This window comes from Chelon labrosus, assembly GCF_963514085.1.
Source record: "Chelon labrosus genome assembly, chromosome: 15".
In the NCBI taxonomy this organism is placed as follows: Eukaryota; Metazoa; Chordata; class Actinopteri; order Mugiliformes; family Mugilidae; genus Chelon; species Chelon labrosus.
Window position 1 is genome coordinate 5,262,720 of NC_140348.1, and position 143,266 is coordinate 5,405,985.

Below are 143,266 nucleotides of genomic sequence, written 5' to 3' on the forward strand. Positions count from 1 at the left end.
GGATAGGCTCCAGCAGACCCCGCGACCCTTAACAGGAATAAGCGGTTTCAGAAGATGAATGAATGAATGAATGAACCACAGACAAGAGTGGCTGATACAAACTGGAGCCTAGAAGTCAGAGTAACTTCCCTACCTACAAAGTTTTTGTGGTAGAAAGTTGGTCAGGAGTCTCTCCGTTGGGAACAGATTATTCTCCAGCAAACATCTGCCAGGTCAGCCCGCTGTTGCATCTGTTAACAGTTAACAGCGATTAAGGCATTTGTTGAGAATGCTTTGATCGTTTAATGTCACATACTTCATTGCTCTGATTCATTGTAGGACTATCCATTTGCACGCAGGGTATTCAGTACTCCGTAATGAAATCCAAATGATGTGTTACCAGACTCACAGTCTGATAAGAATTGAGTGTGGCTATGCGAGGTTAGCAAACTCCAGTCTCAGAGGTGTGAACAGAGTGCATCGTGCGCCCGTCCTCCCCTGCCCATGCCTTTTATAGATGGACTTTGTTAATTTTAGCTGCTGATCATGTTGCATCTAAATGTAATGGTTTAAGATTATTTCTAGGAGACAGAGTTGAACCGTACGCCGGTGAGAATACATGCATCTACAATAACAAATGTAAAACAATATAACAATATAAGACATTTAATATATATTATTTTATAAAAGCAGCAGATCTGGCCCGCTTTTCTCTTTCTTATCACTTTTTTCTTGTTCATTACATACATACTCGATATTATAATAAATGGCAGTGCAGTTTCAACAATCTGAATCTGTACTGGAGAAACAGCAGGCAGTGATGTGAACATGTGACTGCAGAATGACAGAGGGGTTAAAATGTTTTTGAGAGAACTCTGCTTTAGGCTTTTTTTAATGAGCATGGTAATTTGCAGAGGCTGTGACTTTTTTTCCAGAAAACTTGTGATGGTGTTAAATACACCCAGCGATAACCAGTGGTCCTCCCCTCGACTCATCTGAAGCTGCGGTTGCACCATGTGATGCTTAAAAAGACGGAGGTGAACAGCACAACACATCCACAGGCTCTGAAATTTATGTCACAAAATTAGTGTCTGACAATGAGTTAGCACTGCTGTGGGTGCTTTAATCATGAAGTGACGCCATTTAGCTCCACTTCAGAGGATACTGTGAAGCTTTTTTTTTTGGTTAAAGCTTTCTTTCTTTCAACGCATTGCCTTTGCTTCAAAGGCGAACATTTAAAGATAAGATTATGTTTTCACAAAGTCTGCACAGGACAGGATTTACAAAAAGGGCATTAAAAAATTCATACCCACTCCAGTAAAACTGGAATTGAGATATATTATATAAGAGATGAAGCCTAAAAGCATATTTAAAATTTTATCTACATGAATGTTTTCATTTTATTGCATTTTCATAAGTAACAAATTATAATTTAAAAGGATTATTATATTCATGAAAGCATCACAGAACAAGGATCATTCTTACTCACGGCAGCATAATCCTTTACTTTAATATTTTTAATTCACTATGTGCATGTATACAATGTGCCTGGTACAGATAATAATATCTTTACATTAATGTAAAGACAAGAAAAGAGATGAGCATGTCAGAGCCCATTTGTCACTGCAGGCCTTCGAATATTTTATTTCATAGCACTAGAGGTTGAACGACTTTGGATTTTTTAAAGTCGATTAATATGAGGTGAAAGTGGAGTCGATGTCGACTAGTCGATGACGTCACACATAAAAACACAATAGAAAGTAATGTTTTGCAACAAAGAAATCTATATTCATGCTATACATATCTATATACTCTCTCTGTACAACCACAGCAACAATGTCAACTAATAGAACACAATAGAACTGAACATAAAGACATGAGCTTATCAATACTGTGCGCTGAAGATACATAAAAAAAAAGTGTTTAGCAGCTAAAGGTCTAATAACTTTAGGCACTGAAATTTACCAGCAAATTGTGGATGTGCAGCCTCCTCTGTTATTTTAGGTGAAGTCATTAATTGACTGCAGCTGAGAGGATTTGGACCGTTCCTCTGCTAGCGTTAGCGGATGTCTTTTCTGATGAGTATACTGCAGCAGTACATTTGTTGTATTTCAGGACTGACTTACATATTCTACATGTCACGGTAGAATGGGCTACATCTTAAGTGAAGCACTTCCACACACTTGATGAAACGCTCAAAACTTGTTGCATTGACCCACTGGACTCCTCACCTGTCTTCTTGGAGGTGTCCGTGCTGTTATTGTCATGTGATCAGTGACTAGTCAACTTTCTGCTTAAAGCGTCATGGCACAGCAGTAAAGTCTGCAATATAATTGTTGGAATTCATATTTTGTACAAGTTTATAGGATATGATTTCAGTGTTTCAAATACTGGCGTGTCCATTAGTTCATAAATAATTAAAAGAAAGCCTAAAGACTAATTTTAGACTTGATTTTTGGTATATTCTCTTAAATGTTTAATTCATTCATCCTTTTAAAAAGCTGAATTTCACTGATGCAGCCAAGAAAGGTGTGAGGATTTGCTGTTTTTCTTGCAAGATGAATAACTCAAGGTTCTTGAAACAAATATAATATTTTGACATTTTCTGTTTTAAAAAAAGGCACATTCAGAAAAGAATAATTGCAACGTTAACTGGAGAAGAAAGTGCTGTATAATTGATGTTTGACACGATGTGTATATGTTTCTCTATGTATGTCTTTTTCTTATAGTGGAAACGCTGGACTAGAGATGAACAGAGTGAGGGCAGTCTCATACTCCTTGTCATCGCCTCCTCTACCGTTCTCCTAAGTGTCTGTGCGCCTGCATGTATCACACCTCTGTTATCAACTTGCATTAGGCTCGTGAGAAGAGCGATAACATACCTTCCCTTAAAAGAGAACACACACAAACACACACACACATAAAAATGATGTGCACACACTCTGGCTGACCTCTCTGGACTATTTTTAGGAGGCGCTCCGTTGGTGTTGCAGCACACACCAGGATGGTGGATTTATCTGAACCTCAGCAGCTCCTCTGACACACAGCTGACAGTCACACCAGACAGAGAGCTACAGGAAGGAAGGCAAGTTGAACTAAATTGAACTAAGAGGATAGATATAAGTTTGTATTTACACCAAACATAATTTGAAATTGTAAAAGGCCCTAAATTTATGGTTTACACACTGTTAATTATAAATAAAGGACAACATAAAGGACAGTGTCAAATAAGTCAGGTTTTCCTTCTATTCTGTCTAACAAATCTGTTTTTATTCAGTTTTAGTTTTGAGCTGCTTCAGTTTTCTTAATGTTAAAGAGGATTTTTTTTCTTTTGGCTTTCTGTGGGGCATTCAGGCTCTGGGTTCACATTACTGCACAACAAAAATAAACTGAGTTTCGCTGAATTGAAATATTGATGAGGTTTGTTCCAGTTTTAGTCAGCTGGCATCGGCAGTCATCACAGAAAATCCTATAGTGTGTGATATTTAAGGATTCTGAAAAAGGATTCTGTGATTAGTGGCTTATTAGTGTGCACATGTTGCCTGAGGAAGTTGTACTATACTGACAAAGAAGATGAGTAGAACAGGAGGTCTATGTAATATGTAATCTATGTAAAATTGGAAAACCCCTCCCTCAACAGGTGAGGAGGACTATAGGACATCAGTTCAATCAGACACTTAAGAAGCTAGCCCTCAAGATAATTTAACAGCTAATCCTTTCATTTCAGGTGACTACTTAGACTTAGACTTAGACTTAGACAGACTTTATTTGTCATTTTGATTTTCATCAAAAAGAAATTTCGGTACAATGGCTCTTAGTACAGCAGGAATGTTTAACAGAAACAGTATGTACAACAGAAACGGTATGTACAATTTCCAGGAACGTATATACAGAATATAATAAATATAAGAGTTGTTAACAGACACCAGTCATGTGACTTTCAGGTGTGCACCACTCACAGATGTAAATAAAACCTTCCCACCAGTCATTTAAAACTGAAAATGAAACATCTTGAAGAAAACCCAAACAAGTCTGGTAGAAGAATATTTTTTAATTCTTTCTTTAGGCTGTTCAGTCTGGATTGTTCATGATCCTCCATCCAGGATCTCACTGAAACTCTCAACCCTTTTTTTTCAATTTGTCTTTGTGGTTTAACTTTTTTAAGTGTCTTTTGTCTTAATCTGTTTTTTTTTTTCTTTCTTTTTTTTGGGGGGGGGGGGCAGATTTTTGTTATTTAATATTCTAGAGCGACAGATGAATATCTACCAGCATGGAGGCTCTGTCCTCTGCTGGTCACAGTCTGTTGCTACAACAAGAGCGTCAACAAGTTAGGATTTGTTGGGTTTTAATCCAACATCCATATATATGCAACATCCATATATGTGTGTGTCCAGCCTCATATCACTACTTAGCTTAGCTTAGCTTAGCTTTCAGAAATAAGTGGCATGAGTTTGTCTTTAGACATTTATACATATTCCTTCCAAAATAAAGTCAAATTTTTTCTCATTATTTATTGGATATATAAATTAAGGGGTTCTCATCTGTATTTAACCTTAACTATTCTGTGTCAGTTTTGTGTTGGTTAAAGTAGTTAATATTTACTTTAATAATAGTTATGTGTTGTGGAAATTGAGGAAAATTTGTGTGTTTCATTCAAATACAGATTTCTGTTGAAAAATTGCCGCTAGCTTTGATAAAAATGGTTATGTTACGGTTTACAGTACACAATTCATGCATTAAAGCATACGCACAATGAACCTATACTCGTGTGTGTTTTAGGCCAAATAATTTCATTCACATAGTTGAGACAAACCTCAAGAGTTTTTTTTTTTTTTTTTTACAGTGCGTTATTTTTGTGCATCTGTAAGTAGGAGCTGTTTAAAGCTGTTTAAAGCTGTCTGAACACGTCAACCGGCTGTGTGCCTTTAATTTATCATTCCTTCAGAAGCACTCACCCCATGCGTGTGTTTTGTGTGTGTTTTAGAGGCTGGAGATGGGGGGCGGGAGGGATGTGTGACTCTGGACAGCTGTCCCTGCATCCCTCCTCCTCCTCCTCACCATCACCACCACCTCTTTCTCTCTCCTCTTTCTTTCAGTAGCTCAGACGTTGTTTCACTTCAGAAGAAAGCAGAACGTTTCCCTGATCAGTGGTTGGATATAAACTCCTCATCTGCTCTGATGCATGCTGACAGACTGGGTGTTCAAAGATAAATTCATCTTCTCGCTGAATGCAATGTGACTGAATCTTTGGATACGGAACGATTGGTTTTAATGCAGAGTGTTTAACTGGAGCAACAGCTTCGGGACGAACTGTGTTTAGACTTTAAGGCTGGTTAATTTAATTTTTTTTCTTCATAGTAACGGAAGTAGTTATAGTTGCAATAGCGTCAGGTAACTATAAACAAATATTCCTCTCCTCTCCAGATGTCAACCGTCTCTGTGCTCCTGCTGCCGTTGCTCCTCTACTCTCTTCCAGCATCCTCATCTCCTCTTGCCAAGGTAAATTCAGAGTTTTAATAAGCTTTTAAACCCTGTCCACACTCCCCCTTTAACTCTAAATGTGTGAAACCGACGAGTGACGATGAGAACACTGATGACGAAGCTGCTGATCATGCTGCTAGTTGTTTGTTTTGGTCAACTGCTGTCCTTTTCCAAGGTCGGGACTCATGCTCAGCTTAAAAACAAGTACATGATGCCTTTATTATAACGGTCACTGCAATGTGTTTGCATGGGTTCTTCCTTAAACCCTGAAGAGCTGCAAAGGTTGAAGGTTCTGAGCACCAAGCATGAAAACAGGCGAATTTGTGCTGGTTTCAACTTGAATGGAAACAAACAAGGAATTTGGAAAACAGCCAGAAGGGTCTCAAAGTTCAGGGGCTGGAAGGTGAACCGATGACTTCAGGGTTCGGAAAACATTTCAAGCGCTGACATCTTTCATTTTCTTTTCATTCTCTTCATGCTGTTGAAATGTCCCGTCTTCCAAAGGCAGATGTCTACCTGTGATTGCAGGAATATGGATGATCCCCTGGAGTGTGCGTGTGCTGAGGTTAAAGGGACAACATGATTTAGGAAGGTGTCGGCATGTGGAGGTGAAGTGTGAAATGTGCTCCCCTCTGAAAGTGGCCAGTTTGTTTGGAAATGTTTTTGAAGGAGTGTAGAAACCGAACACACACACAGAATGAACACGTCTGAAGGCGTTTGTGTAATTAGGGCTGTCAGCGGTTTATCTCCAATCTCCGCCCTCCAACTCTAATTCTAGTTAAAACCTTAGCCTGTATAGGTTAATACACATTCGTTTCGTTACTTTTGAGTGAAATATGCAAATGTTGTTGCATTAGTATTTTTACCATAAACTAAACAATAAAAAAACTACAAAGATAGAAATGCAATCTGTGAAAACTTTAACGATGAACTTACTTCATGATTTTTACTGTATGAAAAGAAATATTTGTGCAAATCATGCTGTTTAACCTAATTGCACAAAATTCATCAAACTACGTCTTATACAAAATAAAAAATAAAAAAGGAAATAAAGTGGGTATAGGAAAAAAATGAAAACTCAAGTAAATATATAATAATAATAACTTTTCATACAGAGAAAATCTGAAATCTATATGGAAAAAATTAAGGCAAAAGCAAGGTCATGTGTTGGATTTAAAAGATTAATTTTCCCCTTTCAGAAAACCTGCAGAAAGGAGAGGGAAGTGTTGAAGAAGAAAATATTAAGGCTGAATGGTTGAGGAAAAGATGGGTGAATGAGAGTGAAGTAGGAAAAGAGAATCGGAGACAAAGACAGAGACTGAGGAGGGGGTAAAAAAATATATGATCAAGGAGGACAAATTGTTTTACAGCCACAAACAGGGTCAGACACGAACTGGTAATTACACCGCTGCCGTGTTTGTGTACACGTGTGTGTGTATAGCTGCAGTCAGCTGGCTGCTAACAGCAGGTTTGTGGTGCAGCAGATGTCAGCTGGAGAGCCGCGGGCGACAGATGCATCTATTGTGTGGAACAATTTGAGTTTCATGAGAGTGGAAGAGGCTCTGAAAAAGTGACACACTTTTGGAAAGTGACGACATTTCATTCAAACCTCCTTTTCTTCAAAGGATTGTTTGAAGATTGCAGTTAGAAACTGTTTAGGCTAATGTTAAAGTCGGGGGTGATGCTTGTGGTTATCATCATGTTATTGAGAGCCCTGATGACTAAAGCAGTGTTTTGGCTTTTCTGTCCTGTAAGTACAGAGGAATGTGAGGAGTGGAAACCTATTTATTATAAGTCGTTTCTAATCTTCACTGTGTTGAAGTGTGTGTGTTTTATTGTTTCCTGTGCGTGTTCAAGATGCAAGATTCAAGAGGTTTATTGTCATGTGCACAAAAAACAGCAGTTAACACCATACCATGAAATTATTACTTTGCAAGTCTCCCTTACTAACAGCCATACATTTTAGAAAAAAATAATATGAAACCAAAAAGAACAAAAACTATAAAAACAGTGTGCAGGAGAAATGCGTAAATGAAAAGATTAAAATCTGAGTTCTGGAAAGTTCTGTGCCTTATGCTACAGATACAGTCAGTGGGAGTGATGAGGAAGTGAGGCAGCGTTGTACGAACTGTTCGTGAGTCTGATGAGTTTTGTGGTTCATCCTCTGCAGGTGAATTATATGCCACGTTGTCATTCTTTAATGTGGTTGTAATTGTTAATTTTATCATGAATGTGAGTTAAATGGCAAAAAACAATGGCAAAAAACAAGGTTATAATGTGAAGAGACCTTGCGTTAACATCTGTGCTAGGCAATCCGATCTCAAGTGGCTGGCTTGTCTCCTCATGTGTCCCCATGCAGCCAGCTCTTTGGATCTGATCTCAGTTTTGCGCCCTGTATGCAAATAATCCCCGACATCATTTGTAGAGCAGTAGAATATTGTAACATCTGCTTTCTCCAATAGATCTTTGCCTACCGCTGTTTCAGGATCAGGTAGTGATACACCTGCTTTATGGAGCTAGAGTTACTGATTAAAGCTGATTTGTTCCTTTTCACAGCTCTCATATCATCAATTTTTTTTTTTTTTTAATTGCTCTATATATCCTGTACACAACGTGCTCAGCACCAAACAGCAGCTAGTCAGTTGTGTTCAGTCTATCTGTGTAATCTAATAATTGCAACTGGAACTAAGCAGCTAAATAAATACTGAACAACAGCTAGTCTTACTGAAATCACTGCAACAGAAAAGAGATAAGACGTCTGAGTAGATGACATGTAGGAGGCAGAGGGAGGGAGAATCGTCTGTGCTTGTCCGGGGGTTGAGAGACGCGTATGAGGGAATGCATTTCGGATCAGTCACAGCTGTTGTTGTCCATGGGGCTGCAACGTGTAGCTACATCTCTGGGGAGATGCACGTCAAACAAGTCCCTCAGAAGTTGGTAGAGACCAAACACAGAGCTAAAAGAAAGTGAATATCTGACTTCTATTCATCAGGTGGACACAAATGAATCATAATTCTGCTCCAGAATGAGTGGATGTGTAAACCCACAAACTGTTTGGCAACTAGGTCACCATATCAACTTAAATGTTGCTTTGTCTACTTTGTCACGGTTGCTTATAATGTTCTGTTATCTCTCAAATGCCAGTTGCCAAAAAAAAAGCTTCAAAACTGCAAAAACAATCTTTATAAAATTAAGAAGTTACAATTAAAAAACTGCCCTTTATATATTTTTCTTGCCAGTGTTGATATTGGTTGATAAATGTGCGAGATCTGTTCTAACTTTTATCTTCTTACTTCTTATTATAACTGATAATAGACACTGATTGTAGACATATTTTTTTTACATTTTCTAATTTAATTTCTTTCTTCCTACATTTAAATCTTCTTTCTAAGGCCGGGTTTAAATGGAGATCTGTTATAATATGTCATTATTATAACTTGAAGTGATGAAAAAAGCCTGAATAAGACCGAATATAAAATGAGCTGTAACGCTGTGCAGCTGCTTCAGTGATTAGTTTGTGTGTGTGTGTGTTTGAGTCATTGTCATTCAAAGCAGCATGAGCCTCGGTGGGAGGTTAAAGGTCACCATCTGGAGTGTGCAGCGCACCCACACACATACTCATGCACACTTCCCATTTATTTGCTCTGCAATACAAATGTGATGCAGCTCTCTATCCCCCTGTGTGTGTCTGTGTGTGTGTGTGTTAGGATCAGTCAGTGTGTGCCAGGACCTTCTGCGGTGCAGGTAGAGAGTGTGTATCCACCGACAGAGGAGAACCGGTCTGTCGCTGTTTGCAGGTAAAGTTACTGTACATCTTTTATTTTTAGCTGTTTTCTGTTGTTCAACAATTTCAGCATTTAGATTTCATTTTATGAACATATGTACAGCAGTCAGCCAAAACATTATGACGACTTGTAGAGGAAGTGACTAATTACCTGGTTATCATGGCACCTGATACACTAGGCAGCAAGTGAACATTGTTTCCTAAAGTTGTTGTTTGAAGCAGGAAAAAATGGGCAAGTAGAAGAGTTTTAGCAGCTTCAACAAAATCTACACTGTTATGGCTAGACAGCTGGGTTTCAAAGTTTTCCTGCTCTTTCTTTGCAGCAGTGTGACGCCTCAGAGCACTGGGTGTGTGGCAGCAACAGCAAATCCTACAGGAATCACTGCGAGCTGCACAGAGAAGCCTGCATCACCCAGACCAAGATACATGTGGAGCACAGTGGACACTGTCTGGGTCAGTACACTCACACACCTGCACTGTGTGCACGTTGTGTGTACAAGTTGTGACGGATGCCTGTGTGTGTTTCTTTTTTTGCAGAGAAACCAGCAAAGACAGACGTAAGCCCCAGTAAGTCAGATTTACAGATTTACACCTAAATCAGCAAATTCATTTTTTGAGAACTTAAACTGCAGCCGTGTCGATGTTTTCTGTTTGTGGTGCTTGTAGTTGTGTGCTTCCTGTCGGATCGTGATTGGCTGAGAGAGAGGGTGATCCAGTGGATTCAGAGAGAGGTGGAATCAGAGCATGTGGCCTCAAATGCATCGTCAGCCGGCGTCCTTCTGCAAACCTATTTTAAGGTCGAACCTTGATGGCAATACTCTAAAGCTCTTAAAACTACTGTGTAGTCAGTTGCTTAATGCTTAAGCAGTTCTAAAGATTTATTATAATGATTAGGATTAATATTTGATGATTATTAAATTATGCCTCACAGTTAAAATTTCCGCCTTTAATTATCACAGCTTTTTGGTGTTTAATTCATTAATGAGACCACTTCAATGTCCTGTCTGGCCTCGACTTCTGCTTACTAACATTTACAAGTGAACTAATGAATAAACATTTATTAAATTACACAGAGTATCCTACTAGGTGCTCATATGTGTTCAAAATGAAAAACTGTAGAGAGAATAAGGTAGTAAATGTGGCAGTAAGAGCTGCTTTTACTACATTTTTAAATCCAGTAGGTAGCAAAAACTGGAATTCTAATGTAGCTCTAAATGTAGGTAAATCACAAGTACCAACAAGTCATAAGGTTTGCACTTTCAAATGTTAGTAGGCATTCATAAAGTAGATTTAACTGCTAATAAGCCATTAGCAAAAGTTAGTTACCAGGATTTTTTATTGTCTTATAATGATCTATAACTGATCCAAAAAGTATGTGCGTTAAGTATTAATAAATCCATTAATTAAAGCTTTATACATTGTGTTTAATCTGATTAACTACATAGCATATTATGGATTTCTGTGTGTTACAGACGTATGATGACGGGGATTCACAGCTCGATTCCAAAGAGTTCCTCTACTTCCTGAAACATAATGAGACGGCCCTCAACATCACGTACTCTAATACTCTGGAGACTAACCTGCTACTCAGGTACGAAATCAGCTGCGGAATTGATTGATTTTAAATGCTGCGTTTTGCTTTTCTACTATTCAGCTCCTCAAACTGAGATGTGCAAAATCTCAAAGCTTGTTGCACTAGTTGCATAAACAAACAGATTACTCCCTTTGGATTTTTTTTGTGACATGGCTGTTTAACACTTGCGTTTAAACCATACACTGCAGTCAATGGTTTAAACAATAACCATTTACCAACAGCCACAAGCAACTGTGGATTTCAAATCTGATTTTAGAAATAAAAAATGTCAGTTTGCTGGTTAATAATAAACATTTCCTGTATCTCTCTTCATCTCTCAGGTCTCTGTGCGTCGATGCTTTGATAGAGCTGTCAGATGAAAATGCCGACTGGAAGCTGAGTTTAACTGAGTTCATCAACTGTCTGTCTCCCACCTACCACCCACCAGAGAGAAGTAACGACACATGCACTCAAATATTCCTTGTGATGAAGAAGTCACATTTTAACCAATTCTGATATTTTTTTTGTTGTTGTTTCCTTCTGTGACTTAATTGAAGGAAGTCAATCATTATAATTTGTGCGTGTGTCTTTTCATAGAGTGTGCTCTGGAGGATGAAGTCTTTGAGGACGGAGCTGAAACTCAGATGGAGTGCAACAAGTGCGTGTGTGCCTGTGGAAACTGGGTCTGCACTGCTTTGACCTGCAATGGTGAGAGTCCACGAAGACGCTTTAGATTATTGTAGTTTATCGTGTGTATCTTTGCAACACAGTCATCTGTATTTCAGGAGAGCATCACATAGAGGAGGACATTCAAGAGGGAGGAGAGGAAGAAGAAATGACAGAGGAGGAGTGGAGCAGGAGAGTGGCTGAACTCAACGCCTTACAGGTGAAACTAATAATATTGTCATTTAATAAGGTGACTTTAATTAGTAATCAAAGATCGCACTGCTTTACTGAAAAGTTGCTTTGAAAAATGTAGACCAGAGTAACACAATAAGCGTCATCATTTTATTTTTCTGAAGTAGAATGCAACATAATTTAACAAATGCAATAAATTTTAGTGATCTGAAGCCTCTGCATGTTCATTTTAAATATAAAACTAATTCTGCCTGGAGGCAATCCTTCCTGCTTTTTTAAGTGAATAGGATACTGTAAAGGTGAGGTCAGTGAATGCATCTTTACCTGTTCTTCCAGGAGACCTTCAACAAGGAAACCTGAGGCCACGCCCACTTCACCTACACCAATTAGCAGCTGAGTTGAATTTTTATATAAGGGGGATTTCTCACAACTTTAGTTTTATATTATCAGCAGCTGTTATTACCATCAGGCTGGCAGAGTTTAACCACATCATATTTTATTGAACTGCTATGTATGAACCAACATTTCTCTACTCCGTATTGTGCTTTTTTGTATTTCACGTATGCGTTTTATTTTATTTTATAGTTTTCATTTCCTTTTACGCGGGTGCAGAACATACAGCATACATCCCAGTTGGCCATTTGCTTTAGTTTTTGCAGTGTGGTCAAGAGCAACTTTTAGTCCAGACACAGATGATAGCCTTCACAACCTGCCTTCGTTGTCAGTAATTCTTTAGTGTCCATTTGCTGTGTTCGTACCTCGATTCGAATTTTCCAAGTCACCTGCAAGTCGAATCAAATGTCAATAGTCTTAGTTGATTTTATTAATTAAAATTGTCTTTGAAGCCTTGTCAGATTAAATCATAGTTTTCTCATGAGTGAGATACTGTTGCTGAAGTGTTTGTGAAGTTGGTGTGGATTTCTTTTGTTATACTGCTACAGAAACATTACTGTGTAATAAAACCCAAAAAATACCAAATGAAAACTTAGCCATGAATTTTCTGAATGTATTTATTAACACACAGTTTATATGAAGAATCTTTAAGGGATTTTCAGAGTAACACAACAAATAAAAACATGTTAAATGGAGACCTTACAGAGGGTGAAAAAACAAAGTCAAAATTCACAAAACTGGTGAAATGCTGAAATTATTTCAAGAGAGTATATCTAAATATTTTCAATTATTCATCAATAAGGTCTCCAGACAGGCTCCTCCCCTCTCAGGGAAAGACACGCCCCTTCTAGATAGTTGGTCTGTGTTTGCGTGACAACATTGCGATCCTCCCCTGCAGTTTGGAGCGGTTGGTTCGGCCCATAGTAAAAGCTGCTGCCCGGCTGGAACGGACCATTGTGAGTCAATGGAGGGGGAGGAGAAGACAGGTAGGAGCTGTATGCAGGAGGCTGGGAGGAGTAAGGCAGGGCAGGTAAGTGATGCATTCTGGGAGTTGGAGCGAAGGAGGAGGTCAGGGAGGTCACCTGGCTCAGAAACGACGGCTCGTTGGTCCACAGAGAGGAGGAGAAAGATCGGCAATCTGAAGAGAGACGTCAGAGCTTATATCATACCTTTTAATTACTTCTCATGGTCTTCCTCAGCAAATATGCAAATTAAGTTGTACAGTTTAAAAAACATCCCTCCACTCATACCTGACGAGGTGGTGGTGTTGCTGCTGGAAGGCCTGAACAGTCCTGGCTTCACCTCCTTCTGTCTCTGCCCTGAAAGAAAAAGAACATGAAATAAATGTCAGCTGTGATAATCCCAAATCAAACCACCACATATTTCGCCCAGGTGTCTACTGACGTCTCGGCAGCCGTGGTCCGTCCACAGTAATCTTGATGGCTCTGTGCAGGGTGGCGATCTGAGGCGGCGAGGTCAGCACGTTTATTGACAGGGTGAAACTCTTCCCTGAAGGAGAGAAATAACACATTTTTCATGGCCTCTGCATTAATACAATCACATTTTTCATATTCATGTTCAACACTTGATGGTTTTATACTGAGAGTAAATGACAAGATAAGGATTCCAGCCTCTAACTCTAACCTTATTAAAATCATATTGTAGGAATAAGCCTCTGTTACATGATGGTATTTATGCAAATAAATTCTATTAAAAGTATGTCGGTCTACCTCTGCCGCTGCGTCCTATGAATCGCAGGTCGTTGAAGTGGGCGTAACCTTGCTTCATGGTTGCTGTGGCGTTGCGTAGCTCGGCGCTGCTGTTGTCGTCATTGCCAGCCATCACTGTCACAACCACTCCGTCCGGCACGTCATTGTCCAAGGCAACCACCTGGACGATAGAGGAATAATAAGACAGATCCTGATCAGGTCAAGGTGTCTTTTTTTGTCTCCCTTGGGAGAAGTTTGTCTTGGGGGTTGGGAGCTTGAATCTGAGAAAGTGGAAACAAGCCTGGAAGACTAAACCTTGAAATTCAATTCAATTCAATTCAATTTTATTTAATAGCATCAGTAACAATACATATTGTCTCAAGACGCTTCACAAAATCTGATATGCAGCCTGGCCTGAAACCCCCAAAGCAAGCTTGAAGGCGACAGTGGCATGGAAAAACTCCCTTTTAACAGGAAGAAGAAGAGGGAGGAGAACAGAATGACTTCTGACATTGAATGGAAAATACAGTTGAAAAAAGATACATGGATAGATTGATTACTCACGGTAAAGGCTCTCGGCAGGGTCTTGTTACACCTCCAGTGCTGCGGCAGGCTGCTGCAGAGGAAGTTTGGACTGTCAGTCTGTATCAGACCTTTGGCCGGCGCTGCACTGCGCTGGTGGATGGACCTCACCTCCTGGTCATGCAGTTGATGGTTGCTGGACGATGGTGTTGGTCGACTCTTAACAGGATCTGGACGACAGAGAGACAGAAATATTTTTATCCTTTGTCTTCTTTTTTGCCTTTTCCTCTGAAATGCCCAACTGAAAACTGCTATAATACCCATATCAGTATTTAGACAAATCTAATAGAGGTGTGATGAAACTATGTCACAAGATCATGTCTTAGTAACTGTAAAACTATTTCAAATGTCTGAAACACTTTCTACTATTTTATGTAACAAAACTCCAAATTTAAGTCTGAAGCGATGATGTCAACTGGTGTATATTAAATTTATAGTCAATTCATATCAAACTATATCAGACTAGCAATAATCTTGTTAATTTAAACAAATTACATTTAATTGTAACAATTGTTTATCTTCTTTGGCTCTAATTATTAGCTACTAAACTCAATGAATAAATCTACTAAGTCGTTTTTGTTTGCTGTCAAGTGTGTTATCACTTCCTCTTAATATTTTCTCAAAATATAAACGTTTTTATATTTCAACAACTCTCTTTAAAGGGGGCGTCTTTTACCTGGAAGTGTTACAAACTACATCTACCAGAACGACACACTTCCGGGGTCTCGTACGTCATCAAATCGCGACGAAAACAGAACATAACAAAAAATACAACACTCGTAGCCGGAGTGGCGTGCACCTGAGAGACTTTGGTGAGAGTTTTGACTTGTTTTTAGCTTTTTCTCCGCGTCTTCGGTTCTCCTCTCCCCTCCTCCTGCGCGTCTGTCGCCATTTTAGTTTTCTGTATTGTGTTTTATTCACCGCAGTGTTTGAATAGGAGGGAACTGCGCTGTATTGTCTCTCAGATTTGACTGCCGGAGGGGAAGTTACTGCGGTCAAACCACCTGTTCAACTGTGAGTGTATGGTTGTGTTGCCAGGTTTGTGTGTGTGTGTATGTGTGTGTGTGTGTGTCGACGGTGTGTTTTTTCGCCTCATATATATTCTGCTATCTTGTTAGTTTAAGCTCTTTGATATGCTTCTGTGCTGCTCAGTCACGTAGTTTTGTTCAGGATGAAATAACCCCATAAATACGTTGTATACTATAATATACTTTGTATACTATAACCTGTAACCACTAGAGCAAAGAAAGCTCATGTTTATTGTTTCCTCTGCTACGCCAGCAGTTAGACAATTATATATATGTACTGTGTATGTGAGAGATGTAGCACACCAGGGCCACTACAAACTGTAGTCTAATGGGAGCTGATGTAATGTCAAATTTAATAAACGCCACTTTTCATACTTTCGTACAACCTTAAATGATATGAAAACCCAAATGTTTTCACTGAAAAGCAGCCAATTTTGTGCCCGTTGAACAACCGAATAATTGTAGTTGTTAATCGTTTTGCCTTTCTGTTCTCGGACCTTGAAATAAAATGTTTTGGTTTTTTTTCCATGTGCAGCATCCTTACTGTGATATAATATTTTGCAGTTACATATCTTACTGTCCAAAGCAAGTGCATTATGTCCACTACTTTTCTAGTGCAACCCAACGTTGAGTATTTCTTTTTACCATCTGCTTCATATAATTCCCTCTGCTGTGTAATGCTGTGCATTCCCCTCCCTCTGGGATCAATAAAAGACTGTCTGATCTTAGTTTGGCACCACTGTCTTCAGCTATTGTGACTAAAATCTTAACACTTAAAATCAAGAAAAACAAACTGTAAAGTTTTAGTCATATCAAAATAATTAAACAAATAATAAGAATAGTCAATCAGTTTAGTCCGTCACTGTGTTCACCTCCGATTTAGTGCTGAATTAGTTTTGACTAGTTAAGCTTTACTTTATTTATAACGCACTTTTGAAACAACAAGCTACAAAGTTCATGTAAAAGGCTCAGAAAACTAACTTTTGTTAATCTTTTTACCACCATCCTTTATTGCATAAAATGCAGTAAAGGATGGTGGTAAAAAAGAATGATGTAAGGAAATGTATCATAAATCCACAACTCAAGCACACCTATTAGCAGGCCACCATAATGAAACAATATGAGCATGTTAAGCTAAGAAAAGGCTTGCCTGTATGAACGAGTTTTGAAAAGCCGCTTAAAACAGTCCAGGGAGTCGACAGTCCTAATATTATTAGGAAGTTGATTCCACTGGGTCGGGCCCAGCAAAGCAAAAGCATGATAACCTTTAGTTTTAAAAGTAGAACTTTAAAGTTTGTACCTGAGATCAAATTCTTTTTATAAAAGATTTTTACCTTATTTCATATGCTGATAGATCCGATTGCATGTAGGTGTGTGACAACTACAAAAATGAATTCTTCTTCTCCTAGTTTAATGCAGACACACACGACCAGTGTCTATGCGTTACATGAACTTTTCCTGGTTTATTAACTAATTAATACTCAGTGCTGTGCACATATGTCCACTACCTGTCTCTTTTTGGATATCATGTCCAATCTGTACAGTTCCTTTGCCCTTTAAAACCCAACTTTTTATATATTATTTGTATTTTATTTCTTACTGTGTTTATCACACCAAGACAAATTCATTGTATGCCTCAATATATGCTTATATGTGGCAATAAATCTGACTCTGTCCGTCTTTAGGTGTGTGTGGTTATGAGCAGTCCCATGGCTGGCTCCACCGCCTCTAGTTCTAAAGACCGTCCCGCTTCCAGGACCAGCTTCATCCCAGAGCTACAGAGCATGATGTAAGACACTCACACACACATAAACACACATATACACCGACACACACATACAGAGAAGGAGTCTCACCCCAGTACAGCATTGGGCTGGTGCCGCTGAACAGGCTGTTTGAAGCCATTGAAACCTGTTTAACAAATGACAGAGCCACAAGTATTTTGTTTAATCACACTTTGCAAATCCAAACACAGATGTCTTAAAACCATGCAAAGCCTTGACTTTCTCCGGTTAGGTAATGCACACATTCCAAATCATATTAATCACCTGTCAAATTACCAGAGTATAACCTTAAGAGAGATTCGGTGTGATATAAAACAAACAATTAGACCTGATCAAATGGAAACGTTGCACAATGAAAATAAGTCGCATTGAGAGTGTTGTTTAAATATAATGTCTCAGCACTGGACTTGCAGTTCACTCATCATTACAGTGACATGTCAAGTCTACATAAAATGAGCGCTAATAGAAAAAAAAATCCTCCTAACATTGTCACAATCAGCAGTCTGCACTAAAAGACAAGTTTGACTGTCTTTGCAGCAGACTTGAAATCAATAATTTGTCAATGAGAAGATCAACAGAACATTAATCAGCAACTTTTTTGACAGACAAATATCAGTTTTAGGCTACAATGAGCTAATATGACATCATTCCAGCTTCTTAATTATAAGCCTTTTGCTGTTTTTCTTTGCCTTAAAGATAGTAAATTGAATATCTTCTGGTTTTAGACTGTTAGTCACACCAAACAAACAATGAGAAGAACATGTGACCTGGATTGTTCTCTGATATTAAGTAGCCCAGCAAAGACTGGCAGTTCATTATTAAATATTGGCAGATGTTCAAAAATAATCACAAGAAAAAATAGTCACTGAAACATGACATCAGACTGTATATCCACTACATGTATAGTCTGATTTGACTATAGATTTATTTATCTGGTCAAAAAAAACAAAATTCTTTTCTTCTAAAGAAGCCACATGCGTGCTGTGGGTTTCATGAATGTGTGTTCTGAGGTACTCACCTTGTGTGGGCTGCAGAGAGATGTGTTGTCGGTGGTCAGAGAAGCCGAAACCCAGCTAAACCCCAAAACCTAAAACCAGAGCTCAGACTGGAGCAAACCTCCGAACCTGAGGATCACCCGCCCACAACACCAGACCAAAGCCAGTGTTACCTGTGTGACTGATGGCTGCAGACAGCCAATCAAAGGAGGGCGGGGTGGGGGGCTGGTGGGGGGAGGGGGGATGACTGTCAGTTGTATGAGAGAAGAAATGAGAGAAGGAACGAGCTTCAGGATGTGGGTTTAGGTTAGTCTGCCATCGTGGAAGTGGCTGGATGCAAATTGAGGTTTGACCAAATTGTGGTTAAGTGTATGTGTGGCCTTTTGACCTCAGTGTGTGTATATGTATTAGAGACACACTTATACACACATACCTTCAAAAGCTCTGTTGATTGGGACAGTGATGCTGAGCATTAGAGTTACTCAAATTTAGGTTTTGAATGTTTTTAGAACTAATTACTGACTAAGATTATTCCACTAATGTCATTTGTCTAAACTAGACCTGGACTTATAAAGTTGATTGTCCGATTCAAATCATTTGAAAGATCCGTTGACTTGCATCACTGTGTAGATGTACAGTCCCTGACAAAAGTCTTGTCACTTATCCATTTTGTAGAAACAACAGTTTATAACCTGACTTTTAATTAATCCATTGGTTTTAGAAATGGCTCATATGAAAGCTAAAACCCTCCCAAATTATGTTTGATATACTAAAATAAATTTGCTTCACTGAAGAAAGATTGATCATTTAATGAACACAGAAAGGTCAGATTTTGGCAAGACAAAAGTCTTGTCGCTTGGGTACAAGTTGACCCTAAGTGCCCCTCAAATATATGTATTATCAATTTGTTTTACAAGCAATGGCTAATTACAATCCCAACAGCTTTTGAAATAATGTTTTGGTGCCAAACAAAACTGCTGAAAAGCATTCTAACGTTCACAGCTTGGTAAAGCCCACTGAGTCAGTTTTTGCAAAGACAAAAGTCTTGTCGATTGTCATATGATGCACCCAATCCTAGATTACAGCCTCAAAGAATAAGAAAAAGATTTGAAGAGACTGGAGATGTTTTTGACAAGCCCAGGTCCGGCAGACCCCGCAAGACAACTGCTCGGGAGGACCGTTTGTTGGCTCGAAAATCCAAGGCCAGCCCCTTTTCCACTGCAGCAGAGCTCCACCAGGCCTTGTCACCTCAAGTCCCCGTGTCAACCAGAACAGTTTGTAGAATTCTGTCTCGAAATGGCCCAGAAACCAGCACTAAACAAAAGGCAATTAACAAAACGTGTGGCATTTGCCAAGGCCCACAGCCTGCTAAAAGGATGGACGCTGGAAAAGTGGCAGAAGGTGGATTTCTCAGATGAATCTTCGGTTGAATTACATCACAGCCGCCGCAAATATTGCAGGAGACCTACTGGAGCTCGCATGGATCCGAGATTCACCCAGAAAACAGTTAAATTTGGTGGCGGAAAAATCATGGTCTGGGGTTACATCCAGTATGGGGGTGTGCGAGAGATTTGCAGGGTGGAAGGCAATATCAATAGCGTAAAATATCAAGAAGTATTAGCTACCTCTTACATTCCCAACCATAAAAGGGGTCAAATTTTGCAGCAGGATGGTGTTCCATCGCATACTTCCATCTCTACATCAAAGTTCCTCAAGGCGAAGAAGATCAAGGTGCTCCAGGACTGGCCAGCCCAGTCACCAGACATGAACATCATTGAGCATGTCTGGGGAAGAATGAAAGAGGAAGCATGGAAGACGAAACCGAAGCATCTTGATGAACTCTGGGAGGCATGTAAGACTGCTTTCTTTGCTATTCCTGATGACTTCATCAATAAATTGTATGAATCATTGTCGAACCGCATGGATGCAGTCCTTCAAGCTCATGGAAGTCATACAAGATATTAAATATGGATCTCACAGCACCAGTACTTCATTCACTGATGTTATGCATCATATTTTTGTATTTGAAGTAAATGATTTGTTCAATTTTCACATTACTTTCTGTAGGCGACAAAACTTTTGTCTTGCCAAAATCTGACCTTTCTGTGTTCATTAAATGATCAATCTTTCTTCAGTGAAGCAAATTTATTTTAGTATATCAAACATAATTTGGGAGGGTTTTAGCTTTCATATGAGCCATTTCTAAAACCAATGGATTAATTAAAAGTCAGGTTATAAACTGTTGTTTCTACAAAATGGATAAGTGACAAGACTTTTGTCAGGGACTGTAGATGTATACCATTTTTTTGCGTCATCATGACAAATCTCGCAAGAGTGAGATGAGATTAGTCCACATGTGAAGGACATCCAAAAGACGACAAAAGCTCTAAGAGCGCTGTCAGGCCTGGAAGCTGATGGCCGTCAGCATTTTGGATTTAGGAAGTATGATGAAGATCTACACAGGAAAGCATCAAAATTAGTTTCAAAACTGAAATATCTCTAAATGAATCAAATCCAATCGGGACCTTGTGAATTGGGATCGAATTCAGAAAATCAGTAGCAATACCCAGCCTTAGTCTAAAAACAAGCAGTCCTTCCTGAATAAAATCCAAGTCTACAATCACCAGAAACCATCTACACAAATCTGACGAAGCACATGGTATAACTTGCAGCACTTGGAGTTATGACATTATTTATTCTAGTCTCTTACGAAACGAGGTTTACCCATCCACTCATATTTACAATGTGATCTGAGAAAAGACTGTTTAAACCCAGTAGTTACATGGTTAAAGTTGATAGTATAAACCTTTTTCATGCCAGACATTTTGACTGTTAGATTAGGAAAGAAAGATTACAGATGAAACAAGGAAACATATATTCCGGTTAGATAAAGTAAAAGCCCCTTGGATGTTTTTCCCTTTTTTATAGATTTTAAAAATCAAATCATGGTCAGCATAATTTGTCTTTTTTGGACGGCTTGGGCAAAGATTTCTTTTCCAGTAAGAGTGACGTGAAGCACGCAGTGAAATTTACACAGACACTGAAGTGACAGATATAGGGATGAGGGATAGTCAAAGATGAAAGTTGACAGTTTTGGCTGCTTTTAAAACTTAGATTTAATAAGACTTTATATTTCAGCAGTGTCTGTTATTCAGCTGAAATAAAGAGAAGAAAATAATTGAGAAGGCAGAATAAGCTCCGATAGCAGAGTCAACAGCAACATGTGGTGCAGAATCATTACAGCAGAGAGCAGTTAGCACCACACCTGCTAATCTCTCAAGCACTCATTAAGAATACTTAATGAGCTTAGCCTTGTATGAATTAGCAGCTCATTAGTGCCTGCAGTTAAACAACATTCACAGTTTTAGAGGATTCACTCAGCGCTCTGCTTGACTCTAATTCATTCGTGTTTGAATTACAGGTTCGCTCTGGGAGACGCTCGCAGGCCTCTGCATGAGACAGCAGCTCTGGTGGAGGACATTGTACACACACAGCTGATTACTATGGTAACATAAACCCTCATAATGTTGAACTGGCAGTATAAACCTAGCCAGACTCAATTACTATCCCAATATGAGCCTGGTAACACTTTTATTATGGGGCGTATTTCAACTGAAACAGAGAAAAAAATACCTCTGCACACAATTGGACTGTCCTATAGCCAGTCAGAGCCATTTCATTGTAAACAAATTTAACTCCAGTTTGCAGAGATGACATACATGACTATGCCCAAACAATTTAATTGGTCTGACGGGTCTTTTCTGGAGCATAATCAGTTCTCAACGCAGAGACTCCAAACCAGCTTTCTGCCACAGAAACTTTGAGGGCAGGGAAGTTGGCCAGGCCTCCAGGCTAGTATAAACCTTGGACGACATGAAGAGTAAAGGCAACTAGACTTATTGGACTTGTCATAATGCCACGAACAATGGGACAGGCACATAGTGCGAGAGTATGAAAGGACATCAAGGACACTCATATATTGCTCTTCAATCTAAGATGTAGGCAACTAGGACCAACAAGTGCAGTTGAGTTAGCTTTGTTTTTGGACATACCATGACCTGGATGACTAAGAACATTCACATGCACTTTGCCAGATGTTCATGATGTTAGATCTGAATCTATAAATAAAATCTGAGTACACCATGTTGGGGGCTGTCATGAGACGTGTCTAATTAAGTCACAAGTGGCTCTAAACAAGTTGTGTTATTGTCTTATTTCTGAACCACAAGAAATCTGATTTAAACGCTGTGATTTGATTGGTTCATTTATCAGCTGCATCAAGCCTGCGAGGGGGCGTCTCTTCGTGGTTCCAGGGTCATTTCAGCTGAAGACATCTTGTTCCAAATGAGGAGAGACAAGGTACGCAAAACACTCACAAAATGCACAAGCTTTCTCTCAGTGATGTTGTTTGAATCCCATCACATTTGTTCTCTTCTCTCTTCCCCTGTCTCTTGACCAGAGGAAGGTGGCAAGATTATTAAAATACCTCCAGTTTCGAGATTATAAATCCAAAATACTCAAAACTCTAGAGGATGATGACACGCAGGAGCCAGGTAAACATGTTGAGAAGTTTTAATTAGAGAGAAAATGTAACTTTAAAATGTTGCGTCAACACATATTCAAGACGCAAATGTCAGAATAATATGAACTGAAACCACTGAGGTTTGGATTTGTCTTTAATTTAGAAAAAGGTGCTGCTGTTGCCGGTGGTAACCAGCGGAGGCAGCGATTGGCGCAGGACTTCCTGGTGTGGATGGATCAGACGGGTGAACTCCTGTCGTTAGCTGAGCGACAAGAAGTAGACCCGGTCAAACAGGAAAGGATGGAGGTCAGAGATTAATCATGAGATTAATGTTAAGACTGGCAGACATGCAGATGAGACTGTATTTAAATTTAGTGGCTGTTTGATGATTATTTCCTGCGTCTGTGCCTCTTCAGCGTTTAGAGCGTCAGACTCGGACGATGGACCAGGCTCAGTACTCTGAGTTCTGTGAGAGTCGACAGCTCAGCTTTGGTAAGATTATAAACTATTTACTCTCTCAGTCTGATCACCCTAATTTCAGGATGACATACACAGATCAACCATAACATTATGACCATTGGTAGATGAAATGAAAAACACTGATTATCTGGTCCTCTGGTATATCAGGCAGAAAGTGTACATTTTGTTGTTAAAGACAATGTGTCAGAAGCAGGAAAAATGGACAAGTGGAATGATTTGATCGTCTTTGACAGTGGGCCAGATTTTGATGGTTAGACTGCAGCTCTAGTGAAGTGTTCTTAGTCTGCAGTGTCTGCACCTGTCAAAAGAAGTGAACTTTGCTTTGTTGAGTTGCCTGTAAGCATTGTTGCAGACCCCTTTCTGCAGGATAACCACAAAACAAAACTGGTTTAGGAATAGTTTGAGGAATAAAACAACGAGTTCAAGGTGTTGACTTGGCCTCCAAATTCCCCGGATCTCAGTCCAATCCAGCATACGTGGGATGTGCTGGACGTAGAAGTCTGATCCATAGAGGCTCCAACCTGTAACTCGCAGGAAACAATCTGATGCTAACGTCTTATTACCAGATACCACAGCACACCTTCAGAGGTCTAGAGGTGTCCATGTCTTCATGGGTCAGGACTGTTTTGGCAGCAAAAGGTGGACCTACACAATATTGTCATAATGGTCATAATGTTATGGCTGATCAGTATAAACTGTTATTATTATTAAATTAGCATTTCAGTTGTCTGTAATTGACTCATTGTTTCAATGTAGATTGGGTGTTGGAGTGTTTTTTTTTTCACTTATCAGAATTGTAAGCAGATAATTGTTTGATCAGCTATTTTAGTTCTGTGGCCACTGGACTGATTTCAGGACCTGATGTTGGGAGCCTGTATGCTCGTTTAAGCACTGACTGCACGGAGCTCACTCTGATCTCTTTCCTTTGTGTTTCTTTTGTGTGTTTGTGCTACGTGCTGTTAACCTTCCTGTATTGTGTCAACGTTATCACAGCTAAGAAAGCGTCTAAGTTTCGGGACTGGCTGGACTGCAGCAGCCTGGAGCTGAAACCCAACAGCATCGCCATGGAGATCCTGTCGTACCTGGCCTATGAGACGGTTGCCCAGGTAACATGTTAAAGCGTGATGTTGCTTCCACGTGGGATTTTTATTTGTTTTATCTTGTTCTTATAAAAGTGTCTGTGCTGTTTCTTTCATTCTCCAGATCGTGGATTTGTCTCTGTTGGTAAAACAGGAAATGACAGCAAAGACTAATCCGATTAGTCACGTGATCTCCGCCAGCTACATCCACTACAACACACACACCGAGGTCATTTCCTCACATTTTCAATCACTAAATCCAGAGTACTGTTGTTATGGTTCCGCTAAAACACACCTCTCTTTTCTCCACCAGGTGAAGAAGGATCCAGACTCACCCGAGGCCACTCCTCCCTCCACTCCAGGGTCCTCACACTCGTCTAAGCCCCTCATGCAGGGTAACGGCAGTCTGGATGGCCGGGCGAGACAGAGGAAACGTAAAAAGGTGTGTGCACATCAGCTGCAGCTGCTCTTTTTGGTTGTTTTTCATTTCAGCTGATGCCACACGAAGCTTATTATGCATGACAGATGTTAATGGCAGCCTTCATTAAAACATAAATCACTGATTGTTGAAATGGGTCAGGAGGTTGGCCCGGAGGATCAACTTGACTAGCTGTCAAATATATAAAAAACAAACAAACTACACTTTATTTATTTATTCTCAACTTCTCACCAAATTTCAACACATTGAGCTACATTTAAAGTCCTAATGTGCAGTTACAGGATGTGAAATCCATCTCAGTATTTTGCAGAGACCAGACTGAAATATTGGAAAGCACTGGATGCTTGAATGGTATAATCATACTATGCCAACCTTGGTGATCTTTGACTTTTTGTTCAGCATTTGCCTGGTGTTTTATGACATTCTCGTCACCTTCAGTGCTACATTGTGACTTGTGTTTGAAAATTGAGCATGCTAACACCTTAAACTTTATCATTGTTGCCATAGACCCAGACAAACTGCTGTTGTGTGTATCAATAAAGTATTGTGTGTTTCAGAGCTGTCCGGCGACAGTGGAGCCTCCCAGCGGAGCCATCCAGCCCTGTCACATCAGAGAGGCTATTAGAAGATACAACTACAGACACACAGTATGTACATGCAGAGATGAAAAGACTTGTTTCTGCACACTGATCAATAAACTGTACTCAGTTTTTTTAAGGCTAGCTTTGCATAGTCTTATTTACTCATAGATTACTGATCGCTTTAATCAACCCTCCTCTTTGTGAAATCAGCCTCTATCTCTGCAAAAATGGCCCACAAATTAAAAAATTCAAATAACAAGCAGAACATATTTTATGTTTTATCTAACATTTGCCTAAAATGAGGACTGTGGAGAGTTATGAATGCTTCAAACTAATATCTCATCGAGTATAAGCTTGCAAAAAACATGGGGAAGCTGCTTCATGTTGCCCTTTTAAACAAAGATGTGGCAGTTAACGAGGATTTACATTTGCAAACAACCAGTCCTCATCCTGAAAGCCTTTTCTCTTTTTAAATAAAAAAACATTGTTTGAAAACTCTTCCACTGAAACATAAATGTCTGGGCATTCCTGCTCGTCACGCTCAAACAGAAGCCAATTATACGTGCGGTTAACTGCCCATCACAGGTGAATGGTGGCGCTCAGAAGCTTCTCCATGTTTTGTTTCCCCAAGCTTAGCCTCGACTCTCTTACAGTATGAAACGGTCACAAATGGGGCTTTGCCGCTTTCAAATGTGGTTGTTTTTACTGTTTTCAGAGAGAAATCCAGAGTTCACTAGTTCTGACATGTTTACAGACATGTTAGGATCAAGTTAATATATAAAGTGGAAGTTATATCATGCCTGAGGAAAATCATATTTAATCCGTAGACAACAGATGCCTAGCCCTAGCAGTAGAATTTACAGCTGATGTTATGCCAAGTTGTAACCACAAATTAAACTTGAGCTGGTGTGACTTGGTACTGAATTATGTCTGATCTGTGTTTTTGACAGAGTGCTTATTGGAAGAATGGGATGGCCTTCCTCGCCTGCTGAAGACGCACCAAATTATTCAGCGCATATTCTCGTGCGTACCTGTATATAAATATTTTTTGTTCTATTGTTGTAATAAAGAATTTAAAGTAAGCTAGTGGCTACAGATCTGAATTTGCTTTCTTATTATATATCAAAATGTCACACAAATACTGTGTCATTGTTGAAAAGAAACTTTATTGGTCACAAACACAACGGATTACTGAGCATGCTCAAAACTCAGCTTGCAACATTAAAGCGACATGAGGCGGCTTATTTGTGGCGTTCGCTGCGATAATCAGAAAATGACTGAAGGGCTCAATACAATGACTCAAAGGGAAGCAAGAGAAATCTTAGATTCTATGAACAGTTGTCAACTTGTTATCCATGGTGTGTGTGTGTGTTGATCAGTATTTCTGAGCACTGTTTATCAGCGACTCCCGCTCCATCAGCAGCTCTCCATATCTCTGCTGAAGTTCTCGTTCTCTCTCCATCTGCCTCTCCACGTCCTCCCGCAGAGCCTGAAACACACATTGTGTCAAATACCAGTCAGAGATGACGATAATTGGCTTTTCTAGGGATATTGATCTATTTAAGCCTCGCAAGCTGAAGCTCCAGTCGAGCCACTATTTATTCAGTTGGTCAGGTAATTGTTTTGTGTGGTTTGTGATCATTTGGGCTACTTTTCTGGCAGCTCCTGACTGAAACAACACTGTACCGTGTGTGTGTGTGTGTGTGTTTTAAATGTCTTACCGCTTGTCTCCTGGGAATAGCTGCATCTTCTTGTTTCTTCAGCTGAGTGAAGGTCTGGAGCTCTGTGGCTGCCTGCTCCACCTAGTGGACACATTGAGTATAACACTCATTATCACAAGAACAATGTTCAATTACACAGTATTTCATACACTAATCATTCACAGCCTGTATGAGAACTAGTTAAATATTAGCTAGCTAGTTTTACTTTGCAGAATTAAGATGCACTGTGTGTACAAACCTGTGCTCGTTTGAATAAAGGTAGAAAGATTTCGTTCTCAGATAAAATGCAGTTCTGACTGTGCTTATGAATATCTGTTCAGTACCTGTTCCCAGAGTTCATTGTGCTGCTTCAGGAGCCCCAGCGCTCTGGACTGAAAGCCCCCCAGCAGGATCTTCAGTTTCTTCTCCAGCTTAGCTGCTCTCCGAGCCTCTGCTGTCATGTGACCACGGTTCACCTGGAGGGTCCCACAGATACAGAGGCCTCAGTGTTTGGACAGGAGCTCTCATACAGCATTTCATATTCAGGGTTGTGTTTAATAGCTGTTCATCTGTCAGTGTGCTTTCTCACCTCTAGTTTTTTCTCCAGGCTTTCAATGCGGTCTTTCTTTGATGCCAGGTTTGCTCTGGTGTACCTGTTCTGACCAGGTAGATATAACACCTGTGCAATGAGAGAGGCAGACAATATTATGAAGAGTTAAAAGGAGCAGACAGGCTAATTTGGAGGAATGGAGCGGTGTGTTTTGCATGAAAATTAACAAAACACCTGACAACCAGATTCCAGATGACGTCATAGTTTTGGTAATGTCTCACCTGTCCGTAGCATTCCTCCCACACCTGGCTGTAGGCCTCCATGCTGAGATCACCGTGGCCCATTCCTGTCTTCACCACCTCCATTTCTGCTGCCAGTATTGCCTTTGCCTGTTTATTGACACGCAACACAAGTACACAACATCTTAACAGCCAACAAATATCACAGTCACAAAAAAACTGAGACAAGAGCAATTGGACATGACATGGGTTTAATGATCAACAGTAAAGTGATGGTAACGTGTGTTACCTGCTCCATGTCCTCTGTGCTGATCGGCTTGTAGGGGTGTGTTTCCATGTAAGCGATGTGCGACGCGTTGTTAGATGTAGAAGTGGGACCTCTGGATTTGCCACGCTGCAGCTGACTGGCCGAGTTGGCTGACGGGTGGTGGAGACAGTCGTGGTGCAGCATGGTGATAATTTCCTGTTTGACGAGTTCCTCTGCAACTTGGAGGTCAGAGAGCGGCTCCATGGAAGCGGGACGGAGGACGGACTCGTTTACCTGCAGAGACAAATCAATATTCATCACGTCAATATATCTGAAAAGAAAACATTATGACATGAAAACATTCACACAACCAAAGTTAACAGTATGATGAAACCTTACCTCAGTAGGCCTGGGAAGACTTCTCTGAACAGCAGTATGTCTCAGCTTCAGCTCCTTCTCCCTTTCTGCATCCCGCAGAGCCTGACAAACACACAAACATACACAGCGGTAAAGACAACAGACAAAACCTGGTTCTGTCATAAAAATGATTTTCTGCACGCAGAAAATAAACTTAAAACTGACTGGTGTGTTTATCCAAGTTCATACCTGCTTGCGTGCCTCTATATCTGCCGAGTCCTCTACGTATCCCGTCTCGGTCTCTGTTTCTTCGAGTTCTTTCTCTGCGTTTTCGGGAAGAACAATCTCGAAATCGTTCTTCGGAACAGGAAGTGACATCAGGCCTTGTCTCAGCTGCTGCAGGTTCTCCCTTTGCTGTTGACGAAAGAGAATAACAGCATTAATCAGGCATGGGATTACTTTTCTTGGTCTGTATTATTTAGCATTTCCGTTATCAAAACAATAGGTTTATTGTCGCAGCTGCTTCATGAGGGTTTTTCTTTGACTGATGAAATTAACGACTCAAAAACTTTCTGAAAAATTATATATCATATTTGTTACCAGGTGTTTAGCAAAGGCAGGGTCCGCCAGTTGCTCCTCGCTGTTAATATTCAGTTTGTCTCTCAGCGGCGTCCGGCCGGGGGTCAAACCTGGGGTCCCTGCCACACGTGGCGTCAACCCTCCTACGGCTTGAGGTGTCATCATGCCTTCTGCCCCCTGACCAGGTCCAGGAGTTCTGTTGGAAATGACCAAACTTGTTAACATTTACTGCAGGGTAATACTTAGTGAGAAATGGGCTTTCTCTGCAGTTGCTCAGCACCAGCAATGGTAGAGAGAGTCTGGAATCATGGACTGACAAAATCAGATCAAGGAAAAGTAATCACCTTGTAGAGGACAAACTGAGGCTTGAGCACACTAATAAATGATTTTCCTTTAAACTAAAGAGGGCAATACACCAAATCTGTTAAGGTATGGACACACAGCAGCAGTGGAATGAGAGTAACATGTGTACCTCTGAATGTCTAACATTACCTCCTGACTAAATTCCAGATAAATAGGATTAAGCAGTTAACATATCTGCCTTTTCGTCTAAACAAATTCCACTCAACCATGCTGCTACTCTTCTGTCCAGCGCCACATAAATTCCGCCCAAATGATTTAAATTGCCAGGTAGATAACTGGCGGAGCGTAAACAGTTCCCAAAGAGTGACTCTAGACCAACTTTCCTCCACCAGAACATTTGTGAGCAGGAGAAGTTGAGCTAGCTTCCAGCCTAGTTGTTCTTTTCAGTATTTACAAAGTGTAAAAGGGTAACAGCCTCTGCTTTTTGTCAGTTACACATGCCCTCTTCCCTGGTTGTATAGTTTGAATACAGAAGACTACTTTTGTTGGTTTGTTCTAAATGCATGCTATGACAGCAAATCATGGATCATAGCGTAAATAAGAAGCTGTATTACTGGAGTATAGCTTTGTTACCTGAACGGCGTAGTGAGGACAGTGTTGGGTGTTTGTATCTGCTGACGCTGAGGTGTCACTCCACTGAAGTCGCTCTCGTGCAGAGGAGTGTTGAGGCCTCCCTTCAGGGGGGTGTCGATGTTGGTCAGAGCCATTAGGTTCTGGGCTTCCTGAAAATACAAACACACAGGTAAATACTACCAGTAGACATTTTTTGACAAAGAACAGAAATGAGTACTTTGTACAGTGATGTTTTTACTCACAATCTTATAGATATTTAAATGTAAATACAATTACAATTACAAGGATGCAAATGCACATGCTAATAATAATGCCAAAAGGTACTTCATTTATTTGATTCATCAACAGAAAAATCAATAATCAGCTATTTCTTTATTGGCTACTCAGTTTTCTATTGGCTCTGCTAACTTCTGATGGGCAATTCAATCAATTACTTGATTAACCTTTTGTGGTCGTGACAGGCTGGTAATTGTTAGTTGCATCCCAAAACACAGCAAGTCAAATAAAACCAAGCATCCAGAAATCTGGTTCCCTACTGTTCTTATTATATCATGTATTTTAAATATCATTTCCTTTTTTTATAGTGGCTAGCTACTACCATTGTACCTGCAAGAAGGCAAAGTGTGCAGAAAGGTCTGAGACTATGGTCGAAGTCTAATTTCACGATGAACTTAGCTATCAATAATAAAGGCGTTAGCATACCAATAATGACATATGCCAATCATTATGAAATACCACTGTCAAAATACTATGACATTATGCATAAAAAATAAAGTTGTGTGTTTATTTGTTACCTGCAGTATTCTGTCCTGTACAGCAGGGGTGCGTGGGGTCCGTAGCCCCGTTGCCATGGTGTTAGTGACGCTGTACTCCGACAGAAGGGTGGAGGAGGCCGAGTTACCACTTTCGCTCTCCTCAGCAGTTTGACGGGCAACCTCACTGGCAACACCCAGTTTGACAACTTCCTCTAACTCAGCATCACTGATCTGAGAACAGATTAAATACAATATTTGTTAACAATGAAAAAATAAAGCACGAGTCAAGAACAACTGGATTCGTTGTCTAAGAGATGTATTAGACATCAAAGTTACCTGTGGTGCAGGTAACACCAGTTTGGAGCGTTTCTTGGTGAACTCAGCCACTCCACTGGTTTGCAGGATGGCAGACGGCAGATCGCTCTCCTTCTTCTTCTTTATTTTTTGTTTATCTTTCTTCCTATCCCTCTCCTCACGCTCACTACACACAAACAATGGGGTTTATGAATAAACATTATGAAATCATTCATGCATTTACTTTGTGTACTTATGATGCAAACTGTGCAACAGTTTTGTGTTTCTTTTTACTCTTTATGTACAAGTATACATTCCCTGTTGTGTATTTACTTATGTGAATCCCCATGTTATCAAAAAAACTGTGTGTCTAAAGGGTAGTGTATGGTGCTACTGACTTGCGTAGTTCTCCATCCAAGTGCTGCTGTCTGAGACGTTTGAAATTCGGCTCCAGAGCATTATATTGCTCCATGCTGGTGTCATAGAAACCCTTGAAGTAAACAAAAAAAGAGCCACCAATTAATATCATAGCTGTTCTCTGCAGGTGTTGTGATTAATTTTATATACACAGAAACATGTTATTGTGCTTACCGGTGCAGGTTTCTTTTCAAAGGGGATTTCAGCGTTGTAGTCCACCCCTCTCTTCTTCTTCCTCTTCTTCTGAACGTCGATTCCTGCCGCTCTCAACTCTCTGCGCTTCTGCAGAGCAGCCAACCGCCTGAAGCGGAGTAAAAAAAAGTCTCCATTACATGATTTTTTAAAAATGAAAAGTCAAATGCTCTGATAAATAAAACTGAGATCATCATCAGCTTGTCTATGTGTATATGAGAATGCATGAAATGAGTTTAACCTGGCTTCCTCCAGCTGCTTCTCTCTGGCCTTCCTCTTGGCTTTCTTGCCCTGGGTGTTGGCCAGACGAGCCCTGGCCTCTGACAGCATCTCTAACTCATCTACAGAAAAGGAGAAACATAATTCATTGAGTTGGTGACTAGGGGTTGTACAGACTAGTCGACTAGAAGACAGGTGAGGACCCCAGTGGGTCATTGCAGCAAACTAGCAGCGGTTCATCAAGTGTGTGGAAATACTTTACTAAATGAAGCCCATTTGTATTTTTTTTTTGTCCTTGATGTCAGTGAATGCACCAGTTGAGAGATGCAAGTTATGGTAGAGTTGATCGTTTGTCAAACGAGAGCCGCAAACCATAAGTGTCAAACTGATGGTGTTTATGGTGTTAACATGGGCTGCAGTAGCAGTAGCCTGTGTTCAAGCCTCAATAAACTGGCATGAAAAGACCCCGTAGCTTACTTTGTGTAGCTACCATATATTTTCAGGTCAAGAATATAGATTTCATTGTTACAAAGCATTACACTCTACTGTGTTTTTATTAGTGGCATCATCAGGGACTAGTCGGCGTCAACTCGACTTTCACCCCTATTGGTTACATGACATACTGAAACAAATTTTTAAAGAACAATCAGTCCCTTCATCATCGTCAATGATGGCAGTGTGTTATTGCACCTTCGTCCATGTCCACAGGGTCAGGTCTGGCAGGTTTAGTTTCAGGATTAGGGTCGATTTCTCCTGGTTTTAATTTCCTGGGGTCGTCTCCCACTTCCTCCTCATTGTCCCTTTGTGCCGCTTTGTCTCTAAACGTACACAAATAGACAAACAGTTTTATTACACTTACTGGAAACTATCATACATTGTGATGGGAAGTCTGCGCTAAAATTTGCAACAAAATAATAAATCTTATTTAGTAGACAAGGCCTTACAGCAGGTATTCATAGTGCTCAAGGCACTGGGCAGCGGTGCGTCCTATAATAGGCGCAATGGTCCTCCACTGAGTAGGCATCAGCTTGGCCAAGTGAAGCAGCTTCTCCTCCTCTTCTCTGGACCATTCTGTTTTCTTGATACTGGGATCCAGCCACTCATACCTGCAGACAGAAACAAAACAAGTGTATATAATTCTTATTTAAGCCGGTTATCTCATTGACTCTGGCTAGGGCTTAGAAAACATATAAAGTGAAACTGACGTATATGACATCACGTGTTTCTGTAGTACTCACCATCTGGCTTTACACTGTTTGGCAGACTTGCGGTGCAGCAGGGAAGCGATACGAGACCACTGGTTTTTCCCATATTTCATTACCGCAGCCTTGAGGATCTCATCCTGGACAAATAGAGAGATGCAGAGAGAAGTCACAAATTAATAAATAGCACGAAGCCAATCACATATATAAACCAAATAAACGTTTATAAACAATGTTCATCTTTCCATTAACCATTGATATGGTCAAATTTCTGCTTCGTTTTCCCAATTTCTGACATTTCTTCTCCAATTCTAACTTGTTGTTAGCTTTTATGCTAACAGTTTCTTGCACTGTTTGCTAATGACGATGCCAACAAATAGCTTACATATTTAAAAGTACCTGGCTAAGTCGCGTGTACACAATTGTACACAGACCGCTGCTTAACACTTTCAATATAACTAGTAGCCACACAGATAAACTGAACTTGCTACGCAAGCTAAATCCCGTTAAATGAGCAGATAGCTTCATGCTAACTTCAGCCAATGGGTTTGCTGTTAAGAGCTTAGCATCCCGCTAACCAAGCTAGCCATGTAAACACGTACCTCAGTGTTGCGCCAGACGCCTCCTTTTATCATAATTCGCGGCATCTTGGCGGCCCGTTGATGTCTCCTCCTTCAGTAAATGTTACAAGCGATTCTCGGCCAGTTATGATGGCAAGTAGCGTTCACTCTTTACTCTAAAACAAGAGCCCAACTTGCGTTGCGAGGGAGAAACGAACATGCACCAACACACCGGAAACGTGTGTCGCAGAATTCAACGGGTCCGTCGAAGTGCATTGTGGGTATTATGATCCCCAGTGTTCTGGTGAAATCTGTTTCCTCTTCGATTTATGTTTCTGTTGCATTTAACTTAACGCAACCTACCTGTATTCCACGCCAGTTGTTTTCTGCGATGCTTCATTCCAACCCCCTGTATTATATCTCAATTAGTTATATATACACACCGCACCGAATTTGATTCAGCGGAGGACTAAAAAGCCAAGGCTAACGGCTTTGGGGACACCAGGACACAGACATTTCGGTTTTTAATTTTTAGGATTTTTCAAGTAAATATAGGGTTAAAAATGCCCAGACCAGAGTGCAATTGAACAAATACATCTAAACAGATGTCATTTGGTGCTGGCAGATTAGAAAGTAATACAATGCTGCTAAACAAAACGTGTTTCAGTAATGCTGTTAGCATTGTTGGTAAGCTGCCAATGGACTCCTAAACCTTTATATTACCTTGATGGTCTTCTACCCCTCTAGCCCCCTAAACCTAACAAATAATAGGCCATATTAAAGAGCAAACTCTTCATCTGCATTCTATCACAATAATTGAAATATTTAAGGTGGATTTAAGTGTATTTACCCATTAGCTTCCAAAATTTAAGGTATGAAGTTAAAAGAAGTTTATATTAATGCAAAATTAGGTGATAATTTAAGTTTATAAAGAGATCCCAGAGCCTTTGGGAGTTACCAACTCATTTCCCAAAGGGGATGTTGGTCTGGACTCCTGGCTAGAAATCTCTTGGTTTGACAGCAGTGCTGTTTTCACTTCTATTGTGTTGCTAAATCATAACCTCTCTTGCCTATACTACACTACTCTCTAATTTGGATATCAAACATCACCTCTCAGCTTTTATTGCTTTTCAAATCCTTTCCTCACAAGAATATTCTGCCTTCACCAAACTTATTGATATATTTGGCGTCTTTGAGACAGTTTAAAGGTTTAGCAAGTGCTGTTGGCTTGGGCTCCTGGAGGAAAACGTCACCACCCAACCTCAGAAGTGTTGGCGTCTCATGGTCTGAATAACCAGCAGATATCTGGAGTGACAATGTTTTTATTTCAACTCTGTATCTGAGGTACATATTTACTGATTTCACACAAATGATACCAGGCTACATGTATGTTTTTGACACGTTAGCACGACACAGAGAACACTTACATCAAACATGACGGTAGACATGCACAAACAAGGCAGTGACGGGAGGAAGCGCTGTGGGGCTATCTGCGCCCACCAAACATTGGCCTGAACACAGAACCAACTGATCACAATGGGTGATGGCGCTGACTTGAGATGGGGTGAGGAGGAGAGGACAAGGGAAGAGAAAGGAGGAGGAGGAGGAGGAGGAAGAACAGATGAGGAGAGAAAGTAAAGGGGAACAACAAGAGAGGAGAGGGGGGCTAATACCTAAAATATTAAGACAAATCGTAACACTGAGCACCATAATAAACAATAGATATTTTCAGTATTGACAATAAATATCAATAAATAACTTTTTTTTTTATAATTTTCTGTGACATATATCATTAAATCTCATATTATAATTGACCTTACTGCAGTGGACACACTCTCTCACACACACTCATCCTTCACGCACACATTTTCTTTCTCTTTAATTACAATTTTGTCCAGTGTTACGAGAGCAATACTGCAGGATCGGGGACACAGGGTCATCTAACGATGATTTAAAGGAGATGATTAGCTCACTGGGGGTCACATGCAGACTGATATGTACAACTGTAAACTCCCTCAGTCCCACCCTCTCTATAACCTCCCCTTTTATCCACCTTAACACAGGTTCCTCACCTGTCAGTCTCTTTAACCTTTCTATACCACCCTATTTTGCCGTCTCCCTCCCTCCCTCTTCTAAAGGTGTCTATTTCAGGTCCCCGGCATCTCCCTGGATGGTCTTTTTGATGCGCAGCAGCATCGTGGTCAGCCACTGGTCCAGGCGAGACACGGAGTCGAACTCCTTCACCGCCTCCGTGAATGCCTCGCTGTTCTGCTCCTCATGGGCATCTAGAAGTTTCTGTTGCAATAAAACAGAGGAATAGAAATTATGCGAACTTTAGTAAAAACCTGAACATATTAATGCTCTTAGAAGGCGCAAACGACTTGGTATCACAGTTAACTAAGGAAAGCAGATATCTTTGTGATATCTTTCTTTAAGAAATTAATGTTTTTGTAAATCTTTGTCGTAAAAAAAATAAAAAAAGCTGTGAAAAATGTGACTCTACCTTCAACAGTTTGAGCTCTCTTGAGTCAGAGAAGGCTGGGAACATCTCCTCATACTTCTCTATGGCAAGCTGAAACACAGAAGTGATAGCATTCCAGGTATAAGTAAGCTGTAGTGTGATGTGCTGATATTAGCAACTGGGTCACCGTGCAATAATGAACATGTATCTTTGTCTGTGTGGGCTCAGCAGTATTTGTATGTGCTGTTGTTGACTGGTTTTGTTACCTTGGCGTTCAGTTCATCCACTATGAAGTGACACAGCGAAGCCTTGAAGAAATACTCTTTAGCGTTGTACTTTAACAGAGGATTGTCCATGGTGCTCATTGCAACCTGAAACACACACACACACACACACACAAAATGACTGACTTCTTAGGTCTGTATGGGACTCTGTGTGTATTTTTCAATGTGAGTATTTCAATTTCATGTAACTATATACTTTATACAGGAAATACTGCTTTTATTTGTAATTTTAATTAATTCTCATGTGAAAATTTATTAAGAAAGGTCTGGTCACACTTTCTGGTCAGCCTGGACTATTTCTGCCGCTCTATTCTCTGCTGCATTTTCACTTTCCCATGCTGTCACGTCTTTATCAATTTCAACATCACTTCTTTCATTCAATTATATTTGTCTGTGTTCACTGAGCCAGTCAGACCCAAAGCCCCATTCTTTAAATCTGTTGCACTTCTCTCACTCAGACAGTCTAGTGTGCAGCCTTCCACATTTCCATCTCATCCTGGTTGTCCAGAGACACTGAAGTCTCCATCAGCCCTACTGCTGATTACTTTCATTATCTTTCTATCTTTCTTCAATACATTTTGCACTTACTGCAGTACTTTTCAAATTCAATCTCCATACTATTTCCATATGATAGAATTACATTTATTAATGTCATGTTATCAATGTAATTGCATCTTTTTAAATGTAAAGATTTGCTCATTTCATCATCAACATCACTAACTTCAATCTCAAAGATGATCATGAGTTGCATAAAAGGCATAACATGGAAGCAAGCCCAATTCCTCAGCCCCAGTTTTTTTGTGGTGGTGGCTTTTACATGGTGATGGACAGAAGAGTAACAGCAACGTAGCCATACACGTCATCTTAGCACTGTGGGGTGGAATCAGTTTAACTGAATGGCTCTGATCGACTGTAGCAGTATCAGACTCTGTGCAGAGGTATTTTTTCTGTATCAGCTCTGTATTCTGATAAAAACTGTGTTTCTCAATAATAACTGATCGTTAAATCATTTACAAAAGTAATATTTCCACATGGACCATGCATTAGCTGAATGAACCAGCTCTTACCTGTTCGTAGATTTCAATGCCTTTCTGGTACTGCTCCAGCTGAGCGCTGTAGTGTCCGACCTTCAGAAGACATTTGTTTGCTGAGCTGAAAAACAAACAAACCCATGAGCTATAATGCATATTACTGCTGTTCCCACCATTATGCTCCTGCCTTAAAAGACTCTGACCCTTTCATACCGTTGCTTCAGAGTGCCACTGGCACTTTCAACTTGCATACATGTGTGCTTGTACAGGACTTCATCAACTGTCATTTTCAATCAGGTGGTCAATTATTTTATCAATTTGGGTCTTCAAAACACAATTTTAATTAATTTGAAGGGCCATTGTGTGGGATTTAGGGAGATCATTAATGTATAATCACAGGGTCTAGTACATTAAAGGTTCATGAGGGTGTCCCAGCGATAGAGTGTAGAAGGAGTATGACATGGATACACTGGCTCCACCAGCGAGAAGGACGTGGGGGTTCCTCTCCATCTTTATATCCAGTCTATGGCAAATTCTTATGTTTGAGTGGATGAAACCGTCAAAAAATGCCTAGATTATTAAAACAGTCACCCTGTATGTAATCTTTGTTTCAGTTGTATTCATGTATGCATATGATTAGTAATATCAAACCGCACGTTTACCTGTTTGACTCTTCTCCCTTGTAGTAATCTGCTGCCTGCTCATAGTGAGCAATGGCCTGCAAACAAAAATATGTGAGTACAAGTGAGAGTATAGTGTCTACTCAAAAGAAAAATAACATTAAATGAATATCAAAGACAAGAAGATAATCATTTTTACTCCTCACTTTACCTTCTCAATGTCCACCAGCTCAGACTCATAAATCTCTGCTATAGTGATGTGGTGTTTGGCTGCAATGGTAAAGCGACCCTGTAATCAAGAAATACAAGGCGTTATTCAATGATCAGACACAGAACAGAGATGAGCGGTTTAATAACAGAGAGCTGGCTTACCATGTCAGTGTAGATGTCAATGGCCTGATTTAGACAGTTGATTGCCTCTGGAAGCAAACAGAGAAGAAAATAAGGAGGGATGTAGTAAATACAAGGCCCTCTGAGACGGCACAGTCAAATTAAAGCTCTTCAGTTTCTGTCCTCTGCGGCTCAAACCTGCTAGCCCACCGTATTTTATTATTAAACTCATTTCAAGGAAGCAGGACGGCTGTTGCAGTAATGATTTTCCTCGAGCAACCCAGGGACCTAATTAAATCTTTCTGACGGTACCACTTCTGGGTCCTGAACCTGTCAGTGGTTCAACAGTGGTGCAGAGGCTTCCCCTTTCACCAGAACATCGTTACTGAGAAAACGCAAGATGTGTAATTTCTAGGGGTGGGACTGATAAAAAAAATAAATGAATCGAATTAATTAGAGGGTTTGTAATTAATTAATCTTGATTAATCACATTTTAATCGCATAACAATATTTGCCCCAAATTTTAGTGGACGACTGAATCAAATAATAGACACAGACATGAATATTGTAAACTCAAGCTCTTTTAAAGTCTGAACAGAACAGAACTGAACAGACCTAAAGTTAAAGTGCCATTTTAAGTACTTTTTCAGAACAGTATTGACTTTAAATGGTAAAAAAAAAAATCGTCGACACGTGACCCTCATGCTCCGTACGGCACTTAACCTGACGGCGAAAACGACTTGGACAACTCGCGTAGCATGTGAAGCAATTTGTGTTGTTAAAAGACTGTCAAGACTGTTGGCTGACATTAGCTGACCCTTTCTTAATGAACACTTTATTCACAGATATTTCTTGACACTGGTGGGATGCTTTCATTTAAACTTTGTTTTAAATTTGTCGGCTGACATTTGGACTACTGATTTGGTCTTAAAACTACTGTTTTCAGCAGGTCTGGCAATTGCACTAGCCATGCTCATTTTGCTAAAATCATGCTGGGCACTGTGCATCAACCAGATACTCATAAATAAATAAAGAGAGCTGAACTGAACTTATAGTCAGCTGTCTTACCACAGCTTTGTAAACTGAATCCTGTACAAACTGTATCCTGAAACGAGTATATACACCGGGTTTTTAATGCTGTTCTAACCAATGATATTACTAAATGTATTTATTTTGGATACAAATGCCACATGTACAAGTACAAACTTTATCCTGCCCCATGTATAATAACGACCTCAAATGAATGTTGTGTGTATGTTCAAAAACACAAAGGTTGTATATATATTTTTTTTATATTTAATGAACATTCAGAAAGATGTAGACAGCATCTGGGTAAGGGGTGAAAGGTGGTCAATGCTGCTGAGAAACCTCCTTCAACAGCTTCTTTTCAGTTGTTTTGATCTTTGATCTTCCTGGTTGTTCTTTTTCAGAGCCGCCTTCACTTCCTTCAGCTGGACCAGGGTGTCTTTGTGATAATGCTTTTGGACTTGGAGTTTCTTGTTGGCCCTGTTGATCTGTTTGTCTCTTTTTTCAAGGAGCTCTTAGATGCTTGACCTTGTCCTGCCACTGTTGTAAGATGTTGTCGGGTCCAGTGGATTTCTCCTTGACCAGCAGCGTCTCCTTGATGTCTCCTTTTTCCTCCTCCAGTTGCTGTAACTTCTTCTGCTCTGAGAGTTTGGAAAACTCCAAGCTGGTATTGAGCAGATCCTCTTTCTTCGCCGGCTCATTTTGGAGTTTTTCCTTGAGAGCTTTTTCTTCCGTGCTGCTCTTCTTTGGAGATGCCTCCGCAGTTTGAGCTTGTCTCTTTTTGATCTCCCGGGGGATCTGCTTGTCTGTTTTTTTGGAGGAGCTCTTCCAGCTGGTTGACTTTTTCCCGCCATCGTTGATTGGTGTTGTTGACCAAGGTGGACGTCTCATCGGTCAGCAATATCTCCTCGATGACTCTTTTCTCCTCCTCCAGCTGCTGGACCTTGTTCTGCCAAGTCTCAGTCAGTTTGGAAAACTCCTTTCTGGCTTTGAGCAGATTGTCAGAGAGCTGCTTTTTAAAGCGCTCATCGGACTTTTGGAGCTCTTCCTTGAAGTTCTCTTCTCTCTCCGCGAGCTTCTTCTTGGATTTTTGGAGACTTTTCTCAAGAGCTTTGTTGTCCAGCTTGCTCTGTTTTAGAGCTGCCTCCACTTTGTTCAGCTGGGCCAACGTGTCTATATGAGCAGCTGTACGTGCTTGCCTCTTCTTAGAGGAGTGAGGAGGTCCTCCAGCTGGCTGACTTTCTCCATCCACCGCTTCTTGTTGTTCTCCAGCTTGGTGGTGGCAGTAGCTCTCACCCTCTCCATCTCCTCTTTCTGGGTGTGGAGGCTCTGCTGAAGGGAGGTGACCTGCTCGACTCTCTTCTCCTCCAGAGCAGAGAGATGGTGGTTAAAAGAGCGGATCTTGTTGTCTCTTAGTTCAACCTCCCTTTTTCCTCTGTAGAGGTCGGCCTTCAGCTTCTTGTTCTGCTGTTCGGTGGCAAACAGCTTCTTCTTCAGACTTTTGATCTCGTCCAGATGTTGCTGTCTGTCGCTCTGCCAAGCCTCCCTCTCTTTCAGGACCATGATCTTTGCTGCGGCCCGCAGCTTTTCTTCATTCTCCTGCATCTTCTCCTCCATCTCCAACCTCATCTCTTGCAGCCTGTAGATGCTGACTCTGCTCTCTCTATGAGACATGATGATGGCTGATGACGTACGAAATAATCCAACACGTGGGATAGCTGTGAAAAGGCTTTGTGTAACTAATAACAGTTCACTCCGCAAACACAGTGCTTCTTAGACCAACCAGTAAATCTTTGAAGTGACTCTCCTGCTCTGGAGATTTTAGTTAGCGAAATTCCGCCGATATTTCACTGAAGACGAGTCATATGAACGTTTGCATCTCCGAACCTCCTCAGTTAACCCTTCCTCAATGTATTCCATCTTTATTGATCCAAAACAATCAATTCGAAAATTGTGGAGATGAAGAGGCAGCCGGAAATACTAAAGCGGAAATACACTGCTACCAAGCGGACCAATCACAGCTCTTGCACTCTGCGTTGCCACGGTGTTCAGCTATAGGGCTCAGGTCTTTGTAGGGGCCAGGGTTGTTGCCGTAGCCTCTGTGTCAACTTAACACAGAAGTATAAACCGCCTATTACATTCCTGGGGAGGTGCACGTCAGTTATGGCACTAGGCGCTTCTAAGGCTATGCGTAGGTGTCTGCGTTGTCACCGTAGCCTCTGCGTCAACTTAGGGGCCGTCCACACGGAAACGCGTTTTGGTCTAAACGCAGATGTTTTGCATCGTTTTGGCCGATCGTCCACACGAATCCTGTAAACGCATTGCCCTAAAACGCACTTTTCTGAAACCGGGTCCCAGGGTGGAAAAATTCGCAAACGCACCTCTTGCGTTTTAGTGTGGACGGCGAAAAACAGAGAAAACAATGATGTCATCGCCACACCCCTCGAGCAGCCTTCCACCTCCCGCGAGACGTCTCATAACAACATCAACAACAATGGCGGACTACATGCTTGTGTTCCTGCTGGAGAAGATATTGAGCCTATTAGGGTTACTAGGGCAAAATATCATTTCTCCTTGAGTTTGGTTTCTTCTAAAGCCGATTTGTAAACAGCGCTCAAGCTTTATGCGCATGCTCCGCCTCTTCCTCTCCGTTTTTGGTGAATTTCTGAAACTGAAACAGCGCCACCTATAGGCCTGGAATATGAAGTAGCGTTTTCAGTCGTGTTGAAACGGATCTGTGTGGACGCGGATATTCTTGAAACGATGCCAGGGAAAACGGAGAGGGAAAAGATCGTTTTCGTACGTGTGGACGTGGCCTTAATGCCTAAACCGCCTATAAAGTCTAATGCTACAGTGTGTAAAGAATGATTAGCTCACTGAGCTAATAGAAGCATACTAGGAGGTGGTACCACAGATCAACTTTCTACAAAGTGACCATGATTAAATTAGCCTAATTTCTCAACTCAGTGGAATGCATGATTGCTCTCAAAGACTTGAATAGTCAGGCTACTGCTCAGAATTCTGATTTCCCCCTTTACAAATAAATACTTATTTTTAAGTCAGACACCATAATGATTGAAAACTAGAGTTGCACACACTCAAGAACACACATTTGTGCATAAAAAATTTGCTATTTGCTCATTTGTGCTGCAATGTGTGAATAAATGGTGGAAAAACTGAGGTCAAAAGACAAATTTGGGTGAAATGGTGAATGGGGAGACACAACAAAAACGAAACTGTCTGAGAAAAAAGCGATGGAGGACGCATCTGTGGTCGCTTTGATTTTAGTACTGTTTCTTTTGCTGAAATTGACCATGTTGAAAATACCGAAATCTTAATGAGAACAGGATCAAGAAACAACAACATCGCACACTATGATTTTATCTCCCAGCTGAGATGAACGCAAGATTTTATCTCCTGGTTGTCAACAGCAACCTCTAATCTTGGTCTGATAAATCCAGACACTGAAACCCTGATGATAATCAGAGTATCTACCTATGAGCGAAACATTAACAACAATACAAAAAGATTTTTTTACCAGGTTTGTAGCTAAGAAGAAAGAGGACATTGTTTTGGGAGATGTGGCTTAAATGTAAGTGTGTGAGTAGGAGTCACTGTGACAGAACAGCGCTGCGTGTTTGTAAGACGGCGGTGCTCACCCTGTGGGTCGGCCTTCTTGTAGGCGTTGCCGGCGTCGACGAAGCTGGTAGCAGAGTCCAGTTTGTTCTGAAGCTGCATGTGGAGACGAGCGGCCTGACAGAATGCATTCCCAGCAGCTACGCACACAGACACAGTGTTAGTGTGACACTCTTGATCAAATGCAGCAACAGAAAAAAAAAGAAACCAAATACTCAGATCCAAACATTTCTTCTTTTTAAATTCTTACTACGTGACTGTCGTCGAGCAGCAGAGCCATCAAAACACACATCTAAACAGCTAAATTCTGCGCAGCGTGAACTATTATTGGCACATCTGGCCTATCTGGAGCACACGCTGGTTTCTGTGGACTCTCATCACTCATTCGTCCTGTTCATGCTTGATGATCTTCTTCCTGTATGTGGTAATGTGACACTCTGTGTCCGCGTGTAGGCGTCTTGTGTGGGAGTTTGTTTATTTGTGTTGTGTAGTATTTGGCATGAATGTGACGTATCTACGCGTGTCACATTTGTGTGTGTCACGCACCACTCCAGTTCTTGGCCATCTTGAACATGTTGGCTGCTCTGGCGTACATTTCGCAGGCGTCCTCCACCTTATGGTTCCCCCTGTAACACAAACATAAAAGACAGAGACATAACAATCATCTCTTTTTCTCTGATTTAATTGTAAAAAAAATAAGGCTCCCATTTTCTGTTAAGTCATGTTCATGGCGATCCAGCCCTAACAAATATTTGAAACTAGCCTGCAGGGTGTCCATCCGAAGTACGTCACAGCAGAGGGCAGCTGAGGAGAAAAGCATCCTCTCTAAAATCTAATATTTGTCCCTTGTGTGAGGAATAAATCTGATGTTTAACCACAGAACCAACAAATACACTGCCCTTCAGAGCATCTGGTTCATATCTGATGTTCCCTCTGCTTCTATGTGAAGAATACAGAAGTCATTTGTACATTTTAATTTTCCAAAACATAATTTTATGTGTTAGCGTAAACAGCCGGTACCGAATCACTTAAAAAATGTTACCTAGCAATACCATTATTATAGCTATAGGGTTGATTAAAGAGTGAAAAGCAACAAAACAGATATTAAAACCTGTCAAACGTGAAGAAGTGATGCTGTACATGCCTAGGGCTAACAAACCACAACAAACATTGATCCCAGCAGTGAGCTTCCTTGTTGTCCGTGTGATAAATGATGAAGGGTTGTGGTTTGAAAGCCTCGGACAGAGGATATTTATTTCATTATTTGACCTTTTGTGGCTTTGTATCCCCCTCATTGTTTCCACTAGAGCGCACAGGGACATGTTTTATAAGAGATGATAATGTCACTACTGAGCATTTTGGTGCAGATATACATCTCAGTTCTTATCGGAATATGAGTCTGGTAATACAGCATTTAGATTTCATTATGGGGTTTCAACCAATATAGAGAAAAAAAAATATTGCCTGCAATTGGACAGCCAATTTGTTGGAAACAAATTCAACTCCACCGGTTCAGATGATGTGTATGACTACGTCGGTGTTACTCTTCTGTCCGTCACCTCATAAAATCTGTCCAAACGATTTGACTGGGTTGACAGATCTTCACTTCCCAACAGAGTGACTCCAGACCAACTTCCCACCGCAAAAAAAAAAGAAAAAAAAGAAAAATAGTGGCTGAAGAATTGGTGTGGCCTCCAGCTTTCTACATCTCCACCTGCACCACTGGAGAGGTCAGTTTCCTTGTGCATTAGCAGCATAGCTACAGTTTATAAAAGGATGGTTGGGTCTCTGAGCTGACAGATGCAAATAGAAATGTAGTTTTTCTCTCACTGCGAGGTGGAACTACAGATCCACAACCGCCTACAAAGTGACCACGACTGAATTAGCCTCATCTAACTCAGGCCTGAGGCTCATTAAATAAACATGCTGAAAACAGATGTGACCCATTTCAGCTCTTAACTTTTAGGACACTGCCTGATTACTAAGAGGCGCGTTCACATTACACTCATCCTTTCTACAGTGCTTGGTTTTAAAGCCTCGACTAGTCATTGTCCTGCTCACAGCTCTGATTCACTATGAGCCTGAGATCCTCCAGCAAGAGCCTGATAATGGTTCCACAATCTTTGCTGTCCAGGCCCCTCAGATGTGGAACTCCCTGTATGGATATGAGGCAAGCAAATTCAATGCCACATTTTAAATATCTTTTTAAGGCTTACTTTAAATCTTATGACTGATGCCACTAGTCAAAACTGCTTGAATTATTTTGTCCTTCTTATTTATTTATTTTTTGCATCTTGGATTAATACTGTATCTGTTTTTTGATATACACATAGAGGCATGGGGATTATGTGCTATTTATTGATCATACTGATTTTATGTGGGTTCACGAACACACACACAAATGCATCGTGTTCCTGATGAAGATAAAGATTTAAAACCAACCGTATATCTGCATTTTATGGCAGATTAATGGAGCTTTAATAAAGATGAAAAAGAACATTTGCTTGGTCTGTAATAATTGCTCTTCACTGCTTCTCTCATTGCTTTGTGCAGTGTTTCCATGGTGTCTACATTTATAATTATGGGTTAATCGTATCTTATATTGTTGTCGCATTTTAAAGGTTTTAATAATTGCCTTTTTGTAATTTTCCACGATAAAATGACTTTCAGAATAGTTTGTATATTGATTCATTGAATTAATATTGATTAATTGAATTAATGATGAAGTAGATGCAGAATCTATACAAGAGAAGCCCAGTGACATCAGCCTAAAAGGCCATTTCACAATGAGCACTCATCCAATCAATACCAATCCAATTAATATTCTGTGTTTCCATTTTACTTGTAAACATCCGCCGCTCCCACTCATGAAAGCCACTAGCCCACTCCCATCGTCCACACGCATCATCCCCCCGCCCGCCCGCCCGCCTCCCTCCATCATCGACTCGGCCTCACGCTCCCTGTGAGCCCGCTCACCTCCCGCAGCAGCAGCAGCAGGAGATGATACATTTGCATTTCTTTTGCGTGTCAGGCCACGGCACGAAGGCCACGCAATCTGCGATGACAGCTAATATTTTTGTCACGAAATAATAATAAAAAAAAGCGCTTCGAGGATCCTTGGATAAATATTTCCAAAGGACGCAGTGTCATAGTGAAAGTAACCAGCTCCTACAGGGATGAATATAATAGATGATACGAGTATTAAGGTGATAAATTATAAAAATGATCCACACAGGATGTGATCAGGCTTGAGTAAAGCGCATTATGGGGCATTAGAGAGGCCACTGGTGCGTTATAGGGACAATACAGGAGTCAATTTATAGAGATATCTCCGTGAAGAAAATCACTTGACAGGCTGTGATGGGCCCTGCGCGCAGGGATCCCTCCCCCATACCAAAATGAGCTGGTAAACACTGAGAGAAAAGAGAATGAAAGCATCCCTTACCCGAACATCCCCCCGAGGAAGGATCCGGACGCCTTGACCTTTTTGTCGGCGTCAGCCATCAGCTGCATGGCCTCCTTCTCTTTGCCGGAGTTGTCCATGGCGAGCTGGCTCTGAGAGGAAAACGGGCCGATGTTCCGCAGTGGACGGAGGAAGAGAGGAGAGGAGAGCTGAGGAGGAGAGGAGGCGAGAGGAGGGAGACGTCTCTGCTGGTGCTGATGCTGCGAGGCTGCAGCTCTTCTTCGACGGCGAGAGAGAAGGGTCACATGCGACTCAACGGCACCATCTGCTGGCAGGGAAAGGGAAAGGCAACTGGTCGGGACTAGGAAACTTAAAAAATTTTTATTTTTTTTTGGGTATATAAAAGAACATATTTTCTCACTTACCTCTAGATATTAACATACATGCATGTAGTTTAATATGCACACCATCTCAACAATGTTCCTTTTCCATGAATACTCCACATTGACCATGACTATGACTGAGCTCTCGATCAAGATGCAAATTAAAGCAGCGTTTTTTCTTTTTTTTGCGGAGATGTTCATGCAAATACTGTATTTAACCATTAGATGGCAGCAGAGTTGTTTATGTGCGGGTCTGTGCAGCCAGGAAGCACAGGACATAAGCGTTCATCTTGTAGTCCTATTTTGATGAATGCAAATCCAACGCTACTTTTATTTTACACCTGCTTCTGTCTCCAACTGCTAGATATTTAGTTTAACCTCTGCCTAAAGAGACTAAACGGCTCTAGTGTAACATCTCATAGAATGTAATAATTTGTTTGGGTTTTCCAAGAACCGCATGATGCATCTTGGACATGCCTTCAGTGATGAACCCTGGGGTCACAGGGTGCAAAGCCCCGAGCTTAAGTTATTTTTGTGTTCATGGTTTGCCTCCATCCTGTCTTCCCAGGGAACAGTGTTCAATTATGATCACCTGGAAGAATCTGATGTTAAGGCTAGGTCTGGTTGTTGCAGGAACATCAGCTGCTTCTCTAAGTCTTTCAGCCAGCCATCACAGAGGCCCTGATCTCCGGGTTCCTTCTTTCTCCAGCTCTGACAAATTCAGTGTTACATATGTGAAGATGATGTTTGCACTGGTTTGCACTGCTTCCCCATTCGGAGAGGGGCTTCAACTCCATTCACACACCTTTAATCTGGAGGGCACCACCCACAGATATTCCTAATTAAAACTTAAACTTCCCTCTGGTCATTTAGAACTGAGCACTTGGGTGTTGGGTGGAGCATCTTCAAGAAAACTCAATTTGGCTTTGTTTTAGCTTTGTCTTGGATATGTAGATTGTATTTTACTAACTGTGTGTTTAGTTGAGTAAATTTTCTGTCGTATTCCGAGCAGAAACTTCTGTGTAGTCCATCAGATCGACTGTGACAGATTGAAAACCCTCCTCCTCCTCTTCCTCCTCCACTATAACGTCCGTCCTCTCTGTGAAAGCCCACACCGTCCTGCTCCCACGTAACATCTCCAAAGTTTTGTCTTGACGTGGCTGACAGCAATAATTACCTCCTCTCATCTCCTCGCCGCAGCGTGTGAGCTCTGAACGCGGCAGCTCAGATACTGAACACATAACAAATATAAACTAATAAGGCTTCGTGATTAGATCAAATATTTTAATAGTTCTTCAACTGGTCTTAAAATGGCATTCATTAAAACCAAAAATTCAACTGGTGGAGAAACCCAAGACAATAAAGCATGCTCAGTATAATCACTAAAGCTGGGGTGCGTTCAACAAGGCATTTTGCTGGAGAACTTCAGCCACTTTGCAGAAGTTAATTATCAGATAATTTAGTGAATAATGAGGTACTCCAGTCTCACCATGAAGCAATGAGTCAATTTATTGCCGTTAAAAACTACAGGCTACCTTTAAGAATTCGGGTCCAGACTCAATCGACAGTGGCTTAAATATGAAGAAAAAGGTTCCCAGCACAAAAAAAAAGGGGGGTTGTTGAACGCAGCTTCGGCCTTAGAGGAGTAAGTCCAGAGGAAAAACACATCGTGGAAAATGTTCCAACAAATTCTGGAAGATCACTGTACAAAGAGTGACGAGCTCCATTCATTTTACATTTTTACAACAGAGTAAAACATTTTTAGAAGTTTTTGCTGCTTAAGTAACAACTAATAAATCAGGGTGATGACTGTGTACTTTCACATCAAAACAAATAGATCATGCAGTGGCAGCACACTTTGAGGCCTTTCCACATCTAATAAAGATGTCCGACGGCCGGATCATTTGTGATTGTTGCTGCTATTAGTCAGAAATACAGAAATTAAAAGTTAACCAATCCCCAAATCTTTCTTACTCTGCCTCTTTAACATCATGGAATAAAAGTCTGTAAACGTCTCAGTCATTTTTAACCACTCATCAGAAACTTTCTCTCAAAAATCTCATGAATAAATCTGTGAATAAAGAAGCATTTAATCAATCAAAGTACTTAAACAGGACTTAAATGATCACAGCGTATTCCAGCATGAAATACAGAATACAGGAAGTTCTTTACGTCCTGATCATTTCTTTATTTACTCTAAACCAAGCGTGTCAAGAGCCTCATTAGTATTCTGAATATGGGTTTTATTCCTGCTCAGGTCTTACCTTTGGTCAACTCTCTCTCTCTCTCACACACACACACACACACACACACACACAATGAGCCTGATAATATGCTCTCGAGTTATTACATAACATTAGATGCATTGGAGCAACGTAAAACCAGGACGCTAAAATTCATTAATAAATAAATAAATATGATGAATCTCAGCTTATAACTGATTTTGAAATGTGTCATGAGGACATCTTCGCTGGTCTGCACTGCTTTCACTGCTGTTTGAAAGTTCAAGGACTCCGCAATCGTGTGTAAAAATTATAAGCAACCTCTAAACTACAAATATGTGAAATTATAAACTGATGCTACTGTTGTTTCATAATTAATAGAATCATATATTACACATTGACCCAGGGTTTGATAGTTGTGGACAAGACTGCAAAGAAGTATAGTTTTATCACTTATATTTTCCGATTTAAAGTACAAACCAAGGTTCTCTGACATTTACCTAACAGGTTATTTTTAGGCTTGTTAAAGTTAGTTTATATCAGTAAGGGTTCCCAAACGGACAAATGTGTGTGTATTAAAAGTACTTGCTCTTCAGCCTTGTCTGTAAGCAGCATTATTTGTAATTTTACTCGATTTTCCCATTTTAAGACAAGCCACATGTAGTGGGTAAAGTCTGAGGGGGAGAATTTGCCTCGTTAACCACCACTGAGGTGCCCCTGAGCAAAGTCATTAACCCCCAGCCGCTCCAGTGGAGCTGCTCCGAGGCCAACATTTTACCCAGCGGGAAATATGTGTCAACGGAGTGTTACTGAAACAGAAAGCTTTGTTAATAATCTGGGTTAGCATTAGCAGTTGTTGATTTTGCCCATTGGAAAAGCCGCCGTGGTCTCCATGGCGACTGGCTGATAAATTAAAAGATACAATATTTGTTTGGAATTTGGAACAAAATGTGTGTTGACTGTATAATGTCTATGTGTGTATATGATAGATAGATAGATAGATAGATAGATAGATAGATAGATAGATAGATAGATAGATAGATAGGTTTGTCATGCAGTACAAACCCTTGGGTTTCTGTAACCGATGACAGAAAATAAGACTAAATGGGCTCTGATTAAACGCTGAAGTACAGCAAAGTGCATGCTAGAGTGGAATCAAAAAAATAAACAGTTACAGCATTCTTCTATTACAAAGGAAAATAACAGTCTTTTACTCCCACCAAACCTTCCTGCTTCCGTCTAATTTCTTCCTTTCCACCACTGGTAGTCTTCTTCTTTGTGCGTCTCTCTCCTCAGTCCTCCTCTGATAGAGCTTCGTGTGGGGTCGACGGTCGGGACTTGCTGTGACCTCTGACCTCCAGCTTCCTGTCCTGCAGGAAGTCTCGAATCTCTCCGGGCAAGCGTTCGAACTTCTCCTGAAACTCTGCCTCCACAGCTCCCTGCAGCTGGAGGTTCACATTGATTATTAGAGATGTGACGTTCGCGAACGAACCGAATCTACTGACAGGCTCTTTAAAACGAATGATGGGAACCGAGTCGAAGATGTGAGCTATTTATTTTTGTTTTTCTGCATTTCACATAGATTTAATGCAGAAGCTTCTGCTTTGCTTTGAGACAGTGTGGACCCGGGTTTGTATTCCTGGTCAGCACAAAGGTGTTTAACGAACACCTTTAACTCAGATATCCCGCCAAGAGAATATGTATTGGTGGGATGTCTACGTTTCAATGATTCTGGTCCAAATCTAACACAGAGCTTATTTTGAGGATAAAATAAGTTACCCCCAAGCTGCCATCTTAAAAATAAATAAATATCAAAATGAGCCCGCTTTTTGAACGACTCTTTGAAAGGAATGGATCCACAAGATCGGGCCCCCTTCAAAGAGCCATAAATCCCATCTCTGTTGATTATCTGTCAGCGATTATGCTAATACGGGATCAGTGAGATGGGTCAAAAACAGCACACAAATGTGTTTCGTTTAGATGAGATAGATGGATTGAACATTTACAAAAGAGACCAGCTGTTGTCAGATGTTACAGCCAAAAGATGAAGAGCTCTAATATAGCCGCCAGAGGGCACACTGATGGCAGGACTGACTCTAGACTGTGTGGGTGTGCAGCCACAGACTTGGCATCAGCTTAGAGTCCAGTGTACAAGAATTGCAACGCAAGACACAAACTAAACGCACTTGATAATGAACAGAAACATGCATTTCCATTTAGGTTTCACCTTTGGTTTCTGCTCTTGTATCTCCTGCAGGAGATCATTGTGCTGCTCCACCAGCTGCTCCTGGCGCTTCGCCTGAGTCTCCTCGAGCTGGAGATAAACAGACGAGCAGTCAAAGAGTTTTATGAAGCGTTTTATGATTATGGAAAGACAGGACTACGGCTGGAGGAAGAAATAGAGTTGCAGCCATAAAATTTTCATAATCATCTCTTCAGAATTCAACCATGAAAAATTCCCTCAACCCAGATTCTCCATCTGCCGCTCACCCGTTTTATGTTCTGGACGACTTCATTGACGTAGGACTTATTGATCTCTATCTTCTCCCTGGGAACACACAGACAGATGGGATGAGCTTGACTGGGTTTGGGGTAAACATTTTTCTCCTCTCACAAGACAAGCTCAGCGCACGGAGGAGACGAAAAAGCTGCGGCAGGTGTCTAAGGTGAGGTGACGTAGATAAATACTGGAGTGTGAGTGCGTGTTTATAGATCTTACTCCTCGGCCAGATGTTTCTCTTTGGTCTTCGCTTGGTTGATCTTCTCCGTTCTCCTTCGATCCATCTGTCTCTTCAGCTCTTTTTTCTCCCTACCGCAGCAGGAGGGAAGATGAGAGCTAACGGTTGGAGAGTCATTTTAAAATGTGCTACCTAATATCGAATTGTATGAGAGGAAACCCTCAGAAATGACATCATGTGGATAGAAAGGATTACAATTTAAAATGAGAAACTTCACAATGAACCCGAATTAAAATTTTAAGAAAGCATCTGTGCACAGTAATTAATTTTAGTGGCATTTAGAGGTTTTGAACTGGTAGCTTTTTAACTTCATAAATGTTGTGAACTTGTCTGTGAATTTGTACTTTGATATAGTGTCAGCATTTGGATCTAATCTGCTGCTCTTCAGGCTACTCTAGTTATGAAAGCAGCTCTTAATATACTAAGTGATCTTTGTGTAATTAAGACCTGCAAGTCACAGATTTGTATCGTACTTGTCACAGATGTCTTTGAGTTTCTTTATCTGGGCGTTGTGACTCTCCTCGGCCAGGCTGCTCAGTCGTTCTGTCAGCTGGAGGAAACAGAGACTCGTCATGGTCAGGGCCTACAGAGCATTTATGATTTGAATTACCCATGTCAAAGGAGCCTTAAACCAAACCTTCCTCCAAATGTAACATTTCAGAGACACTGACTGGGGTTTATGTGGGAGTCATTAGTCGAGGTTTGTTTTTTCAGACTTTACCGTTTTAATATGTTCCCTCTGTAGATATTTCTGACTGTAGTACTGTTCCTGCCTCAGAGCCAGAAGCTGCTGCTGCTGCTCGTCTCTCAGCTGCTGGAGACGGTCGTCCTTCTCGCTGTCCGAACACGACCCCCTGGCAAAGGTTTTAGAATTTGACATTTTTCCTTTTTGACCACAATCACGGGAAACCATATTGAGGCACACCCGTTCCACAAGGAAATAGCTACAGCAATAGCTACAGAAATTGTAACACTGCATGTGCGTACCTGCTCTTGCTGCACTGTCTGGCCGTCTTCTTGTACTTGTTGTTCAACTCTCGGAGGAGCTCGGAGGTTTTCTTCTGGTGCCTCCTCACCAGCTCCTTCAGCTCCTTGAACTGACGTCTCTGCTCCTTCTGGTAAACCTTGGACTGCTGCAGACTCTCCATGGTGCACACTGGAACATCTGATGGCACAAGTGAGGCATGCAGCATGCAGCGCGTCAGTTGGCTGTGATATGAAAAGCTTTAGTTTCTCTCTCTTTGTTCTCTGTTAAAGCTTGGACTAATGACATGTTTCAAAAAGTAATTTATTAAGAGTTTTTAGTCTATACCTCCAGCTTCCACAAAAATATGCTATATACTACATCATGTACTTAAGGTATTCTTTTATTTGGTTCTCTGTTATTGATTTGACAGATATTTTAATTTTAATCAGTCATTTTTAATTGAGACAGAGACAGAAAGCATCATGTGAACACTGACCAATTAAAATACTTAAAACCAGGTCTTCAGTCTTTGCTGCTGGTTTGGCTGCATCTAAAATGCACATAAGAGACAATCACAATTACTAAGCCGTGCACTCATTAGAAATCATTGACATTAGCATATTTAAGATTTTTTGCTCCTTTGCTCCAGGTGGAAGCTCACCTGTCGTAGCAGCTTGCTGATTGGCTGCGGAAGCTTTAGGCGTCGTGGCGACGGGGGTGTGGCCCGCAGGCCCAGACGCAGGGCTGAGTCCGTTCTCCAGTGGAGCTGATTTCAGATCGTTCTTACGCTCTACGCAGCTTTCAGTCTCATCCTGGACGTCGACACAAAGAAAACACCTACAGCCACATGTTTGCACCTCCGAGATTTAACACGACAGAAACAGGCCTGACCTCAGTCTGCGTGTCCTCCTCGCCGTCCTCCAGAGTCAGAGCGGCCAGCTGTTTAGATCTCTGCTCCAGCAGATTGACATATCGAATAGGGTTGGACAGAGCTTCTATCACGTCTGGTGGAAATATGAAGAAACACATAAAGACAGACAGAGCATACAGAGCTGTGAGCTGCTGCTTCAGAAGGTCTAGATGGACATAGTTGTTCTTTTGGCGCTGATGAAGTACTTTTGCAGATGTTTTATAGATAGTGGAGTTAAAATACATCAAGACATCAGTTAAGTGGCAATAAATTATTTAATATGTGTTGAAGGCGCTGCCATTTTTAACCCTTTATGGGGCGAGGAGCCATATTTGGTAACTTCAGCGCACATTTTAAATTGCGTCCCTGTGCCTCTCAGTGAGGTTTAGAAGCATATGGCTTTCACTCAGCCAATCAGAGATGATCAAGACAACATTCTCAGGTCAAATCAGGGTCAAATGTGGTCTGCAAGGTCCACCTCTGCTTGAACGTTGAGCATAACTTCTTTATTAGGTACCATGAAGAAGTGGCCTAATGGTGTCTAATGTGATAATGTGTATGTTGACAAATGCCTGAATCAGAACTTCTGTTCTAATGGTCTAAATACATGTTTACATTTGTTTACCACTTAAGTTCAAGGAACCATATATGGTAAATTCATTAATGTTGATTTTCTCCGTGAAAATAAAAAATTTGTAAAGTCTTCTTATTCCCTACAATTACTCTAGGGTTGAAAATTAGAATTTCCAAGTATTTCACTGAGTGGCCTATAAGGGGTTAAAAATGTTAAAGCCAATCTCCAACTTCTTGTATTTAAATATCTACAAAGTAAAGATTCATAAAAATGAATGCGGCCAGGAAAGCAAGACTGTATTGTTGCAGCTTCAGTAGTCTAACTGTAGCCAAATATAGTTACTGTATATGTCCTGCAGGGGGCTCTAGTGGAAAAATTCAGAGGTCAGAGGTCACAAAAACATGACTATCTGCAGAAAGTCTAATGCATACTATATCATGGAATAGTTATATCACCATTTTTAAGTCCAGCACTTAAAAAGTTTGTACCTGCAAACGTATCCGGGACGTAGTCTTTGACTACAATGTAGACGAACACGGCCGGCAGAATCAGAGACTGGTTCTTCTCATTCCTCAGGCTGATGTAACGATAGCCTGCAGAAGAAACATTTACCAAGACGCAGAGTCTCATGTAATCGCCGTCAAAGTTAGGACAGAGATCTCGAGAATGTTAAAACATGAAGGAAAAAATTAACAGTTTTTTTTTTAAGACGGTGGGAGGAGAATGCCTCCTCCATGAGGGAAAGTCTTAGAAAAGTTGTTGTTTAATAATGAAATTTACGTTCTCTACAGGAATTAACGGCTAAAGAAGCTTCTGCATATGAGGAAACACCCATTTTCTACTCTGCACTACTTTTGGACATAGTACATAGTTATTCGTTATAGTTCTGTTTCAGGAAAGTTCTGACAGCTTTACATTTACACTAACAACATCCAGTTAAGCTAGAATGAAAGTAATCACTTTAAAAGTCAAAAATAGAGATGCATGGTTAAAATAAATACGAATGAAATAATTCAGTACCTGGTCTAATGGCAGACACTGGGATAATTCGATGACCAATAAACTTCCCTCCCTCCTCAAAAGCAGCGATTCTCAGAGAGGCCAGAGTCGGAAGAATCACCTGTTAGGAAGGTGAAATTAAAAAGGCACATTAGACAGTGGAGTACAGTGTTGCCAGATGTACGATAATTATCGTATTTATACGACAGGGTCTTTATGACATAAAGGGGCAAATATACGATAGTTTTCCATTTGACTGACAATGAATAAAGCAATTGTTTCATTCAAATGGCCGAGCCTCTGTGTTTATTCCTCAGGCTATTGCAGTTCCATTCCCACAGAATGGATTTGATTTTAAATGCACTGTCCTAGCGTGTGATTTGTCAAGTTGTTTGTCAGTACATATGATAGTTTGGGTCAAAATATGATCATTTTAAAGCGACAGTACGATATTTCTTCAAGTCCCATCTGGCGACACTGTTGGAGTGCGACCTCTGACCCTGCCCCGTCGTATCTCTGCTGCGTTTCACCTTTTTGAAGACGATGGGCTCCTCGTCCCACACAGGGTTGACGGCGTTGTTGTTCTGAGACGTTTTAGTTTTAAGAGCTTTCCTCCTGGTGTCTACGGGAAGGCCAAACATTTCCACCTCCACATACACACCCACCCTGCGCTCGGTCAGAAACTGGCCGGAAATGACCTGGGACACACGGAAAGGGACGCAAGGATTTACAATTACAAGCAAACACTGTAGGATTCTCAACAACATATTAGAAGTAAACATTTTATTTATGATAAGATAAGATGATAAGATTTGTCCACAATTTAGTTCCTGAAATTATGACACTGTGTATGATAATAGTTGTGGTGTGCTCAAGTCTAAGTGGAGAGTGTGCATTTTAAACACATATTCTTTATACAACTGTAGCTTGGATGCTTTAAACAGCTTAAAAATGTGTCAGGGTCCAAAAATATATACTCCGATTACATGCATTATATATAAACTAAAGCACATTCCCTTGAGGGTTACAGAAATATGAAAACAGTTGGTATATAGCCAAAGTGCGCTCTCTTAAAGCGTGTGAAGTGTGTAGGATTTTAATATGTTGTTATCAAAAGAGTACACTCTAGTAGACACACATTACCATGTTTTTCAGACTCATTTTTACTGAAGCTTTGGCTCTAGAGTGAAACCTCTGCCCGTGGAGTATACCTTCACAGAGAGGGTGTTCGCTACGATGCCGTCCACTGTGTTTTCTGTAAAAGGGTCAAAGTGTTTGTCCGGACGTCTCATGAACTCGGGCTTCAGTCTGTAGCCGCTCCGACCGTTGTACTCGAACATGAAGAGGTTCAGCTGCATGGACAAGTCTGGGACGGAAAGCTGACGTTAAATACAGCGGTATCAAAGCTTAAAGCTACAGGTTAGAGCTGTAGCTGTTGCACTAAAGAGCAAAGTGCAGAGGTGGGCATCTGTGGTCTCTGAAGTACAATTCTTATCCATTTCACCCATGTAGCTGGAGTACTCCAAAGGTAAGATAGACATTGGAACTCAAGGAATCATGGATGAAATATTGTGAATTTCAGTGGAGAATAGCCTGTTCAGCTTCATGGAGAGTGTTTGGTTGGAAATCTGTAAGCAGGCTTTTTATTGCCCCATATTTTATATTCATAATTTATTTCTGGCGCAGAAAGTGAAATCAAGTTAGGCACAAAATAGACACATTATACTGGGTTTCTAAATTCAAAAAGAACAGAATGAAGCCACTAGAAAAGCCATCACTAAGAAGTGGCTTAAACCAGACCCGCCCTCTTTTGATGATTGCTATAAAATTCATTCATTCATTCATCTTCTGTAAGCGCTTGTCCTCTGGAGGGTTGTGGGGTGGCTGGAGCCTATCCCAGCTGTCATCGGGCAAGAGGCGGGGTACACCCTGGACAGGTCTCCAGTCTATCGCAGGGCTAACACAGAGAGACAGACAACCATCCACACTCACATCACCAATGAACCTAACCAGCATGTCTTTGGACGGTGGGAGGAAGCTGGAGTACCTGGAGAGAACCCATACAGACACAGGGAGAACATGCAAACTCCACACAGAAAGGACCAGAACCCGGGACCTTCTTGCTGTGAGGCATGATTGGTATAAAATAATCCATTTAATTTTCATAATGGAAAGAATCACTTTCTCCACGAAGCTGCAGAAATTTGAAGACATTTGGAAAACGTTGGAAATAAAGAATGAAAACAAAACAAAAAACTGTCCCTGGTGACTGAAAGACAGATGCCGCTGTGTTAAAAGTATGAGACAGGCAGGAATGTGACAGTGTTTTACCAATAGTTTGGTAGTTGAGAGCCACCAGCTGACATCCAGCGTTCCAGAAGAGTTGAGGCATAAAGTTTGACGAGTCCACTCTGGTTCCTTTCGGGTAGATGCGACTCAACTGGGATTTATTATATCTGGTTAATGTAAGTTAAGGATTTAGATAATTGTTCTTACATCTTAAAGGACATTTAAGCACTGTAAAGATAAAATGTTGTGTTACATCCTGGTATAAATCCTGGTGTACAGAGTTTATTTAGATAACACCGCTGTTAATGAAATGAAAAGGAAATTAAAAGTCTCTCTGTGACTCAGACAGATTTCTGAAGGTTTATACAGGGAAAAAAAAATATCAAAAGAGGAAGAAGAAGAACACAAAGTAAAGAAATGGTTGCCATGGTATGCTGTCACTGTGGTAACTGTTGCCAAGGATACTCTACAAACTCCACTGGTGACTTTGTGAGGTGCTCCAAAGCTTTGGTTTCCACAAAAGATGACATGTGGTAACAGCGGGCTGCCTCTGCGCGCACAAAGGCAAGAACACACACACACACACACATTTATGAGCAATTATTTGGCTTTACAACATTCCTGCACCTGCCCTAGACTCGGATAATTTCACATCCTGTTTGGCGGAACAGCTACAGTACAGAGTGTCGGAGGATGTGAAAGACGTGAGAGGATTTAACAAGGCACATTGCAGCGTCACAAATACACAGAAACAGTAAGGATGAGTTCAGAACAAAAGGTTTTCTCACTCTTGGAGGCTTCGAAGGAGTTGAACTTGGTCGGCTGGACGTAGTTCACTAGAGTGGACATTTCCTCTGCGGCCACTGCCTCCCGCTCTGCTGAGCCCTGAAACAAACGACAGCAGAAATAACGTTTTCACATGCTGAAATCACAGCGGTGGTATGGACATACTGTGTGTTTTCTGAAAAACATGTGCAGGACTGGGTGAAAAACAAAAACTCGTTCGACAGAAACTAAGAACAAATATTTGTGTGTGTTTTCAGGCCTGCACTCGTCTACACAGAATCACAGACAAAAAACATTAGCAGCATCTGACTGTAAAGAGTTAATAGCAACATTACTTAGCAACATGACCACAAGAGGATACAGCAAAACTAACTCCAACTAAATATTTCAGCTACATCAGAATTTTTTTTAGCTTTTTCCTGTTATTTTGAGTTTTCCACCTTAATGTTTTATCTCTCCTCTATAATGCTTTCTATTTTTGGCATGTTTGCTATGTTCTAGCAGACCACATCTCTATTTTCCCCTCATTCAGAATGATCTGTGGGTCTAACTACCATTAAACCCACATTAGAGACTGTATACGGGCCTTAGTAGTATTTCACATGTGAACAACGGCTGTATAAAAGCCTTCTGTGGCTGCGGATGGAGATGTATTAAATCTGATAAATGGCCTCTGGTGATTTCACACGAGTCAGCATTGATTAAAATTTGGAAAGCTGGAGGACACGCAAGCTTACCAGACCTCTAAAAACCTGCTCCCCGTCTCTGCTTGAGGCTATGTTAGCTGTTATTAACACAACATAAAATGTCTGTGAAGGTTCTCGGTCATCTGGGTCACCGTATATCCAAAATGAAAGAGCTGAACCAAAGCACTGGAAGGCTCTTGAAGACGTTTCATCCAAGTAGCTTCTTCAGTTCTGAAAGTCTGTTATCAGACCCTAGTCATCCGAGTTTCAGGTGGGCAACTCCCACAGATGTTCCTAATGTAAGCCCAACTCTCCACCAGTCAGTCCAACTGAAGAAGCTACTTGGATGAAACGTCTTCAGTGAAACTCTACAAGTCCAGGTGCTCTTGTTTCAGCTCATTTTTTCGACATAAAATATTTCTTTTCTCTTGCAGAGCCTGGTTGTAACACTACGGCTGAAGTGTCTGTAGCTGTTTTGTATTGTGGGTAATGGCCACTCACTAGACTTCAATAGGTGCAACTAGTTAAAGAATCTCAAATCCGTATGAAAAACCTGTGAGATCAGGAGTGGGTGGAAATATCAGCCTTTGCACTGGGGAGGTTATCCAAGGGCTCTGTGCATTCTTCTCTGATCCGTTTGTCTCAGACCATGCTGCTAGGAGATCCAGATGAGGTATTAAATCACAACTTTGAAGCTTCGTGGATGCATTATCTAAAATCATCCAGTCCCATTTTGCTACTCCTGCACATACTTAACAAATGGTCGAATGGCTCTTGGATCGATGTGTTTGCACTAGTGAAAATGAATCCATTCTAATGCAGGAGTCCTGCACTAAATCTTATCTTCATGAAGGTTCTGGTAGTCAGCGTTTGTTCCAGATAACAGAGAGCAGCTGAGTCGACAGTTTTTATTTCGGAGGCTGTGGTTTGTAGTGGTGTTGAACCGTATCGTGTGGTACCAACACACGTTTCTATTATTTTGACAACCCCATTATAGCCAGCTGGCCAGGCTAAATAACAGAAACACTTAAGTGTTCAACTTAATCCAGTGTTTAACTTAACAGCAGCACAAACTACATCCTGCAAAACGATCATCCAGCTGAATTACCACCTTTCTGATGCAAGTTTCAACATAAACTGAACATTATAGCAGTCATGCAGGAGGATTTAATGCAGGGCTGTTCTATTAGAATGCATTCATTTTCATTGGTGTATCTAATGTTTTTGTCAAGAAATTTGAAAAAGATGATATTTTTGTTTGTGCAGAGCTGATTTTGATTATTTTTATAAGAAAAGTCCATAATGTGTCTGATAAAATGTAAAAGGCAATGAAATACTAAATTGGCAGAGTATTTTTTTTTTAAATCAAAAATTCAACCAATAAACAGAAACAATCATTACTCATATGGCTGACGACCAAGCCCACACACAACACTAAGGGAAACAAAATAGAAATAAACCACAACAAATGCAGAGACAACAGCAAAAAAAAATAAAGCACAAACAAACAGCACCGTTCAGAGTCCATAACAAGATCAACAATGACAACGCTGGAAAGGAAGAAAAAAAACAAAACAACACACACTTGTGAACATTAACACATGGCGACAGCGGTGAGGGTGACCTTCCTTCAGCTCTGTGCGACGTCACCACTGACCTTTTTACCATCATCATCGTCATCATCATCGTCTTCCTCACTCTCAGCCTCCATCTCTGTTAAAATTAAACAAGTCTTCATCGTCTCTTCATCCGCTCGTCTTTGTCAAACATCACAGACCAGGAGAAAACATGACGCAGTGCATTCGAGGCGGACGTGTGCTAACAGTGACCGGGCTTGGCGGCCGCTCGCTGCGAATAAAATGCCACCGTATAACACTTGAGTTTGATGAGAGGTGCCAAAAGGCTGGTGAAAGGCTCTGAGTCAGAGGCAGGGACAAATAAATGGAAGCTGCAGGTAAACAGCTAATTGGCTGATCATTCAGACATTACATATCCACATGGCAGACAATGAAATGTGCATTAGTTTGTCCATAATGCATGTAATCCAAGTGTTTATTTAATATAGTTGTAATTTGATTATTTAATATGGTCTTAAAATGCAGACTCATCTTTAATTTGAGGGTATTTACAACCAAATTGGAGGAAAGGTTTCAGAATTACAATCATTTTAATACCCACTTCCGTATTTTCAAGGACAAAAATGTGGACAAATGAAGCTAATGATGAATAAAATGTTTATCTTTTATTATTTCACTCAGTGCCTGCCATGCATTGCTTGTATTTGTATATCTTTGCATATTTTTTGGTTCATCTGCATGAACTTGCTTTAGCTCTACGTCAGAATCCGTCCAGAAATAATAAGTAAATATTTCCCGCACAATATGTGAGTGACACGTGGCGAACACAAATGCGCACAGGAGATCAGTATACAAAACAAGCAGATGCCCACAGGTCAGTAAACAACCAATTCTGGAGCTGATTATTCAGGCCTCTCAAGCACTCCCCGTCTGAAGGGTCGTGACTGACTGTGTGCTTCATTCTCAGATACCGGTGCTCTGCGGGCACAGCTGGACTCTCAGTCCCAGGCCTATTATCAAGACCTGCGCATCAAACATGTCAATAAGCGTCCCGAATTTCCCTCTGCACTGCTGCGTAATTGGTGTTCGGAGCGCCTGACCTCATCTGGGATGCCCTTCTCATTACCGAGGCATCCCAGATGAGGTGCAGAGGACTGCAGGGGGGAAAATATCAGCAGACCTATCACTGGAGAGGTGAAAGAATGTGAGAAAATACCAACAAAAATATCATATTTACATAAAAAAATGTATCCATAATCTATATTTTAAATAAAATCTACATTCTCCCTATCACTCTCATGTGTTCATGAAGCAGTGGGCAGGGACAATGCAGAAGCTCCATTACTGTACCTTTTTAAAATGAGGCTGATTTGCCGGTGACTCATTTTTGTGAAGACATACGCTTGCTGAATGTGAAAACATTTTGAAAGACACAGAGAACAAACATTTTATGCAAAGCGCTGCCCTTAAATCAGAGCCCGTATACACCGTTTCCCAGGCTCACGCAGCCCGAGGAGCCACGGAATAATTTATAGTTGTCCGTTCTGCGTTTTGATACAAAGGATGTGGCAGATGAATACATTTCACATGGATTTCAAGGCTGAGAAAAGTCCCTTTGTCTTTGTGTCTTACCTCCTGTGTTGTTGCTAGGAGACGCCGGCTCGTTGCTCTGATTGGCAGGTTGGTCCATCAGTTTCTTTGTGTCTGTGTTATTGGAGGGTTTGTGGGATTTCTTGTTCTTGATGAGGATTTTGCCCATCAGCTCCTGAGGACTGGGCAGCGGGACGCCTGACTCCAGCTACAAGCACACACATTCAAATTAGTGCAACATTAACTGCAGTCTGCTCGGAGCGCACAGTCTGATATTAATCCAGCAGTCCTTACAGGGTATTTGTCCAGAGGGTCAATCAACAGGGCTTCTCCGAAAATGGATCGGCAATATTCAGCCATTTTGGCCTGCTGCTTCAAACTGGTGGGGCAGATAAATGGTCAATTAGATGCAAGCATAGAAAAATCCCATTTCCCAGTCGACAAGTTAGAGAAAATTAAAAGAGAAATAATGAGATTCTCACGAGTCTACGTGGTTTTCAAAAGAGAGGATGACGGGGAAAGGTGAGGTCTTGAAGGCACACTCTGCGATGGCTTCAATCACCTCCTTAAAAATAAGACGTAACAACATCAGCTCTGATATTAACAGGAAGTTAACCAAAGCAGAGTAAAAATTAAAACTGAAAAAAAAAAAAAGAAAATTCCAGGGAAATTTTGAACGAACTGATAATTGAAAAGCAGTTTGAATAGCTCATAGACACGAGTGGAACAACATCAGCACATTTAACAATAACTGGGGCCCTGAAAAGTTTCAAAACTTAAAGCTGACCTTCTGAACAAGTCTGGGGCAAAGATGTATTCAGCTTTTAAATCAATGCAACAGAAACAATGTGAGCAAACAAACTGAGAAGATTAATTTGCTAAAATGCTCCTTAAGTGTCTCAGTCTTGCAGATCATGGTATATCTGAAACAAGGCTCAAACAAAGGTAACTGTTTGACTTTTCTTTAGCATGTTTATCCTCTTATCCTATCGGCTGCTTCAGTTCTAAATGACTCATGGGAGGTTTAGGTTTTTATTTGGACCATCTGTGGGTGGTGCCCGCGTAAAACTCACATGACTGGGGTCTGATTCATGTGGGCACCATCCGCAGATGGTCCAAATAAAAACCTAAACCTCCCACCAGTGATTTAGAACTGACCGGCTGTCTTTGTTTCAGACGTGCTCCTTGAACGCATCTTCTGTTAAGCTGCGCATTGACACAAACAGAAAACTGCAAGCCTGTGGGACGTTCGCGTCCATGCAGACACTCAAACACACCTTAAAGGAGATTTCTGACGTCATGGTGAATCCGTGAGTGATGACGGGTTCCTCCTCAGCGGTTCGTCCTTTCCACACGTCTAATTCGACACAGCGACACCCCGCTAGCAGGACCTGCCTGTACATCTCCACCGAGGAGCTCCCTGCCAGCTGGCCCGCTGAAACACAAGAAGAGGAAATAATGTTTTTTTTTTGTTTGTTTTTTTAAACTGTGACATATTTAAATATAAAGATACCTCCAGGTGTCTTAGCAAAGGCCTTTTGTCTAAATAGTTGGTGGATTTCATGATCCGACCAACTCTATAATCAATTTTAGAATGATTTTTACTTTTTACTTGCGAGCAAGCAAGGAACTCGCATACATACTATGGAAGCAGAGGAAGAAGAAGAAGGAGACGCTTGAATCCCACCAGGATCCAGACTTCATTATTTAGGCCATCTCGTTTTAGATTCAGGTTCAACAAGTCTCAGGTCTGTGCATAATTTTGATTAAACCCACACATGTTATGTGCTGAGTCCTTCTGTGCCAGATTTCCTCAGAGTCCATTCACACTCAAGCGGTTTGGTGAGTTCCGATGAGATGTGTGTGCTTCTGAAGCCACCTAAATTCCTTTTGTTTGTGCTGCAAATGTGTTTAGTGGAGGGACTTGTTCACAGAATTAAACTGCCAACTTCTTGAAACACCTCGGATGTGTTAGATTCATTTGAAAGTTCAATATGTGCCATTGTATTTCTGCTGCTTGTCTAACCCTCTGCCATCAACTCTCAAGAACTTAAAGCCTGTACAGAAGGAGTGGCGCGAGTGTGCTGCGTCTGCGTACCCGTCAGGTACGTATTATGCGACGAGTTGATGAAATAGTGAGACAGAGGGAAGTTCATGTCCTCCGACTGGTCCAGTTTTTCTGGTGGAATGACTCCATTCTCGTCGCTGGACAGATAGCTGGAGAACGCCTGGAGAGAGATGGCCCCTACAGACATCCACGCAAAAAAAAAAAACACACACAACATGATGAGAAAAAAGTCAGAAACACTATATATTTCACTAAAAATAAACAGATTCCACAAATGCGTTGACTGAAATATGTCACTTCTTTGTATGAATATTTTATGAAACCCCATTTGACTTGTCCTTCATATTAAAATAGCTTCCATATAAATCTTTCATCCATTATAATGTGTGGAGATTGCAAATCCTTACTGAAAATAAGAGAATATGTAATAATATATATATATGAGTTTAATCCCTAACGCTGTGTGAAGCAAACAGACAGAGCTCTTAGGGTCCTGGTTTGCATTATTACCTCACAAACATAACAAATAACAAGTGATTCATTGTAATAGCTGATGCTGGATCCAGAGCAGATACCACTGTTTATTTTATCTAACTCTAGTGCGAGCTAGCTGCCTAAATTCTTATTTTAGTGGCTGTGTGGGTGGACTGGAAGAATATTTTTGGTATCAAGCCCAAGTGCACATTTAGAAATGCAGATCAGGCAAGTTTAGCTGTTTGGGAATGTGTCAGAAAAACTCGCTCTCTCGCGCGTTCACCTGGCTTCGGCTGCGCCTGGTCGCTTTGGTACCTCTCCATCAGAGCGTGGGTCTGCGCAGGACGAAGGGGAGGGTAGAGGATCTCGTTGAGCCTCGGGTCTCTCTGCTTGTTGTTGATGAACTCTGTCATCTGATCGACGGACAGCGCCCCGTCATCCCCTCCTCTGCAGGGTCAGGGAGGAGGTTAGCACGGCCCGCTTAAAAGCTTTTGGAAAGTGTTAAAAGACGCAGTGTCTGAAGGAACTACAATATGCCATGTTCTGTTATTTGAAGATTAGAGCTACTTTCTTTTGGACAGGCAAGGAGGAAAGGGGACGTCTAATCCAACAGCAACTGGCTGTAAAATCTACTCAAATATTCTCAAACAAAACCAAAATCATAAAACATTCAGACTAGTCTACTGACCAGAGTCCAACTGCAAAAAAAAACTTTATTCAGTGCTAGAATTAGCTTGTTTAGCTGCCCTTTAAACAAAATGAACTGGTGATGGGTATTCTTTAACATTTTAAAGACTAAATAAATTAAAACTATTGCGAAATGAATTAGAAACCATTATTTGCTGCCTGACTTGGAATATGGTCAACGTAAAAGACAGAAGACTGTGATTAATGCTCCAAATTTAAAGATAATCCTTCTCTGTGCACCAGTGGGACAGAGGATGAGTCATTATTCATCATCCTTCTCATATCGGAGAAGAAACTGGCCTGAAGCAAATAACAACACGCTTAAAACAGCTCATTTGGCATAGTAGCTTCCTCCCACTTCACTGAGTCTTGTAGCTGATCAGAGGTCAGCGGCCGTAGCCGTCTTTCTTACTGCAGTTTGAAGATGTTGCCGAGCTCGGGACGAGGACACAGACTCTCCAAGAAGTTCCGGTAAACCTCAAGTGTAAAGTCCTCCAGCTTGATGCTCTCGCCCTGATAATACATCAATATAAAGACATTTTTCTTTTTAATTCAGAGCTTCAACCTTAATCTTCTTCTTCTTTGACAAAGTCCTCAAAAGTTTTTTTTTTTTTTAAATGAAAGCAGCCATTTACCAACTTTTCTCGATTCAAAAAACATCTTTCTGTGCTCACAGGAATATTCAGTGTGTGATTCATGTGAGTCTGGCTCTCTGTATCGGCTGCTTGAAAACTTGATGACCCAGATATTTGAGCTCATTTCACCCCTCCATGCACTGTGAGTCATTCTGTACAAAAAGCATCAGATAAAAGCTTAAAGAGAAGACGGATAAAAGGAAGGATGGAGCTGAAAAGCGACTTAACGTGTGTGTTTTATGCCCTAAGACGGAGCAACAGGATGCATCAGTGGAGTATTTAACAGCAATGAGACTCTTATGTGAATCTCCTCTTTCCTGCCACTTATATCAGTAGAGATGAATTGGTAGCGTTTACCCGTCCGTAGGGCAGTTTGCAGTTCTCCAGTGCATTCTCCACTCTCTTTCTGTCTGATGAGAACAGCCGAACAATGCTGCAATAGACAACGACAGTGACACCATTATCAGCTCATCCTTAAACACAACATGCCACCAACACAAAACCTACACTTTAACATCCTAAAATATCCTCTTCAGCCCTCCCCCTCCAATTAACCAACCAAAATTTACTGATCTTACTCCTCCCTTCTAACTCCAGGAACATTTATCTAACTCAACCCTTCTTGCAAAGCTCCTGGTCACCCCACAACAACCTACGCAAGTCTGTCAGACTCTCTCGCACTTCTCAACAGAGAAAACGTCTTAGCTTCCTAAAAACGTCCAACTTCCAGGAAATGAGCCGGTCCTAAGCTACAGCTCTGGGTGTGCTTCTAACATGCAGCTTTCCTTCATAACTGTACTATCCATCTCATGCTCCGACAGTGGTTGATTACCAGGTCAGTGCTGAATTAAGCACCTTCGTGAATCCTGTCCCTGTTTTTGCTTCCCCAAGTGCACATGGAATTAAGTGTATTTTTGGAAGCGAGGGACAGGCAAGAGCAAAGTTTAAGTTTGTGCGCGTCTCTGCAGATTTCGCCGGGCTATTTCCTCGCAGCCGCCTGCTGTGGCATGTGCCTGAAAGTTAACGTTCCGACAGGAGGCATTAAGTGAAGATTAAGAAACGTAATAATCATCGGGAGCTCACTTCTTCACAGGAATTTTTCCCTCGGCATTCGGCTGAAGAGTTAGCCTGACGTACCTGAAACACAGAGAGTACAGAAGGTGTGAAAAAATCACAATATACACAGATCAGCCATAACATTATGACAGCTGAAGTGAATAACACTGATTATCTGGTTATCATGGCTCCTGTCAAAGGGTTGGCAGTGAATATTTTGTCCTCAAAGTTGATTGTAGAAGCAAAAAAAATGGTCTAGTGGAAAGATTTGAGCGACTTTGATAAGGACTAAATTGTGATGGCCGGATAACTGGGTCAGAGCATCTCCAAAACTGCAGTTCTTGTGGGCTTTTCCTGGTCTGCAGTGGTCAGCACCCATCGAAAGTGGCTCAAGACCAGTGAGAGGGTCATGGGTGACCAAGGCTCATTGATGCATGTAGGGAGAGAAGGCTGGTCCAATCCAGCAGATTAGTGACTCTGGCTCAAATTGAAAGAAAAAAAAAAGATAGAAAGGTGTCAGAATATACAGTGCTTCTCAGTTTGTTTTGTATGGGGCTGAGTATATCACAGTCAGGGTGTCCATGCTGACACCTGCCCACTGCTGAAAGCTCCTGTAATCGACACTTGAGCTTCAGAACTGGACCACAGAGCAATGGACGTGCACGTTCGTGCATCACGTTGCTGGCTGGGTGCACTGCTTATCTGGGGAACACATGGCACCAGGATGCACTATGGGAAGAAGGCAAGCCGGCAAAGGCAGTGTGATGCTTTGGGTAATGTTCTGCTGGGAGACCTTGTGTCCTTCTATTCACGAGGATGTTACTGTTGAAAAAAAAGCATTGTTGCAGACCGTGTGCCATTCTCTCCCTGACGGCAGCGTCCTCTCTCAACAGGGTAATGCTCCCTGCCACAAAGCCAAAAGGAACACAACAACGGGCTCAAGGTGTTGACTTGACCTCCAAATTCCCCAGGTCTCAGTCCAATCGAGAATCTGTGGGATGTGCTGAACCACGGCAGGAGGCAATATTAGTCTTGTCAGAGGATGCATGAATTCAGCAACCTTAAGACAAATGGTACTCATTCTGACTCCTGCCGAAGTGACGTAGTATTTCAAATGAATTGGAATCTGATATTAAAAAGCATCTCGTTAATTCAACACACTGTTCATTAAACTCTGAAGCTTAAACCTGTGCAAAAATATTTATTTATTTGATTTACTCTGACAAATACCTATATAGGCATGAATACTAATCTGTTCCTGGATAAATACATTATCCTGAGGTTCAATTTGCTATTATCTAATGGACTAACAACAATAATCTGACTGAAATCATTAGTCACAGCCCTACTTGAAACTAACAGAAATACAGTACTTCTTTCTTGCCATGTGGCACACAGTGCCTGGTAGACACAGCTGCAGTATTTAGAGAAATTTGACCTTTAATCTGTTTACATGAAGTCTCCCGGTCTGAATCTGAGTGTGTGTGAGTATGTGTGAGTATGTGTGTGTATGTGTGTGTATGTGTGTGTGCTCTCACGCTTTCAGCAGACTGTGGTCTCTGTTGAGATTGTGGCTCAGCAGGTTGGAAGACAAAGAAAACAGTTCCTCACACCACACCTACAAAAATCACCACATCATCATCATCATCATCATCATCATCATCATCCTCTTCATCATCATCATCGTCATCATGAGTCTTTGTGTTCTGTGCAGCACCTTGGCTTCATCCTCCTGCGAGGCGATGAAGTTGAGCTGGTTGACGTTTACAAGATCTGAAGCCGTAACCACGGTAACCATGCGGTTCTCCAGCCGACCAACCAGGTTCCCCACATCGAGCAGCTCCCGCAGCTTGGCCTCCTGTTGGACCGGGAGGGAACGGACGAGGCGAGGGGGGGGGGGGGGGGGGGGGGGATGAAGGGAGGCAGAGTTACATACTTGCCTCTCAGTTAAACAGTGCTCGTGGTGAGAGGGTAATACACTGAGCATGTTATGTGGTGACAAAGGTGGGATACCTGCCTAAACTTGAAAATGCTGAAAATCAAACTGAGACAGGAGTCACAGTTTAGACAGTTAACCCTAACCCTGACCCATTTGGGTCAAATTTGTGTTTGTGTTGATCAATTCACGGTTATTTAGTTATGACTGTCGTAAAAATCCTACTCATTTTTATTTAGTTTATTATTATTATTATTATTGGATTTAAAACAGAAGGATCAGAGCAATCTGAATTCTACCTTCATGCAGCTATATGTGCATCTATTTCAGGGTGACAAAGCCGAAGAGGAAACAGTGGAAGAAGGAAATGATCTTTAAAAGATCATGAGAATAGCAGTGTTGTGGCTGCCAATGAACAAAATATACCATAGTCTTTGTTATTTTACAAAGAATAAGATTTCATGCAAATCAAAGCACATGTCCTCTACAGCGGTAGGACGATAAAACACAGTGACAGGGCAGCCTCGGCGCATTAAACACAGCACAACACTAGACAAATAGAAATCAAAGCAGAAGAATAAAACATACATATGTATGGGAGATGTGACAGAAAGACTGAACTTACTATAAAAGAATAATTCCAATTGTGAGAGAAGATACAAACATAAAATCAAATATTTGAAACTTAATGAATAAAACATCAGCTGCTCAGCTGCATAAGACAAACAACCACTGAGTGAGAAGTGTCCCAGATTGTCTCCCAGGACGGAGGTAATGCAGGAAAGAGACACAGTAGCATATTCTTGACACATGAAGGGCGACAGGTCAGGCAGAGGTGAATGGAGGCGGAGAGCTGGTGGTACCTTGGGTGTTTTGGTGCTTCTGCCCGTCCTGACATCTTTTACGAGGGTCAGGTCCAGTAATTCTGTGTCCTAATGGAAACCAACAAAGACACACACAGAGTCAGCTGTTACCGGGAGCTGAGCGCTTCCTCCAGTTTCCTGTGAAAGATTTAGGCCCACCTGGGGACAAAATGTGTGTGGCAATTGATTCTCACACGCTGTCTCTTAATGGCTGCTTTATGTAATATTTCTACTGTACGGTGTATCGTATTATAGTCCAATGCATGTTTATTGCAAATACCACAATACCAAATGTAAAAAAACAACAACTTCATGTTAACATGGTCTCTTCTACAATTAGAAAGTCTGATGAAGGATAAGCAGCATTGTGAAATGCGCGTTAATTTGCGTATTTGTATAATAATTCTTCCCTGTGTACGATTAATAGTATAAAAATAGTATAATGTACAATAAATTGTATGTACAGTTAATCATTTTGTCCCTTAATAAATCCAATTTCATTTCAGACTCGTATCTCAGCTGAAGAAAGAAGCTGTGTTCAAACCCATTTTTGAACTTTGCTACAGTCAGTTTGGTCCGTTGCTAGCTCAGCATTTGCTTAACATGTAGCAGCTATAGCATGTTTGTTGCTATGGACACTGAAATGACCCTGTCTGAAATGAAAATGGAGAATAATGTGGCCCGGTCTCATTTAAAATGGAGATTTCACTCATATAACAACACTATTAGACAAAAATACTACATAAAATTAGATGGTAATGAAAAACATAATTCACTAAATAATCTTTGACTCACAATCAAGTCTGAAAAGTCCGAATTATGATGATTTGACTACTCCTGCGTAATGATGTACTCCATTAATTAACTTTAAAGATAAATTTTCTCCCCATCGGATTAGCTTTTAATCTGGATCAGTATGTAGACGTGATTCAAGACATCTGCGTGTGTGTGTGTGTGTGCGCTCAACCTTGTTTTGGTCGGTCCAGTAGAGGTAAAATCCATGTGAATCCACATGCAGAGTCACTGGGGTGACAGTAGACAGATCCTGGAGAGAATGACAGGTGAAGACAGAGAAACAGAAATCTGTGTTTTCTTTGTGACTCACTCAGAAACCCTTTCTGTATCACAGAAACTATTTACTCACTAAGATAAGGTAATTATGCAATGCTACACCTGTCTGGAGGCAGAAAACAGTCAGGATTCATGAGTGTGCAGAATATCACACTTATGATACAGAACAGAGTACACAGTGAAATGTGTTCATTAAACACACAGTTTAACTAATGTATTTCAAGAACTAAAGTCATGTCCAGCGGTCGTGACATCCAACTATTATCCTATATTAACCCACCTTGACATATTTTAACTGGAATCACATTAGTTGAAAAGCCTTTGCAGGAACAGTTCATGAGGTTAAGATGCAAAATGTAAACTTACACACTTACATACTGAGATCACAACATCTGTTAAAAACTGGGGTTAATCTGCGTGATTCCTAAAAATCATCTGCAAATTCTTCAGCCACGAGCAGAGCTGATGCGTTTGAGCTTGCAGCCAAATTATAGTCAATGAATGTTGATATGAGGTACTTTGGGCCCGAGGCTAGAATTAAGACCAAATATTCATGGTTTCATGAAGAAGAAAAAAATGCAATTCGCAACACTTATTTCAATGGTTTAAAATTTTCAGCAGGTTCAAAATGAGAAGTCTAAAATCACAGATTAAACGTCTACAAGGTTTTATCTGATAAGTCAGATTCAAAGTCCAACACTGCAATCAAAATAAAACTGTGCTTGTGAAATATGAACAATCAAATCAGATAAAATGAATCACAAATGCACAAGGGAAAGTGTGAATAATAATACTAATATAGCTACCGGCTTTATCTATTGAGCAGGAAAACTACCTCCCACAATATTTGTATAAATGTCAGTTCTTAAAGGTCCGTATATTCTGCATTTTTTTGAAAAGGTTACGGGTTCTGCTGTCTGAGCCGTTTAAGATGAATAAAGCATGAAGAATAGTCACACATGAAGGCCTTTTAACCAACAGAGAAATGGTCGAGTTCAAGTTCACTGCTTGATCCCCATCAAGAAGCAGATTTCAGTGGAATCTAAACCAGAATCATGACGACACGGTCATGAGTGAATGTCTACTAAACTCGTGAAAGCAAACAAGCAAAAGCAAGTCAACTTTTAACGTCAAGTATGGCGGTTTTCTGGATGTAAGCAGAAGCTCAGAGGTTCTCCTCAGAAAAGTAAATTGTATGTAGAATTTGCCGAAGAGTCCGGGCAAAGATCCAGGTTTAGCCGTGGTTTTCCCAACACAGCTGGTGTGCTACGAAGAACTGAACAAGTCCCCAAGACAAAGCCCTGAGATTTATGATGCTGTCAGAACTCATCTCCATCACTGACAGTTTCTCCTTCGTCCATCTTCTACATAGTTTGAAACAAATTACTGCAAACTAACGGCTCCTTCCTTCCTGTGGCCATCTGCTTACACAATGGCCTCCAATTGTACAGCTTCCACAGTCTTTGAACAACTCTTACAAATAAATGTCCCTGCAGGCCTTGATAAAGTTCTAATCCCTGGTTGTCACTCGTTGCCCTGGCAACCAGTTCTAGTTTTCAATAAAGCTCAGCTCCACATCTTGGAGAAATTCACAAACCAAAACACTCACAATAGCCTCAGTCGTGATGAATAGATTCAACAACATTTGATCTGGGGTGCCGAAGTAAACACACACATAGACACACACACAAAACATCCATTCCTCCTCACACACATCAGATCTGTTCAGATCTGCTGTGGTTATAACCATGCCAGTTACCATAGTAACCGGACGGCACGTTTCTCATTGTCAGGGCTCTGCACTTCAGCATACCAACACACACCTCGTGCATGGACGCACACACAACTCAAATGCCCGCAATTATGTGTTTGACTGCGCTCATGAAGGGCAATGGCAATGGCAGAGCAACGTGTGTGTGTGTGTGTGTTTTACACTCATTTAAATAAACGCAGTAAGCGGCGCAATAATGGATTCTGCAACAACAGGTGGCAATAGAGAAACTGACCATGAATACAGTTCAAACACACACACACACACACACACACTGTCACACTGCTGTCTGCCTCACTGGCGTCTAACCCACAGGTACTTACTGCCAAAGCTCAATCAACAAATGAATAGTAAACACATATGGCACATTTCCTCCTCTTCCTCCTCGTTTTCACACACTCCACATTAATTCAACTGGATGCGGTTCAGCATGAAATCATTTCCTTACAATGCTTTTAAAACTAAAATGACAAAAGCCTAAAAAGGAAAAAAATTGGAATGGTCTTTAGTGTTTTTTTGTGTGTGTTTTTGTTGCAGCAAGTACTTGTAGAAAATCTTTGCCCTTACCTCATCCCATTTAATGAAGTTGCTTCCGTTCCTCAGTGTGTGAGAGACGGAGGGAGGCTGGAGTTTCAGCGCATGGACCCCCGGCTGAGCGCTCGCCATGGCTTCACACACACATTAACACACACACTCTCGCGTGCACGCAAACTGGAGATGCTCAGGCTCGGACGCTGGGATGCTGCATCTCAGTCATGACCCAAACTCCTCAGAAGTCAGGCTGCAGGAGCATCCTCTCCTCATCAGGTCTCTGCTTGTTCTCTGTTCACTCTTTATTTATTTATTTTTAATTTCAGTCCTTCTTCTTCTCTCTCCTCCTCCTTTCTGATCTATCTCCTTACTCACACCTCTCTTATCCCTCCCTCTTCTCCTCTTCCTCCCTCCCTCTGCTCGTCTCCCCCTCTCTCCTCTGTTGGTGCTGCATCTCACAGAGAGACAGACTGAAACAGATGCCTTCGTGGGAGACAGGATATGTGTGTGTGTGTGCGTGTGTGTGTGTGTGTGCACTGCCTCCACAAATTGACTCATAGGCGACATGCGCACAACGGCAGCTTCCCACAGATGGGGGAGGGATAAGAGAGGGAGAGCAGGAGCGGCAGGGAGAGGTAGGGAGAGAAAGAAAGAGGAGAGTGGGAGAGATGGAGAGACATGAGAAGAGGAGAAGAAGAGGAATGAGGGAAAAGATGAGGAGAGAGAATAAAGAGCTAGTGGGAGCAAAAGGGAAAGAGAGTGGGCGATTAAGTGGGGGCAGGGGGGTGAATCAAACCACACCAGGCTTACGGTCAAATGAGGCCACTTTTGAATACCCTGCCATAAGTGTGCAGACACTGAAAATGACACTCATACACACTCGCTCGCCACTTCATTAGGCACACTAGTGAAAACCAATGCATTTGAATATCACAGCATTTTCAGTTTGTGTTGAAACTGAGTAAGAAAGGTGGAAATTCAACTGTATGAACATTTTGGAGGTTTCTGTTGTGTAGCTCAGCCCACTGACTAATAGGGGGTTGCCAAAATAATAGAAAAGTGTCGGTATAACACAATACAATTCAATAGCACTTAAATATGCAGCCTCCACAGTGAAAACACAGTTACAGCTCGCTCTGTTATTTTAAACAAATCCTGCAAGGCGATAAGATTTAGGGCAAGACTGTTATATTAGAACACATTCGTTCTCGCTAGAGTACCTAATGAACCTGTGTGATGAGCATTACAGGCAAACTATAGTTTTAACCTTAGTGATGTCTGACACCGGGCCTGGCCGTCAGTCGGTGTTGGATGAAGAGATACGGCTGACACTGTGTAGTGCACGGAGTATGGATATTATCATCGATAGAATCTCTACCACAATAACAGATCTACTCCAGATCAAATCACGTCCTGACCACGTGAAGAATCATTTGTCGTGGAATGCGCTCTTTGCGTTTCTGCTGCTGTTGTGAGAGTGTGTGTTTGAGGACTCCAGATTGAAATTTACACCAATAATATCCCAAGATTACTGGTTAAAAATGAATAGGCCTATAATGACATACAAAATTTTATCGTTTCATCATGACAGTCGTGACACTCAACTCTTGATCTATCACCTGGTCATTGCATCTGAATAAAATCTAAATTAAGTCAATTCAGTTTCATATTTCATTTAAATCCAGTTAACATTAGAATAACTGTCGGTTCTGCAAAAAGTAGAAATACATTTTTGCTTTGACTGCTGACACTGCTGACTTTGTAATGTGATAACTCTGAGGCGTGCTTTTATTTGAGACTAATAAGACATATATTCACCACCATTAAAACTCTAACTTCACTACATTTAATATTATATTCTTGTCCTTATCAGTGAGAATATATCAGCTGTATTATCAAGGGGTGCACATACCTACTGTATGTTTTTATATCAAAAGAGCCATTCAAATAGTTTCTGAGTGATGACAGAAAATGTCAAACAGGTCCCAGGTCTCCCTCATAGGCAGATGTGGTTCAAACAGGAAATGGCTTTTCCTCAAGCTGTGCCCACAAAGTTTGAAAAATGCTATAAAATACCATTGTATTTACAACTAAAACTTCCGCGAATTGAAAGAATGGGCTTGTGAAGAAAAGTATTGGGAACAACTGAAAAGCAGGAGTGTCCACATACTTTTGACCATATACTGCACTAAAAGAATCAGTGTGGCCTTCAGTCTATTGTGTTTACAAACCCAGTTTATTGTAAGAGAGGAAGGAAGAGTGTGGGTGAGACGGTGAAGGCTGAGTTACTTAATATTGGACGGATGTTCAGAGAAATAAAAACACAGTCAAGCACAAACGGGCACAAATCACTCACAATGTGTTTCTTCCTCTAAATACACAATCTGAAACTGGCAGCGTTGGTGCAGTGACAAGTCCAGTAAATAAGTGACCGGGAGTGTGAATGTAAAGATGGACACGACCAAATGAATGTTTGAAATGTGTGTCCCTGTGTGTCAAGTCTGACAATAAAGCTGTGGATTTAAATCTGGCTCTTTTCTGAAAAGCAATCTCAGTAAAAGACGCTCTGTTTGAACAGCACCAAACAACCAAGATATATAAATACAACTCAATGCTCATGAAAGTATGTATGCACTGACTTTGCAGGGACACTGTTGGCCAATAAAAGTGTTGGCTAATACATTTATCTGTCTTTGCTGGAATGGAGGAAACGATTATTTACAGATTTCTGTTTTCACTAGCAACGTGTTTTGTCGAAAGAGGACTGGATTATCTGGACAACGTCCGGTCTGGACAGTTATCTGGTCTTTTGAAGCCAGTTTCCATAGAAAGATACAACAAGATAAGAAAATCACAATAGGTAAAATAACGTACAACGCCAGATTACACCAAACCATCTCAGAAGCTGTTCTTGAAAACCTTGGAAAGGGCAGGCACCATACTTTGTGGGTGATTTAATAAACCTTCCGTCTATCAAGGGCTATCAATCAATAGCACAACAATCCAATCGCTGAGGAACTTTGAAAGCTAGCAAGCAGTCAGTGTAGATAGCTATGTAGTTAGGATGTTGGGAGGACAAGTCTTATGGTGTGATCACGCTAGCAGTGAGAGAGCGACAAGCCATTTTCAGTAGAAGCCGGTGCTTTAAAGTTACAAGCTGACATCTGACTCTAGACCCTAGGTGTCGGACGAGACATGAAAGTTCCAATGGCTTCAGTGTTTTTTTGTTACACCTCTGGCACCATGATGCATCAGCCAACCATTTGTGAGGACAATTTCCGCTTTGAAACACACTGTATGTTGCATCAGTGACAAAAGCTATAAAACGGCCGAGCGTTGTCGGCTGTATCTTTGGCAATTTGCCGTCGACATGTTGCTCAAGGGCTCGGTGTTGTTGGTGACGTCATCATTTCAAGGACCTCCAGTAAAACAAACACTTTGTCTGTCATTGGAGTGTCCAAAAAAGTTGAAGCCAGGTCAAACATGATAGTGTGTCACGCACACACACACATACACACAAAACACAACCATAGCTGACAGCAGCAGGACCCTGACGGTCCACATCTTTAAGGATCCACCACAACTGCATAGCTTGAAGCCTGGCTAGTTGGATGGTCATATGCTTTCAGAATATCATAAAAATTCCAAGAATCCAGCTGCATCGTAAGGTCATTTTGATACAAAAAGTCCAAAATTTGAATTAAAACCTAATTTTCACAAGTTCATAATGACTGAATTTAGCTTCCACATTCTCTGGACAAAGATGTCGTCGTTAATCTGCCGTTTCCAATGCTTTCCAAGAAAATAAAATAGATCAGACTGGACGAAAACAAAAGCAGAGATAGACAAGAAGTAGTCAGATGTGTCTGGTCAATTGGTTCAACTTTTTGTCTGTAAAATATTTTCACAAATGATTTGGTATTGTGAAAGAAAACTGATGAATACAAAAATAACAATGATGACTCTCACATTTTGTGATTGGTTTAAGTGTACTTAAATGACAATAGTGGACGGAAAAAGCCATACAACACCGCCACCTAACCACAAAGCTGTTTGCCTTAACACATGAACCTACGCACATGCATGTATGGAAATACTGCATTTCCACGGGAGAGCATGCAGAGCATGCTACAAATGCCCCAGCGTAGCCCCTTAACCTCCACAGTGGCTTACACATGAGTATAATACGGAACATATTTGATATAAACTCTTTCAAGGTCCACTTTACCAGCCTGCAGCCTCCTACACGCTCACACTTCAGTGCACGAAAAGACACGAGCAGAGACTCATGTTGCCATGACACTGTGTGATACTGTTAGTCAGCGCAAGAGCAACATTTATCGGCAAATATCCAAAGTGAACATATTGTTAGAGACGCGGTGGATGTACAGAAAACACAGGTTACCTCAGCGTCGTTATCTGTCATCATGGGAACATATGGACGAATTGCAAATTTGACTGAGCCGAGTACTGAAGTGTACTCATGACAAAAGACGTGAGAGACCACAAAACACACCAAACACGAATCGGACTGCAGGTTTCTGAGCAGGGACAGATTTATGTGGAGAATTTACAACGGCAGATTATTTTAGGACGCAAAAGGGGACGTTCGTGCTCATAAGGTCAGAGCTGTTCATGCTCACTTTAAGTTATGACCTGTTCAAACAGACCTGGAGGTGGAGGATCACGCGTCTTAAAAATTGAATATATGCTGTCAGTGAATGACTCTGACATTTACAGCGTTAGCAGATGATCTTGTGTTAAGAGTAATTTTAAAGTCAGACTAAATTCATTAAAGAAATGACTCAATATATACTGTAGAGGCATATATTCATGTTCACTTCCATTTCTGATAATATTGTGAACTAAATAGAGGGCTGTATTATTTTTGCTGTTTTAAGGGACATTTTTTACCGTGAAAATAACTGTATTAGGTTTATTATAATATAAACCCAGCACGGCTTATGGCCCAAATTAAAGGATGATGGAAATAATAAAATAATAGGATGCAGTTATATTAAGATGTATTTCCAGAGTATTATGCGTGGTGCAAATTCAACGTACTGATACGAATAAACTATTTAGAAATACGGGAATGAGTTGGATTCAGACTTTGGCAGAGCTTCAGTACAGTGCAGATGCCCACAATAACTGAAACTGAAAGTCAGTGAAGACAGAGAGGAGAAGAGAAAACCACGTGTTGTCCTTAACTTCAAAAAGACACCATCCTGCTTGCACAGATGCGGAATATACATGCATAAATAAAATTACCATCACGGATTTCACAGGGACACTGGTGGCAAATGAAAGTGTTAGCTGACACTCATCTGCCTTTGGAACCAATGAATATTCACAGGAAATACGCTCTAATGAAAACCGCTTAGAGCTGAGGCATACTCAGAATTCTCTTTCTGATTCACAGATACCCCTGACATCCGGATGCGGCAGCGCCCCGTTGCCGATTGCTGGTGCAGAATGTTTGGTGAGCAAATTGAGCAAACTGTTGCTTCCACACTTTTCAATCCAAGATAGTTTACACGTAAACACAGCAGGCGCCTTGCTTCAGTAAACACAGGGGGAGCGCTCAACAGTTTCACGGCTGTCAGCACAAAAGAGCAGTTAAGGTGCTCTGTGCTGCACCTTGGTGAGATGAGACAAAGCCGCTCGAGGAACTAACATGGCAGTGATGGGAGGTTTCGTCTCGGGTGGGTACAACACACGGCAGCCATTATTACTGCCTGTTTAAGGCAGTTTTGAGTGTACAGATTGCTCCTACAGATTTCTCTTCTGCATTAATAATTTACGATCGAATAATGTTGCAAACAAACAGTTCAACCCAGTAGACCCGCAAAGTTAAGACTCAGCTCAAGTTTAACCCATTGTCTTCACTTGGATCTACATCTCTTTTATATAAAATGTGTTGTTGCGTCCTGCCGCAGCAGTCTCCATGGCTTACACAATACAAGCCCAGCATACACTGCAGACAGCTCAGTTTCTGGCAAAACAAGAAAAAAAAAATAGATGTAACTATGACGGATCTCCGTATTATGCAACAGAACAAGGACTTTGTTCTCTCTCCTCTACCTCACAATCCCAAAGCTGCTTCTCTAACCACTAAAATAACAACTTACATCCTTACACATGTTCAATTAAAATAGTACATAAGAGATATTGTTCCTTTCCTTTATGATCTTGGCTAAAAATGTGTTACACTGTCGCATACTCTTACTCTAGCACTTGTTTCCAGCCGCTTTGCCCAACTGAATGTGTCGCCCCTGAAAACTCCTTTCTAATTATGTCATCAGACCTCATCTCTGTCACAACAGATGATGGCCAAAACAGACTCTTCTTCCTTCAACAATTCGCCGCACCACCGGCAGGAATCCGCTAAGAGAAAGGCGCACAAGCGTTTCCACAAAGGCAAACCTACATACACTTGCAGAAAAACACACACGACTCAAGACACTCCTACTGCCCACACGCTGGCACTCACACAAACTCAGGCAGATGTGCACACACATAAACAGGCACATGCGTTAACACACACACACACACACACATGCGCGCACCCCAGTCTTCACCAGCAGATCTCCGTGCTGGGAGCTTATATAAGGGAGAGTGGGAGGCTGAGAGCTATTTCAGGACCAGAAAAGACGTAAGTGTGCGTGAGCGTGTGCGTTTGTGTGCGTGTGTGTGTGTTTGTGCACGGCCATGGCACCCGTATGGATTTGTATTGGTGCAGCTCTGTGTGTGTAGGCCCGCTGTAAGGACTATAAGGACTCTGATTCAGTGGGTTTCATAAGCAGTCAAGTTTGAAGTGAAGTTTGGCTCCAAACCTCTGGCAGCTGCCTGCACACATTCAAAAGGCAGCGCTCCCACAGAGCTGTGTAGCAACCGGAAGATTCCTGCATGTTTACTTGTCGTGGACACAGACATTTCGAGTGCACTCGGATGTTGCGGCAGCAGCATCCCTCCCGTCACAGATCTGATAAGAGCCTTTCCTTTTAATTGCAGTCTTTTCCCAAAAAAGCCCCTCTGAGCTTCCTCAAGTCTCCTTGAGCGGTTATAAAAGGGTCTGTTCACAACTTTTGTCTCAAGAAACGGTGTCTAGAAGAAAACGGTCTGCAGAATAGTTTGTGGTTCAGAGTGCGAGCGCTGCCACATTGCAAGACTACACTGTGACAACTGCGTGAAGATGTTCTCTTAGCAATGAGTTTCTGCAGAGATGGATGGGAATGTGAGCAGGTCTGCCCACCTCTCAGGTCCAGACTGAAATTTCTTGTCAAATATTGTGATGGACTGCCATCATTCGCTCAGGAGGGAACGTCAGCAAACACGGTATGAAGAGCATCACACTAGGAAGAAAAGCCAAACATTACACAGCAGGTGAGATGGATCAGTGGAGGACTGAAATGAACCAAAGGTGCCAAGAAAGCAATGGTTTTAAATCCTGACTGAAACAAATGAAACCTCCACTTGAGTATGTGAAGAACCGTTACACATAGTATAAGCACGGACAGGATAATCCGTTGACAGAAGTCATTGCAAATTTTGAACAATTAGTAAATTTAGTAGATGACAGGTCGGCTCTATGAGTTGTGAGCAGACAAAAATGTGTGAATAATAGAGCAGCAATTGAAGAATTTTCTTCCTGGTTCGACTTTATGCACAATCCCAGTCAAATAAATCATTCTGCTTATTTGGATTCAAATTAACCCTATTTCCTGCTCGGTAATAGCATCAAGATAGCAAAAAGCTTCTCCGGAGATAAGCAGAGCTGAGCCTCGTCTACTGTATCTCCGGAGGAGACAGGGTTCCTCTGACTTGATTGCAGCACCGACTGAAACAGCGAACGGTAGCCCCAGGCCAGTGCTGACATAAGCATACAGATCCAAAGTTTATCCTTGTTAGTGTGATTCAGCCTGTCTGTGGGTTCTGGAGAGCTGGGCTGTGAAGTGTGAAGGCACATTTGGCTGCTCTCGCCTCCATCACCAAGTCATCTGTATCAGCATCGGAGGGATTCTTTCACCGTTTGTTGCGGCGGCTTTAAAAGCTAGACTCATGTTCTCAAAGCATGGATGGTCCTTAGAGACTGGTTGTGGTTAGATCGAAGTGCTTCTTGTCAAAAATGGAAGAACAGCTATTCTCTGACAGACAAATTACCGTTCATTAATAACGGAAATGTAGAAAAAGCAAAAATAAACAGCAGCTTCTGCGTCACTCTTTAGGCTCCTCAGTTTTCTAGTCACACTTATATACTTTCCGCCTTATTTTTCTCTCTCTCCAGGTCTCTCTGGGATAAAGCGAACCTTTTTGCCTGCAGCTTCTCACACTGGATGGCAGTTTTAACGCATTTCAATATATCAATAGGGCAAAACATGCGTCACTGACATATTGAAATCCTTTAAGACTGCAGTTGCTACATTTGAGCAGCCACTTGCTGATATTTACAAGAGAATCATATTCCTCTCAGGGTGGAAAAGTTCGAGCGGAAGCGTTAGTGATTTAATACCGTGCAGCTGCAACATTTGAGCGGCCTTACCAAAAAAAAAAAAAAAAAAGCCAAATCCCAGTTAAACTAATTTCTTTTTTCCACTATTGATTAATCTGTCATTTATATTTCTCTTCCACAAAGTGTTAGAAATTCAAATCATTGTTTCCCTGACCTAAAATAACCTCCACCCCTCTCTCCGGGTGTCTTTTTGACAAAGCGAGCTCTTTTACCTGCGGCTATTCTCACTAAATTGCAGTTTGAGTGCATTTCAGTATGTCGGCAGAGCAAAACGTGCAACACTGGAAACGCCGAAACGCTTCAACTGCGCATTTGCTACACTTGAGCAGGCGGTGGTTACGAGCAGAAGAGTTAGCGTCTCCTTCGCCTCCTTGACGTTTACTCACATAAAAATACATCACGTTGTGTGGTTCTCACTTGACTGTGACTTGCTACAAATACTGTATCAGAAACATTATTAACTAAGATGAAGTTGTTGCCTAGAGCCGTGTGTGGCACTGTATCAGAGTATCTAAGAAAAATATGATAAATACAATGTTTTCATGCAGCTGTGATCAGACAGAAATCTTAAATCACTGGTAATGGAAAACATCTAAATCCAGCATTTGTCTAATAAATATAAAAATAGAATTATGCACAGTTTAATGCCCGGGCAGCTGCTTTGTTACAAGCAGTTTGAGTTCTGGGGGTAGTTTGGGGAGCTGTGGCGCAGTCCTTGGAGAAGCAGCTTTGGGGCCGAAGCACCTAACCCCCTGAGCTGCTCCTTGAGCACTGCAGCCCACGGCTCCGAGTGTACACACTACTATGTAAATGAAGTCAAATGCAGAAAAAGGAGGGATCAGTAAATTATTAAAAAAAACTCTCTGCATCCTTCTTCCATAATGAATTTGAAGGCCACCACTACACTAAGGTAAAAGCATCTGTAGAGTTTCTTTCCAGTCCTTCCATCTAGTGGTTGAGAGAGGCCTTACAGTGACTTAATGTATTCCCTGCAAGGCAAACTGCCTCTTTGACAAATTAACCAAACTAAAGCAATTTGACTCAGTGCAGACCGTCACCGTTGCATGCAGAAAACACGCACAGTACGTCAATCATCCTGCAGTGGGTTTTAATCAGCCTCCACAATATGAATTAGAAGTTTCTGTAATCCTGGTCCTGGTCTGCCCTGCGTCCTTCTGTGGATGAAACGACGACAGCTTTAGAACAGCAGACACAAATGTCTGCATTTCACACTGAGCAGTGATTTCCTGACGGGGACATTGATTAGTTCTGATTGTGATCTGAGGGGAAGTAAGGACATCAACAGACCAAGGTGGCTACAGCTCAATATGATATGAGAATATGCAAGGATAAGTGGGCAGAGGGGCAGAAAAACCACCAGCCATGGGTGAAAGTATGTAGTAAACCTTAAGAAAGACTTCAGCTTTGTTGTTTAAACTCCTACTCAGTTACTTTACTCGCACTGAAGAGTCAGTCATGATCGCATGCATCTCACTTAGGTCCATCACCGTGAGCCTGACGAGAAGATACAGGTTTGTCTTTTCTCTGGCTACTTTCTAATCAAAGAGCTTTCCTTGACACTGCGTGAAAAGACTGGAAGGCATCAAACAGTCCTTCCAAATGTTACACTTCCAATTTGTGTCATCAAATAGAGAGTTGCCATCCTTTGAAAGAAGCCACCAGGACTCCTTAAAACAATCATTTAATGAGCGTAGGTACCAAATTGTTCCAAGTGACAGATATCCGCTCTAGAATGAGATTCTTTAAATTATTCACTCGAGAGATAATGAGCAGACATCCCACACAAGGCCACGAAAAACAACTCCCAGCAGCCACCGGCACACGCTCGGTAATGAAGCAGCATCGGCGGAGTGATGAAGAAAATTGCTGTGAAAGAAGTGGAGGAGTTGAAAAGGTTGCGCAAACTCGTTTCCCCTTCGTCGCACGAGTTTTCTGGAGGGAGGGGGGAAAAAATATATAAATAAATGAGCTACCGTGTCAGATATGACCGCAGCTGATGTTCTCCCCGGGCCTTCATGTTACCTTTGGCTTATTGGGCAGGTATTGATCCTTAGACTCGAAGAACTGGAGCTATGTTGGGTCTTATTTTCACAAGAGGGCTGATGACAGGACAATTAAAATAACTAAATATGATTAAAATCAAAAAATCCCAGTGTGCATCTAATTAACATTTATTCCCTCTACTTATTGTTTCTTCCACAAAGCAAGAGAAATTGAAGTTAATGGCTCTGTCACCAGGATGAGGTCTATAAAAGTATTTTGTCTAACATTTGATAACTCAGACATAGAAAAGGGATTTTTAGTGTGAATATAGAATTGAATAGACTGACTCGACTTAATAAGATTAACCTGTAGCTCTGGTATTAGGATTATATTTATAAAGATTGGGTCCTGTGTAGCCCTGCCAAGCTGTCATCGCCTTTCATGCACAATTTTCAATCCCCCGATTGTTGGTTTCAAATTTATCAGCTGTCAGATTTGTGTCTGATAAGATTAACATCTGTTTCTTCCCTGAAGGGGAAAAAAAAATAAAATAAAAAAATCATCGACACTCGCAGACAAACCAAAGCAGATTTTCTTTTTTTAATCAAATCACCGGCTTACAAAACTGACAATCATGTGACAATGATTCGAGACATTGCAACTTCTTGATTGATTGAAAAAAAAAAAAAGAAAAAGAAGAAGCAGCTTCTGGCGGATAACTTGACGTACATTTGACGTGTATGTTTCAGGGAGTGGGTGGATGGGCTATATTTGTGTTTGCTGTTTTTATCTGTCTCCAGACCAGTCTGGTAGAGCTGCTGTTAGGCGTTTCCGCAGTGTTGCAGTAAACCATCTGCGGCCTCAGTTGGTCTCCGTGTGTCATTGCCATGGCGACTCATACATGGTTGTCACAACTACTTGGTTTCAGAGCTCGTGGCGATTGTCCATCTGTATGTCTGTCCTCTTGCCACAGCTAATCAGTGTCTCTGCAGTGGCTGTTTCCTGCTTTTGTTCTGCTCTCGGTGTGTCTCCAGGTCTGGTTATCACGGTGATTTGGTGTTTAACACCTGGACAGTCTTGCGGCCGTAATGCCAGTAGCTATATCCTGATGCGGCCGTAGTTACCGCTGTTACATACCTGTAATACAATAAACAACATACACCGATTAGGCATAACATTATGACCACCTTCCTAATATTGTGTAGGTCTCCCTTGTGCCTCCAAAACAGTTGTGACTCATCAGAGTCACAACAGTGGACATGGGCCTTCTGAGGGTGTCCTGTGGTGTCTGGAAACAGAATGTTGTTAGTGGGGGGCCTTTGAGGGGAAGGGCCTCTGTGGATCATTCTACAGATACTTGATCAGTTTAGGATCTAGTGAATTTGAAGGCCAGGTCAACACCTTGTGCTGTTTTTTTTTTGTTTTGTTTTTTTAGTTGTTCCTAAAGTGTTTTTGTGTGTGTGTCTGTGTCAGGCTGCATCCTGCTGGGGATGGCTGCTGCCATCAAGGAGTGTCATTGCTATGGGGTGGGGGTGTCTGGTCTGGTCTAGGTGGGTGGTACATGTCTAAGTAACATCCACATGAATGCCAGGTCCAAAAGTTTCCCAGCAGAACAATGAATTGTCACAAGATGGTCAATGTTATTAACTTCTCCTGTCAGTGGTTTTAATGTTGTGGCTTATCGGTTACTCCAGCTTCATTCAGGATGTCTGATTGTTTAAATTATTTAGTTTTAAATGCTAATCACATTTTAGGAAGCTCTTTTTATTGTGGTGGAGAATCATTATTTATCCTCCAGTTCCATATAGTTTAATATAGATTAGAAGTATAACTTAGTGATACAATTAAATTGAGAATGTGTGACTTTTGCTGCCCCCAGTGGTAGTATCAGGAACGACAAATCAATTCTATTTCAGGAGCAAAATATTTTGGTCTTACTTTTTTTAATTAGATTGAATACATCATTTTACTTTTACAAGAAAATTAATCTTCGTATTATTTAAATGGAAGTGTAATAAATAACTCCATTTACTATGTCTAGATCGAAAAATCAACCCAGCGCATCACAGGGTCTGAGCTGCCTGTCATCCAGGACAGTTACACCATGTGCTGAAGGAGGAAGGCCCAGCCCGATCCTCTCTGACCCCAGACACCTCAGCTACAGACTGTTTACACTCCTGCCGTTTGACAGGTGGTTCCAGAGCACCAAGACTCGAACCAGCAGGTTCAGAGACAGTTTTACCCACAAGCCATCAGACTGCCTCACACACAAACACTATATAAACGTATACACATATACACTTTACTACTTTTATTCTGCTATTCATTTATTTCTAGAATTTTATACATTTTATTCTATTTTGTTATATATTTTTTACTCTGTTATTTATTCTGTTTTGCTTCAGTACAGTTGAGTTGGCTCCAAGTACCAATAATTGAATTACTGGTAATGATGCTGCATTGTTTTATAGTATATGACAATAAAGAGTCTTTAAGTTTAAATTTAATTATATACATTATTTAAATAATATAATTCAGTAACTGTAATTGACCACTAAGGTGTCTACAACTCATAAACACATGTATGCTCAAAACTGTGCCAATTGTCATTAAAAATGTAGTAATATTTTTAAGGACTTAAATGACAGACGCCTGACACGATGTCAGTCAGTTCATCAGTCTGCTGAAGTAGATCTGCATAATAATGGGGGTTAAATATTTGTCCTGAGTCCGTTTTCTACTCCAGCTCACGCTGAGGTGTAGCCTGAAATGAGTCAGCACACTTAACCTGAACACCCTGCTGGAACAAACAGCATTTATGTGCTTGACTGAGATGAAACCATTTGCATCGCTTTTTTTTTCTGTTGACGTTGTTATTATAACCACTAGACTGAAAAGAAAAGGCCATCGTGGATACTAAGGTCAAGTGGATGAGACCTGTGTTTGTGTGCATATGTACTGTCGCGTTATGCTTTACCATAAGCACTGCAGCAGGATGCTGTCTGTATACTGGAAGACTGGAGCAGCCAGAGAAGCTGCAACCAGAGAGAGCTGGATGGCTGTGTTCACCTTAGAGAAAAAGAAATAAAACATCAGAAGAGGAACAATATGAATGCATAAATACATTTTAGACACATATACATTTTATTCTTTTAACAAATAAATTCACTTCTACTGCCTGCCATTGTAATTTCTCCGTGACTGCATTCTATATAGAGAAACTAAAGAGAAACTAATGCACCGCAGCAACTGAATGTTCCTGTGGTGCAGCAACAAGGATGTGTTTTAAAGTTATTCTGAAGTTTGCACCTCTTTGTTCACCACAAGATCAGCATATTAGGAAATCCATTTTGGAGGTAAAATGAAAACCAGTGTTTGCACCCTTGTTAAGTATACTCTAGACCACATTAGCATCCAAATGGTAATTTATTTGGAGGAACATAATATGTTCAAATTTATGCATGCAAAAATGGATTTTGCTTTATTAATTCTGAAGTTATAAAACAAAGCTCAACAGATAAATAAACAACTTGAGAAATGATGGGCAGGTTTGTCAAATTATGTAAAAACCAGGGAGATGAAGCTGGGATCAAATAGGTGTTAATGGAGTGCAGACTGAACAGGCTTGTGCTTACATCTTATTTCCCACAAAAGTAGAGCACACACTTTTATTTGGCATGCAAAAAACTACTGAAAGTTTTAATTTCCTCATGACATTTGGTGCCAGCTCTCATGGAGGAGCAGTGTTTGCAGATTAGGTAGTGTTTAATTAGACGTCCAACATGAATGAAATCAAAATCTGCAGGTACTATGGTCGGAATTTTCTGTGCAAAACGGTTAAGGCTGCAACAAACAATTTTCTCTTTCATTTAATGTATCGATTATAAACCCCTGAATTATTGTTAACCACTGAATAATTGATGGATCTTCCACTTTTAAACATGTATTCAAACATAAACATAATACCTTTTTAGCTACAAATACAGAAGCCATTTCAAACTTTAACTTTTACCTAACAACACTCTTCTACAAAAGTTAAGATGTATTTAACTTTGACCTAATGAGGAAACGCGTTTTTGTTGCTGCTAAAGATTTCGTACACCTACTTGTAGCCTAGTATACATGGATGTTTATGCATGTTTAGTTTTACATGTCTACGTGGAGCAGAAACTGCACAAACTGTTTACAACTTGCTAATTCACTGGAGAGCAGTTGTGCCATGCCAGCCATTAGCATCTGCTTTAGAGAGTCTGAAAAACAAAGGGCGAAAACATCACTGATGATGTCAAGTTGTTGCAGTCTTTCTTACTTTAACTCAATTGTGGTGCCGTTTTGTAGGAGTGATAAGACTCCCTTAAATCCTGTTCATTATATCAAACGCCGTAAGATCTCTTCTTTGTCTCCAAATAGTGTTGTAGTGTACAAAATGTTCAAAGCCAACAGCACTGACAGAGTGGGTGGTTGTGTGCGTCTCACCTTGCTGAAGAGTGTAGGCTTGAGTTGTGCTGTGGTATAGCAGGGGTTAAAAAACTTACTAAGAGTCACCTGCAGGAAAAAGGAAAGAGATCGAAAGTACTTCCTAAATTAATCTAAAGTATAGTAGCCATAGTATATGCAAAGTACATTAAAGATGCCTTTGGGAGAGTAATTGCAAACAGTTGCTGCTCATTAAAATATGTTGCAACATGTAGAGTATACTGCATGTGCCTTGTGCTTTAGAAGAGATTCATTCTTAAAATGCACAAATGGGCTACTTGGGATTGTCAAAACCTCCCCAGAATTGCTTTAATCGCCATTCAGGAAAGTTTTTGCATAAAATACCAAAGTCCAACTTTGTGCAAGTGTTTGGAGTGAAATGTAATGTGTCTCACCGGTGGAGGTACAGTCTTGTATCGAACCCAAAAGACAGCAGCTATCAAACCAATATCTCTGAAAATTATGAGGGCTGTCAGTGGAGCTGAAACAGAAGAAAACACAGTTCATAATCTTGTTAGATTGTTAATAATACCTCTTGTAGACATTTAACGGCTCTTGATTTGGCAATGGACGTAGAGGGCAGGAAGTCTTATACCTGGTATCAGTTCTGCATAGGTGAGACTGAGATATAAAACACTGATGAGAATCTTGTCAGCTAACGGGTCGAGAGCACTGCCCAACGCTGACTTCTGAGTGGGCCATGTCCTGGCGATGTAACCGTCCAACTGAGAGGGGAAAAAAGCTTGTGTCATCTTTTAAAGGTCTAAACAGGCAACTCCAGTGTCTCAAAAGTTTTAAAGCTGGGTAATGTATGTTAATATTGTTTCAAAGGTCTCCATGCAGGAAAAAACAAACAAAAAAAAAACTGTCTTAATGTGCATTTATGTCAAAAAATTCTGACTGGAAATGCAATCAATGCAACTATTTCAATAGCTAATCTGCATAACTTCCTTAGTTCCTATATGTTAAATGGGAACTAAGTTTCTTCTTATTAAGAAAAAACTGAACTAAACCCAGAACAGCAGTACATTTCTGTACAGGTGTGTGTGTTTCACACAGCAAACAAATGTTTTAGTGGGAGCGTCTGTATGCGTATTACCAGGTCAGTAGCTCCTGCCAGGGTAAACAGAGCCAGACTGAGGTGAAAGTGCTGCTGTATGATCAGGTGACCCAGGAAGGGAGCCAGTAAAATCCGACTCACACACAACAGGTTGGGGATTGTCCATGGATTTTCATACTGCAACAAAAACAGATGAGATACAGATAGGTAAAACATATGTATGTAAATCTGACAAACATTGATGCACACCGTCAGACAAATCAGCCTGAACCTTTTCTAGCAACACATCTTGGGTGTATATATAGTATACATCTGTGAAATTCATAACAGAGGGCTAAAGCAAACTAAACTGGCAAACCTTAAACAGACACCTTCATCTTGCATTGTTGTAGATCTCATGTAAATGTGTATATATATATATATATATATACATATATACATGTGTTTATTTTCTTACTTGAAGCACTTTGAACTGCATTGCCTTCGGTAATACTAAATCACTAATCTCATGCTCGACTTCTCAATTCCATCATCATTCTTACCTTATTTCACTTAGTGGGCTGTTAATAAATATTAACAATTACACATTTAGTATTTAAAGCTTGTTGCCACTTTAATGTCACCTTCCTTCATTTTTAACTTATTAAAGTGTTTAGCCATCAACTATCTTACATAGGTAACTAAAGATGAATTAAACGGCTGTTCAATGGATCAATACAATAAACTTGGCCCGCCCTCCACCAGTGACCTCACACGGGTGCGTTGGTTTTATTCATCTCCATCTCGTGTCAGCTCTGTACTCACCAGCTCTTTAAACTTGAACAGCCCGTGTCCCGGTACTGCACCTTCACCTAGGTCGGGTTTCTTGTCCGGCGTCTCCTCGCTCTTTCCGCTGCAGAGTCCTCGTGCTTTAGGGGACAGCAGTGACCGGAAACTGGCCACCGACCTCGCGTGACCTCCCCGGTAAAGCAGCTCGGTTCCTTGTTTGTCCCAGGGAGTCTGTTTCACCTGCTGGAGGAGGCCCCTCCAGCACGCGACGCGGCCGTCAGTCCACTTGAGTCCCACCTGAGACTCTTTTAACTTCGTACACTCCGTGACAGGTGTGTGTCTGAGCCGCCATGACGCAGGCTCGAGCCAGCACACGCCAGCACACCGCGCGGGCACTGCCCAGGGAGCGTTTGCTGCTCTGCGGCACAACAGAGCCGAAATCCTCCCAAAGCACATCATCTTTACGAGCCGTGCGTTACCGACCTGCTGGTCTCGTGCTGGACGCCCGTACGTTCATGATGAAGTTATAGATTCTACCGGTCAGAGCCGACGGGAGCTCAGCTCGAGCCAGCAGGCTGCCATGTTGCCGTAAACCGATACGACACTCAATGTCGTAAATCCGTATTTCCTAAAACGGTTTTATTTTGAAGGCACCTTAAATTGTAACTCAAACGTATCGAATAATATTAAGAATAATAAAAATAAAAATAAAAAAAGCACCAGAACACAATAATGTAACATGTAAAAATGTTTTTTTGTTAGACAATTACAAATATGGCTCCAGTTTAAGAGTTTTTTTTTATCTGACAAATGTAATTTATTGCAGTGGTCTATATTTCAAATTAAAAGCATGTTCACTGCTAAACTGAATCATGAGATACAGTAAAAACAAACTCAGTTAATAAGTTAATAAAATGATTTATTAACTGAACGTTAATAATAATAATAAAGTGAACAAAATACAATAACAGTCAGAAAACAGATTTTTAGAAAGCATTAAGAAAGACAAATACTGTACATGTACACCTGTCAATATCATCATGCTGCCACTCAACCAATACTTTTTAGGCCAATTTGTAAATGTAGAGCTAATAATACAAAACCTCTTGTGTGGAAAACAAAATATGTACAACTTTGTACATATATATATATATATACACACACACTAAAATTATTGTTATAGTGGAAAGGCACCAAACTACATATCCATGAGGTCAGTTCCTCTTCTTGGCAGGAAGTCTGTACTTCTGTACTGTGGTAGTTCTAATGATCTGCAGAGAGGTTCTCTCTCTCTCTCACACACTTTTCACTTCTCACTCAGCGGCTTGTTTCTCCAGATCCACAGTCAACACCTGAATCGCACACACACGTCACAAGTCTGCAGGTATGCATTCTGAATGATTTGTCAGACTGTCTGCAGCTGGTACAGCTTGGGTCCTTTCTTCAGCAGGAATCCTTGTTCATTCAGGGAACTCAAGAGACCTTCAAAATCCATCACCTGGAAGGAATTAACAACTCAGTAAATATCCAGCATGCATATTATGACAGTGCAATACAGTGTACACACTGTATCAAGTATTAAGGCTTGGGGAAGTGTCTTCAGACAGTTTTGGTTATTAGTACTACAGAAATAAAACTATGTGTACTATATTGCTCAAAAAATGCAACTCAGATTGACACAGTTTCTGTCTGTATCGCTTTTTTACCTTCTCACCAAACGACCCTCCACTTGATTTTATCAGCTTTTAAGACATGTCTAGTACGACATCATTTGTGTATTTCAGTATCTTTCCCATTTCCTTAAAATATTTTATTTAAGTATCCAATTTCTTGCATGTTGACACTTAAAGAGTTATTGTGTTATGTATTTAAATCTCGCGTAGTGCATGTCAGTGCTTTCACCTTGATGTTCTGTCTGTCAGCCACAGATCGAAGCGTCTGAATGTCAAACTGATTCTGACTTGTCCTCTGAGCGTGCAAGTGCAGTGCGTTGACCAGTCGCTTTGCAGCGCTGCGCTGACTCATGCCAGAACCAAGCTGAGACCGCTCAAAGTCCAGATTGCCCAGACCATCTGAATATGTGTCAGCCAGACTGCAACAACACAAACAGAGAGAGAAATTCATATCACAGGCTAGCACATTGTAATCCAGGCCTGCACAATTAATTCTACATATTATTTTACACAGAATATCAAGTCTTATCTTTGTCTTTCCCAGAAACCAACAAGGTTCTGGAAATTAGTTTGACAGAATTAGTCTCACCAACTCAGTAATGGGATACAGACAAAACAAGTAAATGCACATGCAAAAGATTTGAGCAAAATTCTGTTTACAGCTTTTATTTCTGCAAATCCCACTCAGTCATGCACACATTGAAACCTGCAGCGTTACCTGTGTTTCATGATTTCCACCACATCCTCAGCATCACTCTTAGTAGCCGTTTCTCTAAGGTCCAACTTGGCTCTTGCCTACACAAAAACATGCAGTCACCAGCCTGTGAATTATATCTTGCGTATTCAGCCGTCACATGTTGCCAGGTGTGCTGGGTGAATACCTCAGTTAGTCTAATTAAAGACTCCAGCTGTCGTGTGGTGATGGGCGTGGAATCAGCAGAGTGCGCCTGAGACCTCAGTGACAAATAGAAGTCCTGAAGTGTTTGTGCTGCTTCAGGAGAGAGCGAGGGATGAACATACTGACGAGCGTAGCTGATGTACTTCCTTAACAAGCATGCTGGAATGGGGTCCACAGTTTCTCCTGCAGGGATCTTGAAATATATGCACATAAAAGCAAATTAGTTTGGAGATGAGATTTCATTCTGGTGGGCAGAGTGTGGACAGCACATTTTTTACCTGCAAGCGTTCGGAAAGCGGCATTGATGAGTGTTGTAGTAGGATGGATGTTTCTAATTCACTATTAGACCTGGTTACTATGGCGCTTCTGGTTCTGCCTTTTCCTGCCCTGTTGGCCATAACATGTTCTGACAGGCGGCGGTCATGCGACTCATCTGGGATGTCCAGGAGGAGGAAGACCACATCAAAGCGAGACAGGAGAGCGGAGCCCATTCTATAGACAAAGAATGTACAAATAAAAATACAAGTCACACACTCGTATATTTACTCCATAATATCGCCCAGTTGCAGCTACAACACACTGATTGACTGTTGAGCTAACTTACTTTAGATTTTCAGAAACAGTCTTTCCTCTGTTGTAATGTCCTCCGATTGGGTTTGCAGCAGCCACAACCGACGTTCTGGCAGGCAGAGAGGAAACTATACCAGCCTTAGCCAGACTGACAGACTGCTGCTCCATGGCTTCTAACAGAGCCTGCTGCTGGTTACCCAACTTATCAAACTCATCGATGCAACACAAACCTAAAGACAAAAGGCAAGTTGAAAGAACAAACAAAGGTTCTGCTGATTTCTCGAGTTTTATTTCTTTTTATTTATTTTGTTTTATTCCTGAACATGCTGACAAATTTATCTGATGCCTTAGGTGTTCTGAGGAATCAATTTTGAGACTGTGTGCTTTATAGCAGTAAGACAAAAGTTCCTCAAACTTCCAATAAAAATCAGAATATGTTTTGTTTACAAAGACGTGAAAATAAATCCAATGGTTCTTCTGTTTTCTACCTTGGTCAGATAACACCAAGGCGCCGGCCTCCAGTGCATAATCCCCCGTTCCTGCGTCTCGGGATAAACTCACTGTGAGTCCTAAAGAAATAAATAATAAATATTATGAACAGAAGTGAATAATTATTTATGCATCGGTTTCCTATTTTAAGACAATTTACCTGTGGTGCTGGTGCTATTGCCACAAACATAGATTCCCCTTGGAGCCACATTACACACTGCCTGCACAGAGAGAAATGCAAACACACAAGTTTAAGTTTACATTAGCACTGAAACTGAACACAATGCAGTTTCAAAAACTATGCACACATTAAAGCCTGGGTTTATAAATCACAAAACAGCATTAATGACAATAAGTATACTAATCACTGCTTTATTCAAAGTGTTGGTTGGATCTCCTGTATTACCTGCAACATCTGACTTTTTCCCAGTCCGGGGTCTCCCACTATCAGGATGTGTGGGTCACCCCTAACAGGGACACTGTTCTTGTCGGTGTGTTTCTGTCTGCCTCCAAACAATGCCAAAGCCAGGGCAGCTTTCACCAGCTAAAGAAACACACAAATAAAAGGATGTTAGGCTATGCTTTAACAACACAAATAACGTAATGATTTTAAAGCTGATAACACAGCCCAGTTAAACAAACCCCACTCTGTGATACAAATATTGTTGGCGTTCTCAGTCTTGTTAAAAGAGCCAAACTCACCAGATGGCCGTAGATGACAGGACACAATGAGCTGAAAGAGGTGAGGACAGTGGACGCATTGAGTAATATAGACATGAGGTAGCAGCATGCTGTCGTGCTTATTACAAATTAGAAAGCCCAATTTTTGGATGGATGAACAACATTTGGCATTTCCAAATCCTTACTCCTATTGTGCAGTAAAAAAAAAATTCAAGACAACTGACTAAGCTGTACTTTATCAGTCTCATGTATATTTATATAAACTGTGGAACTCACAGAAAAAGAAACTGTCTTTTGACTGATAAAAAAAGAGCTTTAGCTTTAATTCAATTTGCATTAAATTGACTTATACCTTCAGTTATATGGTTATATTCGGCTGTTTTATGTAATGCACGTTGTAACTGACTTACTGTACTATAAGTCGCAGTAGGTCAGGCTGTGACTGGATCTCTTGGATGGCGTACAGCTCCTTCAGACTGAACTCCTCCCCTCCTGACCGATCTTCAACAGACCCTCTTGACCCTTGACCTCCCGACTTGGACTGATGGCCTGAAACGTTCAAAGAAAATAGGTCCTCATTTAACTGTTAGAAAGAAATGTATCATGTCTAGATCTGCAAGATGATACCTTTGGTATTGCTGACTGAAGTGGCTTCAATGTAGAGGAGAAACAAACACTGATCCTTATTTCCCCTGGAGGTACCTGCACACAAAAAGGATACAGTCATATTATGAGTTTAGTGTGTTTGTGTTGTACCCATTGACCTGCTAACAAGGGCAGAGTGCAAATGTGCTGCTACTGTCAATCACGAAGAGACTGGCGGAGCAACTGGTAGTAAAATGCTTTAGGGTATTGTGAGCATTTCTTCTAGGATGTTCCCACTTTAAAGTGACATTAGAGAGATTTCACCACTTTAATCAGAATGTGTGTTTGTACCGTCGTTGATAACTCTAACTATCCCCGTCACAGTAACGGTGTCTCCAGGGACGCAGCTGTCACAGAGGTCGGAGGTCAGGTGACACTCCACAGTGCGCGGGATTCTTCCAGTCTCCCTTTGCTCTCCACCCATCAATTCCTGCACCCTGTAGTAACACAAAAAAAATATTGGGAAAATATCACAACAAAAATGTATACACACATCAAAGATAGCAATGGTTTATGCCAAAAAAAAAAACAGTGCACACCTCCATGCAAATGAGTCTTAGTTCGTTAGTTTGGACACTACACTCCTGTCATTGACCATCAAAGCAAATTCCTTAAAACTCAAGAAACAAATGATTCCTATTATTAAAGGTGCAGTAGGCAGGATTGCGAAGATCCAGGACTTAGCCAAAAAATTTGAACATCGACAACTTCTCAGTCCCTCCCCACTTTCCGCTAAAGCCCAAAAAGGTCTCGCAAGCCCCTCCCCCCACAAGGGAGAGCTGTGCACGATAGAGCGCGTGCACATTGGCCCTGGAATACTGTGCACGAGCAGAGAACCGAGAGAGAGCAAGTAAACAAACTAGCATGGAACACACCGACGTAACAACATCAAAATAGTTTTTATAATACCCTTCGTTATTGCTAAATAATTGTAGGTCAAAATATTTAGCAATAGTCAACTTTAGGACAAAACCAAGGTTAGGATGTTTCTGAAAGGAGCCTACATCGGTGATGTTTGCTATCAATAACAGTTAGAAGCATTCATTGTGGCGTTTTATTCCACAGTTTAGATTTATCAATTTGCTATGTGGTAGATATATGACCGCTACCTGTTGATGTGGTTAGACGTTTGAGAGTGAAGCTGAGGCACAGGCCTCAGACGAGGATTACGTCCCGGCTCCTTCTACACGCCCACGGACAAGTGGTGCGAGGTGGTGGAGGGAGGGGAGGGGAGGGCGCTATGAAATGCGTGTCCATGAGTGATTGACACTCTGTTAGATACACCCCTGGGCTTGATTGGTGCATCTGAATGTGGAGCGGTGGATGTCTTGCAAATCGCGCTACAGGCTCTAGGTGGGGCCAGGGGAGCCGATTTTTTTTTTTTAAATGACCTGCTTTATGCAATTATACTTGAACATAGGGTCAGTTTCAGCAAATATGACAGAAAGTTAGTTTTATAAAAGTTGCCTACTGCACCTTTAATGGAAGCACCAAAGATTTTAAGAAATTTACAACTTGATCAGCTGGCAATGCAACAACCAGTATAATTACAATTGTAAAGGGGTCAGATATGGAGATGTGCTGACAGTGGAGTCTCTCGGGTTCATCTCACATGAGCTTATAATGTATTTGCTAAACAACTCCAGCCTAGAAACGCACATGGTGGATGAAATCGCATAAACTGAAAATCTAAACACTCCTAAATCTATGCAGCATACAGAGGAAGCCCCATTTTAAGCACAAAAAGTCCCCAGGCGCAGTAACTGCCACTGACAGTTGTGTTAAGTCAAACACATAAGGTAGCTCCCAAAACATTATTCCTCGGCTATTAACTGCAGCAGGACGTTAGCTGGTCACGTCTTACTACCGTTTCACACGAATATGCACAGGATATACTCACTTGATAATCTGCCAGTCTACAGTGTGTGTAAGAGGGGAACTGCGAATGGGGGTGAAGGAACGACTGCGACATCCAGCCTGAATACACTAGGTGAAAAAAAACACAGTACAACACAGTGTAATCTATACTAAGCTAAAGTAAAGAACAGAGAAGAAAAAATGTGTTCATGTGTTCATACTTTGGTAGGTGTAGTGTATTTCCCGTGCTGCAGAGGCAGAGACAGTGTGTGTGAGCAGGTCTGGCATCTAAAGGCCATCCTGGTACACTGCGGTCTGATGTTGCTCACTCTGACCACTGTTCCCTTTACGCAAACCAGCCGTCCGAACACACTGGCACGCAGCGTCCGCAGAGGGGTCAAAGGCTCGTAGTTATACAGCCTGTGAGAGATTTACACAAATAAAGTCATCTTCATTCATGGTCAGTAGGTGTACAGGTGTACAGGAAACACTTTGTTATGCTTCACCATGTTCATTACCTCGCACTAATATGAGGAAAATTGATGATTGGTGTGGCGACAGGGAGCTCTTCCTCTTGCAGCTCAGCAGCTTGTTTCTCCAGATCTACAGTCAACACCTGAATCACACACAGACACACACACAGACACACACACTTTTCACTTTGGTACCGGATCTCTCAGTCCATACTCTATCTCCTTACTAAAGTCACAGATGTTAGATTCTCTGGTATTAAGATCTACAGACAGTTGCAAAATATTGTGCAGTCCTACACTAAATCCCCCTTTCTGACTGTTATAGTGTTCACTGTGTGATCAAACAGTGTTAGAAAGGGGTCAAGTGACACTCCACAAAATGGGCATTCAACTGGATGCTCATTTTGGAGGATGTAGTTTATGAAGCTGCTAAACTGGATTTAACTGAACACTAAAGTGTTTCTGTTATTTAGCCTCACACACTCAATAAAATGAGGTTATCAAAATAACAGGAACATGTGTCAGTACAACACAACACAACTACTACAAACCACAGGTTCAATCCACAGCTTTCTCAGCTGATTTGAAATAAATGCTGAATACCATTAACTTCATGAAGCATAGAAGTAATTCAAGACTATATTTTATTATTATACAATATAAAGTCAAATCAAAACGCCTACAAGTATGTAACACTATTTGTGCATTTTGAAAGGCTGCGTGTGTACCTGGTGAATGGCCACCCCTAAACAGTTGAGCATCACCTCTGGCTGTTCCCTCAGTTCAGTGATTATGTCAGGAAGTGCGCCACGCACAGTTCTGTCTCCAGTTAAGTCTGCATAATCCACAAGAACACTGCCCTGTCGCTCAATCTCATCCTGTACATAACAACACGAAGAAAAGTCATGGCAACATTTCCTGATTTATTTTCCTACCAAAATGTGCATAGGACAGACACACTACTCGATATAAAAACTGTTTCTACAGCAAGCTTGTTTAAAAAAAAAAAGATACACATGCCATGACTGACCTTATCATACAGGTGAATCCTGGAAGAGAAATATTTCTCAAACACTTTGATCTTCTCTACACTAGGTGAGCTCTCTATGAAGCCTGCACATAAGATAATACACATTACAGACACAGAAAAAGCCTAAGAATCCTGACGGTTTTATGTGACTTCTGCATTATAATCATGAAACAGATCTTTACATGCACATACCTTCTGTAAAATACAGTGTCCACCCTTTGTACGGACACAATGCATCGAGAGTGGTCTGACAAAGGACTGAGGAGATAGTGAAGCAGTCAGTTGTAATGTCTCAGCAGTTCATTTAATGGATATCTTTATTTTCTTCAGATAAAAATGCTTCATGAACATTAAAACGAGAGAACATGTTCTGCTCAAGGCCTCTATCTTGGAGGACGACAAGGTTGTTTTTCCTACAAATTCCCAGGGTAAAATGGAAAATAGAATAAAACTCACCTCTCTGTGCGCTCTGTGTGGAATGATTTCCAGATTCTCCTCTGCTTCCTCCACCTCTCCACCCTCCTCCTGAACCTCTGCCTCCTCCAGCTGATCCTCCTCTCCATGGTCTACCCCTCCATCCTCCCCCACCACCTCTCCATCCACCACCTCCTCCTCTCCATCCACCACCACCACCACCTCCTCCTCCTCCTCCTCCTCTCCATCCACCACCACCTCCTCCTCCTCCTCCTCCTCTCCATCCACCACCACCTCCTCTCCATCCTCTACTCCCACCCCTCCACGAGCCTCTGCTGTCTCCACTCATTACTTTTCTAAGACAACGACAGAAAAGACAGATAAGATTTAAGCAACAGAAACAAACCATATTGGTTAGCAAAACTAGTTATGATTGCATCATATGCAGATTGCATATGTGTGGTGTTTGTGAGAGTAACAACAAAATACATAACAAGATACTGTTTTTCCTAGACCAGATGAGTTAAACTTCCAGCAGCTGCATGCACCACAGGCAGCAACTAAATAAAAACCAATGGCTGGCATCCTTGGAAAGTTACTGTGACATCTAGCTAGTGACTTCTGTTAATATCCATATTCAGGTACCAAGGTGCGTTCATGAAGGTGTATTGAATACATGCCAAACAAAAACATAAATAGAATGTTGAGGCTGAGGACGTAGGCAAATGCACAAGATAAATGCATAAGGTACAATTAAAATGAGTTTTTAAGTCATGTCTTTCTGTGCAGCATGTTTTAAGACATTACTGTTCTATTCAGAACTCCGTTTAAAAAAAAAAAAAAAAAGGGAAATTTCTGTCACTGTGATTATTAGTGAACACAGTGTGCAGGATGACGTTCCTTTAATACAGCCTTTAACAACTGAGGCAACTTTAATATTCTGGACACAAGCAACCTACTTAGAAATGCTTCTATTCAGACTAGTATCAACGTTTATCGAGTTAATCGTTCACTGGCTAGCTAGATAGTGGTTTTGTCTTCCAGGCTTCAGGATACACAGAGCACGAACCAACAGTTACATTTAAAACACGAATCTGTAATTAGCTGATTTTACAAATAAACCGCTAGACTGTAAACTATTTTAAACTGTGTTGGTTTCAAGACACATTTACAGACGTACAACAATATTTATGTCAACGTTCGTCAGATTGTCAGTTTTCGATAACGTTTTTTTCTAAATGTCCCGTCGAAACCTTTTTTATATAGTCTATGGTCGAAACTCTGTGAATATAACATCATAGCGAAACAGACCTTTTGTTTGGCCTCGGCTAAAATCAGCAAATTAGTCTCACGACTGAACAATGTCCAAAGTACACAACATTCACTGAAACACTTACTTGTTACTAAACTGCTGTCAAACTTCCCTCCACTGATACGTTCTTCTTCTTCTTCTTCTCCTTCCTCTTTTACTCCTGGCTTGATTGGCGGCTAGGCTTCTTCTTCTTTTATTTTCGCAGATCACAGTCTCTGGCCTTTTACTGCCCCCTAAAGGACACTACTTCTACTGCAGCCCAAAATTAAACTGCCGTTACTATAGTCTGGCGAGCATGGCAAATATTTTAGTAAAACGAAAACACAGTTAAATCAACAGCTCTCACGGATATTTTAAACAAATGCTGATTGTAATTAAAACTGGCAAGTGAGTGCATTATGTATATCAAGCAATGTAGCAAAACATTTACACAAAACGTTGCAGGTTAAAAGGTCAAGAAGATCCTGAAACAGCTCAGTCGCCCCGGAGACCCTCTCTTCTCCCTACTACCATTTTTCTTATTTCAAAGCATTTAGATACATATTATTTGTATTTACATTTAACACTGTAGCGTCCTGTCTGTTTTTTCAACCATGGTTGATTCACTGTTGAATAATAGAAAAAAAGAAAAGAAAAGAAAAACATATTTGATTCATCAGATATATCAGTCAATAAACTGTCATCCTGGAGTAATCCAACAGTGCACATTGCAACACAAAGCCACACACAAATCTCCATATTATCATTATTATTTTATTCTTCAAAAACCGCTTCCCTTGAGGTCTATTAAAAAGACAAAAAAGACACCCTGCTGCTGAAACCTGCTGCTCTCTGCTGTTTTAATTTCCCTCTGAGCTGTTTTAAATTCCCTCGCAGGCTTATTACAGCTGAATTAGAAAACAGCTGAGGTCCTGATTTGTAATGATCCGTGAAAGAACAGATGACTGTTATCTTTAATTCTGGGTTAAATTAATCAAATCCACTGTCAGCTTCCTCTACCTTGGATTATTTCATAGTCATTTATATCTGTTCAGCAGTTCAAAAGAGTCCAAGCTTTTACTTCTAGACTAATGTAATTCTCTCCTTATGTCAGAGTCAGTCAGTTTTATCGCATATGCTGCTATATGCTTTAATAGGGGCCTCTCTTCACCGGCTGCTAGTGAGGTTTATTTTTTCACTTCCTTTAAGGACTGCATGGACTGTCACCAGGTTACTTGTCCAAGCTCCTCATCCACTGTTCCACTACCAGACTGCTCAGATCTGCACACCAATCACTGCTCTTCATTTTCCGATCCGATCCTAAAATCAAAGGAGAATCAGGCATTTTTTAAATGCTGACCCTAAAGTGAGCAATACTTTTCCACTCAACATTGCTCTTATCTTTCCATTGATATCTTTAAATCCCTCAAAGACACCCATATTTTCAGCCTTTTCAAAGTCACCATGAACGCACAATTGGTCATGTCTTTCTCGTTCTCTGTATTCGTTTCTATTAGTGAGATACTTTATGCTTTTATTAGCTTTCTCCAATTCAGATATTTATATTTATATTATTTACTTTGATTATGATCCTCAATTAAAAAAAAAAAACTGTACTCTAATCCTCTGCAAAACCTTTGGGTCCCAGTTTGTTGTTTTAATACTGTATGTGTTCTATACATAAACAGACTTGACTTGATCCAGACTGAGAGCCAGTCCTTTGCTTCCATCTGCTGCACAACTTGTGTTATTACCGTCTGCAAGCATGAAAAGTCTTGATACTGCAAGCAATTAACTTTTTCATCGTATGCCTTCAGCAAAACAAATTTGTATTATTATAAGTTTTAACTAAGTATTTTAGTGTGATCACATTATCATACACACAAGTTTTATATGTGTATCTCAAGTCCCAGTGGAGACACAGGTGGTAATACAGCTACCAAAGGTTGGACAGTGGTGATGTAAATTTAGGATGCATTTAAATACAAGTTCAAAACTGACCCATGAACACACACACTAATAAGCAATTATAACAATTTGTGATCTGAAGTCACACGAACACACACTTAACAAAAGGCTTCAACTGTGATCTCTCATACATGCAGTAACCATTCAAACTCAAAAGGCAAGAGGCAGGAGAAGAAGGGTAACTTTACATCCTCACAGAGTGTTTTTGGGCCTGTTATAACAGCGGTCGTGTATTTGTTTCTGAATGAACGAGGCAAAACTCCGCTCAACCACTGTTGAGTGTAGGCGGTCTCTAATGCGACTCAGGATTCATTGTGTTCACACTACCAAATGAATGTAGAGACATGTGACCCAGACCACCTCCAAATGTGGTCAGAGATCGGATCTCTCAAATGCGATCTCAATGTGCCCTGGCGGTGTTCACACCTGTCTTTTGTGTGATCGGATCACCCGGATTGGATCCTAGTGCAAGGTCTGAACAGGCCCTTTGAGTGTGAGTGCTACCGCTTGCAAGAAATGTCCACATAAACTTGAGGGGACATTCATGCATGTAAGTGGATTCAAGACTATTTTTTAGTGTGACGGAAAATGCAGTTTAACATCGAAACAAAAAGTGCAAACATGTCCCAACTGAACTTGGTATACACAAGGAAAAATGTATGAGAACACACACACACTCTCGAGGGAGTGCTTGAGAGGATATAGGAAGACAGAATGAACAAGGAGAAAAATCAATACCTGAACTACTGTGGCCTGGAGTAGTTAGTGGTAATAGCACGGGGCTGAGAGGGATGGCTACACACACACACACACACACCAGGAATAGGAGACAGATTGTGAAAGAGGAGGCTGCCGGTTGTTGCTAAGGTCAGAAACAACTCTTCTGATGAAAGCAGACCGAGAAATAAAGACAGAACTGGAGATATGTCCCCTAATTCTCCCCTATCATTATCTTCATGGCACTGCTAAAAGAATAACGCCCTTTCCCCCCGGCCTGCGTGCCTTTGTGATGATAACCGGTGTTTTGTGGAGTGGGATGTGGAAAGTGAAGTGCAAGGCGGCACCGCAGAGAGATGGATGCAGAGGCGATGAGAAAGCCGTGCCACTCAGCAAGACTTTTAATCTCCACTTAATCAATCAGCGGCGAATCGACGGGAATTCAAGGCGGCTTTAGCAAACAAGGAGAGATCATTTTTCAGCACAGTTTGTTTTTCAGCTAGAGAGCCCAAACTTAAGTGGGAGGTGAGTCACTGCTGCTGGGTTGCGACACGACAAGAGTATCAATAAGTTTTAAATGAGTCTGGGTGTCAGGGGGTGAAAGATTTCATTACTTATGTGCGTTTGTTGGGGAGGGGACAGGTTCGAATAAAGTCAAACTGAGCTATTTTCACAGCAGCGATCCTCTTCTTTGGATGCTCTGCTTCTTTTCTCGGCTGCTTCCAGACGCTTCTGCTCAATGATTCAATCAGTTTCCCGCCTGGAGTTCGATTTAGCCACAGAGCTAACCCACGGAGCAACCATGTTTTTTTTTTCCTCACTCAGTATAGGGCAATGATTTATATTAGACATTTGATATGTGCCAGATGTCTTGTTAGCTGTGCCTGCACTCATTAGGGCATCAACAGATCAGAGTTGAGGAGCCGCAATATCTCTCACAGCTTGCAACAATAAAAAGCAAGGTTTTACTTGGAGCACAATCAAAACATGGACGTGAAGTGTAACATCCACTGGTCCAAGATGGCTTCCCACAGTCGCTGCATTACACAGAGATCAACTGAGGCTCCGGGAGACCAGCACAGCTCGATGGGTGCAGGCAGGTGGCTGTCACCTGTTTGCTGCAAGGGAAAATTGAGCTGTCAAATCGTGATGAGACTCTCTTCACAGAAAGAGAGGAGACGGTAGAATATTTTCGGGAGACAGAGCAGGGTAGGGGATAGCAGAGATAACGCAGCAAGAAAAAATATGTCTGTATTAAAACAAAAATGGGGGGGAGGATGGTCAAAACCGAGAGAGGTTAATAACTTGGCCGCTGGGTCAGTTTCACTTCCTCAGTGCTCCTTCATCCATAATAAAATTTGCAGCCGGCAGATGGTTTACCAGCACAGTCAGTGGAACAGTTGTGAGGAAGTAGCTTGGCATTCACACAGTGACGTTTTCTAATAGAAGCAGTACCATTAATTTAAGATTGACCGATAAATATTATTTGTGCAGACGATGGTTTTAATGCCTGCATGTGCTATGGTCAGGTGAACGTTACCTCTGCTATTCCCCTCAGACTCCTCTCTAAAGTGTGTTGTAGCATCTTTATGTAACTAATTACTTTGGTTTTTAAAATGGAACAGACTGTAGTTTTACAGACTTACCTAACCTGAATCCAATGGCAGAGACACAAAGTTAGCAAAAAAAGAGAAGTGCTGTATTCTAGCAAAACTAAGCTAACATATTAGACTTATTCAGCAGGTGTTCAGACACGCAGAGTCATAGAAATGCTACTTTTGTGTGTGTAAGGAACTTATTTCATATTTATAAGGTGGTAATGGATCAGTGTTGTGTTTAAGGATTGTTTGCTTGCCGAAAGCTATGCATGAGTGTGTGCTTAAAGCTGCCGTACGTAGATTTCTAATATTGTAGGAGGAGATAAGAGCCCTGTCAACAAATCAAAGTGTTTTTGTAGCGGACAGTTTGCTGATAGGGGTTGTTCCATTCTCTGGGAGCCTTGGTAATCCTCCGGTATATATCAGTTTATAGTTTCTGGGTGAAACAAGTAAAGCAGAAAAAATGGTCTATGGTCGGAGCTAGTCCTCTTTTCATCAGAGATAATTGCATCTGCTTCCAAGACCAAGGTGATGGTGGCAAACTTTAAGAGCCAAGCTTATGCAAATCATCATCATGTTGAGGAGACTTATAGCTCTACGAAGCCCTAAGTATTTAAAGACTGGATTTGTACTGCAGCTGTGTCGTCTTAAACCACCAAAGATCCTTGTTTAATTAAAGCCTAATTAAAAAGGAATCTTGTGAATCTCTGATTTCCTTGTGGCTGTTCAGCTTGGCTTGGGTGGGCATGGTTTATGGAGGCATGGCTCAGGTGGGCATGGCTTGGGGTTTGAATTGCGTAGGGCCGCTTGGACCCCTTTGTAATAGCTTGCAATTCTGTTCAAACTGTTTTCAGCTAACAAATAGCCCCAAATAGCCCCAGTACAGTTTTTAGCAGTTACATTGCACCGCTATTTTTTTTTTCTTTAGATATTTGTAGGTAAAAATGACAAAAAAGTCCTGTAAGTAGACAAAGATAGCGCCAAATGAAACAGAAATATTATATTTGTATATTTGTACATATCTGTGAGTTGCAAAAGTATGTGAATCCTTGTTTTCAGTATCTGGTGTCACCCCCCTGTGCAGCAATAACAATCACTAAATGTTCCGGTAACTGCTGATCAGCTGGTAGGGACTCTATCCCACTCCTCAGTACAGAACCATTTCAGGGTTACCACATGACTGTTAATCTCTTCCTGTGTGTACAATTTACATTATAAAGTTTCAGTAAAGTCCAGTAAAAACTGCTATACATATACAAATTAACATGGTACTGCATGTAAATAGTACAGATTAGGAGTAGCTGGTGGGTGTATTTTTACATTTTACAACAAAATTTAGCTAGCAGCTTTCTCTTCATTGCTGTCTTTGTGTCGTATCATCCTCTAAATCAAAGAAGAAGCTCTATTGACTTGTTTCTTGGATTATTAATAGCTCAATCAAGTGATGATGCTCACTGCACCTGCAATACGAAAACAAAACTGAGAGCAACTTTGACAGCTTTCCCCCTACCTCAACAGAATAAGTCAGTTCACTCCACAATGCGATCAGCAAATCCACACAGTCACAGGCACGCACCACACGCACGCATTATACGTGATATAACAACCACCAGATAAACACGCGCTCAACAAGCACACTCGACCAAAAAAAAAAAAAAAATATATATATATATATATATATATAAACGTCCCAGACTGTCTGGAAAAAGCTGCTCTGGCAATTTGCTGTTGAATCCCCGCTGACATTTCTGTCTTCTCTGCAGGCCACCAGACTACAATTACAGATGGAGGCATTTCAGCTGTTATCTGAGAGTAACATATGCATGAAGACACCAGCAGTGACTTTGAAACACAGAAAGTGAGACCTGTCTCTTATGGCCTCTCTGCGAGCAGCTCCTCATTTCTTAGCTTGAGTCTGATGGGAATGTCAAGGATTGCACAAACTGTTTTTTTTTTTTTTTTCCTTTCCCTGCAGCCCTCTGCAATTTGAACACAAAATTACTCTGATGGCACTTCTTTGCTCTCTGCTTTTCTCTCAGTGCCTGTGATTAAAAAAAGAGATGCATAATCATCTCTCCTTTTCACTCTGAGGAGCAGAGAGGAGTAATTAATGACCTCCGTGACTCCTCTGCTCTCTCAAACTCCTGTCTGTCGTTTTGTCTCTCAGCGATACAAAAGGCCAAAGAATATCTGTCAGTTTGATCCACCCCCACTTATTTTGCATTTTTCCTTTCACCATCCTTCCTTACTCTGTGGCACACACACAAACTGACTCAAATTGAGTCCCACATAAAATACCCTGCAGCACACACACCTAGATGTATAAGCAAAGAGATTTTGGACCGAACTGGATTAACAAAGACTCATGCTTCTGTTGAACGTCTTTATTGACAAACTGCATGAGAGCGTGCGCGCCTGCATGCGTTTTACGACTGCATATTAGCTCGGAACCCCGGTGGGTCTGTTTCTTCATCTCAACTAATTTGTGTTTTTAGTGCACACTAATGGACTGTTATGAAACGCAGACACACACAAACCCCACGGAGTCGCAGTGGTTGCACTGTTCAGTGTGTGCACGCGGGCGCCGGGGGAAATGTGTGTCAGATTCCTTTAAATCATCAGTTTCAAGCGGCGAGGATAGATTGGTTTTAACTGAATACGGGAAATGAGCCTCGGCTAAATTCACTCAATTAGATTTATACGTTTCCCAAGACGCAACAATTAGCACACAACAAAGTACCACTTTACAAGACTCAGATTACAATTCCAGAGCTTGAATTAAATGTTCAATTAACGTTACATGGTAAAGATTTTTTTTTTTTTTTAATGAAATGTAAACAGGTTAGTCATGGTAATAGCTGTTAGGTAATGAGTTTCGTATCCTTTAACACTCCTTACACTTCTAATTGAAAGATTTGTCTGAAAAAAGACAAGGGGTAGGAGGAGGAAGAGAAAGCGGACTCTTCCTCTGCGGTGCGAGAAATAATCAGATAAGCATGTGTTTCAAAATGTTATATCATCTTCAGACATACAGCGTCTCTCTGTTTCTTAGGGGTTGGCCTGAAGCTCACAATAATCTGTACAAACAGTAATGGAATATTCTGTGCTCCAGTGTGTAGCAGTGTCTCCTGCTACAGTGTGGGTTTTCAGATGACATCAATAGTATGGGTCTCTAGAGACCAGATGTGGCAATCTTAGTTTGAAAAAGACTCCTGGAAGCCTCTGTTGCTGTTAAAAAAATATAGCCCAAATCTAAGTTAAATGTGTCCTAATTCCTGCTGTGCCATTATTTATATAATAACATAGCTGTATTTTAAATTCTAGGGGATCTCCATAAGTTTAGAGAGTTACCAGATGTGGAAAAAAAATAAATAAATGACTGCCAAGGCTTGATAAAAGGAAATGTAGTGATAGGTTTCACTGCCATCTGGAGAAGGACTTGCTGCACCCAATGTTTTATTAATATCTTGCTAATATACACATATGCTATACCTAAAATGACAAGTTTAGCCAAACATTATCATAAACATTGTTGGTTACAATTAAGCAGACGCCTCCGAGGCTGACAGTGCATTGAGTGACAGGTGGGTGTCCTCACAGGTTGCTAGCCGTCTGCCTTGGCGTCACCTGAATGCCTCAGCTCCACCCATGCGCCACCATGAAGCCGTCTGCTCCTGCACTTTGGCAGTGAGAGCCTTTTGTTGAAGCAAACACCAACTGCAAACTCTATCTGCCTCTGGACTGGAAGCCACGCCGCCTGTTAGATGAAGGTAAACACATTGTGTGTGTTTGTACCAGGAACAAGTAGCTGACAGCCGCCAAGATGGCGACTGCTGCTGCCAAGATGGCGACTGCGGCTGCCACCATACTGAGCTTCAAAACCCTCTGCAGGAATCCTATGGGTGACGTCATGGAGGGTTCGTCCATTAATATACATAGTCAGTGGATCCAGTCAGATCGTCAGACATCAAGGTCATCATCTGTATGAGCATGGAAATCAGGAAACATGCGAAATTCAAACAATCCAAAAAGTTTAACTGTCGTCAAATCAGACGGCAGCAGTTTACACTGGAAACAACAGAGATTGCACCAACCACTTACTGGAAGCGCCTTTAAATGCACTTAAATGAAATGGGAAGGACAGCGTTTAAAGAGTGAAATAAAAGGATGCAGACGTAAGAAATGTCAACATGAGTTCTAACAGCTGTTACTGTAAAGAGAAAATCTCAGCTTTCTCTTTCTGAGCTTCTTATTGGAGCGCGGATGTGACAACGTCTGTATGCTGCGAACGGATTATTTCCTTTCATTCGCTCCCCGTGGGTGTCAGGTGATTGACTTTAAGGATGCTGTTACACAGTCCACACGCAGATATGAAAATGTGGGAACAATGAAATAAGGATGAATCAGGAACTATGACTAAAAAATAAATAAATTAGTGCTTCATGTTTGGTGTGACGGATTATGGAGCCTGGGCAGGTTTAGGTCTGTTGAAGCTGTTTTTCAAACTTTATAAGGATAAATCACTTCATCTGGCGTGACAAGAAATGAGCCCTGATTTCACCTGCAAAGTGAAACCTGAGTATAGTCAACAAACCTAGATGTAGACGCCATCAGAATGACACTTGTATTAGCAGGATGACAGAAATAGATAGAGATAAATGTTGGCATTTTCTCGTTTGTTCATACAAAAACGATTGGTTTGATGTAAAAAAACAAAAAACAAATGAATGTGCGTTTGGGAACATTTACAGTAATCATAAAGGAAAAAGGGGATACTTGTAGACATGCTTAAACATTGATAAAGTGCTACTGAACAAGGATCAGTGGATGTTAATACAAAAAACAGCCTGGAATTTAAAATTAATTAAGGTGTTGTGCAGGTGTTGGTGTGTTTTTCATCAGGTACTGCTGAGATGTTAGACTAAATAACACAATTCAGGGAGTCTACCTAACATACACCGATCAGCCACAACATGAAAACCACTGACAGGAGTAGTAAATAACATTGACCATCTTGTGACAATCCAGTGTTCTTCTGGGAAACTTCTGGACCTGGCATTCATGTGGATGTTACTTAGACATGTACCACCCACCTAGACTAGACCAGATGTGTTGTGTCTTGAAAGATGTGTTGATTAAATATTACCTCATATAAACCCTCAAGAAAGTTGTTACTTGCTGCAGATGGAAGGTGTAATTATGAGGAAACTACTTACAGTTACTAATAGCTGCAATCCTAGTGTGGCTAGACTAGATTCCTTCCAAATTATTAGTCTGGTACTCATTTTTTAGTGCTCGGGATTTGATATTATTATAGGGAGTGTTTCAATTGATACAGAGAAAAAAAAAAGACCTCTGCATGTAAATAGATATTCCGTCGGCCAATCAGAGCCTTTGTGTTGTAAATAAAATCAACCAAACAGATGACATGTATTACTACGTCGTTGTTGCTCTTCCGTCCACCACCTCATGAAGCCCACCCAAATGATTTGATTGACACACCTTTGCTGGAGCATGATCAGTTCCCACCGGAGAGACTCCAGTCCAAGGGCGTTGTGGCCCAAGTTCTTTTCCATTTCAAGGAACGCATCTCACCAAGCACAGTTCAAATTACTTCACATGTACTTTCCCTGCCCGTTTTATCAAGCATGCGGCCCTGGTGCAGCCAGGTATCCCAGAATGCATTTCACGTGTGTCATCAAATACGCTGCTGTTCACTTTCCAGAATGATTGTCCTTACGTAACATTTACCGTCTAGTTTCTGAATGCACACAGGTTGCACTTTTAAGACTGTGGATGTAAAGCTCTCGGAAGCAAGCCAGTTCTCATGTTTTATAATGATTCAAGCCAAAGAAACTTGGCACAGAGTGAAAGCCAGACTCAAGGCCAGAAAGAGTGTGAACACCGAAATCAATCCCAGATCTGTCTAAAGCAATGCAGAAATTAGGAGACAATGTTTTAGAGACACTGCTGCTCTCTGCTTTCTCAAACACAAAGTCCATATCCTGATACAAGAATGTACCGAAAGTTATTTTTAAGGTTTCTCACGGAACAGCTGTCTCCTTATTCTGCATATGCTGCCTGATGAAAGTTGTCCTCATTCTCACCATATAAGGAACTCTCAGGTGCATTTCTTCCCATATGAAGAGGTATCTGCGCTAATGAGGCAGAATGAGATGATGTGCTCCTCATTTAAACTCAGGTCCTGCTGATTCCCACTCGCTACACCCACACCATATACTAAATGTATTTATATTACTTACAGCATCCATTTTTTATCCACATCTCAAGTAGAGCAAAACATTATTACCTGATCGAAACTGAAAACATGGAAAAAAAAAATCTGTAGGCTAGTCTTCGAAATACTTCAAAAGAGCACTTCTCACTCCTTCTCCACACACGAAATAATTCAGATGTACATTAAATTACCATCGACCATAAAACAGCACAACAGATGTGTCAATTTACAGCATCATTGTCTCTCCACAGCTTGCTACCAAACTAATAGCTCGGCGCTTTAAGTGGGATTTGTGCTACAGAGAAGAGAACCGCAATGTCACTTTCCTCAGCGGCTAGAATCGATGGAAGCAAAGGGCTCTCTGGGTAAAGGCCGGGGATCTGCACCGGCCCATGGGCTCATTAACCAGCATCTATCCTGCCCTATTATCTCTAATGAAACGGGTCCCTGAAGGTGCCAGTTCTGTTACTCACCAGTCCCAGAGACTAAAAGGCAACTGTTTTCACACCCATGCCGATCCCTCGAGGGCACCCTGTCCCGGTTACCTGGCACAGACGGAGACTATTAGTCACTTGTGTTTTTATGAAAACAGGGGTTATCGGAAACAGTCGCTGAGTGTCACAGTGTTCGTCCTTCCCGTTACTGAACACAAAAAAACAAAAGAGATGTCTGGCTCTTTGTCACCAAGATAAAAAAAACGATATATCTTGCTGCTTTCAAGGCCCCGAGCAGAGAAATCAGCTACTTGTTCCTGGTACAAAACATCCACAATGTGTTTACCTTCATCTAACAGTCAGCGTGGCTTCCAGTCCAGAGGTAGATAGAGTTTGCAGTTGGTGTTTGCTTCAACAAAAGGCTTTCATTGCCAAAGAGCAGGAGCAGACAGCTTCAGAACCAAAAAGAACGAGACAAGAGAGGGCCCAGAGAACACAAAGGCACACACTGTATATTCAGACGCTAGGGATACACAAAAGTGGTGGGGATGATAATGTTGATTTTGTAGCAACAGCACTGTTGAAAACAATATAAATATAAAGTTTGTGGTTAACTGACAAGGACCTTGCTTACAGTGCACACAGCGCCTTGCCCACCCAGAATATGTGGTTGATCCAGCGTAATCAGTTCTCAAAGGAGTGACTCCAGACGAAACATGTTGAGGGTGTGGTAAGTTTGATCTAGCTTCCAGGCTAAAAAAAAGAAGTCTTGTTGCTAGAGTAGTTTTCATCTTTCCTACCAGGGATGGTCACTTGAAATTTCAGTTCTCCTGCTATGTTAAGTGAGTGAGCGACAGCATTACAAAACAGAGTTTGGCCAGTCAAAGACTCACCCTCTTGTGCTTGTTGATGTTGTAATATGAACATTTGTGTGAAATGTTCTAATCCTAAATTAAACTTTTTTTAATGTCATAGCTAAAAAAAAAAGAAAGAAAAAAGAAAGGTTGAATAACTGAGGGAAATTCTTTTTACCACAAAATTCTGGGTAAAGAAAAGGGAAGTAGAACAAGTGGAACCGACACCTGTGACTCGTTGATGCTGGACTGCTTAAAAAAAGCTGAGGCTTTATTGTGCATCACGCAGCAACAAGTGTCAGAGGACAGGTTGTGGCTTTGTATCGTCTACTCCTATTGAAAATTTGAAGCATGCTGCTTTTTCACTGGTAGTGTGGATGCACCATAAGGATAAGCTGTCTCGGAGAGTCTCAAAGTTGATAAATTCCCAGTTTCAAATACGAGTTGCAAGTGTCCTAGGAAATTTTGAGATTTTGTCTCTGTTTTTGTTGGTAACACTAGAGATGTCCAGATCAAGTATTTTTTACCCTCTGATCCAATCCCCGTCTTTTAATACTGAGTAAACAAAATAAACAAAATTTCCTTTCCTGGAGATCCATTAAGGCTTTTCTTCTCTTCCCTGTATTCTCCTAGATCACCTGTGCACTGTACGACTGTATTAAGTTCAATAAATGGAGCTATCAAAGCTAATGTAGTGTTGATCTCGAACCTTGGCTCCCGAAGCTCCAACAGTCTTTGAAAACCTGTGTTCTCTACTCCAGAAATGTTCTGGTCATCCAACAGCATAAACACCGTAGTGTTGGAATATTTTTCTCCTTGAGTCCGTCTCCAGGAAACTTTTCTCTTCGTTTAAACGCAGCGTTCAGCGTTTGTTGTTGTTGTTTCAGTGTGGCCTTTACCTGAGTCTGCTTGAGGTATTCTGTTTTGTGATTTTATTTTATTTTTTTTTGTAGGTGGTGAATCAATGACCTCCTATTACCACCTCACCAAACATCCACATTGCGCATTACAAATTGCCGTCTCACTGGCTTCATTTTCCAGAGTAAAGTTCTTCCACACAGTAGACACATTTAGTCACATGATTTTGTTTCTTCTTCTTTTGTTTTGACGTAATTAAAACAGAAGAGAAAGGAAAGGCTTTGACGCTACAGGGATGTGGTTTTCGTTTAAGGCAAAGCTAAAATAAATACCTACAAAAGATCAGGCTTGCATGAATCCCGATGTCGATCTGATCTGATCATTTTAAAAATTGGAACAGATACCGATCGGGACACCCCTAGTAGTAACTACTGTCTTTCTTTATTGTGTGTAGGCTGTTTCCATATTTTAGCTGGTTTCCACCCTTGTTTCAATAAGGATATATTCCACTCTGTTATGCTCTGCTCATTAGGGAACAGCTATGACAGCTATAGATAGAGTATCCATAGTTTAACTCCACCTACAGATATCAGTAGCAACAACGGAAAATACAGATCAGTAGACATGTTCCAGAGTGACTTTTGATGGTTGAAACAAAGGCAGACAATAAACATTAAAGATACTGATAACATTTCTAACATCCATGTTCATGCACCATCTGTAAGTCCTTAAAAAATGAATCTCACTCCTTGGATTCCCGTTCTTAAGATCAGAGCGTTTAAATGTGTAAAGCTGTAATCCTCTCATGCTTTTGTTCTGCAGGCTTCCCTCGTTCCTCTCGTGCTGGAGCAGAGGTACAGAAGCTTGTTTCTGCTGCTCGGCGAATCATCAGTGCTGACTGCGTCTCCCCTTGCTCTGCATTAAGAGTGTCAGATAAATGCGTGCACTAAATACTTCTCCAGCGTGATCCTAAATGGTGTGAAGCAGAGGAAGCGCGCGCAGAGGCGGATAGCAGTCTGAATTATCTGAAATAAGTTGTATGGTTCCATTCTGTTTGTTTGTGGTTATAGCTTTGAACTGCGCCGGGCTCCTGCGGGCGCTTTCAGATACCACCAGTAATGTATTGTTTATGGCACGAGGCCTCAGGCAGACAGAATGATGGATTGAGCCGTTCTGTTTTCTTCTCACAATCCGTCTTCAAAGAAACAAATCGATCTGGAACGGAGAAGTAAGGGGAATGGGGGAAAGAAAATCACAAAAATACACTTTCTTTATGGTGTTTTGACGCTGTGATGTGTTATTTTGTCGGCAGCTTTGTGAAATCAAAGTTTACCCTTTAGAGCGGAAAAAGAGCGGAGCCTTATGAATGCAAGAAGCTTTAAAAGTGTTTGCGTGTGTGCGCCTTGGTATTTGTATGTGTGGTTGTGTAACATGGTGGGTGAGCAGCAGTAGGGAGCTATTAGTTACAGGAGCGGCGCTGCATTCAGGGTCCTCTTACAAAGCTTAAAATCTATCCAGAAAAAATAAATCAATAAAAAAAAGCTGACAAAATATTTTAGCCACTCGGCTGTACAGACTCAAAAACTGGCCGAGGAGGCATTCATTAACTTTTACCCCCCATTTTCGACACTAATGTTGATTTATGGTTTGCTTTATGGTGCTTTTTCATGCACAAAATAAGTTTCTGTTTGAGCATCCTGCAACGGCCGGACACGCTAATGAATCTAAAACAATATCCACAAGAATACGGGAGCTTGCATCGTGACTGACAGCTGGAACGGATGGAAAAAATATCCATACATTTCAGTTTATGCTGCCACACCTTTGGTTTCACTGCTGCTGATGGTAACGGGCATGTTGCGCAGATTATTTCAAACCGACAGGTAGGTGAAAAGAGAAGATGCTGTCTTTTTAATTCAATAAAATGTTTCTAATGTGCTTAAAAATCCAAATGTTCAGCGACATTAACAACCTATAGTGACAAGCTTAGTTTTATCAGCTGAGTGCTGTAACAGATGTGGTGGTGGTGGTGAGGCTGTAGCAGAGCTGTTGTAACATGTATCACCTCTTGATGGCAGAATGACTCTACAGTAAAATACAAAAATCAACAGTTTAATCCTTTTCCTTTTTCTCCCTTTAACATCTTTCCTTTTCTTTCTTTCTTTCTTTCTTTCTTTCTTTCTTTCTTTCTCTGGTGTGCCAGCTAACAGTGTCACAAGCTTCAGTGCTTTACCAATTCCATCAAAAAGCTATTTAACAAACCGCAGACCTGGGCAGCCGTGCCTGCAATAGCTCCTCTATACCTTCACACGCACACACACCTCCTCTCTTGCTCTTATGGTCTTTCAATCTGTCTCCCTTTCTTGTTGCTGTCTGTTCCATCACCACTCTCCTTTCCTTAACATTCCCACTGTGTCTTTATGTCTTGATTTCTTTCTGTGCTGTTTTCAGTCTCTCTCTCTCTCTTTGTTGATCTCTGCTCGGACTCCTCTTTGTGCTGCCTGCTCACCCGTTTATCTCCGTGTCACTCTCCTTGACAATTCAGTTTATTTGGAACCGTGCGTCAGACTTTACATACATGATCTTCAGATTTTACATCGCGTTAACGCGATTTAATCCAAAATAAGTGAGTGAAAATGTTTCCAAAGTTTAACAGCATTTCTAATGATCGACAGAGAACTTCTGCTACAAAACCAGCAGTAGCCATTTCATCTCGCCTGCCAGATAACAAAAGATTGTTGAGATTGAAAAAACTTTCAGTCAATAGTTCTACATTTTAGGAAATATATTCATTCCTGTTCTTGTAAGGAGCCAGATGAGAAAATTGATGGTACTCAGGCATCTGGCTCAGTAAGGATGTCCCAAACGGGTATTGGGAGATCGGTGTTGGAGTCTATCCAGGCATTTTTCGAAATGGTTTTGTACTTATTTATTTTAGGTCTGCCAAAAAGCAAAAGTACATCCCTGAAGCATCAAAACTTCTTCTTCTACTGTTTTAATGATGGTTGGCTAGCGTCAAAGCTGCCAAAAATCGGGGGTAGAATAATTTTACTCTGGAAAATTACGCCAGTGAGACAGATATTTGTAAATTGCACAGTGTGGATGTTTAGTAGTAGGATTTCCTTATTCAATACTACCAACTTGATTCACCACGTAGTTTGTGGCCTTGGATGACCAGCCCTGGAGTTGAGAACATGGCTTTTCAGTTGGAGCTTCTGGAGCCAAGGTACGAGCTTGACAATACATTAACTCTGACAGCCCTATTTATTGTGCTTTATCATGTACACATGGGATCTAAGAAAAAAAACAAGTGAAACAAAAAAATTTCGTTTATCTCAATTTCCATTTTTAGGCAGCAGTGGTCTTTATGCAAAGCTATGCTAATCACCTATTAGACGTCGCTACATGTTTAACAACAACACCGTATTTTGACAATGAATTGCTCATTATCCCAAACTGTTTCCATAACAATTAATTCAAATGTATCGTGAAATATTTAACAAACTAAAAATTGCTGATTCACGGTCACTTCCCCACGTTCGTTCACTTATATTTATTGTTTTCTGTTTACTCACACGTTGACCCTTTAAAGGAAAAGGCTGCTTCCCCTTGCTGTCTCCATTTCATCTACCACAACTCACAGCAGTTTTTTTTTTAACACTAGTTGTTGGTTTATTTTTTGTTGACGCTGTGGTCTGTGTGAGTTCTGTCTTTTCTCTTACTGCTGGCTGCGTGGTGCTGACATGCAGCCAGCAGTAAGCGCTCCAGGCTCTGCTGTCACTTGTTTTCTGATACATTTTTCTCACCGAGAACTGCCAAAGGTAACACAGGCAGCCAGCGTCTGCTGGTCAGTCTGGTGGGTAATACGTCCTCCTCAATTACATTTTTTATATTTACGTGGGGCAAACTGACAAATGAAATGAAAAGAGATGGATTCGGTCACATTTTTTGGAAATTTCTAGAACATTTTTGCAGCGAGAATCCTCAGCAGTGGGCCTCCTTGAAAACAAACAGTCAATTTTTTTTTCTAATTCCAACTGTTTTCCTATTTGCTCTTTGCTTTGGGTGCATTTAAGTTCACATTAATCTTACGAGGGAATCCAATGGTGGGGGTGAGTCTCTGGGTAGCAGTCATTACTCAGCAGCGCTCTGTGGTGTGAACATTTTGCTCCCGAAAGCACCAGGTGACAACACAGCCTGCAAGATCTTTCCTCACAGCGAGACGTGACAAGACATTGGGGGCACAACCACACATGCTGCTGCTATATTCCTTATAATTACTCTACGTTACTATAGGCCCTATTCTATATTATTATTGTTTACTGAGATTATTATCCTGCAATTTAAGTGGCCAAGCATTCTACACTTCCTTAATTTTAAAATTATGTTTTAGTTGCTCTTGGTTTGAGACCATTTAACTGATTTTCCACCAGAAAAGTTTTGGCTTAAGAACTGGTTTGGTTTTGAGACCTTGGACCCAGGGTGCCATCTTGAAAAATTGCCTCTGACTTCCACCACTTTGTCACCAAACAGAAGTGAATACAGGTCAAGTGAAACCAAGAAAGATGGCAGACCTTGTATTGCTTGCCTGCAAGAATTAAGCATCTTAATGCAAGTATTTGCTTCAACAGCCTGACAGGAGCCTCTTATTTACACTGTACAGACAACAAGAATGTGCAAGATGCAGATGTAAAACATATTAAGCATAAAAAGATAAAACTGTCACAGCAATCCTTCTTTTTGGATTCTGAACCTTTTCTTTTTTTGCAGAGACACTGGGAATGGTTCTAATTTAAGCCACATCCAAATGATTCACTTGTCTCTTCTTTTGAAGAATTGCTCGTATTCTTGGCCCGAGTTGCTTGGGGACCCTCTTGTATATTTAATATCTCAAATGTTTTTTGAGTGAAACAAGCAGAACATAAAAACATTGCTACCGTAGGGATGGAGCTAGCTCTTCTTGTTGTCACCATTCTGCCACTCCATCTGAGTTCACCTGATGCTCTGAAGCCACTATTAGCATGGTGAATTTGGTGGTAGGAACCAAAGTTGAGGACTGTGTTTCCTTGCAGTAAATGTTTGGGGAGTCATATTTCAATCAACCGTATCAGTCCCTCTCATTGGCTGTTACCTCAATCTCTTCGCCTCAAAGTGGAGAATTCAGCTAAGTTCAGCTATACCTGTTAACTTATAACTATAACTTATCGTCACAAAGGTTTTTTTGCTAAATTCTATTAAAATCCAATGGTCTTTTGTCACACCACTGCTAGCCTTCCTGCTTGCTTCTTTTTATCTTTATAGATAAAGCTTAATATACAGTACCACACTGATGGCGTATCTACGGCTTAGGCTCTTATGCCTTCGAAAGCATTATACCTGTAGTGTGTCTGTATTGTTACGTAATTATGTAAGGCGGTGACTGGTCAGCTGTGTTGAGTTTCACTCTGCACTTCACACAATGGCGAGTGGAACTGTGAACAAGGGAATGCATTCCCAACCAAACACAGCTGTTACGGTCCGCGTCACCACAACACATAGTTACATTTCTGGGGAGGTGCACATCAGGTTACAAGCTCATTTACGCTGGTGCGAGCCATTTTTACACGTGCTTGTCAGTCTCGCTCTGTAAAAACACCACCCATATGCTATGTCTTTTTTGCCTGTGGGGTTAATTTTTTTTTACTTCTTCTACTTCCCGCTTCACTTTCTACTGGCCACTGAAAGTTTCACTGAAATTGTGATGAGTCATGCAAATGTTTGCATCTCTACACCTCCTCAGTTAACCTTTCCTCAGTGTGTTCCATCTTTATTGATCCAAAACAATCAATTTGAAAATTGTGGAGATGGAGAAGCAGCCGGAAATACTATAGCGTAAACACGCTACTACCAAGTGGACCAATCACAGCTCTTGCAGTCTGCGTCTGCATTTCTGGGGAGGTGCATGTCAGGCTATGGTGTCTCAAACTGATGTGGAGGTATAAATCGTGCATACGTGCATGGTCCAAAGCCTATGCCATTTATACCGCGCACTCTATCAATATGCATGACCAAAACTGTTTGGCAATTAAAGTGAGGAAAATGTCATTATGCTCACTGCAGTTTTGAATATTTGCCAAATCCAGTTGTCTTTTGCTCCTAGTACAAGTTAATTTCTATCTATTTGCACAAGTTTTAGTCAAGGTCTTTTACACAGATGATGGGTTGTCTTGATTTCATCCATTAGAGGTCTTTTTTTCGCTCTTGGTGTGTAGCTCTCTTCATGCTGATGACTTGGAGAGGGTGTTTTTCAGCAGGAGGCCTGCGATTGTGCTGAGACAAGGGGTAGATGTCAGGGGCCTCCTGGCTGACAGCAGGGTGCAGTCTGTTTTTGGTACTTGTCATATCCATTCTCCTCCTCCTTTAGATTACCTCCTTTGCTCCCGTCTTCTTCTGTCTCTCTCCTTTGATGCTATCTTTCATCCATAATTTCAGTTCACACTATCATCTACTTCCTTTATTCCCTTTTGTTTCTCCCCCTCTATCTCTCGCCCTCTCTCCTCCTCACCTACAGCGATGCCTTGAACTAAGCAGCACTGGCAGTAATAGACATTGAATTACAATTAATCCTGCCTCACTCGATTTGCCAATAGTCATCCTGCTGAGAAAGGAGGAGCAAGGGAACGGAGCGAAAGAGGAGGAAAAGAGCACAGATAAAAGTTGAGATGAGGGAAGGCCGGAAGAAATGAGGGAAAGTGATTACAGTTAGAAAAGAATAAAGAAGAAGTAGTGGCTGTTTTGATAGTATTTTTATGCAGTACTTTACCATGCTGGATTAGTGTTTGTTTACTCGTTGCTGCCGTAATGCCTATTTAAATTTGACAGAGACGACAGAAAGAAAACGGATGGCAGTATGGAGAGATGGAACAGGTTGAAGGTAATTCAGTGTTGTATTCTCATTTTGTGTGCGTGATGGAGCAAAACTCAGAAACAGTGTTATTTGCTGAGAAAATAAAGATGGAAGATGTGCGCTGAAGGGACTTTTAGAGATTTAGAGAGCAACAGAAACATAGAGATGAAGATGTAACAGCTCTCTCTCTTCAGCAAGCCGGACTCCACCTGGCAAGGTGACGTGGGTAATTCCTTAAACCCGCTCCCAGCCAGCTGTGCGCTGGCTTGAGCACAGCTGGTAATCGAAGAGCAGATCTAAGAATAAAAATAAAAACACTGGCAGCCAGGAGACACAAAAGAAGAGGAAGCGGAGTGTTATCTGTTTTGGCAGTGTGTGAGGCCTGAGAGCTTGTCCTCAGTGGTCAGTCTTTTTCCACAAAGCTAGCCGCTTCCTGTGGATAAAGGCTTTGGCCGGACCTGGGAAAAAGAGTCGCTCTGCTTGGTGATGCCGAATTTGCGGCTTTAAACAGGTGGCACATTACTAGCTGGCACTCAGAGAGCAGCGCTGCAGGGCAGCTTCTGCAGGCTTCTGCATTTTTGCACTCCAGGCAGACTTTCTGGGGATGGCGATGGGCTTTTCCTGGAAGCTGCTTTTATTTTTTTCCCCCATTTTCTATGGCTTTCTTATTCTCTTTTGTTTCAGGAAGAGAACAAGCCCAGCTCTGTCCTCGTGTTAGCATCACTAATGTCTACAATGGGATATTTGTCAAATGATGTAGTGCAGCACAGAGCAGTACACAGTAATGGGCTGAAATGTAGCCACTCTGTTCTCCTGTCAGTGTTTTCCTGCTCAGCCAAAATAGCCTCTTCTCTACAGAAAAAGTAGGTTTATTTGGGGTTGTGTGTTTTTCAGCTCACCACCACGTGTCATCCAGACCCATGAGTACCTGGTTGTTATTCCAATAACTGCAGCAGCTGCTTTCTCTGATCAGCACACCTTCAGCTGGAGCAGGAAGGAAAGCATGAAATCACCTGCTGTAGTGTGTGCTCCAAATAAAAATCTTCAGTCTCTTGGGTTTAACCGACACTTTACGGTGGTCCGCCTGCGTGCTACTACGCTCTGTTGTAACACCCGGCTAAGTGTAAAACATGTTTCTGAACGCGTTTGTCGTGCAGTTCCTTCTGTTGGGTGTCGCGGTTCATTTTTAACCTGCCAAAAATCCCTCGAGCTGTTGCAAGACACATTTCAGAAATGTCAGACCATTATTATGTTTCTGTGGCGAAATCAAATGACGCTGCGTCATATTGTATTGTAAGGCAGGGAGTACAAGCTGGCATTCAGCTGAAGCTTTCTGACTTGAGGTTTCAAATTAATGGGCCAGACAAGGCCAATGAACAAAACCTGATTAAAAGTAACATTTGAAAATGAAAACTATAATGTATTCCATTTCTGTCAACAAATTAAATCTAGATGAACATACTAATAATTATTTATACTGTACTGACACCACATGGGGAAATTGTTTTTCTGCATTCGACCCATCCATTTGTTCACTAAGTGTCCACTCAGAGCAGTAGAGTGCTACTTGTGCAACGCCCATGGGGTCAATTAGGGGTTAGGTACCTAGGCCAGGGTTCCAACATCTATGGCTTATGCAGGATTTGAACCTCAGAGTTCTCACACCCTAAGCAAGAATCATGCCCCTAGTCCGACAACCCACAAAGAACAATGTGGAAAATCAAAAGTGGAAAATCACTATCCACCATTTAGGCATGATTTCCAGGACACAGGGTTGGTCCACAGCCGACAGTGCTTGGAAGATGTGAAAATACACAATGCATGAAAAGAAATTGACTTTCACAACGCATAATGTACGGTAAAAATCTGCCAGCCCAAGATAGAGGGAACAGCAACAGCCTCAAAGTCATACACATCATCTGAGCTTCCTGCAGCAAAATGGCTTCCATCGTATAAGCGAGCTGATCAATATTGTTTGTTTTGTGAAAGATATTAACAATGAAATAACTTTAAAAGACGAACAGTTGACAGCAATCAAGGCATTTAATGAGAATGTCTTGATTGCTTAAGGTCAGATACTTCATTGCTCTGACTGGTTGAAAGGACTGTAATTTTTTTTTCTGCATTGGTTGAAACACGCCTCATAATTAAATCCAAATGGAGTGCCGTGTTTAGGCTAGAATTGTGTAACAAATTGTATTTGTTGACTAAATCTGTTCAGTTCTAAAGACAGACGACCCAAATCAGGAAACGAACAAAAAAAGGACTAACCCTAAAAGGATTTCAAAGACGGGACGCTAAACCACCAGAAACACACAGGGGAAGTAATTCTTTCAAAATAAAACAGGAAGCTAAAACCAAAGAAAGCAAACAATTAGAATGCCAACAACTAGATTAAAAAGAGCAGCAATGTACATTTTCTTTCCTTTCTACTCCACAGTTCTGTCACGACAAGACCATTTACCACTTGTTCCTGTTCAGTCTTACTTCTTTTTATGCTTATGTAAACAGAAAGAAAATAGAAGGTGACAAAGGGAAAGAAAAACTATGTGGCCTTGCGAAAAGAGGGAACGCAAACACTCCTTCTTTCCTGAATACAGACAATGTAGCTGAATGAACTCATTAACAACAAGCTTTCTGACAGCCTTTAAAACTCTTTACTGATAAGATCACCTTATTGAAACAATGACGGTACAGTGAAAGGCCAATCATGTGCTGTTAAGGTCCTAATGTAGGCTTGGGTCTAATATTTATATAGTGTTTTTAGGGTTAACCAGTCTAGCTCGAGGACACTCCGCCATGCAGTCCACCCAAACCGCCAACCATTGGCGGGGCCAACCCTCTGGATCGTGGATAACCCACTCTACCTATTGAGCCAAGGCAACAGCCCCACCACACACTCTGTATGCAAGGTCACCTCTGAATACCCAGCTAGATTAGACATGTAAGAAAGCAGAGGTAGCCAGCAACTCGAAATTGGAATGACCCCAACACAGTGATGGCATGCGTATAGTTCCTGCATTTCAGACACTGCTTTCAAAGCTCAACCTGCTGCTTTCTCTATTTCATTTGCCATATGTAACAATTGTCTTGTCTTATTGAAGACTTGACCTCAGAGGTCATTTATTCTGACGAACTTGTGAATTTAAACAACAAGAAAACAACCATGTAACTTAGCTGCTCCTGGTTCTGGTTAGCTTAGCATGAAATGACTTTTAAGCTAGCGATGGTTACTCTAGCATTACCAGTGTATCACAATCTTTGCATGGTAAGGAAGAAACAGATGTGATTAAAAACGTGAAGAGGGGGCTCTGAATCTAAAATGACACTTAGTGTAGTTATAATAAGCTGTTCATGTTTGACCCTGTTACACTTATAATCACAATATAGTTCCCCAAATAGCAACAAATGCACCAACATGCGAAGAGACCTTTACACTAACGCTGCAGTTTTATTCAATTGCGTGTCTTTCCTGGATTCCACCCGTCAAACCGGCTTTATCTCAAAGAAAGCAGTGAGTCCGGAGATTTTTAAAGGCAAACCCCGGAATCACGAGCTTAGACCCAGCCGAACAATGAGAGCCGCTTCGTGTGATTATATCTTGAGTGTGACCGCGGAGAAGTAGCTTTTGAAATCAAACCTCTGCCTCCAGCACGCATACACCCGGTGACAGACAGAGAAAACCAGAGTTGGTGACAGTACTTCAGAATTTTTTTTCTGATGAAACCTGCTGCAAGGTTTCCTACAGTACCTACAGTTGCTCATTTATAGACCATTCTGTTACTTAATCTTTCAACATTTTTTTTTTGTGTGACACCTTAACGCTTAATGGTGAAATCTGTAGTTGAATGTTATCATAGTCACAAACTTTCATAGCTTTGGCTTGTGACCTTTTTCATGACTTGTTACAGCATAATACCACATCTATTAGGACATCAGACTGTCTTGGACTTGTAGCTAGAGATCTGATGGTTTCCAACCATAGTTTTTTTTTTTTTTAAATCGACTAGTTGATTAATTGAAAGGAGTAAAATCAGGTATGGATTTGTGGTCTAAGAGAATCCCCACTTGCAGCAGCTAGGATTCTGTAGATGGCTGGAGAAGCTTCTAGACCACTGTTCACATCTGACTCCAGAGATCATCCTGTACCCAACTGTAGTTCCTCTAATGTCCAGTTGAGGCTGGCTCCAAAAATTCCATTAGACCTCCATGTTAAAATGTCCAACAGCAGAAATAAACATGTTGGTACAAAAAAAAAAACCCTGTAAGTAAAATTAGCCTATATCAAGTTATGTACGTATAATTAAGGGCGTGGCTGCTTTAAGTGACAGGTGGATGTCCTCACAGGTTGCTAGATGCCTACCTATGCTTCACCCACCTGCTTCTGCTCCACTCAAGCTCCACCACTCTGCCCATTTTTCAATTAGCCAGGAGTTACGGGAGGAGTGAGGCACAGCCAAGATGGCGGCGGCCGGAGTAGCCACACTGAGCTTCAGAACTACTCTTCAGGAAACCTAAAGCTGACGTGAAGGAGGGTTTGCCCATCTTTATATTGACTTAATGCCTTTAACCAAGGCAGTGGTAACAATCTCACAGCCATAAACAAACAGGTTATCCCTGGACTCATAATTAAAGTCTAGAGCTAAAGTGGGGCTAAGATGTCCCACCTGCTCTTCCTGAGGTGATTTCCATATTTTTTCTGATCCAGTTAACTCATTACACACAATAATACAGATTGAATCCTGTTTAAAAGGTTAGCTTAATGCAAGGATTAACTTGCAGCGGAAAGTAGAAACAAGCAGACATGTCATCCCTCATGAATGATTCATAAAATGAGAAAAAAAGTGTTCACTCTTTAGAATAATGAACCGTCAGCATTCAGGGGAAGCCATTATAGATTCTTTAATGCACATCAGCTCGAAGACAATTTCCTCTGTCGGCTTCCTCTCTATGAGACATTCAAGGTTTTTCCTTTGCACCGGTGGACTTATACTTGCAGATGTTATCTGTTTGCACTTAAAGAAAAATCAAATGCGTAAAGTTTGTGGAGGCCTCGTAGAAAGCTGAAAGGCCCGCCTTATGAGCGAAACAGGCCGAGTTAGCTATAAAAAGCGTAGATTTAAAGTGACATCAAGTGAAGCCGTCATTCCTTATATTCAGCCGGCACCGCGTTCCCACAGACCAAGGCCCTGTCTGCTTTTTCTATTCTCTGCTAAAAGGGTTCTTATACTATGGGTCAGTACACAAAATGGGTTGTGGGCCAGTAAACGGTCCCTTCACGGCAGGAATTGCTCCACAAATTGCTCTGGGTGGGTTTTTAAAAAAAAAAAAAAAAAAAGGTTACACTTCTCATTTAGGCGTTGAGTTTTAAAACCAGTGATGCTGAGCTGAAATGGTTTGGGAACCTTTCTGCCTTTTTTTTACGTGAGAAATCGCGTCTCTCACTCACCATAATGAAGAACCCACAGCATTAAAGGGTTGTTTTGAGTTCTTTTATCGCATGTAGCTACATTTTTGAACCAGCCCCATCCCACAATTCATTATAGTGATAGTAATTTTCTTTTAATTCAACTATCCATCATTTCACTCTTTCATTATAACACTTTACTTTTTTTTAAAAATATATTTGGCAAATTGCATTCATGCGTGATTTGGTAATTTTCCATACTGAATATAATTTTGTTTGGCAGATTACTTATTCGTTTCATTAATCCTTATTTTTGCCAGTATTAAAGGCTTTGCTTTGTGTAGATGATAAGAAAGGTTGCCAATTTGTATGTGAGCAAACATTTTAATTAATCACACTGTACACATAAAAAACAAAAATCCTGCCTCTTACCTCGACACAACTGTCTGATTGCAGTAATGTGATGGACGTTGCCTGGAGGAAAGCCTTTCACAAGCTTTCATGTGTCTACAACTGGTTGTATATGAAACATACTGACGCCAAATTTTCAGTTCAAATTTACACGTAAGGATAAAATAATATGGCAAACTCTCTAGTGGCAAAAACTAGGCATTAACGTCAGTTGGAAGTGGAATTTATTCCACCTTAAAAGGGTTTACTCCTAACAGCTGTGGTGTATTTAAGTATGTCCTCAGTTTGGTCGCGGGCAGGTATTGGCAAGCCGGTTCATGGGGAAGGAAGGACGCGCTGCAGGAGTCGGCTCGGCCTCCCGCTGTTGCCTCTGATGCGTGGTGAATGAAAAGTAGTCGCACAAGCACTAAGTTCAGGCTTGAGCAGATTTATGTTGTTCAAATCAAACAGTGATAAATTGTTGAGCATTTAATGCCTTGTTGTAATCAATACTTGAGCTTGCAGGGGGCCTCTGAATGAAGGGTCGTACTAATAATGTTTTCTGACTGCCTGGTCTGGAGGAAAGACTCAAACTGGGACCAGGAGAATAAATGCGACTGTGATTTTTGGTGTAAGAGTAGGTCGTAAGTAGTTTGCAATTTTGCAGGAAAATCTCTCTCGTGTCAAGCTCTGCCTCAGTGGTGCATTTTATGATTAAGTATACGTGTAGGTGCTAAAGAGATTAAGTGCCACAGTTCAGTTTAAGAAACAGCAAAACTGTTGGAAACTGCTCTATCTGATAATATCTAAAAACAAAGTTAAACAATCACATCTGGATTTGTTCTAGTTTTCCTGAAGATTGTGTTGAAGTCACTGATAACTGGCGTCTCAGTCCATTCCCTCACCCTCTATTCAAAGAGGGTCTTTCCAATTTTGGCATGAAGCCTTCTATATCATCATTATTTGGTCATTAGTAATCGGGGGAATAATAATAATAAAAAAAAAAAGATACCACCCAGATTAGTCGTTAAGAGAGTTTTAAGCATACCCACAATAGTTAAAACTTAACCCTTTAAAGCCTGTCATTTGAAATGATCCAGTTTAAGTACTTATAGGATCTTTAAACTAGTTTACAAAAACAAAATAAACAAAAAAAAAATAAATGCATTTTGCATAGTTTTTTAATCATTTTAAACATTTATTTTCATCTGTTTTTATTTTTTCCCAAAAAGTTAATCCTTGCTCAGGCAAATATGGACTAAAAACAAATGCTGATGTATTCTGAATTTGTTCTCTGAATTGGTAAACAATTGAATTAGTGAAAACTGGGAACCACAAAAGACAATAAGTAAACCTCTCCAACTTTAGATTCCATAGAAAATTCACAAAAATTCTGCTAATGTGCAATAAGTGAATGAATATTTAAGATGACATTTTAATCTTTTAAATGAGCAGTTTAATTAAATAAAAACATTAAAAATAAAGCTGGTATTATGGCATTTAGTTCGTATGAAATGCATTACAGTAATGACCAAAGTAAATTACCATATATACTGCTGCAGTGTTGCCTATCCCAGCTGTCATTGGACAAGAGGCGGGGCACACCCTGGACAGGTCTCCAGTCTATCACGGGGCTAACACAGAGAGACAGAAACAGGTCACACTCACATCCACACCTCTGCACCTCCTTGCCTTTTTTTTATGCAGTCTATGCCCTTTGCACAACCACTGCTTCCATCCTTAACTATCAAAATAAAAGCATCGGAACTATACACTACACACAGAACTGTTTTCTTACCAGTGTCCGTGTCTGTGCTGCCAGACTCTTTTCTTTTAATACTTTTTTCCTCCGAGTCCGGACTCATGTTCACTTATTTTTTTAAGTTTGTTGCAGCGCAAGTGCAGCTGCTCAAACGAACATGAGCTGAACGCTGCCGATGGGATTGGCAGTGAGGAGGAGCAAGCCAGGTATGAGCTGATCGGGTATGAGGAGGAATCAGTTTCTGGTCATGTAAAATGAAATGAAATGCCAAAACTATTATATATTTGGTCTTATATAAAATTAGTGATCATATATCATATAGGCTCTAAAACTATTATTGTATATTTAGCTACACTGTCAATCCACAAAAGCAGCCATTTCAAAAATGGATGCAAAAAGCCTGCTATTGAATTGAAGAGCATAGATAAATCCACCAGGGGACAGATGACAAGTATCAAATCGTATACTATATAACTATTTCTTTCAGGTAAGTATTGTTTATTTGGGTGGTGCAGAGCTTCCAGAATCAAATGTGATACAATCTCAAACACGTCCAGCTGCCTTTGTTTTAGCTTTGTTTGTTTTTTGGGGTGTACCATGTCCTGGAGGACTGAGCATCATAAACATATCTATCTTGTGATATAACTGGATCCTCTAACGTGAATTAATTGAAACATGTTAAGACATTTTTGAAATACCGACAGTTATACTCCTTAGACAATGTTAAACTGCTAGCAGCAGATGTGACAGCATACATGAAGAAGTAGGGAAATAAACTAAAAACAAAATGACTTGTAATATAATTCATAATAAACAATAGTTTCTGGTTCTGTTCCAATATCCTGCTCTGGAAAATACTAATATAATTATTTGCTTTAGCTCATGAGTCGTTGTTAGTTGTAATCTAACTGCACCCAACTGTGTATCTACACGAAATACAAATGCAAACATTACCAAACTACTCGCATGAAAGGTCAGATCACGTCTTATCTCCTGTTCAAACCCGTTCAGAGGGAAAACTGTAAAAAAGTAATGAGAGATGAAACGAAAGCCTCATCACGTAAGCGGCTGATTCCTGGTCTCTTTCCAACTTTCCGAATCCCTGGGCCCGAGGTCCTGCCAGCTTTTTGTTCTACTCCATTGAACTTTTAACTGTTGAACTGTGCAGCGCTGATGGGATTTAACAGTATTCATTACGCAGCGGCGGGAAAAAAAGCGCAGCAAGAAATCTGCCACCGTAGCTGAAACCAAATGAAAACACATTATATTCCATACAAAACAAGCGTCGATCAATAGGTCAGAAATCAGAACAGCAGTATGACTGGAATCAAACTGGGAAAAATACCGAGAGGGAGCTGAAATAACCTGCAGCAGAAGGAGTACCAGTGGCATTAACAACAGTTAGTCCGTGTTAAAATAGCTATATTTTTGTTGAGTTGAGTGTGCTTAAACACAAAGCCATATGGAAAGAGAATATGTTCACATACATATGATCTGGATTGTATATCACGATCCATATACCTTACAGCACATTACAGCTTGTGTTCACATTGCATTTAATATTCCGGACAACTTTTTATGTTAAAGCCACAGCTCATGGATGACACACTACATAATTGTGTTTACATTGTGTGGAATTGTTCTTTTGTTGTTGTTTTTTTTGTGACATACAGCCCTCTCGCATGTTTTATGTATTTATCAGTTGCTTTTATGTTTTAAGTGATACATCTGTACATAATTCAATGGTCCTACAACCAATCAAAGCAACATTCATTCATTCATTCATCTTCTGTACCCGCTTATTCCTGTTAAGGGTCGCAGGGGTCTGCTGGAGCCTATCCCAGCTGTCATCGGGCGAGAGGCGGGGTACACCCTGGAAAGGTCGCCAGTCTATCTCAGGGCTAACACAGAGACAAACAACCATTCACACTCACACTCAGTACCCGGAGAGAACCCACGCAGACACAGGGAGAACATGCAAACTCCACACAGAAAGGCCCAGTCGGCCCATGGATTCGAACCCGGGACCTTCTCGCTGTGAGGCACCAGTGCTAACCACCACTGTGCTGCCCAATCAAAGCAGCAATTATTATAACTTGTTCAGAAACAAGACCAAGCCATATGTCATTCTACTTCCTGTGCTTACCTTTAAAGGTGCGTCTTAACCCTCTCCCTCTCTGTTAGTCTCCGTTCTCAACCCCCACCTTCTGCATTGCTCTCTTTTCTTTTCTTCTCCCATCCTTCATTCCAAGAAGTTGGGGGACAAGGAGCCGAAGCTTCCAAGATGTGCCCGCCATCCCGAATCTCACTCCCTGGTTTCCTCTGCGTCACTGAAGCCTTGCTCTTTGTTAGGTGAAGTGACATTAAGTGGTTAAGGCATTCTCACTAAAAGCATTAATCACTGTCATTTTGGACGGCAGTCATTTTGTCGTTAACAAATTCAAGCCAAGGGTGCTCAGAGAATGAGTATGCCTTCGTCGCTGTTAACTCTCCTGTCCATCACGGAATGAAGCCCAACCAAATGATTTGAGGGCTTTCAGACCAACTGTTCACCACATAAAGGTCTAAAGGCAGGGAAATTGGTCTACCTTCCAGACTATGACAGAAATTCGCAGCTGTACTCGCTGGCTACAGTGTGCGATCATAATTTATTATTAAGGTGAAGACACACTGCAAGATATCTTGCCAGATTTTAACCGCAGTTCCCAGTTGGTCAAAGTCTGCACCAGTCCGTGCTCGTTGGGGACAGTCTGCATTCTGGGTAGTTGGCACAAAAATCTGTGAGTGTGGGAGGCGGCGAAGATGCAAATCTGCAAGTGTGTGAGGGGAACAGACTCGACCTCAGTCGCAGTCAATCCAACATGTTTTTTGGGCTTCATCTGGACACGATCGGGTGGTGTGAACTGATTACCAACCCAACTGCAAACACGTGTTGCCAACAGCCAATGAAAAAGAGAGGGACACAGGAAATAGCGCCAGAAGACGACAGGAAGTAGTGGGAATATCAGAAAAATGATGGTGAACGTGAGTGGGAGAGTGGTGACAAAGCGAACCTGGGCCACAGAAATGGAGGAGAGATTAATCGAGTTGTGGGAGGGGCAGAGTGCCTATATAACGTTGGTTGCAGTACCCTCGCAAGAGTTTGCACGAGAGTTTGATGACTTTGGTTGGCGTTAGTTGTTTTGACAAATCAAAAATCTGCTGAAGCCAGTCTGTTCATGTGTACTCCTAGTCTTTTCAGAATCTGTAAAGACTTTGAAAGTTACGTAGTGTGTCCCCAGCTTTAGTCCTACAGGACTGGGCAATCATATGTGTGGGTCAAACATGCCCGGCCTCACCTACAGTGAGTACACCTTAAATTAGCAATGCATTAGCCTCAAGAAGTGTGGCTTAATACTGTAGTAAAGACTCTAAAACCCAACAGGACAGCTGGTGTATCCTCAATGAGCCAAACAACAAGTTCACACGTTCCAGTAATTATCTCGGAAACGACGGCAGCTGTGATCTGAAATAGTTTTTCACACAACAGCAGAGCATGGAAAAGTTTTCTAAAACTCACTATGCTCCTGATACTTCCACGGCTCTCTTGCAAAAACAACATAAAAGAAATTGTGTGTTGATGAAAAAAAAAAAATGCAGGTATTGTGTTTAGTAGACACATTTTTGTCTTTTTATGGCTTTTTCACAATAAAAGTTGCATGCTTTCAGTCTGGAGCAGCAGCAGCTCTGTTTGAATATTCAGTAACTTAATACAGTTCAAACACAGGGTAAAGACAGCAGGTACTAAACAGTGAGGTAAGATTGCATGCATGCATTAAATCAATCTGTGTGGTTAGTTAATCTGAACCCAGAACTTTAAAAATTGCTAAAATGAGTGTTGTCACCGAGCACCGAGATTGATATGAAGAGACATTTTCCTTTTTATTCAGTCCTCTGCTTATTTGGAAGCTGCAGTAAGTGATTCGAGCCTTAGTTAAAACGTCAAGTGGAAGAAAATCTATTTCGCCTCAAAAGCTCAATTCATAACAGCTGTCAGAGACCTGCTGCTTTCTCAAGGGCCGGGTTTGTTAATGTAGTGATTTATAGCACCCAGGACGGTAAAGGTATACGATGTATCGTACCAGGTCCATAATGCCTTGTAACAGGACACACATGCGCATTCATTTTCTACGTGTTGCGTTTGATTTCTCTTCCTTATTTCTCCCTGATCCTCCACCTCTCACTCCATCACTTTCATCCCCACACTCTTCTCCTTTCATTCCACATCCCACAACCCCCACCACCCCCTTACCCCCCTTTCAGTCTCTCCCTGGTTCTTTGCCATCCGTCTGCCTCTGTGCCTGAGGTGCCGCTTGCTATTTGGATGATTTAGTCCGAGAGGGAGAGAGGGATTTCATTAGCTGTTTACCTGAGGGCCTCTGGTACCTGTGGTGCTATAAGGCTGCTTTATTAAAAAGAAGCCCACATTCAGCTGTGGAGGTGCGCAGTGGCACAGCGGGTTAAGGTTCACCCCATGCATCTGGCCATGGGTTTGAGTCCTCAGAGTGGGTGTGCACCTTTGGGCCTGCGTTACCCGCAGCGCTGTGTCAATGCTTTATTTGCAATCCAGGAGTGGATGGCGATGAATCCGGGTGCTCAGCGTGTTAGGGTGCGCTACACGTCGTGGGTTCGAGTCTTCTGAGTGGGCGTGTACACGTGGGATTCTGCTCGAACACTGCTTTATTAAAAATCCACACCACACCTCCAAGGGAGTTCACTTCAAGCGTCGGCTCATGGTGTGCATTCAAGTGGTGAGTCTGGCTTTGGAGAAAGACCTAGTGGCACTTAAAGCCTTTTTTATTAGTTGGGTTATTATTTGGCTTTATTACACAAGGAGTCTTATTTTTCTGTATTTGGGTTGTGATATGTACAGCATATGACCAGAAATAGCTGTGGAATCACTGCATCACTGCAACCAAGTCCAATTGAGACTAAAACACACTGAATGGACATACACAGTATTGCCACCCAGTTTACCGTCAGAGTAGTAAAGTAAAGCCTTTTTAATGATTATATCTGCAAAGTTGTAAAAAGTTCAATGTACAAACACAGAAAATGTTTCATTTGTTTTAACAACTATATCTGTTTGTGGCAAGTAAAGACAAACACATTCATCTTTTGTCAGCTCTAGTCGAGAATAACAAGAGTGTCTTCTTGACGAATATTGACAGTGGCTCGAGGCGCAGCGTTTTAAACTGAACGAAACGTCCCACAGCTTTGTATCCAGTGCCAGTGTTCAAAGCCACTTCAGGAGGTGGTTTGTTTCCTTTGTGCAGTCCAGCAAAAAGTGAGGTTGGAAAAGATAATCTTTGAGCATCTTTGAAAGGAAGGCACAATACGTGGAGACATAAAGACGAGCTAAAAAGAAGAATTCAAGACCAAATCTCAAGCCCCATATTAACTTTGCAATTCCATTTTGCAGAAAATGACAACAGATTGTGTTCCCCACTGGCCTTGGAAACCACCTGTGATATTTTCAACGTGCATATAAGTCAGTAACAGTAGACATTGAAATTGAATGAAAGAACCACACCATTTTGTGTCCAGTGCCAGTGTGTGCTCTATATACAGTGTTGCAAAAAGCTCTAAATCTTTTCTTAGAAACATTTGACCACCAGTAATATTATATGAATATAAGAGTAGACAAAATCGAAAGCAAGATGCCAATCTTAATACTTTGTACACTTAACACCTCAACCATCTCCCTACAATGTGCATGCAGAACAGGTGTTATCTACACGAACATGTGCATAACCCAGTCCCATTATACTGGAAAGCTGAAAATGCATTCACACATGAGTGGTTCATCTGTAAATAAATAGTGATGTTAATTTTTTCCCTTTAAATGAGTTTGACTAAATTTGCCTTTGCTGTAGGTGTGGCAGGGAAAGCGAGGACCCAAATATAGGGCACACACAAGGAATAAAGTTAAGTTTAATGAGATTTACACTGATGGGAACAAAAGGTTCTCCAGAGCAAGGCAGGGTAATCCAACACAGAGAACGAGAAGAATAATCAAACTGAAAAAGATAGAGGCAGGATAATATATACACTGAGAACTAACGAGAGAAGAAGACACAGGTTACACCAATCTGGGAGGAGCAAATTATCACAGAGGAGAAGACAGAGACAGGAAACCCAACATGATAACAGAGAAAGTCCAAACCTCACCTTGAATCAACTGAAAAGATTCATTCAAGTCAACACCATGACAATCCTGGACTCATTTATTTAATTTTTTATGCCATCTTTTTGGCAATGCTGCAGGATTACCAGTCGTTACGACTTAATTATGACCAATTAGAAGTTGCATACGTTCAGAATTTTGCTTTAAGGCGCATAGTGGTTAGTTTGAGCAAATTTCCTTCAAGTTCATCAAATTCATCAAGTTCCAATGATGAATATCCAAAAAAAGTGTTTAAAAAGACTTGTAGAGTTTTTTTGAGAAGATGTTTCACCACCCATCCGATTAGTTTCTTCAGTTCGAATGATGCATTGATGAATGTGATGCTTCAGAAAGCTGTTTTATCAGGAGCCCGCTCCAGCAAAGGCAAAATTAGTTTTGTTTTCCTGAGCAGAATTAATCAAACGTGGATCGGCGGTGGAGAGTTCTCCCTCTCGGCGGCGTTTCATAACGAAGCAGCACTATTTGTCCGGCTGTCAACCTGCAGTATGTGGCAGAATTAATCAGGCTTATCTCTGTAACGTCGGCTTTAATCAACACGGCTCGGCGTGTTCCCTGCCCTTTGACATCATTTGTATGCAGCAGTCAGCGCTCTGCTCGCACAGACAGCTGTGGCCGGAATAGGTCACACACAGGACCGCTCACACACGGCACGCATCCATGCAGAAACTGCAAGTACTGGCGTCTTCTACGCTGTCAAACCAACACATTAGCTCTTGTGCATGTATGTAAATGAAATCAATAATAATATACACACCCACATGTTACATGCTGAAAGATGAAGTGGGAAATCACATGGGAGGAGTAAAGTTGAGAAGAGATGGAGGAGGAGGAGAATCACAAGGGGAGAAGGGAAGCATCAGGGAAAATAAATCAATAAATGAGATGAAGATATAAAGGGAGACAGACATGAGGGAGAGGTATGCTGTTTACCTAATGTGTGTGTTTTATGGAGCCCAGCCAGGGAGACACGCACACACACAGAGTGAGGCTCTCATTATCAGATCAGTTGCTTGGTAATACTGATAAAAAAATAAATAAAAAAAAATACACTGCAAACTACCTTGATGAAGACAAATGCAGCAGTTTGAATATTTTCATTAGCCGACGACATTTCAGTCCCACCAGGGTGTTACGGGCTAAAGATGAATTCCATAAAGGATCAGGGTTATAACAACAAGAAACACAAAGAAATGCTGTTTAATATGAGGAATCTGCTGAGCTGAGATATCAGCTGTTTAGTGTTAGTGCTGCTTCTTCTTTTAGTTTCCAGAGGAGGAGAAATGTTTTTGCTTGGTTTATTGTGTTGTGTCTTTGTGGACTGGATCGTTGGGTTGTGGATCGACCAAAACTCAACATAAACTGTCTGGATTTCGATTTCCAAGGATCGTGGTATATATGTGCTAAAATAATAAATTGCAATGCTAAAGTAGACTATTGATCTGACACCGACAGTGCGTTGACTTTAAATGAAGTGATCCGGCACATCAAACCGCACATCAAAGATCTACCGGCAACAAAGGCCAACTCTGACATTATCTCATGTCTGTGTCCGGACCAAAAAGGTGCACTTGAACACACGTCAAAGACTACAACCAAAAGTCAGCTAGCGCATTTGTTCTGCACCCGCATGGAAAGGAAAGAACTACAAAGACCGACCAGAGCTAGGAAAGGTTGTACAGAGCTGGCCTCTCCTGAATCATGCTGATCAGTTGGTCCACAGTTTTCCATTCTAGATGATCATGCTGTTGTAAAAAGATTTGTGGATTTTAATTTTCAGGTCAGGCTAATATAAGGATTTGACTGTTGAGTTCACAAATCAAAAGTCTTAATCCGCCTCTAATATCCAGATACCTGGAGAGTTAAGGACATTGTGTTCGGTTTGAGCTTGTATTGAGCACCTTTTAGTAAATATTAGACTGCCTACATGTTTGAATAAATGGTCAACATCTGCATGTTAGCATTGTTTTTGTGGGGTATTATAGCTCAAGGCAGTGCTATAAGGTACAGCCCCTAGAAAGCAACTAGCACGGCGGTACACACATTAGTCTTGTAGACGTCCTAGTTGGCTTTGATGCTGCTCCAGAGACAAAAAACAATAGTGAAACACATTTCCTCAGCTGCATGCTCAGCGCCATAAAACATGCTCGCTATTTCTGTGAGCCTTCCTCTTGGCGTCAGTTGGAAGAGATAACCCTGACTGACAGGCGGCCTGGTGGAAAGGGCGCTTTGGAGGCCCATCACTCTGGGAGAGGCCTCCGAGCTCTGCAGCGCCTGGATACCACCAGTGCTACAATAGGGCAAGCGTCGTGGGAGGCCTTCCCTCCTCGTTGTTGCTCCCTGCTTGCACCCTAACGCACAGCAGAGCTAACGGAGGGCTTCCAGCACGCACGTATAAACAAACCTACCTGCTGGCTGAGGGAGAAACACAGATCACCGGAGGTGAACGGTGTCTCAGCTGGAGCAGGAGCATCCCTCCTCAGCTCCCTATTTATTTTGTCCTCCATCACTCTTGGTGTCAGTGCTGCTGTTTTCTCTCCCAGACCTTTTCCTACGACCTTTCCTCCTGACCTCCCGTAATCCTCCCACCTGCTATTCTTGTGCTCTCTGGCTCCTTCCCTTTAGCTTCCTCCTATGCCTCCCCTTCTCGCAGCTACACCCCCTGTAGCCCCTTTCTGTCATTTTCCCCCTCACTCACCCTCATCCACCCTGAAGCATTCCTGTCACCTTTCTCTCTCCTCTCCCTCCTTCCAGCTTTCACCCCTCGAGTCCTGTTCTATCAACCTCTCCCCATCCTTCCCATAACCCTTCTGTTATAGACATGAAAACCCCTGTCTGTCACTTCACCTTGCCTCCCCCCTCATCTCTTACTTTGTCACCCCTTCCCCCGTCACCTTCACCGCCATCCTGTCAGTCTCCTTTGCTACATGACCCACATACAGTAAATCCTGCAAACTGTCCCCCTCGCACCATCTCTAATCTTTCCCCTCCCTCTGGTCAGCCAACAAACGCTGTCATTGCTGTCCTGTACTTGCACGCCTGTCAGTCTGCCTGCCCTACTTCTACGACTATATCTCATTAAATTCCACTAGTTAAAAAAAGATGACTATGGCTAGTTAGTTTAATAAACCTCTTGCTTGCATAGGTGGCCTTTTTTAGGATGAGACAATATTTTTCTAGGTACAGGTGAGTGTGTAGATGATCTGACTGGTAAGGGTAGAAAAGTCTGAAGGCATCTTGAGTTGGTTGAATTAAACTTGCTCTGTATTAAATCCTACATAAAAAGAAGCTGTATTCTTTTCTGCAAACACTAGAGGATATGAATACACCGAAGCATCTCGCACTCTTTTATCAAACCAGCACAAATATCAGGCTTTCATTGTGCCTCCACTTTGGTTGCTCGTCAGGCTTTTTGCGCGAAAACCTTTAAAATAGCATCTGGCAAAAACACCTACCACTAGCCGCTGAGAGCCCATTGTATCTTTCCCACTGCCTGCATGTTATTTTATTCGAATTTCTCCTTTTCGTACCTTTCCGCTAAACCCATGGCTGCATTCACGGCGTACAGCCTTTGTGTGCTGATGTGGGGAAAGGACAAAATAACCGTTTCTGAGTGCCGGTTCTGGCCTTTCCTCTGGCCTTTTGTCGTCGACTGCGACGGCGGAGAAAGGGAAAGGATGTAGAGGAGCTGGAGGGGTCATTAACTACTTTCTTTCACTCGAGAGGAATGAAAAAGAGGAGTGATTATGAGGGCTGGAGGGTCTTTCACTTCGGCGCACTGACACCATTGCAGAAACTCACGAAAATTAGGTGCTGGTTGTGGAAAAGCATATGGAAAAGATTATTTTCTGCACCAGCAGAACCATATCGCTGCGTCCTGAGTCTTTTTGAATTAATAATAATGAACATTTAGCATATGCGTGCACACAGAAAGCTTCTGATGTAAATACACAAGTCTCTAACAAAGATCTGTATACCCACTAAGCTCTTCTATAATTAATATTATAAATGCTGTCTCTCTCCATTTTATCTTCTGTCAATCTTGCATGTGTCATTCCCCTACGTGCATCATGCAGACATCTTTGTATTGCACAACACTTGTATAGTTTACGATGCATGTCTGAATGTATCTGCATGCTTCTGAGCCTCCCTTCTCCTCTCTCATTCCATTTCTTTTGTCCCACGTCTCCCTCTTTTTCCCGTCTCTCTACCCGGCAAGCCTGAAGCAGATGGTTCCCCTGAACGAGCAGTCGCTCCTTGCCGTCATTGGTTTCAGTCTCTGCGCTATATAAATAAAATTGAATTGTTTCAACAGCGGCGACCTTTTTGCGGAGCACGACGGTAATTAGTTCTTCAGATATGTTCAGCGTCACCGTGAGATGGGTTAAAAATGTAAAACTGAATAACAGCTCACATTCTGTGGGTTAACCTTAAGCAGCATTTTGACATGACCTTTTCAGACAGTTAATTTTCTTTCCTTGGCAAGGAGTATGAGTCATCAAATGCTTCGTATTAAGGCTGGTTTATACTCCTGCAACCGGTCTACATTTCTACCTTGTGTGTCGGCATTGTCCTGTAAATACGTCACTAAAACACAAGGCAGCGACTAGTCAGCTGTGCTGAGTTTCACTCTGTACGTCGCACAAGTGACTCAAGTTGGCACTGAAGTTAATTCTTGTGGACCAAGCGTTACCTTGACCGAAATCACTGCAGCACAGAACATAGAGGAGACCTCTGAGTAGATGGTGTGTAGGAGCCTGAACAAGGGAGAATTTCACGTCCTTGTCCGGTTGTGAAGACACGTCAACAAGGAAATGCATTTTGGACCAGTCGTAGTCGTTGTGGTCTGTGTCGCAGCGTAGTTGCATATCTGGAGAGGTGCATATCAGGTTATGCTGTAACTACGCCATACGTACAGACAACTAAACCAAGGTGCATGACTTTAAACTGAGCAATTTGTCAACAATCTCACCTACACCTACATCTTACAATTGATTGTATATGTATCACGTCGGCCACTGCTTGTGTGTGAGCCATGTGGTTAAATATTATAAAGACAGAACTCAAGGTTTACGTTCAGACATATCTGATATATTCTTGAAGTGAAATAGAACAAAGACAAAAAACAAAAAAATAGTGTTTAGTGGCAATTATCTAATATATGCATGCTAACACATTAAACTAAGATTTTAATAATACAATTCCTAAGCACATTAGCATTTAGTTTGAAACACTAAAAACAAAGCCTGTGTGTGCAGGAGAAAACAAAGCGGCATCCATTTGAAACACAAGCTGTGCCGAAACTCCCCGAACTACGCCAGACTGCAGCATGCTGAACTGCCTCTGTAACACCGGTGTTGCAACCCTGTGCATGTTTATTTAAAATGGTATTATACATTTGCCGTAAGCATCGACTGACCACCTTTAAAAGCCTTAGTATGCGGCACCATGTTCCTCCTCGGTCTGTCCTGCTGTCTGCTGCTCGCTCTGCCTCAGTGACTCTCTGTCTTTCTGGCTATATGTAAACTAGCCAGCATATCCTGGGCCATTTCCATGCTCTGCTAGTGTCTCTCTCTGTCCTCGTCTGCCTTCACGCATAAGAACATTTGTGTGCATCTATGTGGACAAAACTACTTATGGAGATAACGCTGCTCCCCTGTCTTTCATTCCCTCCCTGTTTGGTTTGTATGAACACGCATTTTTCTATTTAGATCTGTGTGCGTGCTTTCGTATAGATCCATTCTCCCTCCGCATTATTGCAGCTACCTAAGCATCAGGACATACCATAGTGAGAACTTTACCCCTGTGCATTTTCATTAAGGCTGTAGTTATTAATTAATAACAATGAAACACATTGTGGTAACAGAACAATATTACAGGCATTTTTTAAGCAGCTAATGTTGACCTCAGATTACAGTATTTTTGAAATCCTGCCCTACTTTAAAATCAGGTTGCATCGCACACTCGAGGAGAATCTTTGCAGATATTCTTCTCGCTAAGCTTAACCTTGCACACACAACACAAAACAGCACCACCAGCTGCTCCTTGTCCTTGTACACTCAATTTTCTCTGAAAGTACTGACATAATCGTCCAGGTTTTAAATTCTAAATATCAAACATGTCTTGGAGCGTTCCCAAATGAGTCTGGAAACAATTCAGAAGGTTTAAAGAGCAGATCTGTAAAACCAACACATTACCAGATAATCTGGGCTGAACCTGGTCCCACCAACCGTCAGGAAGGGTTCATTTAGGGAGAAATCTCACAGAGAATCGGATTCACCAAGTAATTTCACCCAACCCTGCAGCTCTGAAGAATGAATGAATATTTCCAGCGTGCAGACATTTTGTCTGGAGTTAGTCAAGACTAAAAGTGAGATAAAGACAGAGCACATGTTAGATTTGTATTGTTGAGGTGGACGGACTCAACGGATCCCAGCATGAATGCTACCGTTATGCTGCACCATGCCTGTCAATAGGTTGCTTACAAGCTATGCCTGTGAGGTGTCAAAACTGCAGGTGTCTGTCAGCTAATGGTCAAAATGTGTCATTTAGTTTTGAGGCTTAAATACACGAGACATCCTGCATGTGTCCATCTGTACAGTAAATTGAAAACATATCTTGCTCTCTGTCCATCTCTCTCTTGTTGAATTTGTGTATTTTTCTGTTTGGTTCCATTTCTTCTGTATCTTTGTGCCCTCTCTTTTTGCACTCTGTGGCAGGCCTTTACTTTTGTGTGCATTGATGTATATACAGTATTTCACCCCTTTTAAAGGTTCCCTATCTCTGCGCACCCCTCCCTCCATCTCTCCTCCTGCCTCCTCTGCTCTCAGGTGTGTTATTTATGAGTCAGCCTGCTGGCCTGTGAATGTCTCTCCCTCCATTTTATGCTCAACTCTTTCAGAACTCATTAGACTGTGAAGGGCAATCTACCCACCACTAAAAGAGAGGGAAAGTGCCAATTTTTCCTCTTCTCCTTCTTCTTTTGTTTTTGTCTTACAGCCGCTACATACATCTCTTTGTAAAAGTGGGCTGTGTTGCTTTCAGAAGGGATGGAGAAAGGCATCTGGGACAACACTGATTGGGATAACATAGCGTGTGTCAGAGGGAACAAAAGTGACAAGAAAAATACTGCTCTGTACGTAGTTACTGCTGAAACAGCCAGATACACAGTGTCTGTGAATTACAACTAGCAGAAAGAAGAGAGAAGGTTTTTTTTTTTTTTTTTTCGGTGACAGTGTGCCTTCACTGTGCAGGTACAAGGGTCAGCTGGTTAGGTGAGATTGAAGTCAGAGACAGGCAAACAGAGGGAAAAACACAGGGCAGCTTTCCTTGCGGCTCGTGCCACGAAGCATCTTGGGATTTGATCTGACCCTTGAGCGTTGTCACTAGCTTCCCCCTCTCCCTCCAAGCTGCTGCAGTCTTGAAGAGTGCACTAAAGCAGACAAGCTCAAGGCTCAATATTCAATTTATTTAAAATCACTATCCCACAAAACAAATACAAGTATTAAATGTTTATGTCTAACTCGCAATGTTTAGGCTGGTGACACATAACCTGAGGGACTAAGAAAACTGAAAGCTGGAAAAAAAAAAAGGTTCTGGCGCTCCTCTCCTCTGTGCATTGTTTCTTCATCCTAAGAAAATAATTAACTGGAAAATCAGTGCATTCATGAGCTCCAACCCCAACATGAGCCACTCAGTTGAAAGCGTCACTGTTTGAAGCACACAGTGAAACTCTACACAGCTGACTAGCTGCCAACTGGCTGCAATTACAGAATGATGCAGACACACCAGCTCTCAAGTACAAATGCTCAAAATGTTGTAACTTTCGACGTAGGTTCCGTTAGAGAAGCATGAATCTAGTCTGTTTACATAAATGCATAAGGGTGCTCAGGTGCTTCCAGATGGTTGCTATCCAAGGTCTTTTATAGGGGTAGTGTTCTGCTCGCTTAAAACTTGGCTCAACTAGGCTTCCTGTCCCGTCAGCCCGTGCACAAAGGACAAGCACAAATGTTGAAATTTGGACGTCTCTATAGCTGTGCTTTAAATTGGAAACCTACCATATCTGACTGCTGCAGAGGACAGAACTAACTGCTGCAGAACTGAAGCTTGGCACTGAGGGTGTGGCAGGGACACTGAAACACCAGAGTTGTAGTATGTCCTGCTGTCAGTGACTGGAATGAGACAGGAGGCATGTTTGTCCTCACCAATCCTCACATATTTAGTGCTGTGGGTTAAATGATTTGCATTAAAGTGGTAATGCTGGTCTTTCTGGCAGGAATTAGGAGGTCAAAATAATCCCAGAGTTTGACAAAAAAAAAAAAAAGAAAAAAAAAAGGTAGACAGCTGTCCTGTAATTGAGGACTGCAGGTGGGGGTAGCTGCAGGTAGCCGCAGACATGGTTTTAGGGTTTATTCTCATAAAGTGGATTTTCCTTTGGAGTCATTTGTCTATTTGGATACAAGTCCTCCGCCAGAAGGAAAAAAAAACTTTCTGATTAACTTTGTATCAAGGCTGACTAAACCAGCCATCTGGATTTTCGGGAAGAACAGAGTGTATTCTGTGGGTTGTAGGGACCCTGAGCATATGTCTGAAGGCCTGCTTCTGTGTGTGCAGAGCTTTCTGCACGCCAGAAGATGATGGACAGTCTACTGTGGTCTTCTGACAACAGGAATAGTGGTTGGAGTAAGGTAATAATGGTTGGACTGGCAGTAAATGCTTTGATTTGTGTCTTATTTTGTTTTGTGCAAGATTTGGAATGCATGCAAGACTTTTAAAAAAAAATAAAAATAAAAATAAAAATGTTCTTCTACTTTTTCTTCAGAAAGAGTCAGAAACAGATTTCATGAGGGTGGCCTGAGGGCCCAGCGTCCTCTAGGGGGCCCTGTGCTCACTGCCCAGCACCGTGGAGCTTGATTGGCATTTGCCATATGACACCAGAATTGTCTGGCACTGGCGCCCTGTGCTTTTTACAGATGAAAACAGGTTCACCCTGAGCACATGTACAGACGTGAAAGAGTCTGGAGAAGCTGTGGAGAACGTTGTGCTGCCTGTAACATCGTTCAGCATGATTGATTTGGTGGTGGGTCAGCGATAATCTGGGGAGGCATATCCATGGAGGGACGCACAGACCTCTACAGGATAGATAGATAGATAGATAGATCATTTTAATTCTCTGATGAGTCACAACTGTTTTGGAGGCACAAGGGAGACCTACACAATATTAGGCAGGTTGGATATATACATCTATATAGATATATATATATCTATATAGATATATATCAAAACAGAGACAGAGATTTTCTGTCACGCTGAAAAACAGCCATTTGGTGTCCTGCCAACACCAATTTCCAACACCAGCGCATCACAATCACACACATACACACACCAATTTCCCCTTCCATATAGCGGGCCACCCTGCTTTGTCTAATATAGCTCTCAACACAATCTCACATCACCCCTCGCTCTCTCTATCTGCAGATCTGTCCTGCCTCCCTTCACTCTAGTTCTGTTCCCTTCCTTCCTGCCTGCCTCTACTTCACTTCTTTCTCATCCATGTCTTTGCCTCTTCCTCATCCCTTCTGTCTGTCTTGTTCCTACCCTTTACCAGTTTTCTCACCTCCTTACCTTTATCTGTCTATCTATCTATCTTTCTGTCTGTCTACCTATCTATCTAATATATATATGTCTGCATGAGAAAGCAGGGGTTGCACAGCTGGCCTGTGTAGGTGTGTGTTCATAAGACCATGGGAATTGCATTTCAGATGGGTTCATTTGGCTTGGCACGGCTCTGCTGCGGTTCATGTCGATTTTTGTGTGCGCACGTGCATGTGTGTGTTTTTGCATTCTCACCATCTCCTAGGTGATCGCTGATGTTGTACGCACTTACAGCCATCCTCTTCTCATCCAATCAGTCTCTGTAAGTGGATGTGTGTGTGCAGGCAAAGGTATTTTTGACAGACGTCTAACACACTT

The 143,266-nt window shown here is 41.3% G+C and overlaps 8 protein-coding genes across 10 annotated transcripts; 2 read left to right on the forward strand and 6 right to left on the reverse strand.

Moving 5' to 3' along the window:
- Positions 1-5,403: 5,403 nt before the first annotated feature.
- On the forward strand, positions 5,404-12,035 carry LOC311500890 (follistatin-related protein 1-like; the record flags this gene model as incomplete). Its single annotated transcript, XM_084562519.1, has 10 exons — positions 5,404-5,478; positions 9,168-9,257; positions 9,568-9,697; positions 9,782-9,811; positions 9,911-10,041; positions 10,717-10,835; positions 11,159-11,271; positions 11,415-11,525; positions 11,603-11,703; positions 12,012-12,035. The coding sequence occupies 10 exons, from the start codon at positions 5,404-5,406 to the stop codon at positions 12,033-12,035; spliced, it is 924 nt and encodes a 307-aa protein (XP_084418645.1).
- Positions 12,036-12,759: 724 nt separating this feature from the next.
- runx2a (RUNX family transcription factor 2a) lies at positions 12,760-14,623 on the reverse strand (the record flags this gene model as incomplete). The annotated part of the gene is made up of 6 exons (XM_084562520.1): positions 12,760-13,206; positions 13,319-13,387; positions 13,473-13,577; positions 13,799-13,958; positions 14,342-14,529; positions 14,620-14,623. The coding sequence occupies 6 exons, from the start codon at positions 14,621-14,623 to the stop codon at positions 12,863-12,865; spliced, it is 870 nt and encodes a 289-aa protein (XP_084418646.1). The 3' UTR covers positions 12,760-12,862.
- A 492-nt stretch (positions 14,624-15,115) lies between these two features.
- supt3h (SPT3 homolog, SAGA and STAGA complex component) lies at positions 15,116-26,376 on the forward strand. Of its 2 annotated transcripts, XM_084562415.1 has the most exons (13): positions 15,130-15,171; positions 15,286-15,373; positions 17,073-17,176; positions 21,588-21,672; positions 22,439-22,525; positions 22,626-22,719; positions 22,852-22,994; positions 23,105-23,180; positions 24,162-24,274; positions 24,372-24,476; positions 24,561-24,689; positions 25,244-25,333; positions 26,218-26,376. In XM_084562415.1, exons 3-13 carry the CDS (start codon positions 17,085-17,087, stop codon positions 26,257-26,259), a joined length of 1,056 nt encoding a protein of 351 aa, XP_084418541.1. In that variant the 5' UTR covers positions 15,130-15,171; positions 15,286-15,373; positions 17,073-17,084; the 3' UTR covers positions 26,260-26,376. The 2 variants fall into 2 exon arrangements, with proteins under 2 accessions (XP_084418540.1, XP_084418541.1); XM_084562414.1 differs by lacking the exon at positions 15,286-15,373 and having other exon boundaries at positions 15,116-15,171.
- A 40-nt stretch (positions 26,377-26,416) lies between these two features.
- Positions 26,417-33,750, reverse strand: cdc5l (CDC5 cell division cycle 5-like (S. pombe)). The gene is made up of 19 exons (XM_084562413.1): positions 33,557-33,750; positions 32,991-33,094; positions 32,697-32,858; positions 32,443-32,570; positions 31,775-31,874; positions 31,516-31,642; positions 31,323-31,414; positions 30,967-31,111; positions 30,670-30,861; positions 29,876-30,024; positions 28,961-29,135; positions 28,610-28,774; positions 28,403-28,483; positions 28,046-28,297; positions 27,799-27,906; positions 27,557-27,646; positions 27,312-27,443; positions 26,989-27,069; positions 26,417-26,756 (listed from the first exon to the last, which is right to left on the reverse strand). Exons 1-19 carry the CDS (start codon positions 33,599-33,601, stop codon positions 26,643-26,645), a joined length of 2,442 nt encoding a protein of 813 aa, XP_084418539.1. The 5' UTR covers positions 33,602-33,750; the 3' UTR covers positions 26,417-26,642.
- Positions 33,751-35,656: 1,906 nt separating this feature from the next.
- napba (N-ethylmaleimide-sensitive factor attachment protein, beta a) lies at positions 35,657-46,445 on the reverse strand (the record flags this gene model as incomplete). 2 transcript variants are annotated; one of them, XM_084561622.1, is made up of 10 exons in its annotated part: positions 35,657-35,809; positions 36,018-36,086; positions 36,242-36,346; positions 37,327-37,411; positions 37,953-38,008; positions 38,122-38,199; positions 38,283-38,329; positions 42,926-43,042; positions 43,449-43,528; positions 46,348-46,445. In XM_084561622.1, 10 exons carry the CDS (start codon positions 46,443-46,445, stop codon positions 35,657-35,659), a joined length of 888 nt encoding a protein of 295 aa, XP_084417748.1. The 2 variants fall into 2 exon arrangements, with proteins under 2 accessions (XP_084417748.1, XP_084417749.1); XM_084561623.1 differs by lacking the exon at positions 42,926-43,042.
- Positions 46,446-49,973: 3,528 nt separating this feature from the next.
- plcb1 (phospholipase C beta 1) lies at positions 49,974-73,267 on the reverse strand. Its single transcript, XM_084562088.1, has 32 exons — positions 73,155-73,267; positions 70,713-70,790; positions 69,746-69,814; positions 68,664-68,804; positions 68,485-68,564; positions 66,974-67,027; positions 66,248-66,323; positions 65,668-65,768; positions 64,852-65,015; positions 64,125-64,271; positions 63,304-63,461; positions 62,509-62,591; positions 62,321-62,405; positions 62,069-62,234; positions 60,517-60,572; positions 58,176-58,272; positions 57,853-57,937; positions 57,430-57,554; positions 56,310-56,464; positions 55,629-55,796; positions 55,120-55,219; positions 54,588-54,692; positions 53,507-53,619; positions 53,277-53,427; positions 53,112-53,165; positions 52,636-52,813; positions 52,370-52,502; positions 52,122-52,198; positions 51,630-51,719; positions 51,401-51,458; positions 51,138-51,224; positions 49,974-50,355 (listed from the first exon to the last, which is right to left on the reverse strand). Exons 1-32 carry the CDS (start codon positions 73,251-73,253, stop codon positions 50,203-50,205), a joined length of 3,486 nt encoding a protein of 1,161 aa, XP_084418214.1. The 5' UTR covers positions 73,254-73,267; the 3' UTR covers positions 49,974-50,202.
- Positions 73,268-84,215: 10,948 nt separating this feature from the next.
- crls1 (cardiolipin synthase 1) lies at positions 84,216-90,551 on the reverse strand. Its single transcript, XM_084562089.1, has 7 exons — positions 89,975-90,551; positions 89,210-89,347; positions 88,706-88,835; positions 88,506-88,591; positions 88,111-88,179; positions 86,612-86,703; positions 84,216-84,771 (listed from the first exon to the last, which is right to left on the reverse strand). Exons 1-7 carry the CDS (start codon positions 90,395-90,397, stop codon positions 84,678-84,680), a joined length of 1,032 nt encoding a protein of 343 aa, XP_084418215.1. The 5' UTR covers positions 90,398-90,551; the 3' UTR covers positions 84,216-84,677.
- Positions 90,552-90,879: 328 nt separating this feature from the next.
- On the reverse strand, positions 90,880-99,017 carry mcm8 (minichromosome maintenance 8 homologous recombination repair factor; the record flags this gene model as incomplete). Its single annotated transcript, XM_084562145.1, has 20 exons — positions 90,880-91,436; positions 91,841-92,030; positions 92,330-92,406; positions 92,493-92,702; positions 92,788-93,001; positions 93,114-93,309; positions 93,568-93,648; positions 93,729-93,789; positions 93,975-94,112; positions 94,271-94,301; positions 94,660-94,798; positions 94,877-94,951; positions 95,186-95,331; positions 96,795-96,880; positions 96,973-97,171; positions 97,270-97,367; positions 97,953-98,102; positions 98,255-98,337; positions 98,447-98,512; positions 98,711-99,017. The coding sequence occupies 20 exons, from the start codon at positions 99,015-99,017 to the stop codon at positions 91,344-91,346; spliced, it is 2,640 nt and encodes an 879-aa protein (XP_084418271.1). The 3' UTR covers positions 90,880-91,343.
- Between the last annotated feature and the right edge of the window lie 44,249 nt (positions 99,018-143,266).

What these genes read in the sequence shown, in the direction of transcription:
- cdc5l (XM_084562413.1), bottom strand. Translation starts at nt 33,601, where the DNA reads ATGCCGCGAATTATGATAAAAGGAGGCGTCTGGCGCAACACTGAG. An exon ending in GAGCACTATGAATACCTGCT is followed by an intron (nt 32,571 to 32,696) that starts GTAAGGCCTTGT and finishes GTGTACGTTTAG; the next exon opens with AGACAAAGCGGCACAAAGGG. An exon ending in TTGAAAAGAAACCTGCACCG is followed by an intron (nt 31,415 to 31,515) that starts GTAAGCACAATA and finishes GTTTACTTCAAG; the next exon opens with GGTTTCTATGACACCAGCAT.
- crls1 (XM_084562089.1), bottom strand. Translation starts at nt 90,397, where the DNA reads ATGATGTGCTTTGGGAGGATTTCGGCTCTGTTGTGCCGCAGAGCAGCA. An exon ending in CTATGCAGAACTGATACCAG is followed by an intron (nt 88,592 to 88,705) that starts GTATAAGACTTC and finishes CTTCTGTTTCAG; the next exon opens with CTCCACTGACAGCCCTCATA. An exon ending in ATCCTGCTGCAGTGCTTATG is followed by an intron (nt 84,772 to 86,611) that starts GTAAAGCATAAC and finishes ATTGTATTACAG; the next exon opens with GTATGTAACAGCGGTAACTA.
- plcb1 (XM_084562088.1), bottom strand. Translation starts at nt 73,253, where the DNA reads ATGGCGAGCGCTCAGCCGGGGGTCCATGCGCTGAAACTCCAGCCTCCC. An exon ending in AGCCCATCGTCTTCAAAAAG is followed by an intron (nt 55,220 to 55,628) that starts GTGAAACGCAGC and finishes CCTTCCTAACAG; the next exon opens with GTGATTCTTCCGACTCTGGC. An exon ending in AGGAGGACACGCAGACTGAG is followed by an intron (nt 53,428 to 53,506) that starts GTCAGGCCTGTT and finishes GTCGACGTCCAG; the next exon opens with GATGAGACTGAAAGCTGCGT.
- supt3h (XM_084562414.1), top strand. Translation starts at nt 17,085, where the DNA reads ATGAGCAGTCCCATGGCTGGCTCCACCGCCTCTAGTTCTAAAGACCGT. An exon ending in GACAGAGGAAACGTAAAAAG is followed by an intron (nt 24,690 to 25,243) that starts GTGTGTGCACAT and finishes TGTGTGTTTCAG; the next exon opens with AGCTGTCCGGCGACAGTGGA. An exon ending in GATACAACTACAGACACACA is followed by an intron (nt 25,334 to 26,217) that starts GTATGTACATGC and finishes TGTTTTTGACAG; the next exon opens with AGTGCTTATTGGAAGAATGG.